Genomic DNA, 121,195 nt, shown 5'->3' with positions numbered 1-121,195 from the left:
TCCCCACAAGGATAGCAAAACGTGGAACGACGTGCCTTGTGGGGACCTTTTTCCGGTCCTAAGTAGGAGAAACAGTGTTTTCTTGACCATGTTGTTGTTACTGAAAAAAGTAAAAGTGCAAAAACATTTCTTTAGGGTTAGGCTTTGTTGTGGTGTGGGTTAGGGTTAGGGTAAGGGTCAGGGTTAGGGGCTAGACATGAATGGGAGTCAATGGACGGTCCCCACAAGGATAGAAATACAAGACTGAGCGTGTGTGTGTGTGTGTGTGTGTGTGTGTGTGTGTGTGTGTGTGTGTGGCGGGACTGTAGTTTAGATCAGACAAGATCAGCTAGATTTATTTTCAGATACAGAGAGAGAGAGAGAGAGAGAGCTCTGGAACAGTCTACTTGTTTCTTTTAGTTCATTTATTATTATTTCATCTACTCATTCATCTTGTTTGTCTTTCTGTTTCATGTGTCTGTTAGAGAAAGGATTGTGGAGTCTGGACTATAGCTGCTTGACTTCTTCTCTGTCATTGAACTGAACCCAGAGAGTCTTGAAAACAGGCTGAGTTGTTGTTTTATAATCCAGTATAGTTTAATAAGCTCCACCCTGTCCTAGGGGGAAATGCGCACTTCCGAGCTCAGCTCCATTTGTCTCTTTGTCTCTTCATCAAATGATCAGGAGGATTATCAGAGATCAGTATTAGATGATTAAACGCTCCTGTCACAAGCAGCTAATGTTTTTATTATTATTATTATTATTCTAGGCTGTAGAAATGTACCTGAATGTAAATAAAGAGCAGCAGAGGAGCTGCTGCAGTTTCGTTTGCTGTAGTAAGCAGCAGCTCTTCCCTCCCTGTCCACTGGGGGCGCTCTAACACTGCTGCTGCTCAGATGGTCCTCCTAACCTGACTGAGTCTCTTCCACCCAGCAACTCTCTCTCTGAATTGTCATTGGCTCCAGCAGCTTCCTCCTCCCTCTTTGTTTCCTTCTTCTTCAGCTCAGACGCTCAAAGTGTTTCGTTGCTTGGCCAACCTTCATTAAACCTTAGAGAAGAAGAAGAAGTGTTTCATTGAGAGAAGAAAGAGGAGATGTAAATCATGCGGCTCTTACTGGCTCTCTTCTTTCTGCTGGGAATCCCCAGCGGGGCTCCAGGTAGGATTCTCAAGCTTCTTCTACTCGTTCTCTGATTCTCGGGAGCGCAAAACTGGCACACTGTGTGTGTGTGTGTGTGTGTGTGTGTGTGTGTGTGTGTGTGTGTGTGTGTGTGTGTGTGTGTGTGTGAACTGTTCAGTAATGTAACAGGATACTGAGCCTAAAACGTCAAAAGTTGTTGTCGACTCGTTACTGTCGTGTGAGTGAAGGAAATACGGAAGTAGGAAGATTTGATGAGAACAAATGTCTCACTGAGGTTCAGCAGCCGGAACTCAACTCGGGACATGTTCCACATAGTTCAGCAGTGCGCCCTTTTTTCTTTTTTTTTTTTTCTGCGTGGTGCGCACATACTCAGAGCATTACCTGAACTGCATACTCCAACATATTTGAAAAATAAGACTGTCTTTCTATCCAGGGGATGAGATCTCAACTTGTTTATGTAACTTAAAGGGACTTAAGGCAACTTTTCAAAATTTACCTCAGTGCTGCCGCGATAGGTGCTGTGGGTAACTGCAGCCACCAGCCAAGGCGGCACGGGAGCGCGCACAAACATTTTACAGAATGTCCGGCTTCACAGCGCTGCACCAGGGATGCTCCTGCTGTTTACTATGTCGCAGATTACTGCAAGATCACAGGGCATATTATGTGATTTTTGTCAGCATTCGTTTTCACTCCCAAATGCAGCTGAAGTTCCCTCCATGAATCAAACGCATATCCAATATTTATTCGGGTGCCTGCCCGGCTTCGGTCATTTTTTTATTTTATTTTATTTATTTATTTTTTTGACTCACGAGATAACGCTGATAATAGGGCTGCGTTAAACGATTATTTTTGTAATCGATTAATCTAGGAAATAGTTCTTCGATGCATTGATTAATCTAACGATTCATTTTTATATCCGTCGCGGAGCTCCTCTCCGCCTCCGTGTTTATGCGGTGGGTCCCCGCACGCTCTACGGCCGGCACAGAGCGCGTCTCCGCCCGGGAGCGGAGATCCGGAGCTCTCCCGTCAGCCTCCGTGGGGCAGCTCCACTCGGCCCGTGGAAGCCGCGGCCTGCTTTCCGCGCCTCCGTGGAGCAAGAAAATCACCAAGTTGGCAACACTGCCGGCCCCTGATCCCAGCAGCGTTTGAGTCCGTGTCCACGGCGGCCATGTTCTTCCTGTTCGGCAACGCGCATACAGCGTCAATTTACGTCACATCCCCACGATTGCGCGGGAAATTCGGACCCCGAACAGCAACAAATTATTTGGCACACAGCCTGTATAAGGCAACAGACAGATACGCGGATTGGCCTGTTATTTTAGGTTTTTAATGCTTCACGACCCATTAGCATTGAATAAACTGGAAATGCATGTGTAGTTTTTCACAAATCTTGCCTTAAGTCCCTTTAAAAATACAAATTATACGACTGTTCAAACAGTACTGAAAGTACTGAATTCATGAGTGCTGATTTTGAGTTATTAGATGAAGTCTCCTGGAGGCGTTGCTGTATTTTTAAATGAAACATGAGAATAAATTCTGAGGAACATTTAAAGCTACTGGACAGAGGTTTGTCTGAAGCACCTTGTGCAGCAGTGTGATTCACAGGTGATTTGGAGTCATAAGGTCATTTTCCCCCTCCTCCTGGCCCCGCCTGTGTGTTACTGCTCAGTGGTCTCCCAGAGCCATGATGCCCCAAGGACTCGGGCTGTGTGTGTGTGTCTGTTTTGTAGGTGGGGTAGATAAGGGAGTGGAGCAAGATTCCCCCTCCCCTGCTGGGCAGGGTTCTGGGGGTTTCTGGGGGTGAGGGGCTCCCCACCTGGTCAGTGCTGGTTCACCTGGGCCTGCTCTGGGTCTGAGGTGCCCCGGGTCCCTCGTGGTGGGTCTGCCGGACATGGAGGAGTCCTTGTCGAGTCCTTGAGGAGTCATTTTTATTATTATTTATTTAGGGTTATTTTCATGTAAGAATTGACTGTGTTTGAATCTTTCAGCCAGGGTTCGGGGAATTTCTTCAGGGAAAATAAAACCAACTTTAAAAATAAAGTACTCTGCAGCAGTAATCGAATGACAGAGGATGAGAAAGTAGCTTCAGCATGGAGCCGGGAGTTTCAGTGAAACACACCTGAGGAGTCTCAGGCTTCAGCAGACTTTCTCCTGAAGACAAACACAGCTCACATCTGTGCACATCAGGAACAAGGCAAGAAGCATCAAGGCAAATCACGCTTTGTCTTATCAGGATGTGAAGAAATGCCTTGACCAATCCAGCGTCCGAAGCAAGATTTTAGGTGCCCCCCCCCCATCACCAGTGTGTACTGTGTACTCACAAGAAACTTGATGGCTTTTTCTTTGACAGTTTTTATTTAAGGAAAGCAAATTCCCAATAAGCATAGTAAACAAGATCATTAATTATAGATGAATAAATGCAAATAAAAATGATGAACTCAATAAATGAAATACAACATGAACAGTTAGCATGAAGTATAAATGGGGCACAAAATCACAAAATCAAACATCAGGCTTCTTAATATACAGCGCGCTAACTTAGCCGCGCTGCGTCGACGTCTTCATGTAAGTTCCTGGATTTGTCCCTCCAACTAAAAGTCGTTACAAACTCATCTGGCAAATTACCGGGTCGATTGCAGGGTCAGCAACCCGGGTCGAAATCCCGGGTCAAACCCTTTCCCACTGCCATGAATTAGTGGGTTTAAATGGGTTTTTTGGCCAGTGGGATAGGGGTATACCTGTCCCTGAGCTACAAATGAGCCCAACTTGTTTGTTTACAATCTCCTCAGTTTCCTGTCCACACAGCATCGCTTCAGCAAATATCTACATCCACGCAAAATAACAAGGACTCAAAACGATGTAGTTCACCCGCCAGGCCTTCAGATGGCGCTGTCACTCTGACACAAAAACTCCAAAATGGAGAAGAAGACATGGAGCACGGACTCGGAGCTGTACACGCAGCGTGATATAAACAAACACAACACCAGAACATACGGCCTGATCAATAAAACAGCATGAGGAGCTTCTGCAGGAAAAATCAGCCAATCAGCTGATGAGGAGTTTTACTGTCTGGGACGGTCGACCAGCATCAATCTGTAGCCCTGCAGGCTGTTAGCCTGTAGCCGGTAGCGGCTAAACTAGCATGTCGTCATGCTCAGTATCCAGAGATCACGTCTGCTGGTTCGGATGTTCAGAGGGTCGTCAGTCTGCTCTGCTGACAGCTTCTTCGAGAGCAGATTGTCTTGGGTTTCTTCTGCTGGCTGCTGTGATGTTAAACAGGACTTGGTGGAGTCGCGTAGTGCAGCGTCTTAAAGGGACATAGACACAGCCCACCTACACAGCCAAAGCGGACTTTTTTTTTTTTTACATACCAAATTTACCGGTAACTTGTTGCCACGGCCCCAATTCAAGTCGTCACTGACTTCACCGGACCCGGGCCAAGTCGGCCCCCGATCACCTCGGCCTCGACAGCCCCGAGGGGCCGCGGCAACTTTAAACCGGCTGGCGGAATATACAGGGGCGAGCGAGCATGCGCGCCTGACACCCAGTGTGAGAGACAGAACGCACTCTTGTTTTTTTCCTTTTATTTTTTTTTTTAAATTTATCTTCTTGGGCGGGTGTCAATCTACTTGGGCGGACCGCCCAAGTAAAGTTCATGTAGGGGAAACTCTGCTTGCTCTTTAACTTTGGACTGTCTTAAACTAGAGAGAGATGTTTGCACTGTAATGGAATCATGTGTTGGAAGCAGGATTAAACATCTGCAAGCATGTTAAAGAAGCTAGCTTAAACATCTGCTAGCATGTTAAAGAAGCTAGCTTAAACATCTGCTAGCATGTTAAAGAAGCTAGCTTAAACATCTGCTAGCATGTTAAAGAAGCTAGCTTAAACATCTGCTAGCATGTTAAAGAAGCTAGCTTAAACATCTGCTAGCATGTTAAAGAAGCTAGCTTAAACATCTGCTAGCATGTTAAAGAAGCTAGCATAAACATCTGCTAGCATGTTAAAGAAGCTAGCTTAAACATCTGCTAGCATGTTAAAGAAGCTAGCTTAAACATCTGCTAGCATGTTAAAGAAGCTAGCTTAAACATCTGCTAGCATGTTAAAGAAGCTAGCTTAAACATCTGCTAGCATGTTAAAGAAGCTAGCTTAAACATCTGCTAGCATGTTAAAGAAGCTAGCATAAACATCTGCTAGCTTGTTTAAAAGCTAGCTTAAACATCTGCTAGCTTGTTTAAAAGCTAGCTTAAACATCTGCTAGCTTGTTAAAAACTATCTTAAACATCTGCTAGCATGTTAAAACCTGGCTTAAACATCTGCTAGCTTGTTTAAAAGCTAGCTTAAACATCTGCTAGCTTGTTTAAAAGCTAGCTTAAACATCTGCTAGCTTGTTAAAAACTAGCTTAAAGATCTGCTAGCTTGTTAAAAACTAGCTTAAACATCTGCTAGCTTGTTTAAAAACTAGCTAAACATCTGCAAGCATGTTAAAAACTAGCTTAAAGATCTGCTAGCTTGTTAAAAACTAGCTTAAACATCTGCTAGCTTGTTTAAAAACTAGCTTAAAGATCTGCTAGCTTGTTAAAAACTAGCTTAAACATCTGCTAGCTTGTTTAAAAACTAGCTAAATATCTGCTAGCTTGTTAAAAACTAGCTTAAACATCTGTAAGACAGTTAAAAACTAGCCTAAACATCTGCTAGCATGTTAAAAACTAGCTTAAACATCTGCTAGCTTGTTAAAAACTAGCTTAAACATCTGCTAGCTTGTTAAAAACTAGCTTAAACATCTGCTAGCTTGTTAAAAACTAGCTAAACATCTGCTAGCTTGTTAAAAACTAGTTAAACATCTGCTAGCTTGTTAAAAGCTAGCTAAACATCTGCTAGCTTGTTTAAAAGCTAGCTTAAACATCTGCTAGCTTGTTTAAAAACTAGCTTAAACATCTGCTAGCTTGTTAAAAACTAGCTTAAACATCTGCTAGCTTGTTAAAAACTAGCTAAATATCTGCTAGCTTGTTAAAAACTAGCTTAAACATCTGCTAGCTTGTTAAAAACTAGCTTAAACATCTGCTAGCTTGTTAAATAAGCTAGCTTAAACATCTGCTAGCTTGTTAAAAACTAGCTTAAACATCTGCTAGCTTGTTAAAAACTAGCTAAATATCTGCTAGCTTGTTAAAAACTAGCTTAAACATCTGTTAGCTAGTTAAAAACTAGCTTAAACATCTGCTAGCATGTTAAAAACTAGCTTAAACATCTGCTAGCTTGTTAAAAACTAGTTTAAACATCTGCTAGCTTGTTAAAAACTAGCTTAAAGATCTGCTAGCTTGTTAAAAACTAGCTTAAACATCTGCTAGCTTGTTTAAAAGCTAGCTTAAACATCTGCTAGCTTGTTTAAAAGCTAGCTTAAACATCTGCTAGCTTGTTTAAAAGCTAGCTTAAACATCTGCTAGCTTGTTTAAAAGCTAGCTTAAACATCTGCTAGCTTGTTAAAAACTAGCTTAAACATCTGCTAGCTTGTTAAAAACAAGCTTAAACATCTGCTAGCTTGTTAAAAACTAGCTTAAACATCTGCTAGCTTGTAAAAAACAAGCTTAAACATCTGCTAGCTTCTTAAAAACTAGCTAAAACATCTGCTAGCTTGTTAAAAACTAGCTTAAACATCTGCTAGCTTGTAAAAAAACTAGCTTAAAGATCTGCTAGCTTGTTAAAAACTAGCTTAAAGATCTACTAGCTTGTTAAAAACTAGCTTAAACATCTGCTAGCTTGTTTAAAAGCTAGCTTAAACATCTGCTAGCTTGTTTAAAAGCTAGCTTAAACATCTGCTAGCTTGTTAAAAGCTAGCTTAAACATCTGCTAGCTTGTAAAAAAAACTAGCTAAACATCTGCTAGCTTGTTAAAAACTAGCTAAACATCTGCTAGCTTGTTAAAAACAAGCTTAAACATCTGCTAGCTTGCTAAAAACTAGCTTAAACATCTGCTAGCTGCTGCATCGGGAGGAGCGCTTGACTCTGCTAAATGGTCCGGCGCCTCTTCACCACGGAGCAGAAACAGGCTGGGTGGACATGTGCCAGGAGCTGAAAAGGCAGCTGGAGGACGATGGAGGCTGTTTGGGAAGATCCTCCTTGCTGAAGCAGCCGGCGCTGTGGGAGACTAGGAAGTGTTTTACCCACAAGGCTCTGCGCGTAAAACAGTTCCTGATGAAAAACGGCATGGCCCTGCTGCTCCATCTGCCGTATCCCCTCGATTTAGCACCGAGCGACTTCTGTCTCTTCACAAGAATGAACACGGAACTGAAGGGGCGGAGATTTGATGACCTGGAAGAGGTGAAAACAAATCGAGGAACGCTCTTAAAGGGACCATTACGCAGCAGCCTGGTGACTGTATTGAGCAATGGAAATCCCGGCTGCAGCGCTGGATTCAAGCTGAAGGAGAGGATTTGAAGGTGACAGTTTTGATTAAATGTGGAAATAAAAAAATAAAAAGTTATAAACACAGTCCGGGAGTTTTCCGGTACCCCCTCGTACATGTATGATGTTCACTATGGAGTGAATGTATAATATACAATGCACTTGTTTCTGATTTGCAAATTAGATGTTGAGTTTATTGTCATTACAGTGGAACGCTGAACAGCACAACGTGATGTTATAATACTTATCTGACCGAATTCCAGCAGTGCTGATATTCACAGCAGCTTTCCTCTCATGTGATGCTGCTGAGTTAACATTCATGATGAGCCTCAACAACTCGGCTCACAACTGGAAGACATGGGTGGACAAGTGACTGTTAGAAAAAAAAAAAAAGAGAAAGTGACTATTAGGAAAAAACAATCATCCCCCAGTCTTCCGCCCTCTGTGACAGATGCAAGGTTGCTCACTGTACACTTGCACATCACTTTTGGTTATGTCCGACTCTCCAAAGTTTCTGGTGCTCAATATTTAGGTGGTTCTCAAATGTATTTAATATAAATTTGGATCCTGACCCTGAGAACGCCCTATTTGGTTATTCTACTGTCATTCGACTGTCTGGCATATGGGATGGTGGTTGCCAAGCGATGTATCTTGAGGCTTTGGAAGTCAGACTCTCCTCCTTTTGAAATGTGGCTCCATGAATTCACTGGAATCTTACACATTGAGAAACTGAGGTCTGAGCTGTCAGGTAAATCCCAACTGTTTTATTCAGTATGGAGGCCAGTATGAGAATATTTGTCACCATAGCTGACCCCTAAATGTACTGACTAAATAATGTGGGATAGAAGGACTGGTGTTTTGTTACATAATATTTTTGGTACCCTGTTGCGTGAGGGGTTTTTTTTGGGGGGGGGGTTTTCTTCAAGGCCAATTTTTCCCCCTTTTTTGCCATGACCAAAGTAATTTGATATGTCAACAGTTTAATGCAGCTACTCAGCCCTGGTCCTCGTGCGCCGCAATCCGGCAAGTTTTAGATGTTCCCCTCTTCTAACACAGCTGATTCAAATGATCAGGATTGTTATCAGGCTTCTGCAGAGCTTGATGATGTCCTGGATTTTAATGAACTCTCACAATATTGGCTGAAAGTGAAGAGCGATGAGGAGCCCATCCAACAGATTTCCCCCCAGCTGCCACTGGAAACTCTCCAGTCACAGCTCTGGAATGTCAGAAGCTGAGGGCAGCGAGGAAATCTAGAGATTCATCCTATTCTGGACTCAATAGATGAAGAATGCTCTGCTGTCCCTCTTTGTCCCTCATCAGGGGAGTCAGGATCTGCTCAGGAAGAAAGAGAGAGAAGATTCACAGATATGATCCTGATCAACACTTCTGTTAAACTTTAAAGCCTTCTGTGTGGACGGCTCAGTCTGATCCTTTCCTCAAACTGTCCTCCATCAGCTGCTTCTCTTCCTGGGTGTTTTGGAATCTGTCATCATTTCTTATTCTTCAGATCCATCCTGACTTTCACTGACATTAGAAAGATGTTTGGTTTCACAGCGACGAACAGAGAAAAACTACTAAAGAGAAACTGTGAAGCTGCTGGAGTTTAGTTTCATGTAGGAACCTGACTGAGTGTCTTCCACCAGCAACTCTTACTCTGAACTCTCACTGCTTCAAACAGCTTCAGCCTCTTTTGGCTCCTTTCATTTCCTGCTTCTTCTTCTTAACATGAAGAACAGTGACTTGTGTTTCTGCTGCTGTTAGAAGTGAGTTTAGCCTCATTAGTAGAAAGAGATGTAAAGCATGCAGCTCTTCCTGGCTCTCTTCTTCCTGCTGGGAATCCCCAGCGGGGCTCCAGGTAGGATTCCAGCTTTTTCTCCACATCTGATTGACAAGCTTCTCTTCTTCTGAGGAAAATCTCTTTTTCCTTCTTTTCTCTTTCTTTGCTCTTTAATAATGTGTGAGGTGTGTTTAAACAGCCAGAAAGAGGAAAAGGAACTCGTCTCCTCCTGTTCTGTTAGTAGAAGAACTCTGTCAATCCTGAAGAGAAACATGAACAGAGGCCATCAGCGCCATCTAGTGTCCACCTAAAGGAACTCTCACAGAGGAAGCTGTCAGTGGTCACGTGATGAACGGCAGATGACGTCACGCTTCACGTCTGCAGCTCTGTCTCTGTTTGTGGACAACTAACTAGTTCCTGAGACTGACTAACTAGCTGTCAGCTTGTTGTGGAAGGATAGAACTCATCCTGTGAAGAATGTTCTCACTGATGAAGACGCTGGACTCACTTCAGGACAATTCTCTGCTTTAAATAACTCCTTTAAGAAGGTGTAGCTTTAACATTCCCCTCAGAAACACACAAACATGAAAAGTGACGTCTCCAAAGAAACTTTTATGTACACACAGAAATGAACTTCATAGATGTTGCGGTGACAGTTGGCTCCACTGTTGTGAGTGAATTTACCTTCATGTGCATCATAAAGTATTAAACTCTGTGTCAGCTGCAGAATGAGAAGTCATGTGGTTTTAAGCAAATAGACTGAAACTCTTCTGAATCAAACTGGTTCTTATTTAAGATTCAACGTTCAGACTTCATTGGTGGTAAATTAAAAACTAAAAAGAAGGTTGATTTAGCTGCAAACTGAAAATTCTTTAATGAAATAATGAAACATTTGAGCATTTAGTAACAGGTAATAAATTTTAAATAAGATAATAAAAATGAATTAATATAGAGATATTCAGCAAAGCAGTAGAAAAAAAGATTCTTTATTTGTTGATTGTGAAGGAGCATCACTTATTACTTTATCTAAATATCTATTGAAGTTAAAGTTTTGTGAAAAAAAATATTTTCAGGACATAAAACTGAAACCTTCTTAAAATTTTGACAAATTAAAGATCTTATTTGTTTCTGTTGTCATCATGTTTGAGTGTATGTGCTTGTCATTAACTAATTATAAATCTCTTCTCTTTCTTCCAGAAATTCACTCTCTGAAGTATGTTGTCACTGGAGCCTCTCAAGTTCCAAACTTTCCAGAGTATGTGATTGTTGGCTTGGTGGATGAACTTCAGATCACTCACTACGACAGCAACACCAGGAGAGTAGTCTCCAAACAGGACTGGATGTATAAAACCACAGAAGAAGATCCAACATACTGGGAGAAGGAAACTGGTGTATCTCTGGGAGATCAACAATCCTTCAAAGCAGACATTGAGATCATGAAGGAGCGTTTCAACCAAACTGGAGGTTTGATTGAACTTTGTCTTTTTCCTGATCCTGTCTTCACTGAGTCCACTGTCTTTCTGCCTGCAGTCATTAGTGGTGTGTTGACACCAATTCAGATGACAGATTGAAGAGTTTAGCAGCTTGACTTCTTCTGTTCCATCTGGATCTCGTTCAGTTGATCACAGTGTCAATGTCAATCTCAGTTTTATTGATACAGCACATTTAAAAAAGGCCTATGGCCAGCCACAGTGCTGTACAGGACAGTAGAACCAGGAACAGTCAGAAACAAAACAGCAGTGAAGTAGAAAGTTGCAACAAGCAGAGGTGACTCTGCTCAGCCAAAGGGCGCAGGGCAGGGATTTCAACACAGCAAGGCTACTGGCAGACCGCACAGAGAAGGTCAAAGCATTCCACAGTGTGGGAGCCACGACCCAGAAGACTCCAGCCCCTCTGGCTTTAATGGGGATCGAGAACTCATTGATTGAGAGCTTTGGGGTTCCTATTAATCAATCAGTCACAGAAGCAAAACCAGTGTAGTTACTGTGTTGACTGAGTGTTTCAGACCATTTTACTGCTTGCAAAGTGGTTTTTACAGCCTTCTCTGTGATAGATCCTCATCCGTTACTCTTCAGCTCAGCATCAGTCATCAGATCGACTTCTGATAGTTGCTATGAACAGTAACAGTCAAGTTGATTCCTTCTTGAGCAAGTGCAGAGAGGAGGGGGACACTTCTAAACATATATAGGTCTTATAAACAGGTATTCTTTTGTAAATACTGGATCTGTGTCTCTGTTGACATGTCTGGAGTCAATTAACAATTAAAAAATAAAAACAAAGAATCTCTTTCTGTCTCTCAGGTGTTCACATTGTCCAGAAGATGTATGGTTGTGAATGGGACGATGAAACTGATGAAGTGGTGAACGGATTTCATCAATACGGGTATGATGGAGAAGATTTCATCTCTTTCGACCTGAAGACAGAAACATGGATCGCTCCAGTTCAACAGGCTGTTCCCACCAAACACAAGTGGGACAAAGACAAAGCAAAGATGGCTTTTGATAAAAACTATTTCACCAGTTTTTGTCCTTATTGGCTGAAGAAGTATGTGGAGTTTGGTCGGAGCTCACTGATGAGAAAAGGTAAAATGTTTGGAGTTTGTCTCTCAGCTTCTCTTCTTTCATGTTGCTCTCAGCATCTCCTCTCCTCTCTCCATCTGGCCGTCCTTCATCCCTCTTTCCATGGCCCGTCTCTTCCTGGCTGCAGTGGCTGACATGAGAGAGAAAGAGTGTAGAGAAGAATCCAGTAAAGAGTGAGGTGTCTTCCTGCTTGTTCTCCAGATCTTCCCTCAGTGTCTCTCCTCCAGAAGACTCCCTCCTCTCCGCTCACCTGCCACGCTACAGGTTTCTACCCCGACAGAGCCGACTTGTTCTGGAAGAAAGACGAGGAGGAGCTCCATGAGGACGTGGTCAGAGGAGAGATCCTCCCCAACCATGACGGGAGCTTCCAGATGAGCGTTGATCTGGATCTTTCAGGGCTCCAAGATGAAGACTGGGGGAGGTACAGCTGTGTGTTTCATCTGGCTGGAGGACAGGAAGTCTCCAAGAGACTGGACAAACGGGACATCAGGACCAACTGGAAGACAAATGATGGAGGTCAGAGACTCTTCATTTCACTCTCATTCTCTCATGTGTCTTTTGTTCCGTTCTGATGTTTCTCTTTGTTGACAGCAGCTTCACTCCTATCAGTGTGTTTTTATCTGCTCAACAGTTCAAGAAGCTCAACAACTTCCTGCTTTTTCTGAGTTTCTCTTGAAAAGTTTTTCTCACCACCGTCCAGTTTTTCTGCTTGTTTTGGTTTTGATTCTCTGAATTCCTGTTTTCTGCTCACATCATTCCGTGACTCTGTGTCTGAGGAGCTCATCTGAAGAAGGAAGAATCTGCTCTGATAACACAATCCGCTGCTTCTGCTGTTTCTATGAGGCAGGAGAGGATTATTGATCAGGGGAGACGACCTCTGACAATCCATCTGGAATCTGTAGGATGGAAACAGAGACACTCCTCACTGACCAGATGTTTCTCTGTTAGGACTTGACACTGGACTCATTGGAGGCGTTCTGGGAGTTGTTGCTGTTCTGGTCGTGATCGTCTGCATCATTGGATTCTTCGTCTACAAGAAGAAACATCCTAAAGGTAAAGTAGAAACTTTCCTTTCGTCATCAGGATCATTGATGTGTGTGTGTTGAACCTGAAGGAGGGTTTGGAGTGGAAAAGAGTGGTCGTCATGGTAACCTCCTCCCTCTTTCTCCTGCTGTTTTTCAGGGTTCAGAGCCACTAACAGTGAGTACTTTCCTATTTCCTTTCATCAGGATGTTTCAGTGTTGTTTGATGTTCCTTTCTGTTGTTTCTGCCTTCAGGCTGACTTCTTGCTTTGGAACATGTTTCATGTGTTTCATTGTTTTTAGGAGGTTGTAGATTGTGTCTCTGTGGTGTCCAAGTTTCTTCCTCTGGATGTTCCTCTTCAGTGATTTCTCCTCTTCCTTTCAGACACAAATGACTGAGAACAAGTTCTGCTCTTTGTTTTCCAGCCTCTGAAACTTCCTCTTCATCAGGAGAAGATCCAGCCGAGAAGAAAGTGAGTCCATCAAGTGAATCCTGTCAGAAATCAGGCCGTAGTCTCCAACACTCCAGTCCAGCTCCAGATGTGACATGTCATGAACATGTGGTGTTTGAACTGAAGACTTTGGACACATTTCTCTCTGTTTGATCTGCTGTGTGGACACAAACATGGATTCCGGGTGAAAAGTGGATTGAATCCCACTAACAGAGGATTCTTTGTCTTTCTTTGTCTTGACAGGGGAGCAGTGAGGAGCTGAGCATGTTAAAAGGCAGAAAGAAATGATGGAGAAGTTGCTGATTGCTCCACTGTGAGCTGCTCTCCAGGACGGGGCTCCTTCCTCCCTGTGGACTGACTTTGCTTTGGTGGAATATTGTTACAGCTTGAGCCAAAAGCTCTTCACTGGATATGAACTGATGTGTTGAGAGAGTTTCTCTCCTCCACTGATTTCCTCCTGACTAAACTATTGATCTGCTTCATTCACTTGTTGCTTCTCATCACTTCCTTCTGATCTTTTCTTGGTTTTCATTTGATCTCAGAAGGTGAATTGTTTTGGACTTTGCTTCATACTGACAGCAGAAACCAGGAGCTTTTTCCTTTATTCATTCATTCAAAACTTTATTATGGACATACAGAATGGTCCATAGAGATTAGTTAAAAGAAAACTATTCTAAAAAGAAAAAAAATAGATAAATAAAAAAAAATAATAATAATAATATTAACACCATATTATACATGTAGACAGGATCGCCAATGTTTCCACATTGCAGACGTGAACCTTATAGAGCTATAAAGTGATACCAGGGCTTGGATTATACAGTTCGACAGTTCTGTGATTCTGCACATAAAAGAGTAAATGCGACATCGAATTACAGCTGCACAGGCTCTCACACCACAATGAACAAACATTTCACTTGCACTAGAGTGTCTAGGGACTCTCATTATTATTCTCAAAGAGTCATTGTAGGCGGCAGTCGGTTTTTGCAGACTCCTCTTCTTGCACCTGCGCCAGAGATGAGCAGTGTCCAGAGGAGAGCAGAATGACCTGAAGAGGGCAACTTCAACATTGGCTGAGCACATGTGGAATTTACGTGCCACCATGTTTGCCTGTCCCTACAGTTTACACTGCTGTCTGTGTCTCTGTCATCTGTGAGGTGATTTGTGATATAATGGCCAAGATATTTTATTTCTGCAGTGACTCCAAGAATGCAACCACTTCAAAAGAAGTCAGGAAATGCCAGACTCTGATCCTCTTTAGTTCTTACAATCATCACATAACTTTTACAAGTTACGTTACAAGTTACATTATGTACAACTCAGAGTTGTACATAATATATTCTATTCCGTATTGCGAGCATATATTCAGAAGCCTCTGTCGGCCAGCACTATATGGGCACACAAGCACCAAATCATCTGCATACATTAAATGATTACACAGATAATTTCCCACAATACATCCATTGTTACACATGTTATGCTGTACATACAGGTCATCAGTGTAGATATTAAAAAGCAATGGGGACAGAATTCCCCCCTGACGAACTCCATTGTTGTTTCTGTGTCAGTTCCTCAGAGGACTTTTAGAGCTGCTTTCATCACAGCTTTTTCAATAATGTTTATTCTGCTTTTTCAGCCTCTGAATAAAGCTCTCCACAATCCACAATTCCTGAGTCTTTTTTTTACTGGTGGACATGACTCAGTCCTGAGCTCTGAATATTTTCTGACAGGATGAAGTTCATCTGCATTTTTTTTCTAAAATCTCTGAAGGTGGATTTGATTTTTTTCACATGAGGAAAGGATTAAGCAGCATTTTGAAATGACTGAATCTTGTGCTGTTAGATGAATCAGAAGAAGTCTGAACATCTCAAGCTGTTTCCTCATGTCTGTTTCAAGATGTTCTGCACACATCCACTTCCCATGTGGCTTTTCTCTTTTCCTGTGAAGAAAACCTGATGAACTGAGGAGCAGGTTGATGGTTTTCATCTGTCAGACTGTTTTCTCCCAGAAAGCAGAATCCTAATGCTGATGGCTTCATTCATTCAGAAATATTTAGAGAACAGAACTTGACAGGACCAGTGAGGAGTAGAAGATGAGCAGGAGCTGCAGTGGTTCAGTCAGAATGGGAGTGATGCTCGTTGCTCCTGATCTCATTGATGAAGCAGCTCACACATTACTAAAGGAGCACAGTCTGATCCTGATACTGAGGAGACGCTGACCTGAGCTGGACGAGGCTGACCGCTGGTTACTCCCTTCCTCCTCTCAGATGCCGCTCTGATGGCTGTGGAAGGCTCACAGGAGAAAACACATCGGGGGTCTTGCAGTAAACAGTGATTTATTTGTCTCCAGTGAGTAACTGAGCACCTTGTGGTCTTATGAACCCATTTTCCCATTTTTGGCTATAAAATAATTCAAATTAAAAAAATTAAAGGAGGCAAAACTAAACTCATGGATTCAGACACATTTCATGTACAAAACACTGCCCTTATTCTGCAACTGCACAGAGCGCACAGGACCTTGTTGGTCTGGAGAAACATCCAGGACTCCACCTGTAGGAGAGTTCATAATGGTCACAATGTTTCCATCCTTCAAACTCCTCCTCCTCCTCTGACTCCTCTTCCTTTCCATAAAGAAATCCAGAGACTCTTGAATCTTTGCTGCAGCTCAGACACTCCTCCCTTTGAGCTCGTCTCCATCCAGATCCAGATCTTTAGATCCGTCTCGCTTTGCTCTGTAGTTCCTCTCTGAGTTCCGCCTGATGTGAGCACTTCTTCTGGAGGAAGCTCTTCCTTCAGGCCTGGCTGGACCCTCTGCCCTGCCACCACTACACTGTTCAGCAAACACTCCTTCTTTCTCTTCAAGGGCAACTTCAGACCAAACTTCCTCCCCTGGAGTCCTGCTGAATCTATTTTCCATAAGTCTAGAGCTCGTCTCTGGACGTGTGAATGATGTCAGTTCACTCTGCTGCTTTCACACTCAGAGGATCGATGGACAGCACACACTCCTCACCTCCCCTGAATGTCCACAGGTTAGAGATGAAGACACTGTCTTCTGGACGGTTCTCTGGCTTCTTGTTTCCTGTTAAAGTGAAGTCCAGCGAGGTGAGTTTGACCTCAAACCCTGCAGGTCAAACGTCTCTCATGGTCACTGCTCATGTGTCCAAGATTCAAACGAGCAAAGCAGACCGACTTTTCCTTCACTTTAAAAGAAAACACCAGCTGCAGAACAAGAAGCCAGAGAACCATCCAGCAGCCAGGAGTCTGCATCTGGAGCTGCGCTCAGGACTGACCTTTGACCTCTTCACCTGGACCGATCTGACAGAGGACAGGAGGACAGTCTGACCAGCAGCAGCTCAGGTCAGCAGCAGTGTTAGAGCGCCCCCAGTGGACAAGGAGGGAAAAGCTGCTGCTTGTTTCTGGGAAGTCACGTGATGAGCCTTTCAGCTTTCACTCTGCAGCTGATGACACACAGCTGGTAGGTTTCTCCAGCAGATGGCGCTCTGACTCTATGTCTATATAAATATTTCGCCGTTCTGGGGAAATGTCGAGGTTGTGTTTAGTTGAGGTTGTCTCTCTGTTCCGGTGAAACGGATTTGTTTTACAGACAGAAACGACACTATACTGTTTTTAAAGAAAAATTGCAGTGAAGTTCTCACTGCTATCAGTATAATTAATGTGGATTCAGCTGCATCAGGTCAGAATGTGAAGTGTTTTCTACTAAAGAATGTGACTCTCCTCAAATCTATACTTTAAAATTAAAATAAAAATAACATACTTTGGGATAACTGTTATGAGGAATGAAGAAGACAGCTGCACTGGAAACTTTAATACTGTTATTGATTAAATAAAAAACAAATGTGACCAATGGCTTCACAGGGATTTATCCACAGAAAGTCAAAGTTTATCAACTAAAGCTGAAGGTTTATCTCATCTTGCAGATGCAGCGACTCTGTTATATGACAGCACGCAGCTCTGAGCATCCGTTGATAAAATACTTTGTTTTATTGTGGAAGAATTAGACACATCATGTGAAAAAAACTTCTGTTTTTATGAAAACGATTCTGTTTTTGTTGTTGTTTAGAATATTTTATTCTCTGTTTTCCAACAAAACAACAAAAGAACAGATACATGGCACACATTGTTCCAAACCCCTTCCCTGACCCACCCACTGGCAAATTTAAAAGAAGAGAGGGAGAGAGAAAGAGACACTAGAAAACAATACCAAACAAAGCAAGCAAGAAGTTGTGATGATCAAGGCTTGTCATTTTAATAACCTTTATGTGTCTATATAAGCCAAATAAAGCTGCCAAATCTCTACAAAGGTTGTCTAAGCATTTCTGAGTGTGTATGTGATCTTTTTAAATGAAATGCAGCTGATCATTTCTGAAAACCATCTTGCTTTTGGGAGCTGGGATCTGGATTTCCATGTAACGGCAATAGACTCATCTTGGAGTTTTCTTCCAGAATGTGTTGAGTTCTGTACAGGACTGAGTCTTCTTCTGTATCACATCTACAGCACAGGCTGGATAGCTCAGATTTATATTTATGCAACTTCTGTGGTGCAACATAGGTTTGATGGAGAAAGTTATAATGTGTTAGTCTGTGTCTGAAGTTAGTGGCAGTTAGACTTTTCTGACACAGTTCAGACCAAAGTTCTGTGTCAGTTATCACACCTAGTCAGATCCTATTTCTACATTAATATGTGTAAACCAGGTTTTGGGGCACCATCCATCAGGGAAAATAAACTTTTGGAATTAGACAAGGTGCATTTCCCTCATGAAGTAGTCTTTCCAGATTACTGAGGACAGGCTCACTGCAGACCCCGGAGCAGATCGAAGAAACGACCTTAACTGTATATAACTGCTGGGTAAATCACATTTTCTCCACACCAGTGTTATATCTGGAAAATCACATCTTTATTCATTAAAACTTTGTTTGAAAACGGCATTAACCACTTACTGCATAGTAAAGGAAATGTATTGAGTTATTGAGAATTCCTTCAGACCTTCCATGTTCCTGTGACTCCTCCAGAAGTCAGTAAATATCATCCCTCAGACATTTTAATGCCTTTTAAATGTTCTACTGTCCACCCTTTGACCACTGGATCCAGAAACCACTGCAGTGGGAGAAAACTGCTTCTTTCATGAGGTAAAACAGAACATTCTGGTTATTTGTTTTTCTTTTCCACAGTGACAGAACCACTGTTCCAGCTGCTGCTCACATCTGGAGTCCAGCCTATCAGGATCCTTCTGAGTGGACTGCTCAACGTGACGCTTTTCCTGAAACTGTCTCATTCAGTTCCTGCAGGTTTTGGAATTTGTCATTATTATTCTTTCAGTTATATTTGAAAAATGTATTGTTAGACAGAAAAATGGACAGAAAAAAAACAATAAAAATATATATTTTGAACCATATTCGTAAGACTAAATTTAACAACACAAACCTTCTTTTACTGCTCATCATGAAAAGGAATTCAAACAATATTGGTAATTAAAATGATAAGAAAGTTGTTAAAACTAATTATGTAATTTGCTTCACATTTCATATTTTTCAGATGAAACTCCCACTAACTTTTTTGTTGCATGTCAGTGTGTGTGTGTGTGTGTGTGTGTGTGTGTGTGTGTGTGTGTGTGTGTGTGTGTGTGTGTGTGTGTGTGTGGTTTTTGTTTCATGTTTGTATTGTTTGATTAAAATTTTTTAAAATGCAATGCAAACTGATGGATCAAGCTCACTGCAGCACACAGTGAAGGATTCTTCATTAGATGAACCAGTTTCCGTTTCATGTATTGCTCCTCTTAATTCCCTCTTATTGTCACTGGGCTTTTTTTGTTTAATTTAGTTTTTTTTTTAACGATTTATTTTTATTTCTTAATTTTTGAAACAACTTGTCTATTATTATTTGTCTTCCTTTATTATTTGTCTTTTAGAGAAAGTTCTGTGGTGTCTGGACTTGAACCCAGAGAGTCTTAACAAGTTGAGTTATTGATTTATAAGTCAGTTAAAGTCACTTCCTGTCTGGTGAACAGCAGACTTTGCACCTCGGCGCCATTTCTTCTGAGGAAAAATGATCAGGACTCAGGAGGATGAACACTCCTGTCACAAACTATTAAGGTTTTTATTTTTCCAGGCGGTAGAAAAGTGCTTGAATGTGGAAAAAGAAAAAAGAAGAAATGTTGTTAAATCTTGAATGCAGAAAGAGGAGATGTAGAACATGCAGCTCTTCCTGGCTCTCTTCTTCCTGCTGGGAATCCCCAGCGGGGCTCCAGGTAGGATTCCAGCTTTTTCTCCACATCTCTGATTCATATGGAGGACCGACACTGCCACGATTCCAAATAAATACAGAAAGATAAAAATGGGTCAACAGATAAATGTTTGTGCCAATAAATCATACTAAATATTTTTTTCATGAGAAAACCTGTAAAATGTGACTGAAAATATAGATTTATTTTGTCATTTTCAGGTCAGTCTTTTTATTTGTTTGGTGACTTTTTTTTTTAATTTCTTTCTTTATCTTTGACGCCTGTATTTATTTGTGTATTGTTTTACTTTCACATTTTATTTTCTCCAAATTACGTTTCTGTATTTTATTTTCATCTGACGTTTTATTTATTTGACACTTTTTTATTGACACTTTATGACACTATTTTATTATTTTATTTTTTATTCGCTGTCACATTTATATCTTCATTATTTCCAATCTTGGATTTTTTTGGTTTCCTCTATTTTCTTTCTTTCTGCATTGCTTTGTCATAACAAGGGGCGGGGTTTCAGGGTCAGCTCCTTGCCGATTTTCCAATTAATTTTAACATGGTCAACAAGGCCTCACAAAACAGCTAACACAGAGAAATTATTCATTACTATTTCAGTTTGTTTTTGACGCAGTACAGCAACAAATAAAGGTTTGCAGATAACAGTGTGTTTACAGCTGCAGCTCTCCAACTGGGGTCCATTTACCAGTAGTTAGTGAGCCTGAGCCTGGGGGTCCCTGAAAACATGTCAAATAAAGACGTGTCAATAAATGTTGCACCTCTTCAGAAGGGTTAGGAAGGCTGTTTCTTCAACAGACTCGTTCATCAGGACTGAGTCAGTGTTCATACTGTTTGGAGTAACTTCAGATGAAGGAAACACTCTGGTATGAAGCTTCAGAGCGACACACTTTATTAACAGCTGCTGCTCTGAACATCTCACTGCTCACACTACCTGGTAGACTCCTTAACTTCCTGCATGCCTGCTCTAACTCCAGGACCCCACTGGAACATGTGAGCTGACCTCTGACCTGCCTGCCTATAACATAACATCCACATTACAGCACTGCTCATGTTCTGAAAGCTGGACTAGCTGTAAATTTAAAATTCTAAATGCTGTGAAGTGAAAATACAGTTTCAATAAGACTTGGACTGTGTTTAGGATTAGAGAAATTGTACTGACATTGCTCCAATTTAATTTAGTCAAGTTTGTTACGCAGATATTAAATATTTAGGTTTGAATGTTCAAAAAGTAGATCATTCATTTGGCATTTGGGGTTACAAATGGCAGGTTGTGTTTAATTAACATCAGGATTATGAGGCGACTGTGAAAAATGTACTCCTTTGTAAGAGGTTCCTGGATTAAAAAAAAAAACCTTTGAGAACCCTGGTATATGATGGTAAAGCCAGGTTTTTATTTGTCAGACAAGGAGCATCTGATTTATTAATAACATGAGACTTTCTGCTGTTAGCTGGACTAACTAGCCATAACTACCAGCAGTGATCAATACTTACCTTCTTGAAAAACTTTCTTATATCCATCTTTAATCCATTTGTCCACATTCTTCTCCTGATCCTGTTTTATTGGCCTCAGTGTTCTTCAGAAAGTCACTGCAGCCTGCAGGTACTGTCAGGTCACTGCGAAAACCTGGACTGGATGTTCAGTCATGTGCACGTTCTCTGATGAAGTGAGGGGAAACTGACTGATTATTGATCATATTTAAGTGAATAACAAACAGTTATAGGATTATTCATTTAAAATCGTATTCCAACTGCTTTATGTAGAAAATACTTTTTTTTTTAATAACACCAAATTATTTAGAGGGGCTTAAGAATGTTCTGGGGTGGCTTCAGCCCCCGAGAATCGGCCTGACGACACCACTGGATTCATGCATCAAAAAACCAGAGGCTTGTAAAGATGATATCGAAGAAGACGTTCAGAAAGGGAGATGCTTGTTTTCAGACCCAGACTCAGTCTGTTGACATGAAACATGAACAGTTTCAGTAGAAGAGGCTGATACCAACTGATCTCACACCAAACAGGCTCAGTCAGATGGTTTATGAGTGAAAAACAGAGAATACACGTTTTTTATTTCAGTGTTTATGAAGAATGTGTGAAAAGTTCCATCTCTTCTGGGAATGTGGTTGGTTGAATAAACCTCGTCATATGACGTAAATCCCTTCATGAGCCAAGCTTTGTGTCCAGAGCATGAGTCTGTTTACTGAGGAGTTTGATGTCTCATTACTGCAGTTATTTCTCTTTAACTTTGGACTGTCATAAACTAGAGAGAGATGTTTGCTCTGTAATGGAATCATGTGTTCAAAGGTGGATTAAAGAACGAGTTAAAAGTCTTATCTCAGAAAGATATTGTTAAAGGGAAAGTAAAAACAACTTTAAAAATGGTAAATGGTAAATGGACTACACTTGTATAGCGCTTTTTACCCTGCACTGACAGAGCCCAAAGCGCTTCACACTGCAATATCACATTCACCCATTCACACCATACTGGGTGGAGGTAAGCTGCTATTGTAGCCACAGCTGCCCTGGGGCAGACTGATAAAATAAAGTACTCTGCAGCAGTAATCAAATGAAAGTGGATGAGTGATGATGCAGTGACAGCTGCTGCCTTCCAGCTCAGAAAGTAGCAGAAAGTAGCCCAATGAGTCTCAGACTTCAGCAAACTTTCTCCTGAAGACAAACACAGTTCACATCTGTGCACATCAGGAACAAGCCAAGAAGCATCAAGTCAAATCAAAATATGGCACTACTATTTAGTGGTGATTTCAATCAATCGTGAATCAGTGAGAAGAAAGTGAGCTTTGATTGGTCTCATCAAGTGTTTCAACCAGATGAAGTGAAGAAAAGAGTGAAGAGATGCTCTTTGAATCTCATGGATTCAGGCTTTAAAGCAGCTCAACACTTTACACAAGAAAAGGAAGAAGCAGCCAGATCAGAGGGAAACAGCAAATGTCCAATCAGGCTGGACTGTCAATGTTATTGATTGATTTACTCTCTTCTCTTTCTTCCAGAAATTCACTCTCTCAAGTATTTCTACACTGCAGCCTCCAATGTTCCGAACTTTCCAGAGTTTGTGGTCGTTGGTTTGGTGGATGAAGTTCAAGTTGAGCACTGTGACAGCAACACCAGGAGATTTGTTCCCAGACAGGACTGGATGAACAACGTCACAGAAGAAGATTCAGAGTACTGGGACAGAAACACTGAGAGGTTGTTGGAAGCTCAGCAAACCTTCAAAGGAAACATTGAGATCTTGAAGCAGCGTTTGAACCAAACTGGAGGTTTGATTGAACTTTGTATTTTATGCTGATCGTATCTTCACTGAGTCCACACACACACACACACACACACACACACACACACACACACACACACACACACACACACACACACACACACAGTCAGCTGGTCAGGTCAGATCCAGTCCTCCTCCAGTAGAATCAGAGCAGATCCACAGAGAAATGTGAGAGCTGCTTTGTGAAATTCAAAGAAAACTTTTTTCAGCTTCAAACTTTTTCCAAACAGAGTTTGAATGAAAACTCCCAGTTTGTGTCTTGTTCTTTGAGCTTTGAGTCAGCAGCAGCAGCAGCAGCAGCAGCAGCAGCAGCAGGGGTGAAGTGGTTAGCACTGTCCCCTCACAGCAGGAGGACCTGGGTTGGATTCCTCTCTCTCCTCAGACTTTCTCCCAGCTCAGTGTGATGCTCACACACTCCATTCAGGCTGCTGATTGTTGACAGGAAGCAGATCAATATGTCCCACTGATCCTGAGTCAGCGTCAGCAGCCCGTTAGCTCCCTTGTTGAGCAGCCAGCAGCTCCATTCAACACTCTGAATGTGAAAATGTGTGGATCCTTCTTGTGGAGATTGAGTGAGAAGCCAGATGTTCTTCTTCTTGGAGCTGATTGGAGAACTAATAGTTTGCTTCTCCTTCATGTGTGGATCATCTGCAGCTGCTCTCAGGAGACACCGAGACATGAAAACATGTGGAAAAGACTGATCAGCTTCAGGATTCAGTTTCTGCTGACAGTTGAGCTCAGCTCTCCAAACAAACAGTAGATCCAGTGGAAATCAAATCCCACTTTTTCACACACATCCTCCAGATGAGCAGAGCTGTGTTCAGTCCTCTTCAGTGTTTGTGCAGCAGCAGCAGTGTTCTCACACAGTGCTGCTGCTGCTATGAAGCTGGATTCACTTCCTCCTCATCAAATAGAAGCTCATTACCGTCGTCTGCTTAGCATGTGACGTTAGCATCCGTTAGCCAGCGTCACATCACTTCCTGCTCATTTAGTGGTCTGAGAACACAAAGAGAAAAGTCAACTGATGGAGCAGATCTACAAAGAAAAGACATTTTCTGTCCTGTTAGAGCTCCAACCACAAAGAGACTGGGAAAGGAACTAGTTAACCTTCAGCTGGCCGGTTGAAGGAAATATCTGCAAGCATTTTTAAAAAACTAGCTTAAACATCAATTAGCATGTTAAATAAGCGAGCGTAAACATTATCTAGCTTCTTAAATAGGCTAGCTTTAACTTCTGCTAGCATGTTAAATAAGCTAGCTTTGCCGTCAGTTAGCTCATCAAAAAGCTTGCTAGCAAGTTAAGCCAGCTTAAACGTCAGCAATCTTGTTAAAACTCTATCTTAAACAACTACTGGCATGTTAAGCTAGATTAGAAAAGTTTGCTGAAATGTCAGCTAACATGTTCATCAAGCCAGCTTAAATAACTATTTGCTTGTGAAAAAAGCTGGGTAAAATTTCTTCTAGCATGTTAAATAAGCTAACTGAAACATCAGCTAGCCTTTAAAAAAACTTGCCAAAACATCTGTTAGCATGATTGATGAGCTGGTTGGGTTTTTTTTTTTTTTTTTGGTCTCTCACTTCTAATCATGGCTCCCTTTTTGATCTGAATTGATGTATCTTTTTTTACCACACTCCCCCCCCCCAAAATTTCTGTCTGAGTTTCTTTAACTCTGTTTCTTTTTCAAGACGGAGCACCGTAATTGGCTGCCTGGGCGTCTTTAAAACACAAGCAATTTCGTTGTAACTTGTGACTTTGGTAACTTGTTGTGATGACAATAAAGGCTATTCTGATTCTGATTCTAGCCTAAATGTTATCTGGATTCTTCAAAAACTAGCTTAAACATCTGCTACCATATCTAATAAGCTAGCTAAACATCTGCTAACATGTTAAATGAGCTAGCTTCAATGTCAGATTGCATTTCAAATAAGCTAGTTTAAATTTCATCGAGCTTGTTAACTGAGCTAGCTTAAACAACAGATAGAAAACTAGCTTCAACATCTGCTAGCTTGTTAAAAACTAGCTTAAACATCTATTAGCTTGTTAAAAACTAGCTTAAACATCGGCTAGCTTGTTAAAAACTAGCTAAACATCGGCTAGCTTGTTAAAAACTAGATTAAACATCTGCTAGCTTGTTAAAAAACTAGCTTAAACGTCTGCTGGCTTGTTAAAAACTAGCTTAAACATCGGCTAGCTTGTTAAAAACTAGCTAAACATCTGCTAGCTTGTTAAAAACTAGCTTAAACATCTGCTAGCTTGTTAAAAACTAGCTTAAACATCTGCTGGCTTGATAGAAAACTCGCTTAAACATCTGCTAGCTTGTTAAAAAGCTAGCTTAAACATCTGCTAGCTTGATCGACAACTACCTTAAACATCTGCTAGCTTGTTAAAAACTAGCTTCAACATCTGCTAGCTTGATAGAAAACTAGCTTAAACGTCTGGTAGCTTGTTCAAAAACTAGCTTAAACGTCTGCTCGCTTGTTCAAAAACTACCTTAAACATCTGCTGGCTTGATAGAAAACTAGCTTAAACGTCTGCTAGCTTGATTGAAAACTAGCTTAAACGTCTGCTAGCTTGATTGAAAACTAGCTTAAACATCTGCTAGATTGATAGAAACTAGCTTAAACATCTGCTAGCTTGATAGAAAACTAGCTTAAACATGGGCTAGCTTGTTAAAAACTAGCTAAACATCTGCTAGCTTGTTAAAAACTAGCTTAAACATCTGCTAGCTTGTTAAAAACTAGCTTAAACATCTCCTAGCTTGATAGAAAACTCGCTTAAACATCTGCTAGCTTGTTAAAAAGCTAGCTTAAACAACTGCTAGCTTGTTAGAAAACTAGCTTCAACATCTACTAGCTTGTTAAAAAAACTAGCTTAAACGTCTGCTAGCTTGATCAAAAACTAGCTTAAACATCTGCTAGCTTGTTCAAAAACTACCTTAAACATCTGCTAGCTTGATAGAAAACTAGCTTAAACATCTGCTAGCTTGATTGAAAACTAGCTTAAACGTTTGCTGGCTTGATAGAAAACTAGCTTAAACATCTGCTAGACTGATAGAAACTAGCTTAAACATCTGCTAGCTTGATAGAAAACTAGCTTAAACATCTGCTAGCTTGATAGAAAACTAGCTTAAACATCTCCTAGCTTGATAGAAAACTAGCTTAAACATCTGCTAGCTGTTAAAAACTAGCTTAAACATCTGCTAGCTTGTGAAAACTATCTTAAACATCTGCTAGCTTGATAGAAAGCTAGCTTAAACATCTGCTAGCTTGTTAAAAACTATCTTGAACATCTGCTAGCTTGATAGAAAACTAGCTTAAAGCTATATTGTGTAACATCGGTCGCCCTCTAGCGGAATTCTGCGTTCTTACAACAATAAAGCCGGCGCTTCCACATGACGTACCCCCTCCCCCTCTCCCCCCAACCGCTGCCACGGTGATTCGCGTTTCCACAGCGAGTTTTACCTTTGGATAATCTGATGAGCACTACATTTCCTGAGTAAAAATATGTGACTGAAAATGACTTCAGACTTTATTTTGGGAAAAAAAAGTGCTCTCCACCGAGGAAAAGCCACGCCAATACAAATCCTCGTTTGCCTTCTCCGTCAGTCACTTTCCTTCTTCGCCAGCAATCCTTCTGCCGACCGTCCAGGCTTTTTTTTGGTGGCAGGATCCACTTCAGGACTCTTTCTCGGCCGTTTCTTTGGATTATCCGCCATGTCGCTTCCTCATTCGGCCTGAGCTCTGTCTGTTGCTATGAGACCCTCCTCCCATCCTCCCCCCTCCCTTCTTGTTGTGACGTAAAATGCGTAATTTCCTGCGCGGGAATGTCGCCGGTCGACACACAAAGCAAGAAATATATATATTAAAAAAATCCCGCGACATGTTAGAGGAGCCGATCGGCTTAATCTGCATTTTGTCATCGAGTGGCTTGCCTAAAACGGACATTCATAGACATTTAAAAGTTAGGCACTACAGCTTTAAATGTCTGCTAGCTTGTTAAAAACTAGCTTATTAAGCATCTGCTAGCTTGTTAAAGCAGAACTTTGCAACTTTTTTGCCTCATTAAATATGTTTCAGAATCCCTGTGGGGGTAAACAAAGACTTGTCACGGTGATTCGCCTGTCCCTTCACTCCCTCCGGGGTCTGTGTCCTGAAAACAGCGCTTGCAATTTCAGAGGAGCGGACCCGACTACATTTCGTGAGAACAAACCTGCTTTACAGCACTCATACGGGATTATAAGTATAAAAGCTGTTGGAGTGCGACATCTGTCATTGTGTTGCAATAGACGATCTTTGACGATCTTTGCATGATGTGTTGATTGGTTCTAATTTCTGTTTGGTAACTGAAAAATAAAGAGGAGTGACACCTCTTCTCGTAGAAGTGAGCGCGAGTGAGTTCACTGCACTGAGATGAAAGCGGTAGCTCTCCGAGTGTGTTTGTTTTCCAATAAGTTTGACTGTGCGAAGCAGGCATGTCTACGACAGAGGGAGCAACCGGAGGAAGTTCCTGGGCAGCACGAGGAACTGTCGCTGCAGAAGACTTAACAAAAGCGCGTAAAACAAATGTGGCAGAATGAATGGGGGGGATAACCAAAACTCAACCAAATCAAAGACAACGCCACCTGGGGGCTTGCACCCCAGGATCTCAAATGCTAAACCAAATCAAACCAAAAAAAAACAAGGGCCCGCAGGTTCAAAGGATTCACTGGGACGGGAGACGTGAGTTCAAATTAAAACAAACTTTATTAAATTCCGAATGTTAACATCAACAGACTAACTCAAAGTAAATGGGGTTTGAAGCCTGCCAAACAAAACCAAACTGGACAGGGCTGGGGCTTACCACGACAGCGGTAACAGAAAGGGGGGAGGATCCAAAAACACACAGCACCCGTGACACAGCAAACCAAAAAGTGAAAACGGAACCACCACCAGGGAACCGCTGCCGCTCTGGGGCCCCCAGCACCTGTCAAAAGAAAAGAAAATCAACAATTAAACTCACAAAATGATGGCAGCCCTCATACCCTGAAAACAAAAACCCAATACCTAAATATTCAAACGAAAAGAGGAACAAAGTAATTTATACGAAATGAAAAAAACAAATCATTACAAAATAACAAGAACCAAAGGGATAGAACAGAAAACAATAAAGCAACGTAATCACTATTAAACGCAATCGAACAGAAGAAGGAAAAAAAGAAGAAAATCAGAAGGAAAAGTGCGTCTGCATTTCTAAAAATGCCCGAGCACGGCGCATGCCCAAGCTCCTAGGCTCGATGCAGGAGAGCCACACTTCTCAAGGAGCCTGGGTGGTCCATCAGGCCCCTAGGGCAGCAGGGTGTACTGAGGAGGCCGTGGTGCGACGAGCAGGTGTCAAGCACATCCAAAGAAGGAGAGCCAAAACAGCAGTAAAGCCCGGGGTCAACTGCAGCTGATGACTGCACCACTGTAAAACAAACCATGAAATCACACCAAAATAATGAAATTAATCTAAACAATAAATCACTGTTCCCTACTGAGGAGGGATTGGCACACCTGGCAGCATGAAGGAGAGCATACACAGCCCGATACAGCAGCGGCGGCGGCTGCAGGAAACACACCGCTCCCACACAGACTCCAGGGCAGTCCAGCTCCCAGTCAATTCACAGCTGTGAAACGCAGGGCTGGGGTAAATACACTGCTGAGGCTGCTAAGTGGACTAAAGAGAAACAGGACATGCGTACCTTTGTGGGAGGCCAAACACTATCCTGCACAGACACGCTGTCAGGACAGCAGCCACATGTCTGTCAGTCCCATGAAGGAGGAAGAGGAAGAGGAAGAGGAAGGGCTGAGCAGGGATATTTATAGACGCCCAGTAATTACAAGCCACACTGCCTCAAGTGGAGGGGAGTGCAACTCCCCACCATGCCACACAAACATGAAATCCTTGCTAGCGTTAGCAACGCCACCCTGAGGTGCTCATGGATGGCAGAACCAAAAAGACAGAAAAAAATACGTTGTCTAACGAGCGGAAAAAAGGAAACGGGAGTGGAACGCTCTCTGCACGCAGGGGCGGGGGTGGAGGGGGTGATGCGGAGGATGTTTACGACAGTGAGCTTTCACAGGAGACCAGTAGGGGGAGCGCTAAAGCAAATCTTGCATAGTTCTGCTTTAAAAAACTAGCTTAAACATTTGCTAGCTTGATAGAAAACTAGCTTAAACATCTGCTAGTTTGAAAAAAAACTAGCTTAAACATCTGCTAGCTTGTTAAAAAAAACTCACTTAAACATTTGCTAGCTTGATAGAAAACTAGCTTAAACATCTTCTAGCTTGATCGAAAATGAGCTTAAACATGTACAAGCATGTCAAATAGGCTAACTTAAACATCTGTTAGCATGTTAAAAAAACTACCTTAAACATCAGCAAATTTTTAAAAAGCTAGTTTAAATATCAGTTTGTATAAAAGCTAGCTGAAACATCTATTAGCATTTTAAAAAAGCTAGCTGAAACATCTTTTAACATGTTAAATAAGCTAACTTAAAAATGTACTAACATGTAAAAATGCTACCTTAAATGTCAGCAACCTTTTTAAAAGCTAGCTTAAACATCTTCTAGCATGTTCAATAAGTTAGCTTAAACATCTAGTAGGATGTTAAAAAAACCTATCTTAAGCATTTATTATCATGTTAAATAAGCTAGATTAAAAATCTTCTAACATGTTAAAAAGCTATCATGAACGTCAGCGAACTTTTTTTTTAAAAAAAGCTAGCTAAAACATCTACTAGAATGTGAAATAAGCTAGTTTAAACATCTATTAGCATTTTAAATAAGCTAGCTTACACATTGTCGAGGACGGAGTTTTCTTCCCTCCGGTGCCGGGCTGGGCTCCCCTCCGATTGCTCCTCGTACCCTACAGATTCTTTCTTGCATCCCAAATAGAGTGCAGAAATAAAGAGTCCCAATGCAGATTTCCAGCGCTGATTACAATTTATTTGTGCAAAGCCTCTAGACAGAATTCTGGTCCTCTGTGTCCCTAGTCTGTCCGCGAGCAGCCCTCACTGACAAAGTCAGAGCAAAAGGCGATGTCTAATCTAATGTGTGTGTATTGATGAAGTCTTCCACTCACAGGCTGGGTGATATTTTCATTCTTCTGGGTCACACATCCCTGGAGCTGGTTTGGGCTGGTTGGGTCTCTGCTTCTCTCGCACTGATGTGGATAAGGTGTTCCTCCTGTTGTCCCAGCACAGCCGCTCCGTGCCTGATAAGGAGTTGTCTTTCTGCACAGAGATACTCAAAGATTCCTTGCATGAACATTAGCGTATGTCTGATTAGGCGAGCAAGATTATGATTCACAAGCTGCATTTCTCCATGATATTAAATAAGTCAGAAGACAGTAGAATAGTAATAGAAGTTGTACATTTCCACAATTCCCCCTCTTGACCTAAGCTAGTCTTAGGTCAATAAAGCCAATATTAAATAGAACAGGAAATAGTAAGATAGAACATAGCAAAATTTGTAATAGGAAACAGTAAAATTTCACAACATCTATTAGCATTTTAAATAAGCTAGCTTAAACATCTGCTAACATAAAAAAAGAACTACATTAAACGTCACTGATCTTTATAAAGATACTAGCTGAAACATAAGCTAGTTAAAAAAGCTAGCTTAAATGTCGGATAACTTTTTTAAAAAGTTAGTTTAAACATTTACTAGCAGATTAAATAAGCTAGCTCAAACGTCTGCTAACATGTTGAAGACAAATATTTTAAACGTCAGCGAACTTTTTAAAAAGCTATCTTAAACATCTGCTAGCATGTTCAATAAGCTAGCTTAAACATTAGCTAGTTAATAAAGCTAGCTTCAGCATTGGCAAACTTTTTAGAAAAGCTAGCTTAAACATCTGCTAGCATGTTAAATAAGCTATCTTAAAGATTAGCTAGTTAAAAAAGACAGCTTAAACATCTGGCATGTTCAATAAGCTTGCTTAAAGGTCAGTTAGTAAAGCTAGTTTAAACATCTGCCGGAATGTTAAATAGGCTAGCTTCAATGTCAGCTAGCATGACGAATAACTTATCTTAAACATCTGCCAGCTAGCATGTTAAATGACCTATCTTAAACACCAGCTAGCTTGTTAAAAAAAACTATCTTAAACATCTACTACCATGTTAAAAAAGCTCATGTAAATGTCAGCTAGCATGTCTAATAAGCTATCTTAAACGTCACTTAGTTTAAAAAGCTAGCTTAAACATCTGCTAGCATGTTAAACAATCTATCTTAAATATCAGCTAGTTTGTTAAAAAAAAAAATAGCATAAACATCTACTAGCATGATAAATAAGATAGTTTAAAAATCAGCTAGTTATAAAAGCTAGCTAAAACAACTGCTAGCATGTTAAATAAGATATCTTCAAAGTCAGTTAGCTTGTGAAAAAAGCTATCTTAAACTACTGACAGCATGTTATAAAGACTAGCTTCAATGTCATCTTTCTTGTTTAAATCAGTACAATCCTAAACTAGTGTAATCCAGTGTAATCCATCTGAATTAAGGTGATCATACGTCCTCTTTTCCCCGGACATGTCCTCTTTTTACGTCCTGTCCGGGGCATCCGGGCGGGTTTTTTAAATTCAAGGAAATGTCCGGGGTTCACTGTTTCTCATAGCACGTGAATGTAAATTGACCAGCGCTTTGCACACAATACACACAATACAATACTTTGTTGCGCGACGTAATTACCGAGAGGCGGTCTTGTGAGCCGATCTGCGCTGCGGACGCTCACAGACGGAATGGAGAAGATGGGGCTGTTCAGACCATAGACATCATATAAAAACTACATGCCTTAAGGCGGAGTCAACAACATCGTTCACTGGCGGCCATCTTAGGACAGTGGACCACTCTGGGGCGCTCTGTGTAATCTAAGGGAAGGTGAGTGATTTACATTAACTGAAATACTCTTAACTCATTGAATTCTTGACGGATTTACAGACAGTTTGATTTATTAGTAACGTTGCGTTGTTATGATGCAGACTAAATGTTAAAATCGCAACTTTTCTTTTTGAAAAATGCTTGTTTAGCATGTTTAACTATTAAATATTGTGTTTAAATATTGCAAGATTGGTTTTGACCCTGCCTTTTTAGAAATTTACCATCTACTTTCATCTTATTTAATTAGATTTTCTCTTTCTCTCTCAAATTCTCAATTTTTACATGGGCTGAATAAATTAAATGACCCCAGCATATTATATACTGTTTTTGTCCTTATCCTTAATGTTAAAGGGAAAAAGGTGGAACATATTGACAAAAGGTTTTAATGTCTGAATACTCTTCCTTTCATTTTTAAGGTTTCCTAAAATCAGAGAGCGCAGAAGGCAGTGGGAACTTGCACTCAGAAGGGATGATTTTGTGGCTGACCATCGGTCACTGCTCTGCAGCGACCACTTTCAGAGAGAGGATTTTGACAGGAAAGGGCAGACTGAAGGCTGAAGGCTGCTGCTGAGCCAAAAATCTTTAACTTCCCTGCTCATCTGCAAAAGGGTATGTTTATCATTGGCCCACAAGAATTCAAGGTGGATAACTCAATTTTTAAATGTGTGTATTTATTGTGATTTATCTTATTACAGTTATTAAGAGATATATTGTTGATGCTTGATTTTCTAACAGAAGAGTATTTCTGTTCTAATATTTAGAATTATTTAATATTATTTACTTATTTGAAAAGAGTTTAAGAGAGCTATTATTTTTGTTCCAAGTTTACAGATTTCCTTTAAATTTTATTACAGAAGTTAATTTTGTATCATTGAAGCATAATAAAGCTCATCAACCTCCGTCTCCATCTGAATTTGTGTCTGAATTTGTCCTATTTTTTTGCAAATCAAAATATGCTCAACCAAGGGTAGGGATGTGCGATACCACTTTTTTTTCAGACCGATACCGAGTACTTCATCTTCAGTACTCACCAATACCGATACTCGCATACCGATACTTTATATACATAACATTTAAAATAATGCAATGACAGATTATTTTTGAAAATAAATTTTATTTCTAATAAAAAGGCAGACCAGCCACTGTTTAAGTCCAAAATAATAGTCTGAAAAATAAAACAAACAACTCTGAGTTTCCACTTATTTAAATGAAATTAAGTGCAAGATAAAACAATTTCTCTGAATTTTAAGTTTTTTTTAAAATGAACTGACTTACAAGACGTAAACAAACAACTCTAAGTTATACACTTTTTAAAATGAATTTATTTTAATGGTTTTTAAATGAAATTAAGTGCAAGATAAAACAGTTTTCTCTGAGTTTTACACTTTACATAAACTAAGGTTTTTAAATGTACTAATTTTAATGATTTTTTTTTATGAACTAAAGTCAAAGATAGAAGTTTAAAGAGTTTCTCGTGTTATTTGTGCTGCTCTCGGATCGCTGCTCTTCAGTTTCTCGGTCTTCTGCAGAGTTTGCTGTCGAGTTGCTGCCGGAGTTTTCTTTTTTTCCAGCACAACAGCGTCAGACTCTCGTCCACAAGCTTCGCCCTGAGGTGTTTAAACAAATTACTAGTGGTAAATGAACAACATAGCGCACCTCCTTTAGCAATTTTAGCACAGCAGAGTTTGCATTCTGCAAAGCTCGGCTCGTTTTCACTTATATAAAAGAATTTCCACACCGGCGGAGTTTTGGTGAGACGAGCAGCCGTTCTGGATTCATCCTGTTGTCTCTGCTCTGGATGAGACTCATGGCGAATCAGCCCGCTGCAGTGTAGCCCTGCGCCTGTCAGCGACTCCCAGAGAGGAGCTTCTCCCTCTTCATGTTTGTCGGCAGCTTGCATCCCATTTGGTTGCACTACCGCCAACTGCTGGTGAGGAGGGCTTACTACGCGTGTGGTTTTCTTGCCGTGAGTATCGGCGGCTGGCATCGGTGGCCTTCACGAGTACCCGATACTTTGAAATAAGGCCAGTATCGGCCTGATACTGATACCTGGTATCGGTACTCGCACATCCCTACCCTAGGGTAGCTATATGTACTCTCACCTAGGGTATACTCTATATATGTGTTTTTGGGTTTTTTTGGTTGTTTTTTTTTTTTTTTTTTTTTTGGTCTTGCTTTGAGGTTCAGTAAGTATGGCTTTGGTCTGATGTTATTCTTAAACAAAAAAAAAAAACAAAAAACAAAGTCCATGACTTAATTTTATGTAAAATATTTGTGACATCATATATATTTGGTCTATTATTTTAATTATTAAATATTGATAATAGAACTTTTATGTCTGTGTGTGTGTAGTGATGTGACCAATCCACTTAATGTAATTTTCTTATCAAACTCCATGGTTATACCTATTTGTAAGCATGCAGTTACATATCTACATGTCTGACGTTTGTAATAAACCAAGTCGTTTGAAAATTGATTAAAAATTGAGCAATCAGTAGTTATTTCAAAGTTGACGCTCCATTGACTTTAATGTGACGAGTGAGCGAGCAGCCCTGTACCAAGATGGCCGCCATACGATGCCATCATTCCCCATTGGGTTACAGCGCGCATGAGCCATCTAGTGTGTGTATATATCTTGTGGCATTCGAGCAGAGACGAGGCAAAGTCTGCTCTATTGCTTAACCAAAGCTTTATTGTGAAAACAACCAAGTAAGGGAACATGACACACCAACACCGAGACAAAATTATGGCTGCCTGTAGGCCCCAGGTCACCCCCCAAGTAACCCCCTAGACCCACGGTTCGACACATGTAAATAAAAGGACACAAACAGCACATAACAATAAGCAAAACACAACCATAATGAAAGGAAACACAAATAAACCACATAGGACACATAAACTGGCCCGGAACGTCCCCAAACTTAGTCCTGTTTCCCAGGGTGCCTTGCGGCACAACACAGTCCACAGGGCAGCGGCTCTCTAGCGCCCCTAGCGACCCCCGCGGTCACTACAATATCTATGGTTCAGACAGAGCACTTCTTCTTCTTATGTGTTGTTTAGCGGCGGATGGCACCATTTCAACAGGCGCATTACCGCCCCCTATCGCTATAGAGTGGTATCAGAGAACAATCTGAATTCTATTTATTAACCCCGTTAATACAAGGTATGAGATCAATGCATTCCGACTGTTAACAACACTATTTATGGAGAACTGATAAATTCCTTCTCTACTTAATTCGACAGCGGAGCAGGAAAATGTCTAAGCTGAAGAGCAGCTTCTCAGATGAACTGCAAAAAAATGTCCAACATACCGAGATGAAAAAAAGAATGTAGAAGAGAAGCAGGATGAAGAAAAAAGTTACATTTTAAAAGTATAGCCTATATCTTTTTTTGTTTGTTAAGTTAGTATTTTGATGAGACTCTTGTATTCTTCTATCTTATTACAGTTATTAAGAAATATATTGTTGAAGCTGGATTTTCTAACATAAGAGTTCATATTTAGAACATTATTTAATATTTGTAAAGAGTCTAAGAGAGCTATTGTTTTGTTACAAGTTTTTACATTTCATTTTATTTTGTTAAAGAAATTAGTTTCGCATCATTGAAGTATAATAAAACAATAAAGCATGTTTACCCCCCCCCACCCCCCACCCCCGTCTTCTTTTTGGAAATTCGAAATATGGTCACCCTAATCCAGTGTAAACCAGTGTAATCCAGTGTAATCCATCTGAATGGTTCCAGCTCCAGTAGCAGCTGCTGGATCCAGCAGATGGTCTTCATGTGAACTCAGAGCTCCAGACTGTCCAAGAGCCTCATTTCTAAAACATGAGCTGGATCCATTGTAAAAGTCTGCTGCTCCAAAAACAGTGGGATTTGTCAAAGCGTCACACGCTCACCTGCAGCTCTTCTCCCTTTAGAAATCCCAGTCTGGTGGGAAAGCTGCTCAGGGGGATTCTCCTCAGGCTCCGCCCTGGACACGCCCACTTTCTACCATATATGGTGATCAGGGTTGGGGAGTAACGGATTACATGTAACGGCGTTACGTAATCAGGATACAAAAAAATTGTAACTGTAATCCATTACAGTACGCGCAAAAAATATGTAATCTCGTTACAGTTACTTCTGATAAAAACACGGATTGCTGAGCGGGATTACTTTTGAAAATCATACGGAAAATACCAGCAACAACAGACGCACCGTATACAGACATTGTGACACTTTACAGCACCTTACAGCACTTTACGGCACAAACCGCCATATTGTAGATCTATAAACAATAAACACCGTAGATATATAAATGATGGACACAGGGCCGGCTCTAGGCATAGGCGAACTAGGCGGTCGTACAAGGGGCGCCATGACGCTCTGTGTTCCGTGTGCCCCGCTGTGCAGCGGTCTGACGCACTGTGCTCCTCGTCCTCGGCGCTGCCCGGCACTGATCGGTATTGTTCGGCATCGCTCCTCAGCGCAGCGCACCCCCCCCCCGCTCAACAAATGTCGGGACCGCTCGAAAAACACGCTCCCAAGGGGCGCTCGCCTCGGGAGCCTCTGAAGCCCGGGCCGGCCCTGGATAGACACCGCATCGACCACTGTCTTGGAGCAGCCTCCCCATGGCATCACTTTAGTGCCAAAATTCCGCGCGCAAAAAAATCATAATCGCGCACAGTTAAACCACTCTCTGTGCGCTCGCGATGCCTCTCCGCGCGCGCGTGGTCTCTTTCTGCGCGCGCGCGGTCACTTTTTACGTGCGCGACATCACTTTTTGTTTGCGTGCGAGCTCTTTCTGCGCGCGCGGTGACATGTCTGAGCTGTCTGCTCGCGCGGTGATGTTGAGTTTTGGCACTCAGGGGGCGGGCTTTGAGTTGATGCCACTCAACCCCCTCTCCTTTGTGATTGGTTGCTCTCAACATCTACTGTCTTCAAATGGGTCTATTACTTTTGTGACTTATGAAACTTATCAACGTATCACCTGCTCAAAACAAAGAAAAATAAAAAGCAAAAGTATTTCACTGATCCTGGCATAAAATCAAATGAAATCTGAGAGAGAGGGAAAAAGACAGAAAAAAAGGAGAAAAAATTAACTATAAATGTAGGATAGGTATAATTGAATAACAGATATAAACTAAATAACATAATTAGAGTTTAAATATTATTTTAAGACAGATATAATCAAATAACAAATGTAAATGGCCATAATGTTATTTTATTGTGTTTCAATTTGTATTAAATGGAAAACGAAACGGGTAAAAGACAAAGGGCTGGACAAATATGGATTTGAATATTGTTGAGTAATGTGTGATTCATTTTGTATATTTATATTCTTTGCATTTGAAAAGACGACCCGGAAGTTACCTGCGCGCGAGCTTTAAATGCGTCCGCTCAGCTGTCAGCTGTTTGTTTGACACAGCCGTCAGGCAGCCGCTGCTGCTGGCGGCTTCACTCGGACTTCGCATTCCTTGGAGAGCGCAGCGAGGTACAATCGGGGAACTTATAATTGTGAAACGTTTAATATCTGATTGCACTGTGAAATGTTGATTTAACATGTTTATCTCTTTTTTGTTTTGTCTGCATACATGTTTTAAAATACAGTTTCACGGTGCTGCAAGCAACGCATCTTCAGTGAAATAAAGAACCTTGCGCATCAGTACGAGCTCACGCCTCATCTATCCAAGGTTTGCTACAGTGAAACTCGACGCTGAAGTGAACTTCATCACTACAAAGTGAGATTCAACGCTACACCTGTGTCTTCTGCCGCGCTGCTGATCTACACGCTGCTGTCATCACAATCTGCGGACGCCGACGTGCTCCTCGTTGATCTGCAGGATCACAGGCAAGATGGAACAACAGCAATCTGAACGGAGGCGGCAGGCGCAGTGAGAGACTGTGGTAAATTTATTTACCAAAACGAGCTGAGGTACTGACTTCATCGTCCTGAAACGGACTGAGTTGCTGCACGCCATGATGTCGTTCAAGTCATTTCTGGTTTCAATGATTGTGAAACAAGCCAAAGGTGCCTGAAACTTTGATCGACTTTAAGGTTAAACTCAGTCTGAAGGTTTGGACATAAACTTTATTTAATGATCCTGTTTAGTTACCTCTTTGGGAGTTTTTCTTGTGAAGCCGATCTGATTAATCTAAGTTGTAAAATATTTCACCTCATTCATGGTGGCTTGTGGAAGTGATACTCAAAGGTTGAAGCATATTCTGGTGCGTATTATTGTAATCAGCCATATCACAGATTCATCCAAGCATAAAATTGAACAAAATGTCAGCATCAGAAAGGGTGAAAGAAAGTCTTAATGAAAATCAGGAAGACATTCCCTGTAGGGATGTTCGTGAGCGGCAACTTACAGAAAAGGGGAAACAAATGCGGGATGAAGCAGCTAAAAAACATTTAAAGAGCTTCATTAAGGCTTATGAATCCTGGAAGGTGATCGCCAGAGACTCTAGAACAAGACTAAAGAATTTCTGTGGAACTGAGGATTTGGAGAAGATGAACAAACAAATTCAAACTGCATATGATCATGTGAATCAAAATTATGAGCCACTCCAACACCACTCCTTAAATAATGATAATGTTGTGCAGAAAATGGACGCTTGTAATACTCTCACAACAGAAATATGTGATCTTGTCAGTAAACGGCTGGAAGTGGAGCCAGATAAAACCACCTTTAAAGCTGAAGTTGAAAAGCAAAGAGTGCGCATGATGTTAAACCGTGACGAATATGCTTCAATATTTGGTGGTACAGACACAGAAACTGTTCTCTCTGAAAACTCGGACAACTCGTCAGCCATCTCCAAAACCTCAAGTAAGCGAGCAGATGCAGAAGCTGATCTTGCAGCTAAATTAGAACAAATAAGGTCCATGCAGGAGATAGAAGCTCAGAAAACTAAACTCAGTAAGCTTGAAACTGACTGGAAGCTGCATGAATCACAAATGATGGTTCAAATGAAGCAAAGGCAAGCTGAAGTTGACATGAAATTAGAGGAAGAGAAAACAAAACTAAAAATGCTGGAAGCACAGATGGATGTCAACGTGGCTGCTGCTCGTGTTCGAACTTACAATCAGATTGAAGGTGGTGCAGGAGGGTAGTGCAATATCTCGGCCCGTGCTGTCAAGACAACCCCACCCATGGATTTGAATGGACAATGCAGCACAGTAGCCATGTTACCCCAGTCACAGGAGTCTGCACAGAATCTAACAGCCAGCTTAGCTGAAGCAATTGCAAGCTCTCTTACTTTAAATTGTCTGCCCGTTCCCGAACCAACTATGTTTGCTGGTGACCCATTAAAGTTTCTAGATTTCAAAACGTCATTCACCACGCTAATTGACAGAAAGCCCATTCCTGCATGTGAAAAAATGCTGTATCTGAAAAGTTACCTCACAGGAGAAGCTCGTAAAGCTGTTGAGGGATTCTTCTACCGGAGCTCTGAAGACGCTTATGAAGGGGCTTGGTCTGTTTTAAAGGACAGATATGGGAATCCCTTTGTGGTTCAGAAGGCCTTTCGAGATAAGCTCATGAAGTGGCCTAAGATTGATCCAAATGACACTCTTGCACTCAGGGATTTTGCAGATTTCTTAAAGAGCTGTGCAGAGGCTATGCCTCACGTCAAAGGTCTGTCTATTCTGAATGATTGTGAAGAAAATCATAAACTTTTGAGAAAATTACCGGACTGGGTTGTATGCAAGTGGAGTAAGATTGTTGTGGAAGAACTTGATGCATCCGGGGAGTATCCCACCTTTGATTGCTTTACTGAGTTTGTGCAGAAGGAGGCTCGTATAGCCTGCAATCCTATTGCTTCTCCGTGGCTGTTTCATTCCAGATCTTATGAGGATAAATACTCCAACACTGTATTAAAAAAAAAATTGGTTGAATTGATTATTCATAGGGTGAAGCGTTTCACGAAATGTTTTGTGTTGACTCAATTACTATTTAAAAACATTGACTGAACGAAAAACTCTTCGTTGGCTATTAATTCAGCCAATTGCTTAATAATCGTTGACAGAACAAAAGACTGTTGGCTTATTAATTGAGCCAATTGAAACAAATTAGTTGACACCATGTCATATTCCACATCATGTGCTCACTCAACTCGGACTTATTAGTCATTACAACTATAAAGTAATAATTGAGTGAATAACATAATAATGACTGCATGAATTAATATTTAAATGATATATACTCAACATAAAATATAGTCTAATTAAATAAAGACTAATGAAGACAAATTTACTTTAAATTTTTATTTTTCTGTGTACAAAACAAAACATTTAAATTCAAATTCAAAAAATTACACAACATTTGAAAAGAGTGCAAAACAGAGCAAATCCAGTAGCTGCCAGTATAAGCTGTAAAGGAAAGTCTGGGGTTCAAGGCTCGTAAGGAGGTAGCAATGGCGCAGCTTCCAGGCCTCCCGGAGGCCCCACAATCTCCAGGATACCCAATGGCATGGGGCTTGAGGCTTCGTACACACCATCTGGCTATAGATGGAGCACATTAATAAAAAGGAAATTAAAAACAATATCCAAATGATATTGATGGACAGATGGATGTTCTCCTTGAAATGCTGATTTACCTGGCAGGTCTTGAAAAGCTCGGTCTTCTCCCCCAGGTAATACTGCAGCCCTTTGACAGCCACCACCCTCCGATGTTTAACGATCTCTGTGGTCTGGATACACAGGACAAGTCAAGTCACATGCATACTGTTCATACCTGTACATTATACAGCATATTTCATACAAGACATGTAAACTCAAAGTGCTTAAACATGAAAACAAAGTAAACAGTTCTAAATTAAAACAAAAACCAACAATGTAATGCTGTCACTGTACAATTTTTTACAATGTCGACTCTTTCAGACATAGTGTGGGAATGGAGTGGGCAGGCAGCTCATTTCACATCTAAAATCTAAAGGCTGATTCATTGTAACTGCATACATACATCTACTGTATGTACAGTGTGCTGAAAACAGCGTCTACTGAAAATAGCAGACTGACAAGCTCACTATGTGACATTGTGAGCTTGTCGATCAGCTGTTCTCAGCAGAAGCTTCACCCTCAATAACAGAAAACACTATTTTCAATCGTGAGGGACTCCGGACACCCAGTAGGGTTTAAGTGGTGAAGACACATTTGTCTGTTCCATCTTACCTGCTCGTCTCGGTACTCCAACAGACTCCTGAGTGTCACCTGAGTGGGGGGGTGAGCTACGGTGCGGTGTGCTCTGGTGTGCTCATCCAAGGAGGGGAAGAATGTTTCCATCAATTCTTTTCCTGTTACTCTTTTGAATTCTACATGAATTCTGCACTCTGCAAAACAATTAAATAATGAAGAGACAACTCGTGAATGTACAACCTGTAGACAGATCATAGCAAAAACCACAGATGTAGCATCACGTCACTTGCTCAGGACAGATCAGAGTGACCATCTTCAATACCAGGCTTAAAGGGCCATTCCACCTTTGAGGCATCAGACCCTTTATTTAATGTTAGGGTATAAGAAACATGGCCCTGGTGTTGTTTTTGTGTTTATTCTGCGTTTCTAGAAATATTAGTCTAACTTCCTCTTGACAAAATCATTACATCCTATTTCTCTTCCCACCTACAGTTAGTTCCAGCCCTCTCCAGTGCATATGGTTGTCTCAGTTGTGTGACTTTTTATGTCTACTTTGAGGAAGGAACAAAGTAAAACATACACAAACTTACCTGATCCAACAAGAATAGGGCTGGCCATCTCTGGCTGATAGTGGAGACATGCACATCTTCAGCAACGACCTCCTTTCATCTGAGGGAGAAGATACATAACTGTAGATATGTGACAGATATTTACAGGGTAGTGCAAGTCAATGAGAAGAAACTGTGTCAAGCAGAAGAAACTGCCCTGAGTAGAGAGATGCCAAAATAAAAAGTTAAGATGGAAGCCAAAGAACGGCACAGCCAATTTATTTCATGATGTGTTGTGGGCTTGTAGATCTGTTGTTTTCACTAGTTTGGGTCCTGGCAAATGTCATAATTCCCCTTTGGGTCACAGGCAAAAAGGTTTGGGAAAGACTGCTTTAGGAGAATGTGAAATGACCCTTACAAGTTAGGAAAAAGTGTTTTCCTTAAAGGTATAATGGACGATTTTCTCGATAAAGTCAAAGCCAAACGTCTGTTACTCGCTTTTTGAAAAACGCGCATGCGCCAGACCATCCTACCTGCTCTGCTGCTCCGACGAGCGCGCTTGATGGCGTGACGCAAGCATTTCTTCAGCGTGATTGACATGTCGGAGGACCAATAGTTGACGCTCGCATCACGCCATTCATTGGCTAAAACATCGTCCATTATACCGTTATATATTCAAACAACTTTAATGGGACTGAGGTCCATTTAGTTCAATTTGTACTTTGTCAGAGTTAAGGGAACCCAGTGGTTTGAGAATGACAGGATTACAGCTACTTCCAGAGCAAGTATTGATATAAATACAAATGCTAGAAAAGCTGACCTTATTAAAGCCTTCAAAGCTAGCTTTCCCGCCTCGACGTTTGCTTCCCGACAGATGGTTAGCTTGCTAGGCTGTTTACCAGGCAAAACCATATTATAAATCTATGCTAGAGCAAGCTGGCCAACGAGCTGACGGCGTTCGTCCGCCAACAGCTCTCGCACAGAGGCGCTGCGATGCCCGCGCCGGGGCGAGTGTCAGCTAGCCAGCTAACGGGCGGACGTGCCACTCGCAGGACAGGAGCTAGCTTTAGCTAAACCCTGCCCCGCGGGTTTAGCTAACGTGCGGACGTGCTGCTTGTGGGGCCTCGGGCGCTGTTAGACGGCTAATGCTGTTAGCTTGTTAGCTGGCTAAACATTGACCTTATGAATTAGAGGGGTAATATGTAAGTTAGCTGCCCGGCTACCCAAGCTAACTGGCTAGCTGGCAAGCAAAAAATGTTACAGTCCCCCAAGAACAGATTCCACAGAAAAACAAATTTCTTTTGACTCTGGTTTCAGAGATTGACAATGTTAATAAGCAAACGCACGGTGTTGCTTACCTGTCACTCCTCGTCCCTCCGTGAGGCTGTGTCGACAAACTTTGTGGCTTTGCCGTGCTTCCTTTGCTCGAAGTTCATTACCGTAAATGACGCCGCCCACATTTGTTCAGTCAACAAATGCACAACTTGTCCAATCCATTCACTCAATTACTGTATGTTAGTTGAGTCAATATCAGCCATTGTGGGCGTTCACCCAACAACAATTTATCACCTGACTCAATATTTTTTAAGAATAATTGTACAAACATTTATTAACTGGCTTTCCCAATAACGACACTTGAGCCAATGGTCTATTTCAACTTGCCTTAGCAATCTTCTAATTGAGTCAATGTTTTGGTAATTGGGTTTTTTACGGTGAAGAGAGCAAAGGCTCTCAGTACCAATGCTAAAGATCATACATCAGAAAGTCCTGTTCAGAGGCCAAAACTGCCATGTCTCATCTGCACAAACGAGCTTCATGGCATAGCTAAGTGTCCAGTCTTTGCTTCCAAGTCAATGGGAGATAAAAGAATATTTATACATCAGCACCGTTTGTGCTTCAGCTGTCTACGCAAAGGACATATGACGAAGGACTGTAGAACCAAACATATCTGTGGAGAGTGTGGCCGCCGCCATCCCACATGTCTGCATGAGGAAAGGGAGTCTGAAAGTGTGACAAACAGAATCCCTGCCCCTACAGAAGGAGAAACAGGGCAGGAGATCCACAGAGCCTTGTCGCATGCACTGGTTCATCAAGCCTCTGCTACCTCCAGTATTGTTCCAGTTTTCGTGTCATCTGATAAAGAACCTCAGAAGGAAATTCTCACATATGCCCTTCTTGACACTCAGAGCGATTCAACCTTTGTCTTGGAAAGCCTTGCCAGAGAGCTGGAGGTTGTGACTCGACCTTTGCAGTTGAAACTTAGCACAATGACCGCTGTTGACACCATAATATCTAGTGAAAGTGTGTGTGGTTTGCGTGTTAGAAGTTTTTATTGCGAAAATCACATACCGCTACTGCAAGCATACACCCGTGACTTCATCCCTGTTGACATGTCCTGCATTCCAACTAAGACCACAGCCTTGCAGTGGCCTCACCTTAAACATCTTGCAAATAAGTTACCACCACTTCAAGATTGTGATGTGGGACTATTAATTGGGTACAACTGTCCTTCAGCTTTAGCCCCACTCGAAGTCATCAGAGGCAGTGATAATGAGCCGTTTGCACAGAAGACTGAGTTGGGATGGAGTATAATAGGCGCTGCAAATCCTCATCTTGACAGACAGGGGAGCCAACGATACGTACATAGAGTCGCGGTGCGAGAGTTGTCAGCTCCATCAGCCTCAGATGTCTTGAAGGTTCTTGAATCAGACTTCAGTGAGAAAAATTATGAAGGCAAATATGTTTCGCAAGAGGATGTGCGTTTCATTCAGCTTGTCAGTGAGAACATTCATTGGAGAGAGGATGGTCATCTAGAAATGCCCCTTCCATTTAAGGGCTGTAGTCAGCCCATACTGCCCAACAATAAAAGGTTGGCAACCATTCGCTTGCAACATCTAAAGAAAAGGCTTAAGGCCAATCAGCAATTTCTTGATCATTACAAGGCCTTTATGGATGACGTGATCAGTAAAGGGGACGCTGAACCCGTTCCTGAAGCTTCCCCTGGAGAGATTGTTTGGTACATACCACATCATGGTGTGTACCACCCAAGGAAGCCTAGCAAGCTGAGAGTCGTTTTTGATTGTTCAGCTAAATTCTGTGGCATCTCCTTGAATGACACCTTGCTGACGGGCCCTGACCTCATTAATTCCTTGATAAGAGTTCTGTGCCGTTTTGGGAAAGATGCAGTAGCTGTCATCTGTGATATTGAAAGGATATTCCATCAGTTTTTTGTGACACCTGAGCATCGCACCTACCTGAGGTTCTTATGGCGGGAGCACGGAGACCTTGATTCTGAGCCCAGAGAGTATCAGATGGCAGTTCATCTCTTTGGAGCCGCTTCTTCGCCAGGGTGTGCTAATTTCGGCCTTAAATATCTGGCACAGCAGTATGCATCAGACTATCCAGCAGCAGCAGCATTTGTTCAAAATAAGCTTCTATGTCGATGATGGGCTTGTGAGTCCACAGTCAAGGAGGCTTCGGATTTGATCATGGAAGCGCAAGAGTTATGCAAAAGGGGAGGTCTGAGACTTCATAAGTTTAACACAAACGTGAGCGAAGTCCTTTTCTGTGTGCATGCATCTGAAAGAGCAGGAAATGTAGAATGCCTCGACATAAACTCAGATTCAGCCTCGGTAGAACACGCACTGGGTGTCCAGTGGCTGATTGGGAGTGATAGCTTCAGCTTCAACATAATCTTGAAAGGCAAGCCAGACACACGTCGAGGAATTCTGTCCCTCATAGCTTCCTTGTATGACCCACTGGGATTTGTAGCTCCATTTATTCTGGGTGGAAAGCGCATTTTGCAGGAGCTGTGTCGCAGAAATGTTGGGTGGGATGAGCTGCTGCCTGAAGACTTGCGTCCACAGTGGGAGGAATGGAAGATTGGTTTGACGAACCTGAGAGGAGTCTCAATACCCAGATGTTACTACCCACAAGACTTTGGCAAGGTTGTAGGAGTAGAATTGCACCACTTCTCTGATGCCAGCAGTGTGGGTTATGGTGCATGCTCCTATTTGAGGTACAAGAATGATGAAAACAAGGTTCATTGCAGTCTAGTAATGGCTAAGACCAGAGTTGCTCCAACAAAGATCGCTACCATTCCTCGTTTGGAACTGTCTGCTGCTGTAACCGCGACGAGGTTGAGTGTCCTGCTGAAATCAGAACTCCAGATGAAAATTGACAAGGAGTTTTTCTGGACAGATTCTCAAGTCACTCTGGCATACATCAACTATGATGCACGGAGATTTCATGTGTTTGTGGCAAATCGTGTTCAACTGATAAGAGAACATACTCGACCAGATCAATGGCATTATGTTGATTCAGCTGAAAACCCAGCTGACCATGCCTCTAGAGGACTCGGAGCCTCTGACATCCTTTCAACAAACTGGCTACAGGGTCCTGGCTTCTTATGGAAAGAGAACATTGAAGAAGAACTCAGACCATCATCAGACCTGATGGTTGGCGACCCAGAGGTCAAAAACATCCAGACCTTCGCCACAGCAATCTGTGAGTGTACAGATATTCTCGATCGCTTATCAAGATTTTCTTCCTGGGTTATACTTCTTAAGGTGGTGGCAAGAATTAAGAGACTGTCTTCAAAACAGAAATGTCACACGAGTGTTGTGACTGTCAAGGAGCGTGAAGCCGCTGCTGAAGAAGTGATAAGGCTTGTCCAAAACCAGGCATTCAACAAGGAGATGAAGTTACTTGAAGCGGGAGAAAATCTTCCTTCCTCTAGCTCTCTCTTTCACCTTAATCCATTTGTGAAGGAGGGCCTGTTGCGTGTTGGTGGGAGACTTAAGTATTCTTCTCTCAGTGAAGAGTTCAAGCATCCGTTAATTCTCCCAAAGGACAGTCATGTCACTCAACTCATTATATCTCACTATCATCTTCGAGTGGGCCACCAAGGCAGAAGCCAAACTCAGATGGAGCTCAGGTCAAATGGGTTTTGGATTGTTGCCTGCAGCAAGCTGGTTGCAAGGTTGATTCATAAGTGTGTGGAATGCAGGAAACTGAGGCGTCCAGTTGAAGAACAGCGGATGGCAGAACTTCCAAAGGAGCGTGTTGAAGCATCTGCTCCATTCACATATTGCGGAATGGACTGTTTTGGGCCGTTTGTTGTTAAGAGGAATCGTAAAGAATATAAGAGGTACGGACTGATATTTACCTGTCTTTATTCTCGAGCCGTCCATCTTGAAATGTTAGAGGATCTGTCCACCGATTCGTTCATCAACTCATTACGCTGCCTCATCAGCTTGAGAGGGGCTGTGCGCCAACTTTATTGTGACCAAGGCCAGAATTTCATAGGAGCAAAAAATGAACTAAAGGAATCACTCCAGCAATGTGATTTTCAAGCGCTGCAAATGTTTTTGGCAGATCGACAGTGCGAATTTGTATTGAATGCTCCATCAGCAAGCCATGCTGGTGGAGTCTGGGAACGTCAGATACGCACTATACGAAATGTGCTGAATGTCACCTTAACTCAAAGCGCAGGACGAATGGATGATGCTTCCTTGAGAACACTTTTTTATGAGGCCATGGCTATTGTTAATAGCCGTCCCTTAAGTGTGAATGGATTGAACGATCCCAACCCTATTGAGCCTTTAACGCCTAATCATCTCATTCAGATGAAATCTAAGACAGCTCTGCCACCTCCAGGGGAATTTGTGAAGGAGGACGTGTATGGTATGAAGCGCTGGCGTCGTGTGCAATACTTAATCGAACAATTCTGGAACCGATGGAAGCGAGAGTACCTTCTGAATATCTCCACCAGACAGAAGTGGCATGTGGCTCGTCGCAATCTTAGGGTGAATGACGTGGTCATCATAAAGGAAGATATCCTCCCACGCAGCCAATGGCAATTGGGACGGGTAGTGGAAACAACTGCAGATGGCGATGGCCTGGTGCGAAGAGTGAAGCTACAAGTTGGATTAAAGGATTCAGGAAAGCTTGGGACAAAACCTACAATCATAGAAAGACCAGTTCAAAAATTAGTGCTGCTTCTTGAGAGTCAATAATAAAAGCACATATGCACTTTACATTTTAAATGTCTAGCCCTGCATATTATCTAATCTATAGCGCGAGTTGCACAATTTGAAGATTTTAAGGGCCTTCTTTTTCTTTTTGTCCTTTTCATTTTGGGTTAGAATCATTCATAAATGTATTGGCTGTTATGAATGATTGGTGGGAGTGTAAATGGCCATAATGTTATTTTATTGTGTTTCAATTTGTATTAAATGGAAAACGAAACGGGTAAAAGACAAAGGGCTGGACAAATATGGATTTGAATATTGTTGAGTAATGTGTGATTCATTTTGTATATTTATATTCTTTGCATTTGAAAAGACGACCCGGAAGTTACCTGCGCGCGAGCTTTAAATGCGTCCGCTCAGCTGTCAGCTGTTTGTTTGACACAGCCGTCAGGCAGCCGCTGCTGCTGGCGGCTTCACTCGGACTTCGCATTCCTTGGAGAGCGCAGCGAGGTACAATCGGGGAACTTATAATTGTGAAACGTTTAATATCTGATTGCACTGTGAAATGTTGATTTAAAATGTTTATCTCTTTTTTGTTTTGTCTGCATACATGTTTTAAAATACAGTTTCACGGTGCCGCAAGCAACGCATCTTCAGTGAAATAAAGAACCTTGCATCAGTACGAGCTCACGCCTCATCTATCCAAGGTTTGCTACAACAAATATAAACTAACAGATATGAATTAGATAATTTACATATAAATCTAAGACAGATATACTTAAATAAATAACAGATATACACTAGCTGATACAAATTAAATGTAATTAAAAAAATCTAAGACAGATTTATAATTAGATGAATAACAGATATACACTAACAGATATAAATCAAATATAATTTACATATACATTTCAGACAGATAGCCTTGATGGCTCCATGAAAACGTTTTTATTCATTCTTTCTCCTCCCAGGAAACAGCCAGGTCTCCTCCACAGTAATCAAATCACTGTATGGAGGTTATGTTATGTGAATTTTACTCCTCAATTTTCCAATTCTGCCGCCAAACGATGACTACCCGCCCTACTTAACCTCTGAGTGGCTCTGACCGGAAGACAGTAGACGTTTAGAGCAACCAATCACAAAGGAGAAGGGGGTTGAGTGGCGTCAACTCAAAGCCCGCCCCCTGAGTGCCAAAACTCAACACAACCGCGCGAGCGGACAGCACAGACATGTCACCGCGCGCGCAGAAAGAGATGTCGCACACGTAGAAAGTGACCGCGCGCGCGCAGAAAGAGTCCACGCGCGCGCGGAGAGGCATCGCGAGCGCACAGAGAGTGGTTTAACTGTGCGCGATTTTGATTTTTTTGCGCGCGGAATTTTGGCACTAAAATGACGCCATACCTCCCGCTCTGCTACTTTTAACGCGCTCTTCTACGTTTAACCGTGAATGAAACAGACCGCGATGCCGTGGATTTTACCACCTGCTGCTGGAGTCATGGCTGCTCCAGGGAGAGAAACTCTTTCTTTGGCTGGAAACGGAGACATTTTGTATTTAAGTCAGATGAGGCCCAGTACTTCTCTGTACATTGTAAACTCTGCCTCCCAGCCGTGAAAATGCTCTCAACATCCAGGAACTCATCAAACTTGAAGACACATTTACAGGTATGAAACACAGCTGAACTCACAGTGAAGCTAAAGTGTTATTAGCCTGCTGACCTGTCAGTAACCTGCTGCTGAGAACCACAGCCTCACCAGGCTGAACTCAGAAGAATCTGATGAAGGCAATAATATCTTCAGCCTGTATGGAGGATTTATTAGAGACTGCATGTTTCCTTCTGTCACTGAGGAATGAATCAACTCTGAACTCCTGGAAAAAATACTTTGCATGGCCGACCTGAACACAAAACACTGCTCCTCACTGCAGCAGTGCAGCTACACAGTAGATTGAGTATATAATATAAATGTGTGTTAACACTGTCAGTACGGCTGTAGAGCTACTAGAGAAACACAGTCTGAACTGATGGTTCTGATCCTGAGTCAGAAAGAAAGAAAGTCAGATTCTCAGGTTGAGAGGACGTCATGTTGTTGGTATTAATTGAGGCTGAACACGGAGTTCTGCAGAGTTCATAACACTCAGAGCATTTAGTGTTTACTGTGTAGAGTTGTTGTCAATACACTGTGACGACGACACATCGTATTTGTCTTTACCTTTTATGTTTGCTGGTGAAGTAATCTAAAAGTAACTAAAAGTAATCTGGGACGTTACTTTTTAATTGAAGTAATTAGAGTAAGTTACTGATTACATTTTTTGACAAGTAACTTGTAATTGTACCAGATTACAATTTAAAAGTAACCTTCCCAACCCTGATGGAGATGCAGAGCAGCTTCTGAACCTTGAGGCTCCAGATCAGCAGCCATGAGCTGCTGCTCTGCTCACAGGTTGACCAAGTGAAAAGTTTCCTCCAGTCCCAACGAGACGATGAGGAGAAGAATGAGGACGACACATTCCAATCACATGAGAGCGTTGTGAAGTCGGGCTCAGAGTGGAGGAAATCCAGAGTTTCTGTTGCTTCATCTCACTTCAAGACTTTTCACTGTTTGTTGGACTCAACAAAGTGTCCAAACATTTGACTGCATCCATTCAGAACCTCACTTCATTGACTCTGTCTTCAGTTCCACACTGAAGAAAGTTGCTGAATGAATCCAAACCACTGATTGATGATGAAAAAGCTGCTGTCAGAGTCCTGATCACACACCAACACTCACTCACTGTGTGTGTGTGTGTGTGTGTGTGTGTGTGTGTGTGTGTGTGTGTGTGTGTGTGTGTGTGTGTTTCTCTCTCTCAGGTGTTCACATCTTCCAGAACATGTACGGTTGTGAATGGGACGATGAAACTGATGAAGTGAACGGATATTACCAGTTTGGTTACGATGGAGAAGATTTCATCTCTTTCGACCTGAAGACAGAAACATGGATCGCTCCAGTTCAACAGGCTGTTCCCACCAAACACAAGTGGGACAATGACAAAGTTCTGGTGGCTTATCGTAAACAGTACCTGACCCAGATTTGTCCTTATTGGCTGAAGAAGTATGTGAAGTTTGGTCGGAGCTCACTGATGAGAAAAGGTAAAATGTTTGGAGTTTGTCTCTCAGCTTCTCTTCTTTCATGTTGCTCTCAGCATCTCCTCTCCTCTCTCCATCTGGCCTTCCTTCATCCCTCTTTCCATGGCCCGTCTCTTCCTGGCTGCAGTGGCTGACATGAGAGAGAAAGAGTGTAGAGAAGAATCCAGTAAAGAGTGAGGTGTCTTCCTGCTTGTTCTCCAGATCTTCCCTCAGTGTCTCTCCTCCAGAAGACTCCCTCCTCTCCGCTCACCTGCCACGCTACAGGTTTCTACCCCGACAGAGCCGACTTGTTCTGGAAGAAAGACGAGGAGGAGCTCCATGAGGACGTGGTCAGAGGAGAGATCCTCCCCAACCATGACGGGAGCTTCCAGATGAGCGCTGATCTGGATGTTTCAGGGCTCAAAGATGAAGACTGGGGGAGGTACAGCTGTGTGTTTCATCTGGCTGGAGGACAGGAAGTCTCCAAGAGACTGGACAAACGGGACATCAGGACCAACTGGAAGACAAATGATGGAGGTCAGAGACTCTTCATTTCACTCTCATTCTCTCATGTGTCACCAGTGGTGAACAAAGTATTCAGCTCCATTAGTTGAGTCTAAGTATTGATTCTACTTTCTGTTTTGTTTTGTATTTTTCTGCAGGGTTTCTCACTGGAGCTGCTGCTGGAGGAGTTGTTGTTGCTCTGCTCCTTCTGACAGGCTGCATCATTGGACTCATCGTCTACTTGAAGAAACGACGTCAAGGTAAAGTAGAAACTCTCCTTTCCTCATCAGGATCATTGATGTGTGTGTGTTGAACCTGAAGGAGGGTTTAGAGTGGAAAAGAGTGGTCATCATGGTAACCTCCTCCCTCTTTCTCCTGCTGTTTTTCAGGGTTCAGAGCCAATAACAGTGAGTACTTTCCTATTTCCTTTCATCAGGATGTTTCAGTGTTGTTTGATGTTCCTTTCTGTTGTTTCTGCCTTCAAGCTGACTTCTTGCTTTGGAACATGACTCTTCATTTCACTCTCATTCTCTCATGTGTCTTTTGTTCCGTTCTGATGTTTCTCTTTGTTGACAGCAGCTTCACTCCTATCAGTGTGTTTTTATCTGCTCAACAGTTCAAGAAGCTCAATAACTTCCTGCTTTTTCTGAGTTTCTCTTGAAAAGTCTTTCTCACCACCGTCCAGTTTTTCTGCTTGTTTTGGTTTTGATTTTCTGAATTCCTGTTTTCTGCTCACATCATTCCGTGACTCTGTGTCTGAGGAGCTCATCTGAAGAAGGAAGAATCTGTTCTGATAACACAATCCGCTGCTTCTGCTGTTTCTATGAGGCAGGAGAGGATTATTGATCAGGGGAGACGACCTCTGACAATCCATCTGGAATCTAGATGATGGAAACAGAGACACTCCTCACTGACCAGATGTTTCTCTGCAGGGTTTCTCACTGGAGCTGCTGCTGGAACTGTTATTGCTGCTCTGCTCCTCCTACCAGGCTGCTTCATTCGACTCATCTTTTACTTAAAGAAACGACCTCAAGGTAAAGTAGAAACTCTCCTTTCCTCATCAGGATCATTGATGTGTGTGTGTTGAACCTGAAGGAGGGTTTGGAGTGGAAAAGAGTGGTCGTCATGGTAACCTCCTCCCTCTTTCTCCTGCTGTTTTTCAGGGTTCAGAGCCACTAACAGTGAGTACTTTCCTATTTCCTTTCATCAGGATGTTTCAGTGTTGTTTGATGTTCCTTTCTGTTGTTTCTGCCTTCAAGCTGACTTCTTGCTTTGGAACATGTTTCATGTGTTTCATTGTTTTTAGGAGGTTGTAGATTGTGTCTCTGTGGTGTCCAAGTTTCTTCCTCTGGATGTTCCTCTTCAGTGATTTCTCCTCTTCCTTTCAGACACAAATGACTGAGAACAAGTTTTGCTCTTTGTTTTCCAGCCTCTGAAACTTCCTCTTCATCAGGAGAAGAAGCAATGCAGAGCTTGTTAAAAAACTGTTCATGAAAGGAAGAGTCCAGAGAGGCTCCAGTCATTGAGTCTGATGGAGCAGGAGCCAAAAGAAATGATGGAGAAGTTGCTGATTGCTCCACTCTGAGCTGCTCTCCAGGATGAAACATGAAATGAATCAGTTTCCATTTTCTTAATATCAGTGTGAAGTGATGAGGATGAGGGGATTACAGTAATCCAGGTTGTCTTCACTAGATTAGAACTGATGAGTTGAGCGAGTTTCTCTCCTCCACTGATTTCTTCCTGACTAAACTATTGATCTGCTTCAGTCACTTGTTGCTTCTCATCACTTCCTTCTGATCTTTTCTTGGTTTCATTTGATCTCAGATGGTGAAATGTTTTCTTTGCAGAAACCAGGAGCTTTTTCCTTTAATGTGTCAGTTCCTCACATTCAGTGTTGGTTTATTGAGATGTTGTTTTTCTTTTTCAGCCATATTTATGGTGTGTTTTGAGCCTCCAAATAAAGTTTTTTATTATCCAAAATCCCTCAGTCTTCTAGTCTTATTTGGATTCATATTTTCTTGTTTTCTTTATTGACATTTCTAGTATTCTCAGTCAGTTACAAAGTGTTTCCAGTTTTAAGTTCAAGCATTACTTTACTGGTGTGATCAAAAATGCTCCACCAAATGGAAGGACAAGGTGAGTCCAGATGTCAGTCTGCAGGCGATATTAGGCAACTTGAATCCTCTGATGAGTTAGGAAATACATGAGTGGAGCTCAGTTTTACAGTCTGGAGCAGCTGATAAGAACATATAAACTCCATAAAGCAGTCAGAATGCTCAGCTGGAATGCACAGGATCAAACTGTCATACCATACCACACTGACTCTACAGTCAAGATCTGGATAACAAAAGGCTTAAAAGTCTTCTTCCAAATTATAAAAGACAATTACTTGTAAAGTTTTGAGACATTAAAAGATTAATTTAGAGAAAAAAGATTTTTACAGGTATTTACAGTTCAGGAATTATTATAATCAAGACATCAAACAAAGCCTCGTTCCACAGAACTTCAAGAGGAATTATAATATCCAAGCTCTACAAGAACATTACCAACATGACCAGTTTTAACAGTCATAGAACAAAATATATTAAAAATAAATGGGAAAAGGAAGCCGGACTTATTGTAACGGTTGAAGAGTGGGAACATTTCTGTATTTCTTAGTGGAAAAGCCCAAAATCTCATGCTTAGAAAGAATAGTGTGTCACGTTACTCTTTAACACCATGTGACAGAGCTCGTTTCTCAAAGCACACCACCATCAGCTGTATTGGGACGGTCTGATTTTTCAAACATATTCGTTTGATGTAAACAATGCCCAAAAACATTCACATTTATATTCCGCTCTATTTAAATATCTGTTTTTAGGATAACACGTCCAATAATGAAAGCCATAGATGATATCTCTTGAAGATACTTTTAGCTGCAGGGAAGAAGAAGTGAATGATACAAGAGAACCAACCGTCCAGGACCGGGCTCGAATAATGACGGACATTTATAAAGTGGAATGGAACTTTTGAAGTTCATTTAACGATGAACACCTTTGCCAAGAACTGGAATAAGTGGAAAAATAGGACATTTAAGATGTTGCTTAGAATGTTGTTGTTTTTTTAACTCATGATAAGGAATTTTATTTTTTATTTTTCTCTTTTGTTTGGATGTAACCAGAAGTTGCTGATTGCTCCACTGTGAGCTGCTCTCCAGGACGGGGCTCCTTCCTCCCTGTGGACTGACTTTGCTCTGGTGGAATCTTGCTGCAGCTTGTGGCTCTTTGAGTGTGTTTGGATCAGATGTTTTGGAGGAGGAGGCTCCTGCAGCAGTTCTCACTCTAATCCAGGTTGTCTTCACTGGATTAGAACTGATGTGTTGAGCGAGTTTCTCTCCTCCACTGATTTCCTCCTGACTAAACTATTGATCTGCTTCATTCACTTGTTGCTTCTCATCACTTCCTTCTGATCTGTTCTTGGTTTTCATTTGATCTGGTGAAATGTTTTGGACTTTGCTTCATACTGACAGCAGACACCAGGAGCTTTTTCCTTCATGGTGTCAGTTCCTCAGAGGACTTTTAGAGCTGCTTTCATCACAGCTTTTGCTCTTTCAGTCATATTTATTCTGATTTTTCAAGCCCCTTTTCTTTTCCTGTGAAGAAAACCTGATGAACTGAGGAGCAGGTTGATGGTTTTTATCTGTCAGACTGTTTTCTCCCAGAGAGCAGTTATAGCTACTAATGCTGATGGCTTCATCCATTCAGAAATATTTAGAGAACAGAACTTGACAGGACCAGTGAGGAGTAGAAGATGAGCAGGAGCTGCAGTGGTTCAGTCAGAATGGGAGTGATGCTCGTTGCTCCTGATCTCATTGATGAAGCAGCTCACACATTACTAAAGGAGCACAGTCTGATCCTGATACTGAGGAGACGCTGACCTGAGCTGGACGAGGCTGACCGCTGGTTACTCCCTTCCTCCTCTCAGATGCCGCTCTGGTGGCTGTGGAAGGCTCACAGGAGAAAACACATCGGGGGTCTTGCAGTAAACAGTGATTCATTTGTCTCCAGTGAGTAACTGAGCACCTTGTGGTCTTATGAACCCATTTTCCCATATCTGACTATAAAATAATTCAAATAAAGCAAATAAAGGAGGCAAAACTAAACTTATGGATTCAGACTCTTACATTTCATGTACTAAACAGTTTTGTCACTCACCTCTCAACAATACTGTCTTTATTCTGCAACTGCACAGAGTGCACAGGACCTTGTTGGTCTGGAGAAACATCCAGGACTCCACCTGTAGGAGAGTTCATAATGGTCACAATATTTCCATCCTTCAAACTCCTCCTCCTCCTCTGACTCCTCTTCCTTTCCATAAAGAAATCCAGAGACTCTTGAATCTTTGCTGCAGCTCAGACACTCCTCCCTTTGAGCTCGTCTCCATCCAGATCCAGATCTTTAGATCCATCTCGCTTTGCTCTGTAGTTCCTCTCTGAGTTCCACCTGATGTGAGCACTTCTTCTGGAGGAAGCTCTTCCTTCAGGCCTGGCTGGACCCTCTGCCCTGCCACCACTACACTGTTCAGCAAACACTCCTTCTTTCTCTTCAAGGGCAACTTCAGACCAAACTTCCTCCCCTGGAGTCCTGCTGAATCTATTTTCCATAAGTCTAGAGCTCGTCTCTGGACGTGTGAATGATGTCAGTTCACTCTGCTGCTTTCACACTCAGAGGATCGATGGACAGCACACACTCCTCACCTCCCCTGAATGTCCACAGGTTAGAGATGAAGACACTGTCTTCTGGACGGTTCTCTGGCTTCTTGTTTCCTGTTAAAGTGAAGTCCAGCGAGGTGAGTTTGACCTCAAACCCTGCAGGTCAAACGTCTCTCATGGTCACTGCTCATGTGTCCAAGATTTAAACGAGCAAAGCAGACCGACTTTTCCTTCACTTTAAAAGAAAACACCAGCTGCAGAACAAGAAGCCAGAGAACCATCCAGCAGCCAGGAGTCTGCATCTGGAGCTGCGCTCAGGACTGACCTTTGACCTCTTCACCTGGACTGATCGGACAGAGGACAGGAGGACAGTCTGACCAGCAGCAGCTCAGCTCAGCAGCAGTGTTAGAGCGCCCCCAGTGGACAAGGAGGGAAAAGCTGCTGCTTGTTTCTGGGAAGTCACGTGATGAGCCTTTCAGCTTTCACTCTGCAGCTGATGACACACAGCTGGTAGGTTTCTCCAGCAGATGGCGCTCTGACTCTATGTCTATATCAATGTTTCGCCGTTCTGGGGAAATGTGGAGGTTGTGTTTAGTTGAGGTTGTATCTCTGTTCCGGTGAAACGGATTTGTTTTACAGACAGAAACGACACTATACTGTTTTTAAAGAAAAATTGCAGTGAAGTTCTCACTGCTATCAGTATAATTAATGTGGATTCAGCTGCATCAGGTCAGAATGTGAAGTGTTTTCTACTAAAGAATGTGGCTCTCCTCAAATCTATACTTTAAAATTAAAATGAGAATAACATACTTTGGGATAACTGTTATGAGGAATGAAGAAGACAGCTGCACTGGAAACTTTAATTCTGTTATTGATAAAACAAAAAACAAATGTGACCAATGGCTTCACAGGGATTTATCTACAGAAAGTCAAAGTTTATCAACTAAAGCTGAAGGTTTATCTCGTCTTGCAGATGCAGCGACTCTGTTATATGACAGCACGCAGCCTGAGCATCCGTTGATAAAATACTTTGTTTTATTGTGGAAGAATAAGACACATGTTTTTAGAAAATCTGTTTTATGAAAACGTATGATTCTGCTGGTTTACATTCTCTTGATTTTTTGTTGATTATATATATATATATTTTTATATATTATTTTATTTTCTAATTTCCAACTTACATAAACAGACAAAAGAACAGATACATGGCACACGAGGTTCCAAACCCCTTCCCTGACCCACCCACTGGCAAAATGAAGAGAGAGAGAGAGAGAGAGAGAGAGAGAGTGAGGGAGAGAGAGAGGGAGAGAGAGAGAGACTAGAAAACAATACCAAACAAAACCAACAAGTTCTAATAACCAAGGCTTGTCATTTTAATAACCATGACAGAGGTGGGCAGAGTGTCTCTATAAGCCAAATAAAGCTGCTAAATCTCTACTAAAGTTGTAGATAATCATCTCTGATAGTATGTGATCTTTTTAAATGAAATGCAGCTGATCATTTCTGAAAACCATCTTGCTTTTGGGAGCTGGGATCTGGATTTCCATGTAACGGCAATAGACTCATCTTGGAGTTTTCTTCCAGAATGTGTTGAGTTCTGTACAGGAATGAGTCTTCTTCTGTATCACATCTACAGCACAGGCTGGATAGCTCAGATTTATATTTATGCAATTTATATAGAGCAACATAGGTTTGATGGAGAAAGTTATAATGTGTTAGTCTGTGTCTGAAGTTAGTGGCAGTTAGACTTTACTGACAGTTTGTCACACTCCTAAGTCAGACCCTTTTTCTCTATTAATATGTGTAAACCAGGTTTTGGGGCACCATCCATTAGAGAAAATAAACTTTTGAAATTAGACAAGGTGCATTTCCCTCATGAAGTAGTCTTTCCAGATTACTGAGGACAGGTTCACTGCAGACCCCGGAGCAGATCGAAGAAACGACCTTAACTGTAAATGGCAAAAGAAGCTCCTGCTGGGCAAATCACATTTTCTCCACATCAGTTTTATATCCAGAAAATCACATCTTTATTCATTACTCTTGGTTTGAAAACGGCATTAACCACTTACTGCATAGTAAAGGAAATGTATTGAGTTATTGAGAATCCCTTCAGACCTTCCATGTTCCTGTGACTCCTCCAGAAGTCAGTAAATATCATCCCTCAGACATTTTAATGCCTTTTAAATGTTCTGCTGTCCACCGTTTGACCACTGGATCCAGAAACCACTGCAGTGGGAGAAAATTGCTTCCTTCATGAGGTAAAACAGAACATTCTGGTTATTGTTTGTCTTTTCCACGGTGACAGAACCACTGTTCCAGCTGCTGCTCACATCTGGAGTCCAGCCTATCAGGATCCTTCTGAGTGGACTGCTCAACGTGACGCTTTTCCTGAAACTGTGTCATTCAGTTGCTCCTGTTCCTGCAGGTTTTGGAATCTGTCACAATTTATTATTCTTAAGATCATTACTGACTTTCAGTTATATTTGACAAATGTATTGTTTGGTGTCCTATAAGCAATGAACAGGAAGAAAAACAACAAAAATATCTATTTTGAATACCATATCGACTAAATTTATCAACACAAACCTTCTTTTATTGCTTATGAAGTGGAATTCAAACAATATATTAGTCATATAAAACTGTAGGTCAGATCAGATCAGTCAGATTTATTCACAGATCACAGGTTCAGAGAAAAAAGTCAGCAGAAGTTATTCTGTTGTGATAAAATCCTGATCAAGTACACAGAGAGCTCCGGAGCTGAAATAATGAAGATATAGAAACAGACTGATGGATCAAGCTGTGACTCACCACAGAACACAGTGAATGATTCATCACTTGATGAACCAGTTTCCATTTCATTTATTGCTCCTCTTAATTCCCTCTTGTCGTCACTAGACCTTTTTGTTTAATTTAGTTTATTTACCCATTTCTTTATTTTGGAAACTACTTGTCTATTATTATTTGTCTTTTATTATTTATCTGTTAGAGAAAGTTCTGTGGTGTCTGGACTGTAGCAGCTTGAGCTCTGTTCTGTCCTTGAACCCAGAGAGCGTGAACAAGTTGAGTTATTGTTTTATAAGTCAGTTAAAGCCACTTCCTCTCTGGTGAACAGCGGACTCTACACCTCAGCGCCATTTCTTCTGAGTGAAAATGATCAGGACTCAGGAGGATGAACACTCCTGTCACAAACAATGAATGCTTTCATTTTTCCGGTGTGTGTGTGTGTGTGTGTGTGTGTGTGTGTGTGTAGTTGTAGTTGTACTTGTACTTGTACTTGTACTTGTTGTCGTTGTTGCTTTCATGTTTGTATCATTTGATTAAAATTTTGAAAAATGCAGTTCAATGCAGAATTGTAGTTCAGATCAGTTAAAGGTGTGGATGATTTTCTCGAAAAAGTCGAAGCCAAACGTCTGTTACTCACTTTTTGAAAAACACGCATACGCCAGACCATCCTACCTGCTCTGCTGCTCCTACGAGCGCGCTTGACGGCGTGACGCAAGCTTTTCTCCAGAGTGATTGACATGTTGGAGGACCAACAGTTGAGACTCGCATCACGCCATTCATTGGCTAAAACATCGTCCATTTTTCCTTTCAAGGTGCCTTAAGGAGTTTGCCCGTTTTATGCGAAACAACGGCCCCTGCAGGCCTTGGGTGTAACTGCAGCTCAGTGAAACCCTCGTGTCTGTGGCTTGCGTCCATGTACGTGCACGGAAGAGGGGATCTCCTTCCTCGCTCGTTTAGTAGCGCTGGAGTAAAATTGAAGTTTCTTTTGCCTGGTGGGGTCTGTGCTGGAGCTGTGGCAGTGCTAGAAGCCAGTCTTTTCTCACTTTCTGGAAGATCCATCCTCATACTGCTCAGTTGCTGCTCGTTAAAGGAACACTCCGAAGATGTTGGATCCGTGCCCTTTCCCTATCATTGACAAAGTGAGGCAAGATCATAAATACCTTTTTTGTGTCAGTGCAAAACCGCTGCACAGCGGCTGAGTCTATGCTTCTACTGCTGTGCTCCGGTATATCCTACCACGCAGCACTGCGCATGCGCAGGTCTGTGTGGATCAAAACGTTATTTTAACGGATTGAAAAGAAAACACAGCTTTTAAAATGTTTTATAACCATTCGGATTTACTTCACGTGCTAATACGCCATCCCCTGGACCACTGGAAGGAGTATTTTGTCCACTTTCGTCTGTCCGGCTTTGACTCCTCCTCACCTCCAGCAGTTGAGCTAAGCTAACTACAATGCTAACAGCTGGGAGCCAGCCACTGGACGCACAGACACAAAAAAGGTATTTATCAAATCAAATCAAATCAGATTTTATTCATATAGCACTTTTCATATTAATAAAAACAACGCAAAGTGCTGAACATTGAAAACAGTCATAAAAACAAAAAGAATAAAAATCGCGCCATCAAACAGTATGCACCACACACACACACTCACACTCACACTCACACTCACACTCACACTCACACTCTACCATTAATTCGCACAGAACAGAGGAGACATGGCATGGCACTGAGCATCTTAGGGAAAACGCCACCAGTGGGGCCCCCCACACCAAGGGAAGTCGAGGGTCAATTAAAACTGGGGCTCCAGCGCCTGACCCCCGACCCCGACAGACCAAGGGAACTCGCACACCAAAGTGTGGAGCCCCCAGGCCAGCCAGGACCAGAGTACCCGGGCACAGTAACCCCAGCGTTGGACCAGGACCAACTCCCGGTGTGAAGGACCCCCCTGAGGAAACACTGGAATTAAACAGCTAAAACATAATAAAATATGACACGAAATTAAAATAAGATAATAAGATAGGATTATAAAGTAAAAAAGTAAAACAAGTTGAATGTGCATAATAAAATAGAATAAAATTACATAAATAAGAATGGAATAAGAGGACTATAAAAGGTCAGTTAAAAGCCTGATTAAAAAGGTGTGTTTTCAACCTCCCTTTAAAAATATCAACGGTCTCTGCGGTCCTGAGGTTCTCCGGCAGGCTGTTCCACAGGCGGGGGCCGTAGTGGCCAAAAGCCGCCTCACCATGGGTCTTGGTTCTCGCTTTAGGAACACACAATAAGGCACTGCCAGAGGACCTCAGGGCCGTGAGGGTCGATAGGGTAAAAACAGATCAGCTAAATAAGAAGGTGCAAGGCCGTTAAGACATTTAAAAACAAATAAGAGAACTTTAAAATCGATCCTGAAGCGGACAGGGAGCCAATGCAGCGACTGTAAAACCGGTGTAATGTGGGCCCGCCCCCTGGTCCTCGTCAGCACGCGTGCGGCTGCGTTTTGTAATAGCTGTAGGTTTGAAATATTCTTTTTGGGAAGAGCAGAGAGCAAGGCATTACAGTAGTCTAATCTACAGGAGATAAAAGCATGCATTAGCACCTCTGTACTGGCCTGAGAGAGAAACGGGCGGACTCTAGCTATGTTCTTAAGATGATAAAATCCAATCTTAGTTATGTTTTTTATGTGTAGAATAAAATTTAGCTCAGAGTCAAAAATCACGCCAAGATTTTTAACTGATTGTGCTGGTTTAAAATCCCGTAATTTTGGTAAAATCTTCTCTCTCTGACCTTCAGGACCGATAACTAAAACCTCAGTCTTGTCCTGGTTGAGCTGTAGGAAATTCACTGCCATCCATGACTTGATGTCTGAAATACAGTTAAAAAGGGTTTCTATTGGCCCTGAGTCACCAGGAGACACGGCGATGTACAGCTGAGTGTCGTCAGCGTAACTATGGAAACTGATGCCGTGTCTCCTGATGACGTCCCCAAGTGTAGAGATTAAAATGTAGAGATTAAAAAGTATAGGACCTAAAATTGAACCCTGGGGAACCCCACACCTAATTTCATGGGTTCCTGAGGAACAAGTATCCAAACTTACATAAAAACATCGATCTGTGAGATAAGAACTGAACCAGTTAAGAACGGTACCAGAGAGGCCCACCAGGTGACTCAGTCTATTTATTAAAATGTGGTGGTCTACTGTGTCGAAGGCAGCACTCAGGTCCAGTAGAACCATCACTGTGAGCTTTTTATTATCTAAGTTCCACCTGATATCATTTAAAATCTTTAAAAGGGCCGTCTCGGTACTGTGGTTCACTCTAAAACCAGACTGATGTCTTTCTAAAATGTTATTAATCATTAAAAAGTCATTGACTTGGTTAAAAACCAGTCTTTCTAAAACTTTACTTAAAAACGGTAAGTTGGATACTGGTCTGTAGTTATTAAAAACATCGGGGTCTAAATTGCTCTTCTTCAGAAGGGGCTTCACCACCGCCGTTTTAAAGGCAGTGGGGAAGACACCCGTCTGAAGAGAGCAGTTCATGATATTTAAACTCTGTTCCTCAAGGAATCCATAAAGTGATTTAAAGAGTGGTGTGGGGATGGGATCTGAAAGGCAGGTTGTTGATTTTACTTGGGAGAAAACTCGACCAAGAGTCCTCGTGTCAACCAGGTCAAAACTGTCCAGTGTTTCCTCAGGCATGGACAACGGTTCAGCTGTGTTCACTGATAAAATCTGTTGGGGTAAAAGACGAGACCTGATGTCCATGATTTTAGTTCCGAAGTGGTCTGCAAAGTCTTCACAGAGAGCGTCTGTTGGCTCCTTAAAAGCTTCATTAAAACTAGTGCCAGTTAAAATGTTGAAGGTGGAGAAGAGGAACCGGGGGTTGTCTTTATTGTCTGAAATAAGTTTAGAGAAGTGGGAAGTTCGGGCCTGTTTAACTGCATTATTGTAAATTTTGAGTTGTTGACGTAGAATCTGGTAATGTACAGTCAACTTGGATTTTCTCCACCTTCTTTCAGCACTCCTGCAGTTTCTTTTCAGTTTGATGACTATATCATTTCTCCTCCACGGGGGTTTGGAATGGCCCTTGATTGTTTTAGTTAAAAGTGGAGCGACTGAATCCAGACTGGACTTCAGTTTACTGTTAAAATCGTCAACAATAAAATCACAAGATGCAGGTAAAATCATTGCAGGAGTGCTCTGTAAAATCTCTATAAAACCTGCAGCCACTTCAGAAGTAAGGTAGCGTTTCCTCACTGTTCTCACCGGGGCTTCCTGCTGGTTAAAACTGGTGATGTTAAAAAACACACAGTAGTGGTCAGACACAGCCAGGTCAACAACAGAGGACACACTGATGGACAGACCGTGGGTTATAACCAGGTCCAGGGTGTGTCCTCTGTTGTGAGTTGGCTGTGCGACATGCTGTTTAAAATCTAAACAGTTTAAAAGGTTTAAGAATTCTCTGGACATAGAGTCCGAGTTGTCATCAACGTGTAAGTTAAAATCACCAGTTATTAAAATTCTACTATATTTAGAATGAATTATTGTTAAAAGTTCTGAAAATTCACAAATAAAAAGACCAGAGTATTGAGGGGGTCTGTATACTGTTAAACACAGGATCGGGGGACTGCTAAAAATAAAGGCGTGGTGCTCAAAGGATGTAAAACTATTAAAAGCTACTGCACACGCACTAAATGAGATTTTTAAAATGGAAGCAGTCCCTCCACCCCTCTTACCCTGTCTGGTTGAATATAAAAAGTTAAAACTCGGTGGGGAAGCCTCAGTGAGGATAACAGGTGCATCGGTGCCAAGCCATGTCTCAGTTAAAAGCAGACTATCCAAGTTATTATCTAAAATAAGATCATTAATAATAAAGGATTTGTTTAAAAGAGAGCGCACATTCAGCAGGGCCATGTTAATGGTGGTGGGCGGACTGGATGTGCGCTCTCGGTGAAGTTTCACTGTTAAAAGAGTCTTTTTGTGTTTAAGAACAGTCCGGGGGATGTGGTGTCTGCACGAGGTGATAACTGGGATGCTGTGGATGGTGTGTGGTGTGTCCGGGGGCAGTGGAGGTGTGTGAGGGGTGTGTGTGGCGTGTGGTGGATGGGGGGGGGCTTGCAGGTAGTCAGTCAGTGGGGGATGTGTGGACTGTATGCTGAATGTTACCTGCTAAAATGGAGCTGCCCAGCGTGCTCGGGTGAAGTCCGTCCTGATGATAAAAAGCTGGGCGGTTCCAGAAAAGGTTAAAATTGTCAATGAAATAAAAGTTGGAGGCTGTGCAGGAGCGCTGAAGCCAGGTGTTGAGGCCGAGCAGTCTGGAGAAGCGTTCAGCGCCCCTGAAGAAGGTCGGCAAAGGTCCAGAGATAAAAACCGACCTTCCACAGCTCTCCAACAGCTTAAAAATGTCCTTAAAATCCTGCTTGGTGACCTCCGACTGCTGCCGGGCCGTGTCGGGCCGTGTCCGTGTCGTCGGGCCGGGCCGTGTCGTTAGTCCCGACGTGTCGTTAGTCCCGATTTATGAGCTTGTCTCACTTTATGAGCTTTATGAGCTCACTTTATGAGATTTATGAGCTTGTCTCACTTTGTCAATGATAGGGAAAGGGCGTGGGTCCAAAATCTTCTGAGTATTCCTTTAAGCATCTGGCGGAATAATGGCAGACAAAACGAAACCTAAGGAAATCAGGCCAGCGGGCGTGCGCATTATGTCACATTCTCTCAATTTCTCAGCAAAAACATTCTGGTGCCGGACCGGCACTGCAACTTTCAAGTGACAATTTAGCACTGTTAGTGGTACTTACAATGAATATGTCAGGACACATTGTACACATCATTCAATATTTTTTACATATTTTTGGTGGAAAATAAGTATTTTTAAAGTTGAAAAACTCCTTAATGCGCCTTTAATATCAGATAGATTTATTCACAGATCACAGGTTCACAGGAGAACCAGCTCAGCAGAAGTTGTTCTGTGGTGATAAAATCCTGATCCAGTAACAGAGAGAGCTCTGGAACTCAGATAAATGAAGATATAGAAACAGATTGATGGATCAAGCTCACTGCAGCACACAGTGAAAGACTCTTCATTAGATGAACCAGTTTCCATTTCATTTATTGCTCCTCTTAATTCCTTATTATTGTCACTGGACCTTTTTGTTTCATTTAGTTTATCTACCCATTTATTTGTATTTCTTAATTTTGGAAACGACTTGTCTATTGTTATTTGTCTTTCTTTATTATTTATCTTTTAAAGAAAGTTCTGTGGTGTCTGGACTGTAGCAGCTTGAGCTCTGTTCTGTCCTTGAACCCAGAGAGTCTTAAAAACAAGTTGAGTTATTGATTTACAGTAACTCTCCTGTTCCAGGGAGAACAGCAGACTTTGCACCTCGGCGCCATTTCTTCTGAGGAAAGTGACCAGAACTCAGGAGGATGAACACTCCTGTCACAAACAATGAATGATTTGATTTTTCCAGTTAGAAAAGTGCTGGAATGGGGAAAAAGAAAAAAGAAGAATTATTGTGGAAGCTTCAAAGTGTAAAGATGCAGCTCTTCCTGGCTCTCTTCTTTCTGCTGGGAATCCCCAGCGGGGCTCCAGGTAGGATTCCAGCTTTTTCTCCACATCTCTGATTCATATGGAGGATCAAAACTGCCACGATTAAAAATAAATACAGAAATATAAAAATGGGTCAACAGATAAATTTATGTGCCAATAACTCATACCAAAAACATTTTTTTCCAAGAGAAAACCTGGAAAATGTGACTGAAAATAAATAAATTTATTTTGTCATTTTCACGTCAGTCGATTTATTTGTTGATTTTTTTTCATTTTTGTATTTTTGTATTTCCTTCCTTATTATCTTTGACCAGTATTTATTTCTGTATTGTTCTACTTTCACAGTTTCTTTTCTCCAAATTATGTGTTTCTGTATTTTATTTTCATATGACATTCTATTTATTTATTGATAATTTTTAATTCACTGTCACATTTTTACCTTCATTATTTCCAATTTGGATTTTCTTGCTCTGTTTTTTTTCCATACATATTTCTTTCCTACGTGTCTGTTTCTCCTGGAGCGTCTCAGGAGGAAGACGGGACAAGGAACCATTTGGTTTTCTGTTAAAATGACAGAATCAGATTCCATAAAATGAGTCATTTTCTCAGTTTTTCATCTAATCCTCATCTAATTATTCAAATTTCTACGGCTTCATATCAACATCTGTCTTCTGGACCTTCTGCTTCCAGAATTGAATAGTTGACTCTGTCACACATTCTGTACATGGTAGACGTGAACTCTCCCTGTCCTGCAGCTGAAATCCTTAAAAGATTCATCCATAAAAAAACAGTCGAGGCTCGGAAAGACAAAATCCAAGAAGACGTTCAGAAAGGGAGATGCTTGTTTTCAGACCCAGACTCAGTCTGTCGATATGAAACATGAACGGTTTCAGTAGAAGAGGCTGATACCAACTGATCTCACACCAAACAGGCTCAGTCAGATGATTTATGAGTGACAAGTAGAGAATAACGGTTTTTTATTTCAGTGTTTATGAAATATGTGTGAAAAGTTCCATCTCTTCTGGGAATGTGGTTGGTTGAATCAACCTCGTCATTTGAAGGAAATCCCTTCATGAGCCAAGCTTTGTGTCCAGAGCATGAATCTGTTTCCTGAGGAGTTTGATGTCTCCTTACTGCAGTTATTGCTCTTTAACTTTGGACTGTCATAAACTAGAGAGAGATGTTTGCTCTGTTATGGGATCATGTGTTCAAAGGTGGATTAAAGTACAGCTGAAAGGCTTACCTCGGAAAGATTTTGGTAAAGGGAAAATACAAACAACTTTAAAATAAAGTACTCTGCAGCAGTAATCAAATGAAAGTGGATGAGTGATGATGCAGTGACAGCTGCTGCCTTCCAGCTCAGAAAGGAGCAGAAAGTAACTTGATGAGTTTCAGACTTCAGCATACTTTCGCCTGAAGACAAACATAGCTCACATCTGTGCACATCAGGAACAAGCCAAGAAGCATCAAGTCAAATCACAACATGCCACTACTATTTGGTGGTGATTTCAATCAATAGTTGATCAGTGAGAAGAAAGTGAGCTTTGATTGGTCTCATCAAGTGTTTCCAACCAGATGAAGTGAAGAAAAGAGTGAAGAGATGCTCTTTGAATCTCATGGATTCAGGCTTTAAAGCAGCTCAACACTTTACACAAGAAAAGGAAGAAGCAGTCAGATCAGAGGGAAACAGCAAATGTCCAATCAGCTGGACTGTCAATGTTATTGATTGATTTACTCTCTTCTCTTTCTTCCAGAAATTCATTCTCTCAAGTATTTCTACACTGCAGCCTCCAATGTTCCAAACTTTCCAGAGTTTGTGGTCGTTGGTTTGGTGGATGAAGTTCAAGTTGAGCACTACGACAGCAACACCACGAGATTTGTTCCCAAACAGGACTGGATGAACAGAGTCACAGAAGAAGATCCACAGTACTGGTACAGAAACACTGAGAGGTTGATGGGAGCTCAGCAAACCTTCAAAGCAAACATTGAGATCTTGAAGCAGCATTTGAACCAAATTGGAGGTTTGATTGCACTTTGTCTTTTTTCCTCACACACACACACACACACACACACACACACACACACACACACACACACACACACAGTCGAATCAGAGCAGATCCACAGAGAAATGTGAGAGCTGCTTTGTGAAATTCAAAGAAAACTTTTTTCAGCTTCAAACTTTTTCCAAACAGAGTTTGAATGAAAACTCCCAGTTTGTCTCTTGTTCTCTGAGCTTTGAGTCAGCAGCAGCAGCAGCAGCAGCAGCAGCAGGGGTGAAGTGGTTAGCACTGTCCCCTCACAGCAGGAGGACCTGGGTTGGATTCCTCTCTCTCCTCAGACTTTCTCCCAGCTCAGTGTGATGCTCACACACTCCATTCAGGCTGCTGATTGTTGACAGGAAGCAGATCAATATGTCCCACTGATCCTGAGTCAGCGTCAGCAGCCCGTTAGCTCCCTCGTTGAGCAGCCAGCAGCTCCATTCAACACTCTGAATGTGAAAATGGATCCTTCTTGTGGAGACTGAGTGAGAAGCCAGATGTTCTTCTTCTTGGAGCTGATTGGAGAACTAATCGTTTGCTTCTCCTTCATGTGTGGATCATCTGCAGCTGCTCTCAGGAGACACCGAGACTGATCAGCTTCAGGATTCAGTGTCTGCTGACAGTTGAGCTCAGCTCTCCAAACAAACAGTAGATCCAGTGGAAATCAAATCCCACTTTTTCACACACATCCTCCAGATGAGCAGAGCTGTGTTCAGTCCTCTTCAGTGTTTGTGCAGCAGCAGCAGTGTTCTCACACAGTGCAGCTGCTGCTATGAAGCTGGATTCACTTCCTCATCATCAGATAGAAGCTCTTTACCGCCGTCTGCTTAGCATGTGACGTTAGCATCCGTTAGCCAGCATCACATCACTTCCTGCTCATTTAGTGGTCTGAGAACACAAAGAGAAAAGTCAACTGATGGAGCAGATCTCCAAAGAAAAGACATTTTCTGTCCTGTTAGAGCTCCAACCACAAAGAGACTGGGAAAGGAACAGGTTAACCTTCAGCTGGCTGGTTGAAGGAAATATCTGCAAGCATGTTTAAAAAACTAGCTTAAACATCAATTAGCATGTTAAATAAGCGAGCGTAAACATTATCTAGCTTGTTAAATAGGCTAGCTTTAACTTCTGCTAGCATGTTTAATAAGCTAGTTTTCCCGTCAGCTAGCTCATCAGTTAGCGTTCCGTATTGAGCTGAAAAGGAACGCACTTTGTTCCGTATTTTTGTGAGAGTCAAAACGTGAGCAATGGAACTTGCGCTTTTTTTTTTGAAAACTTACGGTAAATTGTTCACCGGCTCTCTGACGTTCTGTGACCAATGAGCTGACAGAGATGGCTTGACAACACAGAATCGCTCTTATCTCATTGGTCAAAAAAAGACCGTTCCGAGTAGGCTACGGCAGCTCATTGGCCAGTAGTCAGTTTGGTCACAGAGCGCATGGGAGGAAGTAAATCACAACATTAAAGCAGCGCAGTATGGCGTCCAGAGACATGTAAGTTTGTGCCGTTTCCATATCGGATATATCATGTTTAGTTCAGTGATTTGTGTCTGCTGCTGCAGACTGTGGTGTGTTTTCAGTTTAGAAATGGAACCTTGTTGGTTTTTTCTGTTCAGAAGGTTTTTCAGTTTTGATTTTGCACTTTTTTAGTTGAAAATAAAAAAGGAACATGTTAAAATCCAGAAGAGACAGCAGCTGTTTGATGTTATTTTGCACATTTAGCAATAAATATAGAATAGAATAAGAATAGAAGACTTTATTAATCTCACAGTGGAGACATTTACAGGCGTATAGGCTCATAGAACCCACAGCAGGGTGCAAAAGTAATGAATGGTGCAATAATTAACAAGTTATAGTGCAAATCATAGTAGGATTGATAATAGAAGCTAAAGACAATGAAGATCTAACTGTATGTACAACCTGAGTCTTAAAAATATAACAGGAAATATATAATATATACAATATATACAATACAATATGCAATATATGATGCAATATATAACTATACAGTATGATATAATATGTACAATATGCTTTAGCAGAGTGAATGGATAATGAAGTGTCGCTGAATTTCTTCAGGGGGGGTGCAGGATATTATAATGTCCAGGATTATTGCACATATTCCACACAGTAGAACTGTACAGTCTGACAGCGGTGGGGATGAGAGACCTGCGGTAGCTCCTTCCTGCACTGAGGGTCTCAGTCGGCCTCTGAAGGAGCTGCTGAGCTGCTCTACCGTCCGGTGCAGTGGCTGAGAGCTGCTGTCCTTGATGATGATGATACTTGAATGATAACTGTCTCACTGTAGGCCTCAAATACAAACAGATCAAGCTGATCATGAGTTATTACAATCTTGCTACTGTAGGTGTAATGCAGTAGCCTAATGTGTTTTTACAGTCTGTAATAGGTATAACTGTGGCAAAATGCTGTTAGATATGCGTTTTTGACCCCCCAAAAACCCAGTTTCTTTCAGCTGCCCGCGAGAGGCGTTCCTTATTTCAATCTCTGGGAGTTGGCAACCCTACACGTGAAGTAAATCCGAATGGTTATAAAACTTTTTAAAAGACGTGTTTTCTTTTCAATCCATTAAAATAATGTTTTGATCCACACAGACCTGCGCTTGCGCAGTGCTCCGTGGAAGTATATACCGGAGCACAACAGTACAAGCATAGACTCAGCCGCTGTGCGCCTGGTATATCCTTCCGCAGCGCACTATGCTTGTGCAGCTCTGTGTGTATCAAAACGCTATTTTAAGGGATTGAAAAGAGAACACGTCTTTTAAAAAGTTTTATAACCACTGGACCACTGGAAGGAGTATTTTGTCCACTTTCTCAGTCTGGCTCTGTCAGCTAGCTCATCAAAAAGCTTGCTAGCAAGTTAAGCCAGCTTAAACGTCAGCAATCTTGTTAAAACTCTATCTTAAACAACTACTAGCATGTTAAGCTAGATTAAACGTCAGCTATTATGTTAGAAAAGTTTGCTGAAATGTCAGCTAGCATGTTCATCAAGCTAGCTTAAAGGTGCATTAAGGAGTTTTACAACCTTAAAAATACTTGTTTCCCACCATAAATATGTTACACATTTTTAATGATGTGTACAATGTGCCCTGACATATTCATTACAAGTACCTCTAACAGCGCTAAATTGTCACTTCAAAGTTGCAGTGCCGGTCCGGCACCAGAGTTTTTTTGGGGAGAATTTGAAAGGAATGACGTAATGCACGCTCCGGCTGGTTAGGTTTCATTATGTCCGCCATTACTCCGCCAGATGCTTAGTGAGCAACAACTGAGCAGGAGCTTCCAGAAAGTAAGAAAAGACTGGCTTCTAGCACTGCCACAACTCCACACAGACTCCACCAGGTAAAAGAAACTTAAATCTTACTTGAGCACTACTAAACGAGCGAAGACGGAGTCCTCCTCTTCCGTGCACGCGAGCCACAGGGACGAGTTTTTCACTAAGCTGCATTACGCCCAAGGCCTGCAGGGGGCGCTGTTTCGCATAAAACGTGCAAACTCCTTAAGGCACCTTTAAATAACAATTTGCTTGTGAAAAAAGCTGGGTAAAATTTCGGCTAGCATGTTAAATAAGCTAGCTGAAACATCAGCTAGCCTTTAAAAAACTAGCCATCTGTTAGCATGATTGATAAGCTGGTTGGGTTTTTTTTTTTTTTTTGTCTCTCACTTCTAATCATGACTTCCTTTTTGATCTGAATTGACGTTTTTTTTTACCACCCCCCGCCCCCCCCCCAAAATTTCTGTCTGAGTTTCTTTAACTTTGTTTCTTGTTCAAGACGGAACACCGTAATTGGCTGCCTGGGCGTCTTTAAAACACAAGTAATTTAATTGTAACTTGTAACTTCGGTAACTTGTTGCGATGACAACAAAGACTATTTTGATTCTAGCCTAAATGTCACCTGGATTCTTGAAAAACAAGCTTAAACATCTGTTACCATATCTAATAAGCTAGCTAAACATCTGCTAGCTTGTTAAAAACTATCTAAACTTCTGCTAGCTTGTTAAAAACTAGCTGAAGCATCTGCTAGCATGTTAAAGAAGCTAGCTAAACATCTGCTAGCTTGTTAAAACTAGCTGAACATCTGCTAGCTTATTAAAAACTAGCTAAACATCTGCTAGCTTGTTAAAAACTAGCTAAACATCTGCTAGCATGTTTAAGAAGCCAGCTAAACATCTGGTAGCATGTTAAAGAAGCTAGCTTAAGCATCTGCTAGCATTTTAAAGATGCTAGCTTAAACATATGCTAGCATGTTAAAGAAGCTAGCTTAAACATCTGCTCGCATGTTCAAAACTAGCTAAACATCTGCTAGCTTGTTAAAAACTAGCTAAACATCTGCTAGCATGTTAAAGAAGCTAGCTAAACATCTGCTAGCATGTTAAAACTAGCTAAACATCTGCTAGCTTGTTAAAAACTAGCTAAACATCTGCTAGCATGTTTAAGAAGCTAGCTAAACATCTGGTAGCATGTTAAAGAAGCTAGCTTTAACATCTGCTAGCATGTTAAAGAAGCTAGCTTAAACATCTGCTAGCTTGTTAAAACGAGCTAAACATCTGCGAGCTTGTTAAAAACTAGCTAAACATCTGCTAGCATGTTAAGGAAGCTAGCTAAACATCTGCTAGCATGTTAAAACTAGCTAAACATCTGCTAGCTTGTTAAAAACTAGCTAAACATCTGCTAGCATGTTTAAGAAGCTAGCTAAACATCTGGTAGCATGTTAAAGAAGTTAGCTTAAACATCTGCTAGCATTTTAAAGAAGCTAGCTTAAACATATGCTGGCATGTTAAAGAGCTAGCTTAAACATCTGCTAGCTTGTTAAAAAATAGCTTAAGCATCTGCTAGCACATTAAAGAAGCTAGCTAAACATCTGCTAGCATGTTAAAGAAGTTAACTGAACATCTGCTAGCATGTTAAAGAAGCTAGCTTAAACATATGCTAGCATGTTCAAAACTAGCTAAACATCTGCTAACTTGTTAAAAACTAGCTAAACATCTGCTAGCATGTTAAAGAAGCTAGCTAAACATCTGCTAGCATGTTAAAGGAATACTCTAAAGATTTTGGACCCCTGCCCTATCCCGATCATTTACAGAGTAGATAAGCTCATAAATACCTTTTTTGTGTCCGTTCGTCCAGTGCCTGGCTAACAGCTGTTAGCATCAGAGTTAGCTTAGCTCAACTACGGCAGGTGAAGAGGAGACAGAGCCAGACTGAGAAAGTGGACAAAATACTCCTTCCAGTGGTCCAGGGGACGGCGTATTAGCACGTGAATAGAGTTGCCAACCGTTCCTTGAAAAACGGAATCGTTCCGTATTTGGATGTAAAAGTGTGCGTTCCGTATTGAGCTGAAAAGGAACGCACTTTGTTCCGTATTTTTGTGAGAGTCAAAACGTGAGCAATGGAACTTGCGCTTTTTTTTTGAAAACTTACGGTAAATTGTTCACCGGCTCTCTGACGTTCTGTGACCAATGAGCTGACAGAGATGGCTTGACAACACAGAATCGCTCTTATCTCATTGGTCAAAAAAAGACCGTTCCGAGTAGGCTACAGCAGCTCATTGGCCAGTAGTCAGTTTGGTCACAGAGCGCATGGGAGGAAGTAAATCACAACATTAAAGCAGCGCAGTATGGCGTCCAGAGACATGTAAGTTTGTGCCGTTTCCATATCGGATATATCATGTTTAGTTCAGTGATTTGTGTCTGCTGCTGCAGACTGTGGTGTGTTTTCAGTTTAGAAATGGAACCTTGTTGGTTTTTTCTGTTCAGAAGGTTTTTCAGTTTTGATTTTGCACTTTTTTAGTTGAAAATAAAAAAGGAACATGTTAAAATCCAGAAGAGACAGCAGCTGTTTGATGTTATTTTGCACATTTAGCAATAAATATAGAATAGAATAAGAATAGAAGACTTTATTAATCTCACAGTGGAGACATTTACAGGCGTATAGGCTCATAGAACCCACAGCAGGGTGCAAAAGTAATGAATGGTGCAATAATTAACAAGTTATAGTGCAAATCATAGTAGGATTGATAATAGAAGCTAAAGACAATGAAGATCTAACTGTATGTACAACCTGAGTCTTAAAAATATAACAGGAAATATATAATATATACAATATATACAATACAATATGCAATATATGATGCAATATATAACTATACAGTATGATATAATATGTACAATATGCTTTAGCAGAGTGAATGGATAATGAAGTGTCGCTGAATTTCTTCAGGGGGGGTGCAGGATATTATAATGTCCAGGATTATTGCACATATTCCACACAGTAGAACTGTACAGTCTGACAGCGGTGGGGATGAGAGACCTGCGGTAGCTCCTTCCTGCACTGAGGGTCTCAGTCGGCCTCTGAAGGAGCTGCTGAGCTGCTCTACCGTCCGGTGCAGTGGCTGAGAGCTGCTGTCCTTGATGATGATGATACTTGAATGATAACTGTCTCACTGTAGGCCTCAAATACAAACAGATCAAGCTGATCATGAGTTATTACAATCTTGCTACTGTAGGTGTAATGCAGTAGCCTAATGTGTTTTTACAGTCTGTAATAGGTATAACTGTGGCAAAATGCTGTTAGATATGCGTTTTTGACCCCCCAAAAACCCAGTTTCTTTCAGCTGCCCGCGAGAGGCGTTCCTTATTTCAATCTCTGGGAGTTGGCAACCCTACACGTGAAGTAAATCCGAATGGTTATAAAACTTTTTAAAAGACGTGTTTTCTTTTCAATCCATTAAAATAATGTTTTGATCCACACAGACCTGCGCTTGCGCAGTGCTCCGTGGAAGTATATACCGGAGCACAACAGTACAAGCATAGACTCAGCCGCTGTGCGCCTGGTATATCCTTCCGCAGCGCACTATGCTTGTGCAGCTCTGTGTGTATCAAAACGCTATTTTAAGGGATTGAAAAGAGAACACGTCTTTTAAAAAGTTTTATAACCACTGGACCACTGGAAGGAGTATTTTGTCCACTTTCTCAGTCTGGCTCTGTCTCCTCTTCACCTGCCGTAGTTGAGCTAAGCTAACTCTGATGCTAACAGCTGTTAGCCAGGCACTGGACGAACGGACACAAAAAAGGTATTTATGAGCTTATCTATTCTGTAAATGATCGGGATAGGACGTGGGTCCAAAATCTTCGGAGTATTCCTTTAAAGAAGTTAGCTTAAAGGAATACTCCACCCAAAAAACGATTTGGCCTCATTTTCTACTCACCCTCATGCTGAGAAACACTCTGGAGCACTTTTTTGACGATTCAAATGCAGTTGGAGATGTTTGGGGATTTTCGTTGTCAACAAACGGACCGACAGAGCCCAACAGAAAAAATGGTCCATAAAATCCACAAAACGTTTCCATTTTCCTTCATACTGCTCGTCCGCTGTAATCCAAGTGTCCTGAGCGCGTAACGTCCATAATTATTTCTTAACGAGGTCATTTAGTACATTTTAAGAGCCCAAACAGGGCGCTCTCATACGGCTCCATTGCATGTCTGCGCGCGCACCCTGAACTACGGAAGCCGCGGCAGACCAAGCAACACGCTTGTGCCCTTTCAGCAGGACACCGAATTCAAAGCTTTAAAACAGTAGCCAATCACTTTTGTGATTGTCCACAGCTCGGTCACTCACAGCAGAATATAAACAGCGGAACTTCTTCTTCTACGCTTGCAATTTAGAAAAGTAGTCGCTGAAAGCGCGCCTTTAAACATCTGCTAGCATGTTCAAAACTAGCTAAACATCTGCTAGCATGTTTAAGAAGCCAGCTAAACATCTGGGAGCATGTTAAAGAAGCTAGCTTAAACATCTGCTTGCATTTTAAAGAAGCTAGCTTAAACATATGCTAGCATGTTAAAGAAGCTAGCTTAAACATCTGCTAGCATGTTCAAAACTAGCTAAACATCTGCTAGCTTGTTAAAAACTAGCTAAACATCTGCTAGCATGTTAAAAAAGCTAGCTAAACATCTGCTAGCTTGTTAAAACTAGCAAAACATCTGCTAGCTTGTTTAAGAAGCTAGATAAACATCTGGTAGCATGTTAAAGAAACTAGCTTAAACATCTGCTAGCATTTTAAAGAAGCTGGCTTAAACATATGCTAGCATGTTAAAGAAGCTAGCTTAAACATCTGCTAGCATGTTCAAAACTAGCTGAACATCTGCTAGCTTGTTAAAAACTAGCTTATGCCTCTGCTAGCATGTTAAACAAGCTAGCTAAACATCTGCTAGCATGTTAAAGAAGCTAGCTAAACATCTGCTAGCATGTTAAAGAAGATAGCTTAAACATATGCTAGCATGTTAAAGAAGCGAGCTTAAACATCTGCTAGCATGTTCAAAACTAGCTAAACATCTGCTAGCTTGTTAAAAACTAGCTTAAACATCTGCTAGCATGTTAAAGAAGCTAGCTAAACATCTGCTAGCATGTTAAAGAAGGCTAGCTTAAACATCTGCTAGCTTGTTAAAAACTTGCTAAACATCTGCTAGCTTGTTAAAAACTAGCTTAAGCATCTGCTAGCATGTTAAAGAAGCTAGCTAAACATCTGCTAGTATGTTAAAGAATCTAGCTGAACATCTGCTAGCATGGTAAAGAAGCTAGCTTAAACATCTGCTAGCATGTTCAAAACTAGCTAAACATCTGCTAGCTTGTTAAATACTAGCTAAATATCTGCTAGCATGTTAAAGAAGCTAGCTAAACATCTGCTAGCATGTTAAAGAAGCTAGCTAAACATCTGCTAGCATGTTAAAGAAGCTAGCTAAACATCTGTTATCTTATTAAAAACTAGCTAAACATCTGCTAGCTTGTTCAAAACTAGCTAAACATCTGCTAGCTTGTTAAAAGCTAGCTAAGCATCGTTGTTAGCTAGCTCAGCTTGTTAAAAAAAACTAGCTTAAACATCTGTTAGTTTGTTCAAAAAAAAAAAGCTAGCTTAAACATCTAGTAGGATGTCAAAAAAACCTATCTTAAACATTTATTAGCATGTTAAATAAGCCAGTTTAAAAATCTACTAACATGTTAAAAAGCTATCTTAAAGGTGCATTCAGGAGTTTTACAACCTTAAAAATACTTATGTTCCACCATAAATATGTTACACATTTTTAATGATGTGTACAATGTGCCCTGACATATTCATTAGAAGTACCTCTAACAGCGCTAAATTGTCACTTCAAAGTTGCAGTGCCGGTCCGGCACCAGAGTTTTTTTGGGGAGAATTTGAAAGGAATGACGTAATGCACGCTCCGGCTGGTTAGGTTTCATTATGTCCGCCATTACTCCGCCAGATGCTTAGTGAGCAACAACTGAGCAGGATCTTCCAGAAAGTAAGAAAAGACTGGCTTCTTGCTCTGCCACAGCTCCAGCACAGACTCCACCAGGTAAAAGAAACTTAAATCTTACTTGAGCGCTACTAAACGAGCGAAGACGGAGTCCTCCTCTTCCGTGCACGCGAGCCACAGGGACGAGTTTTTCACTAAGCTGCATTACGCCCAAGGCCTGCAGGGGGCGCTGTTTTGCATAAAACGTGCAAACTCCTTAAGGCTCCTTTAAACAAAACAACAAAACAAAAACAAAGTCCATGACTTATTTTTATGTAAAATATTTGTGATATCATTATTTTATTGTGTTTTATTATACATATATACATATATATACGTACATACATATACATATGTATGTATATATATATATATATATATATATACACATAACATAACTTAACATTGTTAATTATTATGTATTTATTTTTTATTAATTTTGTTTGTTTCTCTATTCCTCAATATTTGTTTTTATGATTTATTTTATCAATACGTATATATATTTGGTCTATTATTTTAATTATTAAATATTGATAATAGAACTTTTATGTCTGTGTGTGTGTAGTGATGTGACCAATCCACTTAATGTAATTATCTTATCAAACTCCATGGTTATACCTATTTGTAAGCATGCAGTTACATATCTACATGTCTGACGTTTATAACAAACCAAGTCGTTTGAAAATTGATTAAAAATTGAGCAATCAGTAGTTATTTCAAAGTTGACGCTCAATTGACTTTAATGTGACGAGTGAGCGAGCGGCCCTGTACCAAGATGGCCGCCATACGATGACATCAGTCCCCATTGGGTTACAGCGCGCATGAGCCATCCAGTGTGTACATATATCTATGGTTCAGACAGAGCACTTCTTCTTCTTCTGTGTTGTTTAGCGGCGGATGGCACCATTTCAACAGGCGCATTACCGCCTCCTATCGCTATAGAGCGGAGCTGTCTGGTGAAAGACTGGGATTCCCGGTTCACCGTATTGTCGTTTTGTCGAGACAACGTGGAAAAATAAGTCGACTTCTCGATAAACCACTGAAATTAACTCGTTATCACGGCAAAGCGGAGGAAATAAAAAAAAAAAAGTATTTAACCATGTCCTTGTAGGGCTTCCGTACTTTTTTCTTCTTCTTCTTCTTGGAGCGACCTGGCGCACTTCCGTTGTGGATTGAATTTGCAGCATTTTTCTCTTGCAAGTGTTTTCTGTGTTTGCAGCGGTTTTTTCTCTTGCAGCGTTTTTTTTTCTTGCATGTGTTTTTTTTTCTTGCATGTGTTTTCTGTGATTGCAGCATTTTTCTCTTGCATGTGTTTTCTGTGTTTGCAGCGTTTTTTTCTTGCATGTGTTTTTTTTCTTGCATGTGTTTTCTGTGATTGCAGCGTTTCTTTCTTGCATGTGTTTTCTGTTTGCAGCGCGTTTGCACCTGTCGGCCACCGTAGTAAAGAGTCTAAGAGAGCTATTATTTTGTTACAAGTTTTTACATTTCATTTTATTTTGTTAAAGAAGTTAGTTTCGCATCATTGAAGTATAATAAAGCATGTTCATCACCCGTGCCCACCCCCCCCCCCCCCCACCCCCCCCCCCCCCCCCCCCCCCCCCCCCGTCCTCTTTTTGGAAATTCAAAATATGGTCACCCTAATCCAGTGTAATCCAGTATAATCCAGTGTAATCCATCTGAATGGTTCCAGCTCCAGTAGCAGCTGCTGGATCCAGCAGATGGTCTTCATGTGAACTCAGAGCTCCAGACTGTCCAGGAGCCTCATTTCTAAAACATGAGCTGGATCCATTGTAAAAGTCTGCTGCTCCAAAAACAGTGGGACTTGTCAAAGCGTCACACGCTCACCTGCAGCTCTTCTCCCTTTAGAAATCCCAGTCTGGTGGGAAAGCTGCTCAGGGGGATTCTCCTCAGGCTCCGCCCTGGACACGCCCACTTTCTACCATATATGGTGATGCAGAGCAGCTGCTGAACCTTGAGACTTCAAGACTTTTCACTGTTTGTTGGACTCAACAAAGTGTCCAAACATTTGACTGCAGCCATTCAGAACCTCACTTCATTGACTTTGTCTTCAGTTCCACACTGAACAAAGTTGCTGAATGAATCCAAACCACTGATTGATGATGAAAAAGCTGCGACGAGTCAACATGGAGCTGAATCCAGAAGAAATCCATCAAGAGTTGAGATGCAGCCAGAAGGGAAGATTCCAGTCAGAGTCCTGATCACACACCAACACTCACTCACTGTGTGTGTCTGTGTGTGTGTGTGTGTGTGTGTGTGTGTGTGTGTGTGTGTGTGTGTGTGTGTGTGTTTCTCTCTCTCAGGTGTTCACATCTTCCAGAACATGTACGGTTGTGAATGGGACGATGAAACTGATGAAGTGAACGGATATTACCAGTTTGGTTATGATGGAGAAGATTTCATCTCTTTCGACCTGAAGACAGAAACATGGATCGCTCCAGTTCAACAGGCTGTTTCCTCCAAACGCCAGTGGGAAAATAACAAAGTTCTGATGGCTTATCGTAAACAATACCTGACCCAGACTTGTCCTTATTGGCTGAAGAAGTATGTGGAGTTTGGTCGGAGCTCACTGATGAGAAAAGGTAAAATGTTTGGAGTTTGTCTCTCAGCTTCTCTTCTTTCATATTGCTCTCAGCATCTCCTCTCCTCTCTCCATCTGGCCTTCCTTCATCCCTCTTTCCATGGCCCGTCTCTTCCTGGCTGCAGTGGCTGACATGAGAGCGAAAGAGTGTAGAGAAGAATCCAGTAAAGAGTGAGGTGTCTTCCTGCTTGTTCTCCAGATCTTCCCTCAGTGTCTCTCCTCCAGAAGACTCCCTCCTCTCCGCTCACCTGCCACGCTACAGGTTTCTACCCCGACAGAGCCCACTTGTTCTGGAAGAAAGACGAGGAGGAGCTCCATGAGGACGTGGTCAGAGGAGAGATCCTCCCCAACCATGACGGGAGCTTCCAGATGAGCGTTGATCTGGATCTTTCAGGGCTCCAAGATGAAGACTGGGGGAGGTACAGCTGTGTGTTTCATCTGGCTGGAGGACAGGAAGTCTCCAAGAGACTGGACAAACGGGACATCAGGACCAACTGGAAGACAAATGATGGAGGTCAGAGACTCTTCATTTCACTCTCATTCTCTCATGTGTCTTTTGTTCCGTTCTGATGTTTCTCTTTGTTGACAGCAGCTTCACTCCTATCAGTGTGTTTTTATCTGCTCAACAGTTCAAGAAGCTCAATAACTTCCTGCTTTTTCTGAGTTTCTCTTGAAAAGTTTTTCTCACCACCGTCCAGTTTTTCTGCTTGTTTTGGTTTTGATTCTCTGAATTCCTGTTTTCTGCTCACATCATTCCGTGACTCTGTGTCTGAGGAGCTCATCTGAAGAAGGAAGAATCTGCTCTGATAACACAATCCGCTGCTTCTGCTGTTTCTATGAGGCAGGAGAGGATTATTGATCAGGGGAGACGACCTCTGACAATCCATCTGGAATCTAGATGATGGAAACAGAGACAGTCCTCACTGACCAGATGTTTCTCTGCAGGACTTTCTCCTGGAGCTGTTGCTGGAATTGTTTTTGGAGGATATTTTGGAACTTCTGCTCTGATCTTCCTGGCAGGCTGCATCATTGAACTCATCCTCTGGTCCAAGAAAGGACCTCAAGGTAAAGTAGAAACTCTCCTTTCCTCATCAGGATCATTGATGTGTGTGTGTTGAACCTGAAGGAGGGTTTGGAGTGGAAAAGAGTGGTCGTCATGGTAACCTCCTCCCTCTTTCTCCTGCTGTTTTTCAGGGTTCAGAGCCACTAACAGTGAATACTTTCCTATTTCCTTTCATCGGGATGTTTCAGTGTTGTTTGATGTTCCTTTCTGTTGTTTCTGCCTTCAAGCTGACTTCTTGCTTTGGAACATGTTTCATGTGCTTCCAACAAGTTTTGCTCTTTGTTTTCAGCCTCTGAAACTTCCTCTTCATCAGGAGAAGATCCAGCCAAGAAGAAGATGTTAAAAAACCTCTTAATGAAATGAAGAGTCTGAAGAGGCTCCAGTCATTGAGTCTGATGGAGCTGACCCAAAAGAAATGATGGAGAAGTTGCTGATTGCTCCACTCTGAGCTGCTCTCCAGGATGAAACATGAAATGAATCAGTTTCCATCTTCTTGAATATGAGTGTGAAGTGATGAGGATGAGGGGATTACGGTAATCCAGGTTGTCTTCACTGGATTAGAACTGATGTGTTGAGCGAGTTTCTCTCCTCCACTGATTTCCTCCTGACTAAACTATTGATCTGCTTCATTCACTTGTTGCTTCTCATCACTTCCTTCTGATCTTTTCTTGGTTTGATTTGATCTCAGATGGTGAAATGTTTTCTTTGCAGTAACCAGGAGCTTTTTCCTTGAATGTGTCAGTTCCTCACATTCAGTGTTGGTTTATTGAGATGTTGTTTTTCTTTTTCAGCCATATTTATGGTGTGTTTTGAGCCTCCAAATAAAGTTTTTTTATTATCCAAAATCCCTCAGTCTTCTAGTCTTATTTGGATTCATATTTTCTTGTTTTCTTTATTGACATTTCTAGTATTCTCAGTCAGTTACAAAGTGTTTCCAGTTTTAAGTTCAAGCATTACTTTAGTGGTGTGATCCAAAATGCTCCACTAAATGGAAGGACAAGGTGAGTCCAGATGTCAGTCTACAGGCGATACTAGGCAACTTGAATCCTCTGATGAGTTAGGAAATACATGAGTGGAGCTCAGTTTTACATTGTGGAGCAGCTGATAAGAACATAAACTCAATAAAGCAGTCAGAATGCTCAGCTGGAATGCACAGGATCAAACTGTCATACCATACCACACTGACTCTACAGTCAAGATCTGGATAACAAAAAGCTTAAAAGTCTTCTTCCAAATTATAAAAGACAATTACTTGGAAAGTTTTGAGACATTAAAAGATTAATTTAGAGAAAACAGATTTTTACAGGTATTTACAAATCAGGAATTATTATATTCAAAACATCAAACAAAGCCTCGTTCCACAGAACTTCAAGAGGAATTATAATATCCAAGCTATGCAAGAACGTTACCAACATGACCAGTTTTAACAGTCATAGAACAAAATATATTAAAAATAAATGGGAAAAGGAAGCCAGACTTCTAACGGATGAAGAGTGGGAACATTTCTGCATTTCTCAGTGGAAAAGCCCAAAATCTCATGCTTAGAAAGAATAGTGTGTCACGTTACTCTATAACACCATGTGAAAGAGCTTGTTTCTCAAAGCACACCGCCATCAGGTGTATTGAGACTGTCTGAATTTTCAAACATATTGGTTTGATGTAAACAATGCCCAAAAACATTCACATTTATATTCCGCTCTATTTAAATATCTATTTTTAGGATAAAACGTCCAATAATGAAAGCCATAGATGATATCTCTTGAAGATACTTTTAGCTGCAGGGAAGAAGAAGTGAATGATACAACAGAACCAACCGTCCAGGACCGGGCTCGAATAATGATGGACATTTATAAATGGAATGGAACTTTTAGAGTTAATTTAACGATGAACACCTTTGCCAAGCACTGGAAAAAGTGGGGAAAAAGAACATTTAAGATGCTGCATAGAATGTTTTTTTTTTAACTCATGATAAGGAATTTTATTTTTTCTTTCTCTCTTTTGTTTGGATGTAACCAGAAGTTGCTGATTGCTCCACTGTGAGCTGCTCTCCAGGATGGGGCTCCTTCCTCCCTGTGGACTGACTTTGCTCTGGTGGAATCTTGCTGCAGCTTGTGGCTCTTTGAGTGTGTTTGGATCAGATGTTTTGGAGGAGGAGGCTCCTGCAGCAGTTCTCACTCTAATCCAGGTTGTCTTCACTGGATTAGAACTGATGAGTTGAGCGAGTTTCTCTCCTCCACTGATTTCCTCCTGACTAAACTATTGATCTGCTTCAGTCACTTGTTGCTTCTCATCACTTCCTTCTGATCTGTTCTTGGTTTTCATTTGATCTCAGATGGTGAAATGTTTTGGACTTTGCTTCATACTGACAGCAGAAACCAGGAGCTTTTTCCTTCATGGTGTCAGTTCCTCAGAGGACTTTTAGAGCTGCTTTCATCTCAGCTTTTGCTCTTTCAGTCATATTTATTCTGATTTTTCAGCCCCTTTCTTTTCCTGTGAAGAAAACCTGATGAACTGAGAAGCAGGTTGATGTTTTTTATCTGTCAGACTGTTTTCTCCCAGAAATCAGTTATAGCTACTAATGCTGATGGCTTCATTCATTCAGAAATATTTAGAGAACAGAACTTGACAGGACCAGTGAGGAGTAGAAGATGAGCAGGAGCTGCAGTGGTTCAGTCAGAATGGGAGTGATGCTCGTTGCTCCTGATCTCATTGATGAAGCAGCTCACACATTACTAAAGGAGCACAGTCTGATCCTGATACTGAGGAGACGCTGACCTGAGCTGGACGAGGCTGACCACTGGTTACTCCCTTCCTCCTCTCAGATGCCGCTCTGGTGGCTGTGGAAGGCTCACAGGAGAAAACACATCGGGGGTCTTGCAGTAAACAGTGATTCATTTGTCTCCAGTGAGTAACTGAGCACCTTGTGGTCTTATGAACCCATTTTCCCATTTTTGGCTATAAAATAATTCAAATAAAGCAAATAAAGGAGGCAAAACTAAACTTATGGATTCAGACTCTTACATTTCATGTACTAAACTGTTTTGTCACTCATCTCTCAACAATACTGTCTTTATTCTGCAACTGCACAGAGCGCACAGGACCTTGTTGGTCTGGAGAAACATCCAGGACTCCACCTGTAGGAGAGTTCATAATGGTCACAATGTTTCCATCCTTCAAACTCCTCCTCCTCCTCTGACTCCTCTTCCTTTCCAGAAAGAAATCCAGAGACTCTTGAATCTTTGCTGCAGCTCAGACACTCCTCCCGTTGAGCTCGTCTCCATCCAGATCCAGATCTTTAGATCCGTCTCGCTTTGCTCTGTAGTTCCTCTCTGAGTTCCACCTGATGTGAGCACTTCTTCTGGAGGAAGCTCTTCCTTCAGGCCTGGCTGGACCCTCTGCCCTGCCACCACTACACTGTTCAGCAAACACTCCTTCTTTCTCTTCAAGGGCAACTTCAGACCAAACTTCCTCCCCTGGAGTCCTGCTGAATCTATTTTCCATAAGTCTAGAGCTCGTCTCTGGACGTGTGAATGATGTCAGTTCACTCTGCTGCTTTCACACTCAGAGGATCGATGGACAGCACACACTCCTCACCTCCCCTGAATGTCCACAGGTTAGAGATGAAGACACTGTCTTCTGGACGGTTCTCTGGCTTCTTGTTTCCTGTTAAAGTGAAGTCCAGCGAGGTGAGTTTGACCTCAAACCCTGCAGGTCAAACGTCTCTCATGGTCACTGCTCATGTGTCCGAGACTTAAACGAGCAAAGCAGACCGACTTTTCCTTCACTTTAAAAGAAAACACCAGCTGCAGAACAAGAAGCCAGAGAACCATCCAGCAGCCAGGAGTCTGCATCTGGAGCTGAGCTCAGGACTGACCTTTGACCTCTTCACCTGGACTGATCTGACAGAGGACAGGAGGACAGTCTGACCAGCAGCAGCTCAGCTCAGCAGCAGTGTTAGAGCGCCCCCAGTGGACAAGGAGGGAAAAGCTGCTGCTTGTTTCTGGGAAGTCACGTGATGAGCCTTTCAGCTTTCACTCTGCAGCTGATGACACACAGCTGGTAGGTTTCTCCAGCAGATGGCGCTCTGACTCTATGTCTATATCAATGTTTCGCCGTTCTGGGGAAATGTGGAGGTTGTGTTTAGTTGAGGTTGTATCTCTGTTCCCGTGAAACGGATTTGTTTTACAGACAGAAACGACACTATACTGTTTTTAAAGAAAAATTGCAGTGAAGTTCTCACTGCTATCAGTATAATTAATGTGGATTCAGCTGCATCAGGTCAGAATGTGAAGTGTTTTCTACTAAAGAATGTGGCTCTCCTCAAATCTATACTTTAAAATTAAAATAAAAATAACATACTTTGGGATAACTGTTATGAGGAATGAAGAAGACAGCTGCACTGGAAACTTTAATACTGTTATTGATAAAACAAAAAACAAATGTGACCAATGGCTTCACAGGGATTTATCCACAGAAAGTCAAACTTTATCAACTAAAGCTGAAGGTTTATCTCGTCTTGCAGATGCAGCGACTCTGTTATATGACAGCACGCAGCCTGAGCATCCGTTGATAAAATACTTTGTTTTATTGTGGAAGAATTAGACACATCATGTGAAAAAAACTTCTGTTTTTATGAAAACGATTCTGTTTTTGTTGTTGTTTAGAATATTTTATTCTCTGTTTTCCAACAAAACAACAAAAGAACAGATACATGGCACACATTGTTCCAAACCCCTTCCCTGACCCACCCACTGGCAAATTTAAAAGAAGAGAGGGAGAGAGAAAGAGACACTAGAAAACAATACCAAACAAAGCAAGCAAGAAGTTGTGATGATCAAGGCTTGTCATTTTAATAACCTTTATGTGTCTATATAAGCCAAATAAAGCTGCCAAATCTCTACAAAGGTTGTCTAAGCATTTCTGAGTGTGTATGTGATCTTTTTAAATGAAATGCAGCTGATCATTTCTGAAAACCATCTTGCTTTTGGGAGCTGGGATCTGGATTTCCATGTAACGGCAATAGACTCATCTTGGAGTTTTCTTCCAGAATGTGTTGAGTTCTGTGCAGGAATGACTCTTCTTCTATATCATATCTACAGCACAGGCTGGATAGCTCAGATTTATATTTATGCAACTTCTGTGGTGCAACATAGGTTTGATGGAGAAAGTTATAATGTGTTAGTCTGTGTCTGAAGTTAGTGGCAGTTAGACTTTTCTGACAGTTCAGACCAAAGTTCTGTGTCAGTTATCACACCTAGTCAGACCCTATTTCTACATTAATATGTGTAAACCAGGTTTCGGGGCACCATCCATCAGGGAAAATAAACTTTTGGAATTAGACAAGGTGCATTTCCCTCATGAAGTAGTCTTTCCAGATTACTGAGGACAGGTTCACTGCAGACCCCGGAGCAGATCGAAGAAACGACCTTAACTGTATATAACTGCTGGGCAAATCACATTTTCTCCACACCAGTGTTATATCTGGAAAATCACATCTTTATTCATTAAAACTTTGTTTGAAAACGGCATTAACCACTTACTGCATAGTAAAGGAAATGTATTGAGTTATTGAGAATTCCTTCAGACCTTCCATGTTCCTGTGACTCCTCCAGAAGTCAGTAAATATCATCCCTCAGACATTTTAATGCCTTTTAAATGTTCTACTGTCCACCCTTTGACCACTGGATCCAGAAACCACTGCAGTGGGAGAAAACTGCTTCTTTCATGAGGTAAAACAGAACATTCTGGTTATTTGTTTTTCTTTTCCACAGTGACAGAACCACTGTTCCAGCTGCTGCTCACATCTGGATTCCAGCCTATCAGGATCCTTCTGAGTGGACTGCTCAACGTGACGCTTTTCCTGAAACTGTCTCATTCAGTTCCTGCAGGTTTTGGAATTTGTCATTATTATTCTTTCAGTTATATTTGAAAAATGTATTGTTAGACAGAAAAATGGACAGAAAAAAAACAATAAAAATATATATTTTGAACCATATTCATAAGACTAAATTTAACAACACAAACCTTCTTTTACTGCTCATCATGAAAAGGAATTCAAACAATATTGGTAATTAAAATGATAAGAAAGTTGTTAAAACTAATTATGTAATTTGCTTCACATTTCATATTTTTCAGATGAAACTCCCACTAACTTTTTTGTTGCATGTCAGTGTGTGTGTGTGTGTGTGTGTGTGTGTGTGTGTGTTTGTGTGTGTGTGTGTGTGTGTGTGTGTGTGTGTGGTTGTTTCATGTTTGTATTGTTTGATTAAAATTTTTAAAAATGCAATGCAATACAGAAACTGATGGATCGAGCTCACTGCAGCACACAGTGAAGGATTCTTCATTAGATGAACCAGTTTCCATTTCATTTATTGCTCCTCTTAATTCCCTCTTATCATCACTGGACCTTTTTTTGTTTAATTTAGTGTTTTTTTAACGATTTATTTTTATTTCTTAATTTTTGAAACAACTTGTCTATTATTATTTGTCTTCCTTTATTATTTGTCTTTTAGAGAAAGTTCTGTGGAGTCTGGACTGAAGCAGCTTGAGCTCTGTTCTGTCCTTGAACCCAGACAGTCTTAACAAGTTGAGTTATTGATTTATAAGTCAGTTAAAGTCACTTCCTGTCTGGTGAACAGTGGACTTTGCACCTCACCGCCATTTCTTCTGAGGAAAAGAGATCAGAACTCAGGAGGATGAACGCTCCTGTCACAAACAATGAAGGTTTTTATTTTTCCAGGCGGTAGAAAAGTGCTTGAATGTGGAAAAAGAAGAAAGAAGAAATGTTGTTAAATCTTGAATGTAGAAAGAGGAGATGTAAAGCATGCAGCTCTTCCTGACTCTCTTCTTCCTGCTGGGAATCCCCAGCGGGGCTCCAGGTAGGATTCCAGCTTTTTCTCCACATCTCCTCTGATTGACCAACTTCTCCTCTTCTAAGGAAAATCTCTTTTTCCTTCTTTTCTCTTTCTTTGCTCTTTAATAATGTGTGAGATGTGTTTAAACAGCCAGAAAGAGGAAAAGGAACTCGTCTCCTCCTGTTCTGTTCGTAGAAGAACTCTGTCAATCCTGAAGAGAAACATGAGCAGAGGCCATCAGCGCCATCTAGTGTCCACCTAGAGTTGCCAACCGTTCCTTGAAAAACGGAATCGTTCCGTATTTGGATGTAAAAGTGTGCGTTCCGTACTGAGATGAAAAGGAACGCACTTTGTTCCGTATTTTTGTGAGAGCCAAAACGTGAGAAAAGGAACTTGCGCTTTTTTTTGAAAACTTCCGGTAAATTGTTCAGCGGCTCTCTGACGTTCTGTGACCAATGAGCTGACAGAGATGGCTCGACAACAGAATCACTCTTATCTCATTGGTCAAAAAAAGACCGTTCCTTGTAGGCTACGGCAGCTCATTGGTCACAGAGCGCATGGGAAGAAGGAAATCAAAACATTAAAGCAGCGCAGCATGGCTTCCAGAGACATGTAAGTTTGTGCCGTTTCCATATCGGATATATCATGTTTAGTTCATTGATGTGTGTCTGCTGCTGCAGACTGTGGTGTGTTTTCAGTTTAGAAATTACACCTTGTTGGTTTTTTTGTTCAGAAGGTTTTTCAGCTTTGATTTTGCACTTTTTTAGTTGAAAATAAAAAAAAGAACATGTTAAAATCCAGAAGCGACAGCAGCTGTTTGATGTTATTTTGCACATTTAGCAATAAATATAGAATAGAATAGAATAGAATAGAATAGAATAGAATGGAATAAAATAGAATAGAAGACTCTATCAATCTCACAGTGGAGAAATTTACAGGTGTATAGGCTCATAGAACCCACAGCGGGGTGCAAAAGTAATGAATGGTGCAAGAATTAACAAATGATAGTGCAAATCATAGTAGGATTGATAATAAAAGCAAAAGACAATAAAGATTTAACTGTATGTACAACCTGAATCTTAAAAATATAACAGGATATACATATATATATATTATATACAATATATACAATACAATATGCAATATATGATGCAATATATAATTATACAGTATGATATATAATATGTACAATATGTTTTAGCGGAGTGAATGGATACAGCAGAGTGAATGGATGATAAAGTGTCGCTAAATTTCTTTAGGGGGGGTGCAGGATATTATAATGTCCAGGATTATTGCACATATTCCACACAGTAGAATTGTACAGTCTGACAGCGGTGGGGATGAGAGACCTGTGGCAGCTCCTTCCTGCTCTGAGGGTCTCAGTCGGCCTCTGAAGGAGCTGCTGAGCTGCTCTACCGTCCAGTGCAGCGGCTGAGAGCTGCTGTCCATGATGATGACGATACTGGAATGATAACTGTCTCACTGTAGGCCTCAAATACAAACAGATCAAGCTGATCATGAGTTATTACAATCTTGCTACTGTAGGTGTAATGCAGTAGCCTAATGTGTTTTTACAGTCTGTAATAGGTATAACTGTGGCAAAATGCTGTTATATATGTGTTTTTCACCCCCCAAAAACCCAGTTTTTTTCAGCTGCCCGCGAGAGGCGTTCCTTATTTCAATCTCTGGGAGTTGGCAACCCCATGTCCACCTAAAGGAACTCTCACAGAGGAAGCTGTCAGTGGTCACGTGATGAACGGCAGATGACGTCATGCTTCACGTCTGCAGCTCTGTCTCTGTTTGTGGACAACTAACTAGTTCCTGAGACTGACTAACGAGCTGTCAGCTTGTTGTGGAAGGATAGAACTCATCCTGTGAAGAATGTTCTCACTGATGAAGACGCTGGACTCACTTCAGGACAATTCTCTACTTTAAATAACTCCTTTAAGAAGGTGTAGCTTTAACATTCCCCTCAGAAACACACAAACATGAAAAGTGACGTCTTCAAAGGAACTTTCATGTACACACAGAAATGAACTTCATAGATGTTGCGGTGACAGTTAGCTCCATTGTTGTGAGTGAATTTACCTTCATCTGCATCATAAAGTATTAAACCCTCAGTCAGCTGCAGAATGAGAAGTCATGTGGTTTTAACAAATGGACTGAAACTCTTCTGAATCAAACTGGTTCTCATTTAAAATCCAAAGTTCAGACTTCAATGGTGGTAAATTAAACAAACAACTAAAAAGAAGGTTGATTTAGCTGCAAACTGAAAATTGTTTATTGAAACAATGAAAAGTTTGAACATTTAATAACAGGTAATACATTTTAAATAAACTAATTAAAATGAATAATATGGAGATATTCAGCACAGCAGGAGAAAAAAGATTCTTTATTTGTTGATTGTGAAGGAACATCACTTATTACTTCATCTAAATATCTATTGAAGTTAAAGTTTTGTTAAAAAAATATTTTCAGGACATAAAACTGAAACCTTCTTAAAATTTTGACAAATTAAAGATCTTATTTGTTTCTGTTGTCATCATGTTTGAATGTATGCGCTTGTTATTAACTAATTATAAATCTCTTCTCTTTCTTCCAGAAATTCACTCTCTGAAGTATTTTGTCACTGGAGCCTCTCAAGTTCCAAACTTTCCAGAGTATGTGGAAGTTGGTTTGGTGGATGAACTTCAGATCACTCACTACGACAGCAACACCAGGAGATTAGTCTCCAAACAGGACTGGATGAATAAAGTCGCAGAAGAAGATCCAACATACTGGGAGGATGAGAGTGATGTATCTCTAGTAGATCAACAAACCTTCAAAGCAGACATTGAGACCGCGAAGCAACGTTTTAACCAAACTGGAGGTTTGATTGAACTTTGTCTTTTTCCTGATCCTGTCTTCACTGAGTCCACTGTCTTTCTGCCTGCAGTCATTAGTGGTGTGTTGACACCAATTCAGATGACAGACTGAAGAGTTTAGCAGCTTGACTTCTTCTCTTCCATCTGGATCTCGTTCAGTTGATCACAGTGTCAATGTCAATCTCTCTTTTATTTACATAGCATGTTTAAAAAGGCCTATGACCAGCCACAGTGCTGTACAGGACAGTAGAACCAGGAACAGTCAGAAACAAAACAGCAGTGAAGTAGAAAGTTGCAACAACCAGAGGTGACTCTGCTCAGCCAAAGGGCACAGGGCAGGGATTTCAACACAGCAAGGCTACTGGCAGACCGCACAGAGAAGGTCAAAGCATTCCACAGTGTGGGAGCCACGACCCAGAAGACTCCAGCCCCTCTGGTTTTCAATGGGGGATCGAGAACTCATTGATTGAGAGCTTTGGGGTTCCTATTAATCAATCAGTCACAGAAGCAAAACCAGTGTAGTTACTGTGTTGACTGACTGTTCTATTTCATCCTGTCAGACCGCCAGAGGCGGTGCATAAAGCACTGAATGATCATCTTTGCGCCCTCGCAGGTCGAGAATGTATACAAACAAAGTCACCTGTGACCTCCCGGTGACCTATGGGCACCTATATAAGTCACGTGACCCCGGAAGCCAGTCCCTTTTTCTTTTCTCGCATCGCAGTGGTTCGAGATCAGGACTGGTGAGCGTGTGCTCGTATACCAGCGCTTTTCTGCCGCTTGTTGCGGGGAGCCTCGTGACTTCGGTCGGAGTTGCAACATTGTTGCCCTTCAGAGGCTGCACAGCGGCTCGGACGGCCAGCGTGTTTCCGCGCGGGTGCGGGCACCGACGGCTGGTTTCATTTTCATCTGTTTTCTTCTTCCCGATCGGACGGAGTGGTGAGTATTGTGTTTTCCAGCAGCTGTGTTCGGCTTGCGGGGGTTAATTGATGGCTCCAGTACAGCGTGTGTTCGCGTGTGTCTGTGATGCCGTGTGTGGCTGCTTGCCTTTTCTTTTTCACTTTCTCCACGAGTGGCCGTTTTCGTTCTGCTCTGCGTTGTGATTTTCCCCGCGGCTGGTGCGTCTCTGCTCGGCAGCCTGCGGGGGTTGGAGGGGGGCGTGTACGGCGGTGCCCCTTGGATCCTGACTCAGGAGTGGCGTCTTCTGCCCGACCTGATTCGGCATGTTTCCTGTCTGCTCTGGTCGTGGGGGGCGTTCTCTGCCCGACCTGAAGGGATTGCAGCTTCGGATGTGACGCCAGGATGGACACCCTGGCCTGCAGGGCCTGTCTGGCGCCTCTCCAATAGGATGATGGTCATGACCTTTGCTGTCCTGTCTGGGCGTTGAGCATCTGTGCCAGGGGCTTACGGAGCTGGTTTGCCCTAACTGCTTTTTGGACCCCGAGCGGTGTGCGTTTCCCGCCGTGCCGCTCTGGAGCCACCGACTGCTGCGCGGTGTGCGTTTCCCGCCTTGCCGCTGGAGCCGCCAACTGCTGTGCGGTGTGCGTTTCCTGCCTTGCCGCTCTGGAGCCGCCGACTGCTGCGCTGTCTGATTTCATGACAGCCACTCAGCTGATGCGCCCGGCTACGGGGACCCCGGCGGGGGCTACCCGGAAGAGTCACATAAAGAGTGAGTCCGACTCGACGATGGTCCTTGGAGTGTGGGTCTCACACCTCCGTTGGTCTCCAGGAGTGTGACAGGGCCCTTGGCCCCTCGGTGGTCTGCGCTGCTCTCGCCCACCTGCATCTGGACGTTCCGCTGGTCCCGGAAGCGTCAGATAGCGTTTTCTTCGAGCACCAGAGGGTGCAGCCGGCTTGTGTTGTCCCTCCGTCCTCGGAGTAGGTCAAGCAGCTGCGTGCCTGTTGGACTGATACCGAGGCACTGTCGTGGTTGACGTCTGACGGCAGGGCTCCGGCGTCCGTGCAGGGTGCACCTCAATATGGTCTGGGCCACATGCCCTGTGGACCCAGCCATTGATTCTTTGATTATGTCTTCTGAGGAGGCCCTTCGGTCTAATCCTCACAGTCCTGATTCACGGTGTCAGCTGACTGACGAGCTCCTAAGTAGGGCTTCTGATGCAGGTGCACGTAGGGGACGGATGGGTACAGCCTTGTCCCATTTCCTGTGGATCCCTCGGCCGCGCTGAAGTCCTCGGCGGTCGGGGACCAGATGCTGGGTCTGCTGGATGCATCGCTGCAGATGTTCGCATTGATGTCGCATGAGCTGGGTCGCCTCCTTTCCACGCCTACGCTTACACGCCAACAGGTTGACTGACGCAGTCCCTGTGGTCGGAGGCAGGTCAGAGGACTGTTAGGTTGTTCCGGTTGTTCCTGGCAAACTTTTTGGTCCGGCTGACACGACGGAGCTTGAACGCACTGCCCAAGCCGCTCGGACAAGGCACCGGCTTGTGGACCTACATGTAGGTGCCCTGCGCCAGCCCGTGGCATCTCGACGGCCCGTCGGGAATCTACTAGGCGGCCGGGGGTGTCGCCTGCTATGGGAGCGCGCCCTTGGGGTGAGGCCATTTGGCCGATTTTGGGTTTGTTTACCCAGTGGCAGCTGGACTACTGGACCCGCAGCACTCCGGGCGCCTGGGTACTGGCCACACTGTCCCGGGGTTACCGCCCCTAATTCCACCGTTGGCCACCCGTACCCGGTCGGGTCACGTGGACGGTCATCCACAGCCCTCCGACAGCACGGGCACTGGATGCCAAGATCACAACGTACTGGACAAGGGCGCTGTTGTGCCCGTCAACCCCAGCGCGATCCGGGGGATCTTTACTCTCGTTTTCTGGTGCCGAAGAAGACCGGCGGGTTGCGCCCGGTTTTGGATTTGAGGGGGCTCAATGTTTTTTGAAACGACTTCCGTTTCACATGCTGCGCACACAGGAGATGCTGCAGGCGATTTCCCAGGGCAATTGGTTCACATCCATTGACCTGACGGACGCATAATTTCATGTGCCAATTGCGGCACAGCATCAGCAGTTCCTGCGGTTTGCATTCAGGGGTTGCCACTACCAGTTTCGCGTCCCTCCATTTGGCCTCTCCCTGTCACCCAGGGTGTTTTCACGTTGTGTCGCTGCTGCGCTGGCTCCGCTGCAGGTGACCGGGCTGAAGATCCTCCCATACATCGACGATTGGCTGTGTGCCCCCTCTCGGGCTCAGGCTGTACGAGACACCCAGGCTGTCTTGGATCATGCCGCACGGCTGGGCCTGCGGGTGAAGCTGGCCAAGAGCAGTCTCATGCCCGCGCAACGCACGGTGTTTCTGGGGGGGGAGTTGGATTCGGTAACGATGCTCGCTCGGCCCTCTGCCCCGAGGGTAGACAGTATCATGGTCATGCTGGGCCTCTTTCGCGCCGGCAGACTCCTGCCTTTCATCCTGTACCTGCGTCTTCTGGGGAAGCTCACTGCTGCCTCCACGGTCGTTCCGTTGGGTCTGCTTTCCCTGCGGCCGATGTAATGTGGCTCAATGGGTTTTGCCTGGATCCCGCCAGGTTTGTGCACAGGCACAGACGGCTCCGCGTGTCGACCCCTTGCCTCGAATCCCTGTCCCAATGGAGGAACCGGGCGTAGATTGTGGCGGGTGTTCACTGGGCTCCCTTCCGTCTCGGAGGGAGGTGGTCCACACCGACGCGTCTCTCACAGGGTGGGGCGCGACGTGGCAGGGGCGTTCAGCTCAGGTGACGTGGGCCCCGACGTTGCGCCTGGACCACATCAACGCGCTGGAGCTATTGGCAGTGCAGTTTGCGTTGGACCACTTCTTGCTGGTACTGCGGCACAGACATGTGTTGGTGCGTTCCGACAGCACCACTGTGGTTCACCACATCAACCATATGGGCGGGACGCATTCTCAAAGGTTGGTGTCACTGACGTGGCAGCTTCTGTCCTGGGCTGCCCTGCGGTCTCTCAGCTTGAGGGCTGCACATATTCCGGGCACGCAGAACTTGGTTTCAGATCTTCTGTCTTGCCAGCGGCCCCGGGCCGGGAGGTGGCGGCTCCACCCACACAGGTGGTCGACCGCAGTTGGGCATTGTTCAGCAGGGCTGCGGTAGATTTGGTTGTGGCCAGGGACAACGCCCATTGTCCCCTGTGGTTTTCCCTCGAGGACGGCAGTGGTCCACTGGGGCAGGATGCGCTGGTGCACGACTGGCCCCGGTCTCTCCTGTATGCCTTCCCTCCCATTCCCCTGTTCTTTCCAACTCTGATGAGGGTCCTTCAGGGGGGTCACCGTCTCCTCCTGGTGGCTCCGTTTTGGCCGGGGAGGGTTTGGTTCCATTGCTGCACAGGCTCTGTTGCAGCTCTCCCGTTCCTCTGCCCTCCAGGTGGGGTCTCCTGTCACAACTAGGGGGGCAGTTGGTGCATCCCAGTCCGGAGCGCCTGCAGCTGTGGGTGCGGCCACTGCAGGGCCCGGAGTCTCCTTCTCCGAGTTTGGGGGGCAGTAGGACGCACTGTTCCAGTGCTCGTGCCCCCACCACGCAGCGCTTGTACGCGGATCTGTGGAAACTGTTTGAGGCCCGGTGCCGGGGACGGGAACTTGAGGCCGTTCGTTGCCCGGTTGCCTCTATCTTGGTCTTCCTACAAGGCCGGTTGGATAAGGGTCGCTCGCCATCCATCCTGACTGTGTATGTGGCGGAGATTTCCTGCTGGCATCAAGGGTTCCACGGTTGCTCGGTGGGCTCTGACGGGAATGTGTCTCTGTTTTGAAGAGTGCCAGGCGGCTCCATCCCCTGGCACGTCCCATAGCGCCATCGGGAGACCTGCCGGTGGTGTTGGAGGTCCTGTGGGCTGCTCCTATTGACCATTGGGATGGGCGGATCTGCAGTGACTTTCTATTCTTTCTATTAGGACGTATTGGAGAACTGCACGCAGTGTCTATTCATGAGTTATGCTTTAAATGGAATGCTGAGGGCTCTGGTGTTACACTGTGGCCTGATGCTACTTCCCTTCCCAGGGGGGCTACAGCCGGGGGCGAGATCCACCCCCTCGAGCTGGCACGGTTGGGGCCACCAACAGCGGACGAGCCGTTGTGCCCGACTCGTGCCTTGGAGGTGTATGTCCGGGCCACGGCTTCAGTGTGCCGGTCTGATTGCCTGTTTGTGTGCTATGGCGGTCCTCGCAGGGGCCTGGCGCTGTCCAAACAGCGGCTTGCTCACTGGGTGGTGGACGCTATTCAACAGGCTTATGTTTCGCAGGGCCATCCGCCACCGGATGGTGCGGTGTCACTCGACCAGGGGGCTCTCCACTTCATGGGCTGCGATGGCGGGGGTTCCCCTCCACGTCATCTGTGCGGCTACCTCATGGACGCTGCCGTCTACGTTCACGGCTCTACCGAGTGAATGTGGCGGTGCGTCATCCGCTTCAGGGGGTCCTGGGGCGACAGTCATCATCTTGTGGTGAGCTCTTGTCTGCGGGGATTGCTTTCGATTCCTCGGGACTTTGTTGGTATGTGTCATCCAGTGCTTTATGCACCGCCTCTGGCGGTCTGACAGGATGAAATAGAACGAAAGTTACGCATGTAACTGCGGTTCTATGAATCCTGGATGACCGCCAGAGCGTCAGGTCCCTCGGAATCCTCGTGTGCTCGCGAGAAATCTAAGGGACTGGCTTCCGGGGTCACGTGACTTATATAGGTGCCCATAGGTCACCGGGAGGTCACAGGTGACTTTGTTTGTATACATTCTCGACCTGCGAGGGCGCAAAGATGATCATTCAGTGCTTTATGCACCGCCTCTGGCGGTCATCCAGGATTCATAGAACCGCAGTTACATGCGTAACTTTCGTTTCACACCATTTTACTGCTTGCAAAGTGGTTTTTACAGCCTTCTCTGTGATAGATCCTCATCCGTTACTCTTCAGCTCAGCATCAGTCATCAGATCGACTTCTGATAGTTGCTATGAACAGTAACAGTCAAGTTGATTCCTTCTTGAGCAAGTGCAGAGAGGAGGGGGACACTTCTAAACATATATAGGTCTTATAAACAGATATTCTTTTGTAAATACTGGATCTGTATTTTGGTGTCTCTGTTGACATGTCTGAAGTCAATTAGCATTAAAAAAAATAATAAATACAAAAAAATAGTCTCTTTCTGTCTCTCAGGTTTTCATATTTTCCAGAAGATGTATGGTTGTGAATGGGACGATGAAACTGATGAAGTGAACGGATTTCATCAATACGGGTATGATGGAGAAGATTTCCTCGTTCTGGATGTGAAAACAGAGACATGGATCGCTCCAGTTCAACAGGCTGTTCCCACCAAACACAAATGGGAAATTGACAAAGAAGATTTGGCTTATAAGAAGTACTACCTGACCCAGGAATGTCCCGAGTGGCTGAAGAAGTATGTGGAGTTTGGTCGGAGCTCACTGATGAGAAAAGGTAAAATGTTTGGAGTTTGTCTCTCAGCTTCTCTTCTTTCATGTTGCTCTCAGCATCTCCTCTCCTCTCTCCATCTGGCCTTCCTTCATCCCTCTTTCCATGGCCCGTCTCTTCCTGGCTGCAGTGGCTGACATGAGAGAGAAAGAGTGTGTAGAAGAATCCAGTAAAGAGTGAGGTGTCTTCCTGCTTGTTCTCCAGATCTTCCCTCAGTGTCTCTCCTCCAGAAGACTCCCTCCTCTCCGCTCACCTGCCACGCTACAGGTTTCTACCCCGACAGAGCCGACTTGTTCTGGAAGAAAGACGAGGAGGAGCTCCATGAGGACGTGGTCAAAGGAGAGATCCTCCCCAACCATGACGGGAGCTTCCAGATGAGCGTTGATCTGGATGTTTCAGGGCTCCAAGATGAAGACTGGGGGAGGTACAGCTGTGTGTTTCATCTGGCTGGAGGACAGGAAGTCTCCAAGAGACTGGACAAACGGGACATCAGGACCAACTGGAAGACAAATGATGGAGGTCAGAGACTCTTCATTTCACTCTCATTCTCTCATGTGTCTTTTGTTCCGTTCTGATGTTTCTCTTTGTTGACAGCAGCTTCACTCCTGTCAGTGTGTTTTTATCTGCTCAACAGTTCAAGAAGCTCAACAACTTCCTGCTTTTTCTGAGTTTCTCTTGAAAAGTTTTTCTCACCTCTGTCCAGTTTTTCTGCTTGTTTTGGTTTTGATTCTCTGAATTCCTATTTTCTGCTCACATCATTCCGTGACTCTGTGTCTGAGGAGCTCATCTGAAGAAGGAAGAATCTGCTCTGATAACACAATCCACTGCTTCTGCTGTTTCTATGAGGCAGGAGAGGATTATTGATCAGGGGAGACGACCTCTGACAATCCATCTGGAATCTAGATGATGGAAACAGAGACACTCCTCACTGACCAGATGTTTCTCTGCAGGGTTTGACACTGGACTCATTGGAGGAGTTCTGGGAGGGATTGCTGTTCTGGCCGTGATCGGCTGCATCATTGGATTCTTCGTCTACAAGAAGAAACATCCTAAAGGTAAAGTAGAAACTCTCCTTTCCTCATCAGGATCATTGATGTGTGTGTGTTGAACCTGAAGGAGGGTTTGGAGTGGAAAAGAGTGGTCGTCATGGTAACCTCCTCCCTCTTTCTCCTGCTGTTTTTCAGGGTTCAGAGCCACTAACAGTGAGTACTTTCCTATTTCCTTTCATCAGGATGTTTCAGTGTTGTTTGATGTTCCTTTCTGTTGTTTCTGCCTTCAAGCTGACTTCTTGCTTTGGAACATGTTTCATGTGTTTCATTGTTTTAGGAGGTTGTAGATTGTGTCTCTGTGGTGTCCAAGTTTCTTCCTTTGGATGTTCCTCTTCAGTGATTTCTCCTCTTCCTTTCAGACACAAATGACTGAGAACAAGTTTTGCTCTTTGTTTTCCAGCCTCTGAAACTTCCTCTTCATCAGGAGAAGATCCAGCCTGGAAGAAAGTGAGTCCATCAAGTGAAGCATGTCAGAAATCAGGCCGTAGTCTCCAACACTCCAGTCCAGCTCCAGATGTGACATGTCATGAACATGTGGTGTTTGAACTGAAGTGGATTGAATCCCACTAACAGAGGATTCTTTGTCTTTCTTTGTCTTGACAGGGGAGCAGTGAGGAGCAGAGCATGTTAAAAACCTCTTCATGAAAGCTTAAGACAAAAGATCAGGGGTGTCAAACATATGGCCCGCGGGCCGGAACCGGCCCCCAAGAAGGTTTGATCAGGCCCGCGGGATAATTTGAAAGTGAAAGAAATGCATAAAAGACATGGATTTTTTTTTAATTAGCTGCAATTCGTGGACTATCCGCTAGGGGGCGCACTGTTTTGATCAGCCTGAAAACGGCATTGAAGTGGGGAAGAGATGCAGGATATTTGAGTACATTCCTATGGGAGGTAACGATCAGCAGATGGCGGTAGTGCAACCGCAGGGGATGCAAGCTGCCATAAAACAGCAAAGAAGAAGAAGACCAACACAGCAGACGGTCCCTGCTCATTTCCCCTTCTGAGAGATGTGTGTGTGTGACCAGACCTGATGCGGACGTGAAACGGTACAGAGACAAGATTGCAGGACTGCAGAATTTTCAGTTTGTCGCTCACCTTTCACAGTTAAAGCTTCTGATCTGCTGGTTGACATCCAGCTAGAAATAATTGATTTGCAATGTGATGCTGATTTGAAAGACAAATTTGGCTCTGTAGGTCAGGACAAATTTTATCATTATCTACTACCAGGGTACCCCAAATTAACAGCCCTGGCTGCTAAAATTTAGTGCATGTTTGGGACAACCAACCTTGGTAAACAAATTTTCTCAGTAATGAATATCAATTAAACAAAAATGTGTTCAAGGCTCACAAACAAGCACTTAAATGACATTCTGAAAGTGACAGCTGGTCAGGACACGACACCTGGTGTTGATGCACTTGTACAGGCGAAACAATGCCAAGTTTCAGGAACAAAAACCAGTCTAGACTAGACTAACTCCTTTAAAATGCTGCCTTAGATACTGTTTGCATAGATACTGTTTGCATTGAAAGAATACAGCTCTGTGAAGATGAAACCTTACTGTGGCGATTAAAAAGATGTGCAATTTAATGTTAGTCAGCAGCTTCACTACAAAAGAGTTTGGTGGAATTCTAAGTGTTCATGCAACTCCATCAATTTTCAGTATGTACGTATTGTATGTGTCTGTATGGTTCATGTATGAAGTTTAAACATTTACAGGACAGGTGAATACTTTCTTCTTTACACATTTAATAGCACGCTCCTTAGTTTTTTAAGGTGTAGGCAGGGATTCAATTTTATATGTTTAAATAGGTTTAAATATTCCTTTCTTTATAAGTGTCATTTAATCTTAAAGGTGCCTTAAGGAGTTTGCACGTTTTATGCGAAACAGCGCCCCCTGCATGCCTTGGGCGTAATGCAGCTTAGTGAAAAACTCGTCCCTGTGGCTCCCGTCCACGGAAGAGGGGAACTCCGTCTTCGCTCGTTTAGTAGCGCTCAAGTAAGATTTAAGTTTCTTTTACCTGGTGGAGTCTGTGTGGAGCTGTGGCAGTGCTAGAAGCCAGTCTTTTCTTACTTTCTGGAAGATCCTGCTCAGTTGTTGCTCACTAAGCATCTGGCGGAGTAATGGCGGACAAAATGAAACCTAACCAGCTGGAGCGTGCATTACGTCATTCCTTTTAAATTCTCCCCAAAAAAATGCTGGTGCCGGACCGGCACTGTGACTTTGAAGTGACAGTTTAGCGCTGTTAGAGGTACTTGTAATGAATATGTCAGGGCACATTGTACACATCATTAAAAATGTGTCACATATTTATGGTGGAAAATAAGTATTTTTAAGGTTGTAAAACTCCTTAATGCACCTTTAAAGTGCATTGCTATATTTTTCAAGACCAATTACTTGTTAAAGTTTTGTGCCCTTGTACAATCAGTGGGATCAGTTGCAATGCATATATGTGAATGATGAAAGTAAATTGCACATTTGTCTGAGGAAATATGAGGTGTTTTGTGAAATGTTTTGTAAAAGGATTGTTCATTAAATTTCAAGATTTTCCAAATGTTCTTGTCCTTCTTTACACCAAAACAAAGGAAAGACATGATATTTTGGTTATTTATAGCAGAGTATGGTATAATTTTAATGGTCCGGCCCACTTGACATCTACCTAGGCCATATGTGGCCCACGATGTGACATGAGTTTGACACCCCTGCAAAAGATGCTCCAGCCTTTTCTTCAGCATCAGCGACTTGACCCAAAAGAAATGATGAAAACATCGCTCATTGGTCCACTTTGACCTGCTCTCCAGGATGAAACATGTCCTGAAATGAATCAGTTTCCATTTTCTTGAATATTAGTGTGCACTGAAATTAAAAAAGTAGTAATGTAACAGTATTTTACTGTTTATTTTACAATTTTTTTCTTCAATTTCAAACTGCCAATTAATTCACAAAAATAAAGCGTGATTTTACATGTCAAATGTAATATAACAAGAAATCCCTGTAACTGTGAAAAAACACAATATTTCTGTTCTTTTATAAAAGAAATCCATTTAGAAATACGGATATTTATCGTTAAAATACGTTAAAAAGTGTATCGTGATTTCACAAATATTTTTCAGTTATTTACGGAAATAAATTGTGAAATTAAACTTCACAACTCAAAAAAAACGAAGAGGGAAAAATCATTACACTCATTGAAATTATATGTAATCATTAAAATTACATCAGAACTCAATAAACCTCTTACTCCTTCCTGAAGTGATTTTTCTTTTTTTCGTACCTCAAGCCAGGGTTGAATGGTGTCTCAGTGGGCAACGCTCTTGCCCCACATTTTCCCCACATCTGTGGGTTGAAGTCCTGGTCCTTGCTCAAGGCATTTCTGTGAGGATTGAGCATGATCTCCCTGTATGTGTGTGGGTTCCTCAGCTACCTCCCATGATCCATAAACATACATGTCACGTTGCCCCTCGTTTAATTTATTATCTGTTTTGAAAGACGAATCACATTCTAGAATTTCATTGTTTTATAACGTTAAATGTTTGTAATTAAACGTCAAACAACCGTAAATTTAGGCAAAATCTTGTTAAAATTACAAGTATAAAATTTATTTTAATTACAGAAAAAAATGTATTTTTTTACAAGTAATTTTCTGTTATTTTAACGGTATTTTTCTGGTGCCCCAACTGCTGGAAAATTCCCGTTTTTTTAAGTTTTGTTTTTTGTTTTTTGTTTTTTACAGTGTGAAGTGATGAGGATGAGGGGATTACGGTAATCCAGGTTGTCTTCACTGGATTAGAACTGATGTGTTGAGCGAGTTTCTCTCCTCCACTGATTTCCTCCTGACTAAACGAGACTGTCCTCCCCTAGTAAACAACCACAGTGGTCGTTAATTCATGCCTCAAATTACGACCACGGGGTACGTTTTAAAATTATTATTACCGTATATATATATATATATATATATATATATATATATATATATATATATATATATATATATATATATATATACATATACATATACAATGGGGGAAATAAGTATTGAACGCATTAACTGTTTTGTCATTACATTTATTTCCAAAGATGCAGTTCATGTGACATTTCTTCCAGACACTGGTATTAACTCAAATAATCCACACATGAAAAGAAATCACAACATTCAAATCCATAAATACTGATTATGTGGAATTAAGTGCAATAACACAGGAAAAAAGTATTGAACACACCATGGGAAAGCTGTATAGTTTGTCAAGGAAAGGCACCATACCATCTCACACCTGAAAGTAATTAGTCTTTGTACTTCCTATAAGTGCAAACCAACATCAGCTGGGTTAGTGCTAATTGATGGCCCTATAAACAGGTTGTTTTTTCACCAAGTAGTCAAACAAGACACATCTCATGATGGGTAAAAGCAAGGAGCTCTCTCAAGACCTTCGCAGCCTGATTGTTGCTCAGCATCAGAATGGAACTGGTTACAGACTTATCTCAAAGAATCTGAGTATTCCAGTAAGCACCGTTGGGGCCATTATCGGCAAGTGAAAGAAGCATCACCTTATCATCAACAGGCCGCGCACAGGAGCTCCTCGCAAGATTTCTGACCAGGGAGTCAGAAAGATGGTCAGAAGAGTTCTCAAAGAGCCAAGGACCACCCGGAAAGCACTCCAGCAAGACATGGAGGCAGCAGGTACAAGTGTTACAGAGAAAACGATAGGCAATGCACTCCACCGCCATGGCCTCTATGGACGCTCAGCCCGCAAGACTCCGTTCCTCAAAAAAGGCATGTTGAAGCTCGTCTAAAGTTTGCTAAACAGCATCTGGATAAGCCTGTGGAATACTGGGAGAATGTTGTCTGGTCAGATGAGACCAAAATTGAACTTTTTGGCTGTCATACTACACACCATGTTTGGAGGAGAAATGGCACTGCACATCACCCAAATAACACTATACCAACAGTGAAGTTTGGTGGTGGAAACATCATGGCATGGGGTTGTTTCTCATCTCGTGGTACTGGCAGACTTCATATAATTGAAGGAGCAATGAATGGAAACATCTATCGGCAAATTCTTGAGATGAACCTCCTGCCATCCACCAGGATGATGAAGATGAGACGGGGCTGGACCTTTCAACAGGACAACGATCCGAAGCACACGGCAAAGTTGACTCTCGAATGGTTTAAAAAAAAGAAAATCAATGTGTTAGAATGGCCCAGTCAATCACCTGACTTAAATCCGATCGAACATTTGTGGAAAGAACTAAAGATAAGGGTTCACCAGAGGGCACCAAAGAATATTCAGGATTTGAAGACAATCTGTGCGGAGGAATGGGCAAAAATCACACCTGAGCAGTGTGGGCGATTAGTTCATACATACAACAAGCGTCTGGAAGCAGTCATTGCAAACAAAGGCTTCTCCACAAAGTATTAAACGAGTCTCAGATAGTGTGTTCAATACTTTATTCCTGTGTTATTGCACTTAATTCCACACAATCACTATTTATGGATTTGAATGTTGTGATTTCTTTTCATGTGTGGATTATTTGAGTTAATACCAGTGTCTGGAAGAAATGTCACATGAATTGCATCTTTGGAAATAAATGTAATGACAAAACAGTTAATGCGTTCAATACTTATTTCCCCCATTGTATATTTTGAACCATATTCATAAGACTAAATTTAACAACACAAACCTTCTTTTACTGCTCATCATGAAAATGAATTCAAACAATATTGGTAATTAAAATGATAAGAAAGTTGTTAAAACTAATTATGTAATTTGCTTCACATTTCATATTTTTCAGATGAAACTCCCACTAACTTTTTTGTTGCATGTCTGTGTGTGTGTGTGTGTGTGTGTGTGTGTGTGTGTGTGTGTTTTCATGTTTGTATTGTTTGATTAAAATTTTGAAAAATGCAATGCAATACAGAAACTGATGGATCGAGCTCACTGCAGCACACAGTGAAGGATTCTTCATTAGATGAACCAGTTTCCATTTCATTTATTGCTCCTCTTAATTCCCTCTTATCGTCACTGGGCCTTTGTTTAATTTAGTTTTTTTTTAATGATTTATTTTTATTTCTTAATTTTTGAAACAACTTGTCTATTATTATTTGTCTTTCTTTATTATTTGTCTTTTAGAGAAAGTTCTGTGGTGTCTGGACTGAAGCAGCTTGAGCTCTTCTCTGTCCTTGAACCCAGAGAGTCTTAACAAGTTGAGTTATTGATTTATAAGTCAGTTAAAGTCACTTCCTGTCTGGTGAACAGCAGACTTTGCACCTCGGCGCCATTTCTTCTGAGGAAAAGAGATCAGGACTCAGGAGGATGAACGCTCCTGTCACAAACAATGAAGGTTTTTATTTTTCCAGGCGGTAGAAAAGTGCTTGAATGAGGAAAAAGAAGAAAGAAGAAATGTTGTTAAATCTTGAATGTAGAAAGAGGAGATGTAGAACATGCAGCTCTTCCCGGCTCTCTTCTTCCTGCTGGGAATCCCCAGCGGGGCTCCAGGTAGGATTCCAGCTTCTTCTCCACATCTCTGATTCATATGGAGGACTGAAACTGCCACAATTCCAAATAAATACAGAAAGATAAAAATGGGTCAACAGATAAATGTATGTGCCAATAACTCATACTAAATATTTTTTTCATGAGAAAACCTGTAAAATGTGACTGAAAATATAGATTTATTTTGTCATTTTCAGGTCAGTCTGTTTATTTGTTTGGTGACTTTTTTAAAAAATTTCTTTCCTTATCTTTGACGCCTGTATTTATTTATGTATTGTTTTACTTTCACATTTTATTTTCTCCAAATTACGTTTCTGTATTTTATTTTCATCTGACGTTTTATTTATTTGACACTTTATGACACTATTTTATTATTTTATTTTTTATTCGCTGTCACATTTATATCTTCATTATTTCCAATCTTGGATTTTTTGTTATCCTCTATTTTCTTTCTTTCTTTCTGCATTGCTTTGTCATAACAAGGGGGCGGGGTTTCAGGGTCAGCTCCTTGCCGATTTTCCAATCAATTTTAACATGGTCAACTAGGCCTCACTAATTTTGGGGTGGGGGGGAGCAAAACTCCACAAAACAGCTAACACAGAGAAATTATTCATTACTATTTCAGTTTGTTTTTGACGCAGTACAGCAACAAATAAAGGTTTGCAGATAACAGTGTGTTTACAGCCGCAGCTCTCCAACTGGGGTCCATTTACACCAGTAGTTAGTGAGCCTGAGCCTGGGGGTCCCTGAAAACATGTCAAATAAAGACGTGTCAATAAGTGTTGAACCTCTTCAGAAGGGTTAGGAAGGCTGTTTCTTCAACAAACTCGTTCACCAGGACTGAGTCAGTGTTCATACTGTTTGGAGTAACTTCAGATGAAGGAAACACTCTGGTATGAAGCTTCAGAACGACACACTTTATTAACAGCTGCTGCTCTGAACATCTCACTGCTCACACTACCTGGTGGACTCCTTAACTTCCTGCAGCCTGCTCTAACTCCAGGACCCCACTGGAACATGTGAGCTGACCTCTGACCTGCCTGCCTATAACATAACATCCACATTACAGCACTGCTCATGTTCTGAAAGCTGGACTAGCTGTAAATTTAAAATTCTAAATGCTGTTAAGAGAAAACACAGTTTCAATAAGACTTGGACTGTGTTTAGGATTAGAGAAATTGTACTGACATTGCTCCAATTTAACTTAGTTAAGTTTGTTCCGCAGATACTAAATATTTAGGTTTGAATGTTCAAAAAGTAGATCATTCATTTGGCATTTGGGGTTACAAATGGCAGGTTGTGTTTAATTAACATCAGGATTATGAGGTGACTGTGAAAAATGTTCTCCTTTGTAAGAGGTTCCTGGATTAAAAAAAAAACCTTTGAGAACCCTGGTATATGATGGTAAAGCCAGGTTTTTATTTGTCAGACAAGGAGCATCTGATTTATTAATAACATGGGACTTTCTGCTGTTAGCTGGACTAACTAGCCATAACTACCAGTGTAGCACCTGGAGAAAAATGTTTTTTTTCTGTGAGCAGTATTTCATTCATTCCTTACAGATTTCATTCATTCTCAGTTCTGGTGTTTATGTAGTATATTCAGTGTTGCCAGTAGGGGGCAGAGTAAAACTGTGAGATGTGACGCACTGTCAGTCAGCCAGCAGAAGAAGAAGTGAGAATGCGGAAGAAACGAAGCTTCTCGCGGGTGGGTTCTGGAGTTTCCTAAGATCTTTTGTATTTTTCCTCTGTCCTGACAGTAGTGAATAAAAGTGAACTCTTTTTCAACACCACGTCGTCGTTGCCTGAGTGGTGTAACAATTTGGAGGTCCCACCGAGATCAAGAGGACACTATTTAACGGCAGAGGACAGTTTTATCGCCGGAAAAGTGGATGAAAAGAACGGACATGTGCGCCGACAACACGTCAACTAGGTGAGCTAAAGCTAGCTACTGGGAACAGTTGAAGTGTAGTTAGAGCGACATCGGCTCGGTTTGTTTTTTTTTTCCAAGTGTTGGCGAGTTAAAACCTTATCTGCAAAGATGTCAGAGCACCGAGAAGAGTTTCTGTTGGAAATAGAGGCTAAACTGTGTGGACTGAATGTGAAACAACTGCAGCGAGTCTGCCAGTATTGCAAAGCTGATGGAGAAGACTCAGAGGACATCCAAAAGAAGAGCCGCCGTGCGCTCGTTAAGCTCATAATGAGTTTTTGTGAGCGGGACGACTTTTTGGAGCGAGAAGATGAAGGCATGTCTGTGCTTTTGGAGCTGAATGACTTGATCGATGCTTTGAGGGAGAAACCAGCAGCGGAGACCGACCAAGCAGGAGCAGCGCCACCCTTCTCATCGCCTGCAGCTGACGACAGAGAGGAGGAGATGGCAAGCCGAGCTCAACAGGGGTCTGGACTACAGCAGGTGCACCTTACACCGCCATCGCTGGAGACACGTGGCATCCGGGAGACAGCGCGGGAGGAGGACACTCAAAGCAGGGGGAGAGACTCCAACAGCTACAACAACTGGCCTTCCAGCGGATTCAGAAAGGACTTCAAAATAAACGGACACATTGGTGAGTCAACCTCAAAGGACACTCTGAGCTTTAGCAGTCTTGAACATCAGATTGAAAGTGGGCTCAGGAAAGGCTATCCAGAAGTGGAGATCATGGAGGCTGTGATTCGGGTTGTAAATCCTGGTTTGAAATTGAGGAGCTATTTGGAGGGGAAAATGGACCTCACCTTAGCCACCCTCAGACAGATCTTGAGAGCTCATTATGCAGAAAAGGATGCAACTGTGCTGTATCAACAACTGACAAAAGCGGTGCAGGGGTCTGGTGAAAGTGCACTTGACTTTCTGGTACGAGTTCTTGATCTTCGCCAAAAGGTCCTGTTTGCATCCGAGCGTGCCCAATCTGGCCTGAAATATAACAGAGAGCTAGTTCACAGTCAGTGTTCTCAATCTATTATGACAGGCTTGTCAAATGATAACATCAGAACAGAGATGAGAATGTACCTCCAGGATGACAAAAGCAGTGACGAGCTGCTTCTGCAGAAAATGCAAATTGCCCAATACAATGAAAATGAAAGAGCTCAAAAGAGTAAAGCTACAACTAAAGCAATGTACAGGGCAAGTGTGAGCACAGTTGACAAAAGTGGTGATGAAGATGCTCCTCCAACAACCCCAGTTTGTACAAAACCCAACAAACCTGCCAAAGATAACTCCCTGTTTACAAAAATGGAGGAGAGTAACACAGCAATTCGGGAGCTCACAGGCCAAGTAGCATCCCTTGTGCAAACTGTCCAGCGGGGAGGGAAAACTGGGGATCACAATCAAACCAAAGCCCAGACCAATGCTTTCAAAAGACCAAAGCGACAATGTGTGGCATGTCAGCAAGAAAAAAAAGATTGCATCCATTGCTTCAAATGTGGCTGTGACACCCATTGGGCGAGGGGGTGCAAAGTGGGGGGCAGGCAGAAATTGCTGGGAAACTTATAGAGGCTGTGACAGGGGGACGTGCCATAGTCTCAGAGAAAAAGTCCCAAAATGACTCAGAACCCAACCCTAAAACTGGATGTGTAGACCTGTGTACAGTTAAGGGGGAAAGAAAAAAACTGCCTAATCATCACTCCTCAGCTCGTCCAAAGCCAACAGTGAAATGCAAAGTGGATCAGTTTTCTCACTCAAGCAGTCCTGGATCAAAACGCAAACAAGTTGCACAGTTGGTTGGCAAAAAGTGTCTTGTCTGGTGTAAAATGAACAGTGTTAAAACACAAGCTTTGTGGGATACAGGAGCTCAGGTATCCATTATGAGTGAGACATGGAAGTCCCAAAACTTACCTGATGCAATAATTCATCCAATCAGTGATTTGTTAAGTGATGGTGAACTGCTGGACTTAAGAGCAGCAAATGGATCAGAAATTCCCTTTCAGGGCTGGGTCCCAGTTAGTTTTAGTCTGTGTGATCCGAAAGCAAAACAGACAAAGTCAGATGAGGTACTAGTTCCAGTACTAGTGAGCAGGGACATACTGCAGAGGCCTATCATAGGTTTTAATGCCATCGAAGAAATGCTGATAAACACAGAGGATCAGAGTCAGCCAAATGAAAGTATAACTTTGCTCAGAAACTCCCTTAAACTAGGATCGGGAAAGGCAGAAGCTTTACTAAATGCCATTCAGGGAGCTACAAATGAAAATGTCACTTACCTTGTGAAAACAGGACGTACACCCGTTGTAGTTCCAAGTGGAGAAATGAAGTGCATTACCTGCCCTGTTAAAACTGATCTAAAAGGGAAAACACAAATGCTCTTTGAGCCAGAGGAGAACTTAACATTGGATGAAGGACTGAAAATCAACTGTCAACTCATAAATGTTTCTTGTTCCTCGTGTAGAGTTAACATTTATGTGAGAAACACTTTGCAACATGACATCACAGTACCAAGTAAAACTGTGATAGGAAGTGTGGAGAGAATAACTGACTGCAACCTGGTACAACCGGGGGAACAATTGGTGACCTCTGTAGTTGCAGAAAATATGCAAACTTCATCATACTCCACAAACAGCTCAACTCAAGGGGGTCCACAAGAAGAACCTTATGATCCACCTGTCAACCTGGACCACTTGACAAATGAACAACAAGCTGTGGTGAGGAAAATGCTCATGGAGGAGTCCAGAGCATTCGCCAGAAACAAAGATGATGTCGGCTTCATCAAAAACTTGAAAATGGACATTGAACTAACTGATAGTGTTCCTGTGGCCAAAACATATAATGCAATACCACGCCCATTGTATGATGAGGTCAAGAATCATATCCAAGATTTGTTAAATAAAGACTTCATTCGCAAATCCACATCTCCATATGCAGCTGCGGTAGTTTGTGTAAGAAAGAGAGATGGAAGCTTAAGACTCTGTATTGACTACAGGGGACTTAACAAAAAGACAATCCCAGACAGACACCCCATACCACGCATTCAGGAGATACTTGATGGTCTTGGTGGAAACGCTTGGTTCAGTGTGCTGGACCAAGGCAAAGCTTACCATCAAGGGAGTGTTAGTGAGGACTCAAAGAAATTCACGGCCTTTACAACGCCATGGGGCCTGTACGAATGGAACAGAATTCCATTTGGACTCACAAACGCACCATCAGCCTTCCAGCGTAGTATGGAAGAGAGCCTCGAAGGTCTGAGAGACAAAATCTGCATTCCATATTTAGATGATGTCTTAGTTTACAGCAAGACATTCACACAACATGTTGAGGATGTGAGAGCCGTTCTCAAACGACAGCAAGAATGGGGAATTAAACTGAGAGCAGACAAGTGTGACCTGTTCAAAAATGAGGTGCGCTATCTCGGCAAAGTGATCTCAGCTGAAGGCTACAGGATGGACAACAAAGAAATAGCAGCTGTACAAGCCCTGAAAACAAAACCTCCCACAAACATTAAAGAACTGCGAAAACTTCTGGGTTTTCTGGGGTACTACAGAAGTTATGTGCAAGACTTTTCTCGCCATGCAAAATGTCTTTATGATCTACTCTCAACAGATGCCACCCCTGGTACTGAGTTAAAGCCCACCACCCGGTCAGTTGGGGCGGGACAACTCCCTCCACATCAGAAAATAGTGTGGAATGACACCCACCAGCATGCTCTGAACTATCTGGTGGATGTCCTGACTAATCCACCTGTGATGGCTTACCCAAGGTTTGAGGATCCCTTCATTCTCCATGTTGATGCTTCAGAACAAGGACTGGGAGCAGTCTTATACCAGAGGCAGGAAGGCAAGCTAAGAGTTATTGGGTATGGCTCACGAACATTGACACCAGCAGAAAAAAACTACAAGTTGCATTCAGGGAAACTTGAATTTTTGGCACTCAAATGGGCTGTTACAGACAGGTTTAGAGACTATTTGTTTTATGCTCCCTCTGTGACAGTATACAGTGATAACAACCCTGTTACTTATGTTTTGAGCACAGCCAAACTCAACGCAACCGGACATCGCTGGGTGTCAGAGCTTGCAGACTTCAACATCACCCTGAAGTACCGGCCAGGAAAAACAAACACGGATGCAGATTTCCTGTCTCGTGCACCTGTGAGTATGGACACCTATATGACTGAGTGTACAGAGCAGTACACCCCTGAAGTTTTAAACGCAATATTCAGTGCTGTTGAAACTCAAAACCAACAGGAAGTGGATTGGATCTCAGCCATCACCTGTAACCCACATGTTCAGGAGCTCGCTGCTCAGGAACAGCCAAATATAAGAGTAACAGAACAGGAGTTACTACAGGCACAGTTGCAAGATCCTGTCATATCCCAAGTTCTCCAGTTAAAAACATCTGGAATCAAACTGGACAAGAGACTTATGAATAACGAAACAGCAAAGACTAAACAACTGCTGCATGAATGGAAAAGATTGCATGTTTGTGAAGATGGTCTGTTAAGGCGCAGAACAGCAACAAATGCTCAAATCGTGCTTCCAGAACAATACAAAGCGCTTGTGTATAAGTACCTTCACTGTGAAATGGGACATTTAGGGGTAGAACGCGTGTTACATCTTGCTAGACAAAGGTTTTATTGGCCCGGGATGCAAAAAGATATACACTTCTTCATAACTGAAGTCTGTAAATGCAACATCCAGAAGAAACCTTCCGTCCACAGCAGAGCCCCCATGTGTCATGTACCTGCAACAGCACCATTCGAAATGGTTTCCATTGACTACCTTCATCTTGAAAAAAGCAGGGGAGGGTATGAATATATTTTAGTGATCATTGACAACTTCACTAAGTTTGCGCAAGCTTACCCAACCCGTAACAAATCAGGCAAAACAGCAGCAGAGAAAATATTCAATGATTTTTCTTTAAAATTCGGTTTTCCTGCTAAAATACATCATGATCAGGGCAAAGAATTTGAGAATCAGCTCTTCAGACGGTTGCAAAAATACACGGGCATGATCAACTCGAAAACAACTCCTTATCATCCACAAGGGAACCCAGCTGAACGATTTAATCGTACCCTACTATCAATGCTGCGGACCTTAGATGAAGAAAAGAAGGAGAAGTGGAGTGACTATGTGAGTAAAGTTGTACATGCATATAACTGCACCACCAGTGAGGCAACAGGATTTTCGCCTTTCTATTTGCTCTTTGGCAGACATCCTCGTTTACCAATCGATTTGATTTTTGGACTAAATGAGGAAAAAGGACATAACTCACCCCAGGAATATGCTTTAAAATGGCAACAGCAAATGAAAGAAGCATATGACATTGCATCAAAAACCATCAAAAAGACAACAACAAGAGGGAAGATATATTATGACCAGAAAAGACAAAGTTCAGTGCTTTCCCCAGGTGACAGGGTTCTTGTAAGAAACATGTCAGAGCGCGGGGGACCAGGGAAATTGCGCTCATATTGGGAGGATCAAATACACGTCGTCATTTCACAAAAAGGGAAAGACAGCCCAGTGTATGAATTAAAACCTGAGCGTGGGACAGGGAGGAGCAGAATCCTCCATCGCAACATGCTTATGCCATGTAATGCTTTGCCACTTCAAGAACCAGCCCAAGGCACTGGAAGAGAACAGAAACGGGAACATCAACAAAGGAAAAGACACAATAGCAGTGAACAAAAGGAGACATCAGAAAGTTCAGATGAGGAAGAACTTGGTTGGGCGTTCAGACTGAGGCAACATCACCACCAGCCCACAGAACAAAATGTCACACCGCCTGTCACTCCTGAAACAGCACCTCAGTCCAGACTTAATGTTGAAGCAGAGGAGTTCAGGGTTGAAACTCCTGTTCAAATGATGATGAGTGAGGATTCTTCCAGAAACGATACAGTTGAACATGGTGTTCCAGATGTCACAGAAACTGTGCGAGCTGCAGACCTGCCAACGACTTTAGGGTCAGGGCCAACTGACACACAACCACGTAGATCACAAAGAGAAAGGAGACCTAAAGAGATGCTGACATACGACTCATTAGGCCAACCAACTCAGCGTGTGATCAGAATGCACAGTAACCCAATGTATGTTAATGCACTGGCATCAGTACATGGACACTGCAGTGTGCCTTGGCTACCTGCACAGATGTATGGAACACACATGGTATATCCTTCACTTGTACCCAGCGGATATTACTGAAATATCGTTTGAGTTATTATGGACTGTAATAGATTATCCTTTGTGAAATGGACACAGTAACATGAACTGTTTGTGAACTGAGGGTTACTGTCCATAAAGTGTGTCATGGGAAAATATGGACTGAAAAAGGAAAAAAAAAAACACTTTGAATGTGATGTTGAATTTTCTACTGTGGTCTAATTGTTTTTATTTGGTTATCTGGTTTAAACAGGGAAAGAAGACAGATTTGTTTGTTCAAAAATGTGTATGTATTTTTTTGAATGGGTTATGAAAAAAAGGTTCCAGTCATCAAATTAGTTGGACTATGTTATGACATTGAAATGATGTAAATGGAAATGAGTTATATGTATGCTGTTAAAAGTCTCCATGGAGTGAGTAAGAGAAAGTAATTTTGTTTTAGAGCATAAAAATAGTACTGTGCTAATGTTACAATTGCTTAAAAAGGAAACTTTTTCGAAGTTTAAACACTGTAGTGTCTTAAAAAGCAGAACGTGATGGGATCACGTAGTATACAGAAGTTACGTACTCATAGGGTAAAAACCTGTAGAAATGCACTCAAACCCATTTACCTTGTTTTAACTTTCAAATGAAAGCTATTGTCATTGTGATGTGTTGGTCTGAATTACATTTAATGGTACCATTATCAGTTGAATGTTTGAATCTGTTTTCCGAAATGTGCTGTTTATTTCTGCTAATGTTGGGGACAACATTTATTTAGCAGGGGAGGATTGTAGCACCTGGAGAAAAATGTTTTTTTTCTGTGAGCAGTATTTCATTCATTCCTTACAGATTTCATTCATTCTCAGTTCTGGTGTTTATGTAGTATATTCAGTGTTGCCAGTAGGGGGCAGAGTAAAACTGTGAGATGTGACGCACTGTCAGTCAGCCAGCAGAAGAAGAAGTGAGAATGCGGAAGAAACGAAGCTTCTCGCGGGTGGGTTCTGGAGTTTCCTAAGATCTTTTGTATTTTTCCTCTGTCCTGACAGTAGTGAATAAAAGTGAACTCTTTTTCAACACCACGTCGTCGTTGCCTGAGTGGTGTAACACCAGCAGTGATCAATACTTACCTTCTTGAAAAACTTTCTTATATCCATCTTTAATCCATTTGTCCACGTTTTTCTCCTGATCCTGTTTTATTGGCCTCAGTGTTCTTCAGAAAGTCACTGCAGCCTGCAGGTACTGTCAGGTCACTGCGAAAACCTGGACTGGATGTTCAGTCATGTGCACGTTCTCTGATGAAGTGAGGGGAAACTGACTGATTATTGATCATATTTAAGTGAATAACAAACGGTTATATGATTATTCATTTAAAATCATATTCCAACTGCTTTATGTAGAAAATACATTTGTTTTTTTTAATAGCACCAAATTATTTAGAGGGGCTTAAGAATGTTCTAGGGCGGCTTCAGCCCCCGAGAATCAGCCTGACGACACCACTGGATTCATGCATCAAAAAACCTGAGGCTTGTAAAGATGATATTGAAGAAGACGTTCAGAAAGGGAGATGCTTGTTTTCAGACCCAGACTCAGTCTGTTGACATGAAACATGAACGGTTTCAGTAGAAGAGGCTGATACCAACTGATCTCACACCAAACAGGCCCAGTCAGATGGTTTTTATGTGAAAAGCAGAGAAATAAAGGTTTTTTATTTCAGTGGTAATGAAGAATGTGTGAAAAGTTCCATCTCTTCTGGGAATGTGGTTGGTTGAATCAACCTCGTCATTTGAAGGAAATCCCTTCATGAGCCAAGCTTTGTGTCCAGAGCATGAATCTGTTTCCTGAGGAGTTTGATGTCTCCTTACTGCAGCTATTGCTCTTTAACTTTGGACTATCATAAACTACAGAGAGATGTTTGCTCTGTTATGGAATCATGTGTTGGAAGGAGGATTAAAGAACGAGGTGAACGTCTTACCTCAGAAAGATATTGTTAAATAGGAAAAGAAAATTGCAGATATTCCGGTTTTGATAGGGTTTTCTTGGAATCCTACATGATTAGATCATTTTTCCATGTTCTAATTGCACACTGTGTACACTGCCTGTTTTTACAATTACCTTGTCATTTTATTTTACTGATTTCTATTTTCAGTCATTAATTTATGGTTATTTTCATGCACGTATTTGAGTCTTTCTGCCAGGGTTCGGGGAACATTAAGGGAAAATAAAAAAAATATATAGTAAAAATGAAGTACTCTGCAACAATAAAAAAAAAATGAAAGTGGATGAGTAGAAATGCAGTGACAGCTGCCGCCTTCCAGCTCAGAAAGTGGCTTTAACATTGAGCCGGGAGTTTCAGTGAAAACAGACCTGAAGAGTCTCAGACGGTGATGTGAATCAATAGTTGATCAGTGAGAAGAAAGTGAGCTTTGATTGGTCTCATCAAGTGTTTCCAACCAGATGAAGTGAAGAAAAGAGTGAAGAGATGCTCTTTGAATCTCATGGATTCAGGCTTTAAAGCAGCTCAACACTTTACACAAGAAAAGGAAGAAGCAGCCAGATCAGAGGGAAACAGCAAATGTCCAATCAGCTGGACTGTTAATGTTATTGATTGATTTACTCTCTTCTCTTTCTTCCAGAAATTCACTCTCTCAAGTATTTCTACACTGGAGCCTCTCAAGTTCCAAACTTTCCAGAGTTTGTGGCTGTGACTCTGGTTGATGACATTCAGATTTCTCACTACAACAGCAGCACCAGGAGAAAAGTTCCCACACAGGAATGGATGAACAAGGTCACAGAAGAAGATCCAAGATACTGGAACAGAAACAGTCAGACCTTGATGGCTCATCAGCAGTGGTTCAAAACAAGCATGGAAATCATGAAGCAGCGCTTCAACCAAAGTGGAGGTTGGTTTGAACTTTCTGTTTTCACTTAATATGTCGAATTGATCCTGAGTCAGCGTCAGCAGCCCGTTAGCTCCCTCGTTGAGCAGCCAGCAGCTCCATTCAACACTCTGAATGTGAAAATGGATCCTTCTTGTGGAGACTGAGTGAGAAGCCAGATGTTCTTCTTCTTGGAGCTGATAGGAGAACTAATAGTTTGCTTCTCCTTCATGTGTGGATCATCTGCAGCTGCTCTCAGGAGACACCGAGACATGAAAACATGTGGAAAAGACTGATCAGCTTCAGGATTCAGTGTCTGCTGACAGTTGAGCTCAGCTCTCCAAACAAACAGTAGATCCAGTGGAAATCAAATCCCACTTTTTCACACACATCCTCCAGATGAGCAGAGCTGTGTTCAGTCCTCTTCAGTGTTTGTGCAGCAGCAGCAGTGTTTTCACACAGTGCTGCTGCTGCTATGAAGCTGGATTCACTTCCTCATCATCAGATAGAAGCTCTTTACCATCTTCTGCTTAGCATGTGACGTTAGCATCTGTTAGCCAGCGTCACATCACTTCCTGCTCATTTAGTGGTCTGAGAACACAGAGAGAAAAGTCAACGGATGGAGCAGATCTCCAAAGAAAAGACATTTTCTGTCCTGTTAGAGCTCCAACCACAAAGAGACTGGGAAGGAACTAGTTAACCTTTAGCTGGCTGGTTAAAGGAACTAGATTAAACTTCAGCTAGTTCAGGGCCAATGATGAGAAAAATGTCAATAGTATTTTAAATATATTTCAAATGGCCTTTAACATTGACAACAATTAAAAAAAAAGTCTCAAGATTTTGGCATTCCAAGTAAATACACCTATCAATACATCATATGTTAAAAGCTGGGGTTGGCGATTTGAATGAGATACATTTTTTTAAATACTGGTTAAAATGATCTTTATGACCCGATGGGAAACAATTCATAGCGTGTTCTTAAAGTAGTTTGGAAAATATCCGCTATCTACAGCAGGAGTAAAACGGGAAAAACAGCAACCAATCGTCTTGACGGGACACCTTTTTTTAAACCAATCAAATCCCTTCACCGTTCGACCTGCCCCCTGCGCGTACATGTCAATGGCGTGCACTGACCCTGATTCAGTGCGCGCGTAGAAGGACGGAGCGTCGTTGCAGAATGGCGGAGAAGAATGTTTGGGGCTTTACTTACCGGTGAGTGCGCCATACTTGGCATAGTGCAAATAAAGAAAAACGAAGAAACGAAGCGCTGAGGACAGGTTACGCCAGGGACGCACTGGACGCGGAAGTGCTGTGCGCACTGCGCGCACCGCGCGCGCGGAACGTCTCTGCGTCTCCGCTCCCAACGGAGCTCCTCCAATGGGGTGGGAGCTGGGCGGAGCCTTGGGAGATGCTACATTCGTGCTACATGCTAGTTTTCCAAGATCGCCAACCCTAGCTTTAAACATAAAACCAGCTCAGTAGGGTTTGATGAGAACTGGGAATTGATGTATAAAATGCAATAGAAAACAATTTCTTCATCAAATTGGAGAGGGTTGGTTGGAAATTTGGTTGGAAAAATATAATTAATTTATTCATTACTCCAGTTCAAACAAAAAAAAAAAAAAAAACAAAACAATCAAAAAAAAAAATCCACCAAAACACTGGAACTGGTTGGTCGGGGTTAGGTGGCAGTTTAGAGGCTGATCACTGTAACTTATTCTGGTCCTGCAAAGCTCCAAATCTAACACTCACTGTGTGTGTGTGTGTGTGTGTGTGTGTGTGTGTGTGTGTGTGTGTGTGTTTGTGTGTTTGTGTGTGTGTGTGTTTGTGTGTTCCTCTCTCTCAGGTGCTCATATTGTCCAGTACATGTACGGTTGTGAATGGGACGATGAAACTGATGAAGTGGTGAACGGATATCGACAAATTGGTTACGATGGAGAAGATTTCATGGTTTATGACCAGAAGACAGAAACATGGATCGCTCCAGTTCAACAGGCTGTTCACACCAAACAGAAGTGGGACAAAGACAAAGCAGATTTGGCTTATTGGAAGTACTACTACACCCAGATTTGTCCTGATTGGCTGAAGAAGTATGTGGAGTTTGGTCGGAGCTCACTGATGAGAAAAGGTAAAATGTTTGGAGTTTGTCTCTCAGCTTCTCTTCTTTCATGTTGCTCTCAGCATCTCCTCTCCTCTCTCCATCTGGCCTTCCTTCATCCCTCTTTCCATGGCCCGTCTCTTCCTGGCTGCAGTGGCTGACATGAGAGAGAAAGAGTGTAGAGAAGAATCCAGTAAAGAGTGAGGTGTCTTCCTGCTTGTTCTCCAGATCTTCCCTCAGTGTCTCTCCTCCAGAAGACTCCCTCCTCTCCGCTCACCTGCCACACTACAGGTTTCTACCCCGACAGAGCCGACTTGTTCTGGAAGAAAGACGAGGAGGAGCTCCATGAGGACGTGGTCAAAGGAGAGATCCTCCCCAACCATGACGGGAGCTTCCAGATGAGCGTTGATCTGGATGTTTCAGGGCTCCAAGATGAAGACTGGGGGAGGTACAGCTGTGTGTTTCATCTGGCTGGAGGACAGGAAGTCTCCAAGAGACTGGACAAACGGGACATCAGGACCAACAGGAAGACAAATGATGGAGGTCAGAGACTCTTCATTTCACTCACATTCTCTCATTTCTCACTTCAGGAAATCAAATCCAGCATCATAGAAAGTGAAGTTCACTTCAGTCCAGAACTTTCCCTCATTTCCCAGAGATCCAAACCTCCAGAGTTCATCTGGATTGATCTCCACATGTGACTGAGGCCTGGATCCCATCTGTCAGTCTGTGAATGCAGCGTCTTCTTCCTGCTTCCACTGTCCAGAAGCAGATGGGATGTGAGCCTCATGAGAGCAGCAGATCAGAATGTGGAGACGTTCCACTGACAGTGTCGATGCAGCCTCAACAGTATCTGTATACAGTATCTGCAGCTCCTACCACCCAGTTTTCTGCTGCCCAAAAAGCTCTGTGATATGTTGGTACTTGCTGTTGTGTGATTCGCAGAAAACTGGCCTCTCAATACATTGTTGCTTTTTCTCAACCTCCATCCAGTTTTTCTGCCTGTTTTGGTTTTGATTTTCTGAACTCCTGTTTTCTGCACACATAATTCCATGACTCTGTCTGAGGAGCTCATCTGAAGAAGGCATAATGTTGAGGATGCTGACCTCTGAATGCTGATTTGAGGGATTAACTGACCACTGTAGGGCTCCAGTCAGAGAGCACGTGAGTCATCAGAATGAGATGGGGCTTTTACTGCAGTTCTGCATTTATTGGATGATGCATTCTGTTGCTAAACAGATCCAAGCAGAGTACAGCAAAGCAAGCAGAGCAGAGCAGTTTCTGGAATAACAGAAATACAGACTGAATTAACATTATGCACTACTATACATTCAATGGAGCAAGCAACACAGTGAAAACAGAAAACAAAATCTTCGGAGTGTTCCTTTAAGATGCTAACTCACGGTTATGTTAACGCATAAAAAAACGAACATTTTAGGCATCATAAACACAGCTCAGGAGCAGAAGATGCATATGGAACATACACATCCATCTAACATCACGCTGCAGTAGTTGAACGCAGCAGGAGGAAGGAAGTGCAGGCTCTTTCAACAATAAGAGCGCCTACTTCAAAATAAGAGCACACACACGCTGTCTTCTTAAATAATCTGCTCTGATAACACAATCCGCTGCTTCTGCTGTTTCTATGAGGCAGGAGAGGATTATTGATCAGGGGAGACGACCTCTGACAATCCATCTGGAATCTAGATGATGGAAACAGAGACACTCCTCACTGACCAGCTGTTTCTCTGCAGGGTTTGACACTGGACTCATTGGAGGAGTTCTGGGAGGGATTGCTGTTCTGGCCGTGATCGGCTGCATCATTGGATTCTTCGTCTACAAGAAGAAACATCCTAAAGGTAAAGTAGAAACTCTCCTTTCCTCATCAGGATCATTGGTGTGTGTGTGTTGAACCTGAAGGAGGGTTTGGAGTGTTAAAGAGTGGTCGTCATGGTAACCTCCTCCCTCTTTCTCCTGCGGTTTTTCAGGGTTCAGAGCCACTAACAGTGAGTACTTTCCTATTTCCTTTCATCAGGATGTTTCAGTGTTGTTTGATGTTCCTTTCTGTTGTTTCTGCCTTCAGGCTGACTTCTTGCTTTGGAACATGTTTCATGTGTTTCATTGTTTTTAGGAGGTTGTAGATTGTGTCTCTGTGGTGTCCAAGTTTCTTCCTTTGGATGTTCCTCTTCAGTGATTTCTCCTCTTCCTTTCAGACACAAATGACTGAGAACAAGTTTTGCTCTTTGTTTTCCAGCCTGTGAAATGTCCTCTTTAGCAGGAGAAGATCCAGCCGTGAAGAAAGTGAGTCCATCAAGTGAATCCTGTCAGAAATCAGGCCGTAGTCTCCAACACTCCAGTCCAGCTCCAGATGTGACATGTCATGAATATGTGGTGTTTGAACTGAAGACTTTGGACACATTTCTCTCTGTTTGGTCTGCTGTGTGGACACAAACATGGATTCCAGGTGAAAAGTGGATTGAATCCCACTAACAGAGGATTCTTTGTCTTTCTTTGTCTTGACAGGGTAGCAGTGAGGAGCAGAGCATGTTAAAAACCTCTGCATGAAAGAGGAAGAGTCCAGAGAGGTTCCAGTCATTCAGTCCAGTGTTTTGCAACCACTTTTGAGCCAGGGTACTTTTTTTTTCATTGAAAGAATCACAAGATGGTCATAGACCTATTTCGATTCTCAATGTAGATTATCGTATTTATACCTCAATAATGTCAGAAAGGATGAAAAATATTCTCCCAAATCTTGCAAATACTGACCAAATAGGATTTATTAATCAAAGACAAACTCAAGACAGTAATAGACAGACTACACATAACAGACTGCAGAAATACCACATTGATGTGACATATGCGCCAGGTAGAGATGTGCTGTTAGCCGACACACTGAGCAGACCATACTTACCTGATACTTATCAGGGAGAAACAGAGTCAGAACTAGAGACTGTCAACATGTTAACCTACCTGCCTATTTCTGTGGAAAGACTGTCTGCCATCAGTGATGCTACGGCAGAAGACGCCAAGTTTCAAAGAGGGATAAAGCTGATCCTGACAGGTTGGGAACAGACCGAAGAACAAAAGCGACATAAAACAAGATATTCAACACTATTTTGCTTATCAGGATGAGCTGTGCTTCCAGGACGGCATCATCTTCAGGGGACAAAGAGCTGTTATCCCCGACACTCAGAGACGACCTCACCCGCCGTATACACTCATCACATCTGGGAGTCCAAGGATGTCTCAGAAGAGTATGTAAGTATGTATCCTGGCAGGCCATGAATAAACAGATAAAGAACTTCATTTTCCTAAGTTCCCACATTCCTAAGTTTTACTTCTTATTGTCTCATGCGAGCTGTTGCCAAAGCTGTCCGTCCCTGGGAGTGGGATCCCTCCATACTGTGGTTCTCCCCAAGATTTCTTCTTTTCCCACTGGGTTTTTGGAGTTTTTTCTTGCCGGATCTGAGGGTCTAAGGCGGTGGTTGCTTCATTTTGTCTCGTTACTGTGAATTTGACATATTAACATTATGCTTATTCACTGTTTTTATTGTTTTAACATTATAACTTTACTTAGTTCAGTCATTGACGAGCTATTGTGGACTGTTCATGCCACTATGTTTATTGGTCTGATGTCAACGTTCTCACTCTGTTCTGTCTGTGGACTGGTTATATAGATACTACACTGTGATTCATTGTTAGTATCAAAGTCATTATCAATCTTTGAAATTTTTACCAACCAATGTAACATCTTGAAGCCCTCTGAGGCAACTGTTGTTGTGATACTGGGCTATACAGAAATAAATTGAATTGAATTGAATTGAATTTTCAAATCTGCAGGTCAGTTGACCCCAAAAAGAGACCTTGCAGCTCCACGGTGTTTCCTATAAGCCCTGGTCCAAAGTAGGAACTGATCTGTTTTAATGGCATAACAAGGACTATATGGTCACTGTGGACTATCATTCTAACTTCTGGGAAGTTGACCATCTACCAGACACCAAGACTACCACAGTAATCCACAAGCTGATTTTGCATGTCAGTGGATTCCAGATGTGCTGATTTCTGACAATGGACCTAAGTATACATCACATGATTTCAAAACATTTCACCAAAAGCGGGAATTTGAACACCGTACATCTTCACCTGGATACCCACAAAGCAATGGGAAGGCCGAGTCTGCAATCAAAACAGCTAAACGACTCATGCAGAAGGCCGCAGCTGCAGGTCAAGACCCATACCTGGCTGTACTGGATCACTGGAACACTCCAAGTCAAGGCCTCGACACAAGCCCAGCCCAGAGACTTTTGACTAGAAAGAAACAGACTGTTCTTCCTACAGCAGTCACTGCTGGAGCCCAACAGTTGGTTGTGTACAGTAATGCGGCTGCACTGTGATTTGTTTGAAAAAAAAAAGAAGGGGG

The 121,195-nt window shown here is 42.3% G+C and overlaps 3 protein-coding genes across 6 annotated transcripts; all 3 read left to right on the top strand.

Annotated features, from left to right (window-relative positions):
• Nucleotides 1–950: 950 nt before the first annotated feature.
• Nucleotides 951–15,012, top strand: LOC115409377 (class I histocompatibility antigen, F10 alpha chain-like). Of its 2 annotated transcripts, none has more exons than XM_030120536.1 (8): nt 951–1,136; nt 10,491–10,757; nt 11,594–11,875; nt 12,074–12,388; nt 12,821–12,925; nt 13,055–13,072; nt 13,321–13,367; nt 13,590–15,012. In XM_030120536.1, exons 1-8 carry the CDS (start codon nt 1,082–1,084, stop codon nt 13,632–13,634), a joined length of 1,134 nt encoding a protein of 377 aa, XP_029976396.1. In that variant the 5' UTR covers nt 951–1,081; the 3' UTR covers nt 13,635–15,012. The 2 variants fall into 2 exon arrangements, with proteins under 2 accessions (XP_029976396.1, XP_029976397.1); XM_030120537.1 differs by lacking the exon at nt 951–1,136 and adding an exon at nt 9,237–9,371.
• Nucleotides 15,013–19,529: 4,517 nt separating this feature from the next.
• Nucleotides 19,530–52,359, top strand: LOC115409372 (class I histocompatibility antigen, F10 alpha chain-like). The gene is made up of 8 exons (XM_030120529.1): nt 19,530–19,611; nt 22,621–22,887; nt 50,280–50,558; nt 50,757–51,071; nt 51,197–51,298; nt 51,428–51,445; nt 51,971–52,072; nt 52,202–52,359. Exons 1-8 carry the CDS (start codon nt 19,557–19,559, stop codon nt 52,342–52,344), a joined length of 1,281 nt encoding a protein of 426 aa, XP_029976389.1. The 5' UTR covers nt 19,530–19,556; the 3' UTR covers nt 52,345–52,359.
• LOC115409378 (major histocompatibility complex class I-related gene protein-like) lies at nt 50,698–119,355 on the top strand. 3 transcript variants are annotated; one of them, XM_030120538.1, is made up of 10 exons: nt 50,698–50,704; nt 56,093–56,099; nt 65,042–65,103; nt 66,816–67,082; nt 95,930–96,208; nt 117,004–117,318; nt 118,530–118,634; nt 118,764–118,781; nt 119,030–119,076; nt 119,299–119,355. In XM_030120538.1, exons 3-10 carry the CDS (start codon nt 65,049–65,051, stop codon nt 119,338–119,340), a joined length of 1,128 nt encoding a protein of 375 aa, XP_029976398.1. In that variant the 5' UTR covers nt 50,698–50,704; nt 56,093–56,099; nt 65,042–65,048; the 3' UTR covers nt 119,341–119,355. The 3 variants fall into 3 exon arrangements, with proteins under 3 accessions (XP_029976398.1, XP_029976399.1, XP_029976400.1); XM_030120539.1 differs by lacking the exon at nt 95,930–96,208 and adding an exon at nt 78,732–79,010; XM_030120540.1 differs by lacking the exons at nt 50,698–50,704; nt 56,093–56,099; nt 65,042–65,103; nt 66,816–67,082; nt 95,930–96,208 and adding exons at nt 103,670–103,744; nt 116,524–116,805.
• The last annotated feature ends 1,840 nt before the right edge of the window (nt 119,356–121,195 follow it).

This window comes from Salarias fasciatus, chromosome 22, assembly GCF_902148845.1.
Source record: "Salarias fasciatus chromosome 22, fSalaFa1.1, whole genome shotgun sequence".
In the NCBI taxonomy this organism is placed as follows: Eukaryota; Metazoa; Chordata; class Actinopteri; order Blenniiformes; family Blenniidae; genus Salarias; species Salarias fasciatus.
This window is presented reverse-complemented; position numbering and strand designations above follow the sequence as displayed.

Bases quoted from the DNA above. Each gene is read 5' to 3' on its own strand.
- LOC115409378 (XM_030120538.1), top strand. From the start codon at position 65,049: ATGCAGCTCTTCCTGGCTCTCTTCTTTCTGCTGGGAATCCCCAGCGGG. The intron at 96,209-117,003 runs GTAAAATGTTTG...CTTGTTCTCCAG, and splicing joins GAGCTCACTGATGAGAAAAG to ATCTTCCCTCAGTGTCTCTC. The intron at 117,319-118,529 runs GTCAGAGACTCT...GTTTCTCTGCAG, and splicing joins CAGGAAGACAAATGATGGAG to GGTTTGACACTGGACTCATT.
- LOC115409377 (XM_030120536.1), top strand. From the start codon at position 1,082: ATGCGGCTCTTACTGGCTCTCTTCTTTCTGCTGGGAATCCCCAGCGGG. The intron at 11,876-12,073 runs GTAAAATGTTTG...CTTGTTCTCCAG, and splicing joins GAGCTCACTGATGAGAAAAG to ATCTTCCCTCAGTGTCTCTC. The intron at 12,389-12,820 runs GTCAGAGACTCT...TTTCTCTGTTAG, and splicing joins CTGGAAGACAAATGATGGAG to GACTTGACACTGGACTCATT.
- LOC115409372 (XM_030120529.1), top strand. From the start codon at position 19,557: ATGCAGCTCTTCCTGGCTCTCTTCTTCCTGCTGGGAATCCCCAGCGGG. The intron at 19,612-22,620 runs GTAGGATTCCAG...TCTTTCTTCCAG, and splicing joins AATCCCCAGCGGGGCTCCAG to AAATTCACTCTCTCAAGTAT. The intron at 51,072-51,196 runs GTCAGAGACTCT...ATTTTTCTGCAG, and splicing joins CTGGAAGACAAATGATGGAG to GGTTTCTCACTGGAGCTGCT.